At 39.5% G+C, this 118908-nt stretch overlaps 1 protein-coding gene across 2 annotated transcripts; it reads right to left on the reverse strand.

The window, feature by feature from the left end:
• Nucleotides 1-2876: 2876 nt before the first annotated feature.
• On the reverse strand, nucleotides 2877-109353 carry nampt1 (nicotinamide phosphoribosyltransferase 1). 2 transcript variants are annotated; one of them, XM_062994573.1, is made up of 11 exons: nucleotides 109199-109350; nucleotides 89446-89602; nucleotides 84657-84760; nucleotides 48514-48642; nucleotides 34584-34742; nucleotides 34332-34468; nucleotides 27828-28053; nucleotides 19239-19358; nucleotides 19001-19141; nucleotides 16758-16892; nucleotides 2877-3186 (listed from the first exon to the last, which is right to left on the reverse strand). In XM_062994573.1, the coding sequence occupies exons 1-11, from the start codon at nucleotides 109250-109252 to the stop codon at nucleotides 3073-3075; spliced, it is 1476 nt and encodes a 491-aa protein (XP_062850643.1). In that variant the 5' UTR covers nucleotides 109253-109350; the 3' UTR covers nucleotides 2877-3072. The 2 variants fall into 2 exon arrangements, with proteins under 2 accessions (XP_062850643.1, XP_062850652.1); XM_062994582.1 differs by lacking the exon at nucleotides 19001-19141 and having other exon boundaries at nucleotides 109199-109353.
• Between the last annotated feature and the right edge of the window lie 9555 nt (nucleotides 109354-118908).

Raw genomic sequence — 118908 nt, forward strand, 5'->3', positions numbered from 1 at the left:
TCCACCCAGAATCTGCGCTTTGATGACTGTGGGTACAAACAACATTTCAAGAAGGTCTCCACCTGGATCCCGAGAATTAGGTGAAGAGATGTTGCAGGTTGTCAAGGCCTGAGCTTTAGAAAAGAACTGCTCCAACCCCTTCATCATATGATATGGACTTTGGGGTCTGGCAGTCTGAGCACTGAAGCAGGCATAAGGCACATCTAGATCTTATCAAAGGCTTCCTGGATCTTGGGTGTCCACATAAACAGACACAGTTCAGATGTCAATAGTCTATATAGGGGCATAAGGTTCTCTCCTTTTTGTCCACAAAAAAGCAGCTCACCCCAGCAGGCAAGGTGGCAGGTCAAATGAACCCAAGGGCCAGTGCATCCTAAAATATTTATCCATCACCTTCTGTTCAAGTGTGGAAAGTGTGAACAGCCTTTACCTAGGTGATTTTATACCTGGGAGGAGATTAATTGCACAATCAAAGGAGCAATGGGGAGGACCTCTCTGAGGTCATGGTATTCAGGGAAAGGGGGATGACAAGTTGATTTATTAGCACCTTATGATTTGTCACAAGTTCCTGTTCCTGGGACAGCTGTTGGCTTTAAAATTGTTTACTGAATGGAACTGGGCAGATGGGTCTTCTCCAGCTGCATGGGTTCTTCTGCCATCTCGGCAGTTTGCAGGAGGTGGCAAAGCTAATAGGATGAACTAGAGGAATATCCTTTGTTTCTAGAACACCAAGTAGGCTTAGCCCATCAGGCACTAAAGGCGGTTATCCAGACCAGGCCTGCTCGTACATGAGCTCAAGAGACAATATTGGGCCACTGGTGGCCATTTCATGTTTTAGTTTTTCTAGCAACCTCTCTCAGAAGGCCATAATAATAGTCACTTTACAAGGCTAAAAAAGCGACCAGAACAGAACTCAGAAACAGCAGAACTTCTGCTAAAGAGGGTTTGCCTTGCCGAATACAGAGAAGGTGGGAATTTCTCCTAGTTACACTTTTGCATACAGCAGAATGTAGTCACAGTGGAAAATTACTGAGATGCTGAATGCAAGTCAAACCTTGTGGTCTATGGTTTAAATTTCGAGCTCCTGTTTTTAACTTTCATGGACGTAGCATAGTTATCTGCCTATTAACAGAACATTCTAGAACTTTCTAGGACAAAGACTGAGGGTACATAAGGGATGTTTGAATAACACTCTGAGTTTACTACTTCTTTATTGTAGGACTCTGAGAGGACCACCTCGTGGAGACAGGCTAAGGCTTTTGTCGAGGTAACACAATAAGGGGCTGGTAAACATGGTCATTACCAACAATGTAATCTACCTGTGAGTGATTCAAAGAAAAGAGATGAAAACAATCACCAATTGTTATCAAGGAATAAATTAGCGTCTTCACAACTGACAGCATCCTTTGAAAACACCGGTTCCAAATGAAGCAGGCCTACCGCGTCCCTTTTATGATCGAGTGAAAAACCAACATCTGGAATAGGAAGTATGAATTTTTTGTATTGTATGACATATTGAGTACTGTTACAGTATAACTGTACAGTAGTTTATAATGTAGCACAAAGTACATAAATTATGGTTTGCCATTTGTGCCATTTGAACCGTCTTTTTTAGAGTAGTCATTTACTCTACTCTTTGTTATGTGTTTTGCAAAGAATCTTTAAGGTGTAAGGCCGGCCTAGTTCATAAAATAATCTTTATTGATGAGGCTGGATTTAACTTGACCAAAAAAAGGAGAAGAGGAAAAACATATTGTCCATTAAGATATTGTAAATGTCTCTGCCTAGCGAGAAGAAACCATGTGGCTATGTGTGTGACCATCAGCCAATTAGGGGTACTCTACCAAGCCATTCTTGGACCATAAAACTTCTCCTTGGTTTCCTAGCTGGTCTAAGAGAGCATGTGTTTCAGCCTTACCAGAGGGAGCCAGCACAACCAGAGCAGCGGTGGTTTGGTACAATGTCAGCTTTAACTGCACTGCTCTGGTTCGTGACTGGTTTACCAATAACCCAAGGTTTAACACAGCATCTGTCTGTCTACATACTATACCTTAATAAAGCCCATAGAGGAGTGTCAACATGGCAGTGGAAAGCGTACAACTGAGAACCCTATATTCTTGTTCACCTTTACCAGGCCATGGAAGACATTTCAGTTGATGCACGCCAGTCAGGCATGCAAGAGGATTTTTTTTATTACTGCCTAAGATGTTGATGACATTTTATGGCCTGATCCAAACCAAAAATGGGATGCTGGGGCAGAATATTTTTTGTTGTTTAGTGTATTATACTGTACAGTACATTAATGAATATAGAAATGTGCGAAAAACTAAGTAAACCACTCTTTTCCCTTAAATTGTGGAAAATATATGTGGCTTATTTAAACTTACTTTAATTACACTGTGTGAAATACACAAAAATAACTAGTAACAAGACATTAACTAATTTTCTCTAAAAAAAAAAAAACTCTAAACAGGCCAGGAATTAATATTGCATTCCCTCCAAATCAGCCACTATATTGCATACAAAACAACAATAACTCTTAAAAATAAAAGGCATTCACATTGTGTTTAACTTCATCATTACAAAAGTCAAACAACAACAAATGTCTACACATTTTTGGTAAACACAGTCACTAAAATGTCTGAGCAAATATCATTGCCTTAATAACCCATCTGGAGAATAATAGTTAATATTATCTTATTATTGTTTTTTTTCTTCCAAATATGAGGACCAACTGGACCGTACATCAGCTTGTTATTAAAATATTCATGATTGTTGTGAGGTCAAATAATAAAAAAAAACCTTTATATATCACAATCTTTCTGCCCCTAATATTATAAAAGAAAAAAAAAGAAAAAAAAAGACAAGACAAAAAGCTAGGTACATAGAATACAGGGTTAACAGTTCTTTATACCCTTATTTTATTATTTTCACACTTGTAACTTAGTTACATCCTTCACATTGCTGTGATTTCTAAAAGACCTACAACCCTTTGTAATATAGGGTTTTAAAAAGTAAGAAAAGTCATAATAAATATGTGTTTTCTCGATGAATAAAATATGCTTGGGCCTCTTAGTAAAGCAGCTTCTTCTCTTCATGCTCCTTGAGCCTGGCATTGTCTCTGACCTCGTCAAATGTGTATGTTTTTACTATTTTTCCATTATAGAAGACGGTATGAAGCAGGTCCTGTAGGTAAAGACAAATATCATGTATTTATTTTGAGTAAAATTGATATAAAAAAATGTTCAAAGCCATCATGAAAGTACACATTCTTTTCTATATGCACTGGTGTAAAGATGTAGTGCCTCTCTGATATAGGCCTGTGTTAATGCATATATGTCACACTGAATGATTTAAAATCATTAAACAAACATTTTTACATTACACACCATGTAAAACACAATTTTATGCATTTATTTAGAAATATGTATCTCATTGCTGTAGTTATTGTTGTTTGGTAAGGCAGTTTAGCTAACCAAACAAAGACAGGCTTGATTTAAGCCAGAACTGTAAAATATTATACATACATCATCATGTTATACTCTAAACTTAAAAACTGAAGACACAAGGTCTCAAAAGTTTATCAAAGTTTCTACAGAAACAGTATACCACAATGTACTAAAATACCAGAAAAGCAGAAAAGGGGTGCTGAAACTCCAGTTGCTATGTCAAACCTAGTTGAATTGTCATTATTATTGGAACAATAATTTCCAATAAAGTTGCAAAGAAAAATATTCAACCCCAAAGAAAACAAGTACACTGCCTGGCCAAAAAAGGTCACCACCTGGATTTAACTATAAGCAAATAGGTAAGAGCCTCCCATTGGATAATTACTGCATGGATAATTATGTTTCAGCTGGCAACAAGTTATTTAACCCTAACTGATGCAGTGAGTAGCTTCTCTTTTGTTAAAGAACCATGTAGAAAGACACATCCTGTGGTCGTGGAAAAGATGTTAATCTGTTTCAGAAGGGTCAAATTATTGGCATGCATCAAGCAGAGAAAACATCTAAGGAGATTGCTGAAACTACTAAAATCAGGTTAAGAAGTGTCCAACGCATTATTAAAAAGTGGAAGGACAGTGGGGAAACATCATCTTCGAGGAAGGAAATGTGGTCGGAAAAAAATCTTGAATGATCGTGATCGGCAATCACTTAAACATTTGTTTAAATCAAATGGTAGAAAAACTACAGTAGAACTCAGGGATATGCTTAATAGTGAAAGTAAGAACATTTCCACATGTACAATGTGAAGGGAACTCAAGGGATTGGGACTAAACAGCTGTGTAGCCTTAAGAAAACCACTTGTCAGTGAGTCTAACCGGCAAAAACGGCTTCAATTTGCTAGGGAGCATAAAGATTGGACTCTGGAGCAATGGAAGAAGGTCGTGTGGTCTAACGAGTCCAGATTTGCCTACTGTACAAGCCTGTGGGGGCAGTGCTATGATCTGGGGTTGCTGCAGTTTGTCAGGTCTAGGTTCAGCAACGTTATGTGCCCAAAGAATGAGGTCAGCTGACTACCTGAATATACTGAACCACCAGGTTATTCCATCAATGGATTTTTTCTTCCCTGATGGCACGGGCATATTCCAAGATGACAATGCCAGGATTCATCACGCTCAAATTGTGAAAGAGTGGTTCAGGGAGCATGAGACATCATTTTCACACATGGATTGGCCACCACAGAGTCCAGACCTGAACCCCACTGAGAATCTTTGGGATGTGCTGGAGAAGACTTTGCGCAGTGGTCCAAATCTCCCATCATCAATACAAGATCTTGGGGAAAAATTAATGCAACTCGACAGAAATAAATGTTGTGACATTGCAGAAGCTTGTGGAAACAATGCCACAGCGATTGCATGCCGTAATCAAAGCTATAGGCGGTCCAACAAAATATTAGTGTGTGTGACCTTTTTTTTGGCCAGGAAGTATATTTTTAACTCTAAAGTTTTCTGCAGAGCTTAATGTTTAAATGACACAGCGAATGAACAAAGAAAATAAATAATATAGTTTCCTAGTGACAATTATTCCACTCCTACATAATATTCCACCCCTACTGCTAATCTGTATGACCTAAAGTTGGGTTACACCATGATTACACATTGTAAAAAACACCCTGACAACAGAGAATTAAATAAAATCCCTGTGTTACAGCAAAAGACTTACAGAATGACCTGATGAAAACCAAGCACTTAATTGCTGGACTCCACAAATCCACAAAGCCACTACTGACTTTTAGAAGCACAGGAAGGGTTGACTGGAATATGAATTACAGCACAGAAGCCATAAAACCTTAATGATAAGCATTTGCATTAGAAGACAAGTCATCGATTCCTCAATTGGCACAAGTCCGTAAGCACCTACCGGAATAAATTATTAGAGGTTATCAAGGCCCAATACTTTGTCATTTATATGACTATAGCATATTTTTTATTATTGTTCAATTTCTCTGTTTTAGTAAAATATTCAGAATATGCAGTGTTATATGTGGCCTTAAAATGAATGATAATATTATGCTTAGAACCTTTAAACAGGTTTTATGAGTGTATACTAGGCCCCAGTTATAATATGGATGCATTTCTCCTCCATCTGCCCTGTGTAAGAAGTGTGAATAGGGGGATCCAAAACACCCCGGACACTCAACCAATCAACATCATCTGCTTCATCTGAATCTAACACCTCATCACCGTGGAGAATACATTTGAAAAATTCAAAGAGTCATGTCTTTGACTCAACCTTTGGCTAATTCTGTGTTAATCTCAGTCAGTCTCCAGCATCACAAGAAGAAGAATGAAAACTTCTGAGACTTTGGAGTGAGCTCAGACTTCCATCAACCTAGATCTCCAGCAGCTCAAGCCTGGCTGATCTCTCACTATCTCACCCTGCAACACTACAAGAGGAGGATGGCAAGGCAAAACCTTCAGTGTAATCTCCACTTAAAACCAGTGCATGAGTTTGTAAGACTTGACCTGCGATTCCTAGGAAGGTACAGGACTAGTAATCAGAGGGTTGCCGGTTCAAGCCCCACCTCTGCCAGGTTGCCACTGTTGGGCCCTTGAGCAAGGCCCTTAACCCTCAATTGCTTAGACTGTATACTCTCAAAACTGTAAGTCGCTTTGGATAAAAAAAACCTGCTAAATGCCGAAAATATAAATGTAAAAAAAAAAAAAAAAAAAAAAAAAAAAAAAATCCACATTTACCCCTCTTCATTTTCATATCTAGTCATTTTCACACAGATTGTGAATCTGCTGTGACTTGGACAACCCAGGATCTAATCAAGGAGAGCCAGATCACCACACACCCCCTCTGACATCTGTGGACGCTTCTTACCACCTGCCAGTGTTAGGTTCCCACACACAGCCATATTGCATAGGGATAGCCACACTCCATGTGATAAGGTCTGCATGCATAGTTTGACTATGACAAAAATAGTGGGCAAACAGCATTCCTCAATATGAACATATCATATCAACAGTCAAACACTGTTCTAGTGTGATGGTGGGCTTGTGGGGCTTAGATGGAAGTATAATTTTTAATATAAATACTAAAGAAGAATATGTAGAAAAGTACAATTTGGTTATGCAATGGTGTTATTCAAGTTCAGCAGTAAATTGCTGTTAAGTATGGTTTTAGAGTGGTCTATGCAATGTCCTGACTCGTCTAAAATCACACTGATGCAAGGACTGAAAATGCGCAGTTCATTTCTAAAATCCCATTTAAGAAAGGATAGATTTAAAGCAACAGTGCAAGTGGAAATGGAAATTTCTGACCTCTAGTTATGGATCCCTATTCAAAATGCGTTTGCTGTTGATGCTGCTAAAGATGGCACAGCCAGTTAAGTTCAAAGTAACAATTACTTTTTCACATGGTGATAGAGTTGTTGCTCAGTCTACTTTATTCAGTTTATATAAGGATCATTAAAAACTTTTGTATTTTATCATGTTCTTGCATAACATTTTCTGTAAATATCTGAACCCATATAGAATGACAAATATACAGAAAGAGAGAGGCACCTTCAGGCATTAGAAAGAATTGTGGACCTACTAAGTTTGGTCCATACAGTAGTGTTCAAAAAAATAGCAGTGATTTTAAAAAGTGAATAAAGCACAAAATCATTATAATAACTTTAATTTCCATAAATGCAAATGCACTGAAAATACTACACTTTCAATTCTAATTCAAAACATTAACAACATTTTGCCAGTTTGTGTTAATTCTTTACAGAAAGTTAAGAAAAATGAATATTAGGCTGTTCAAAAAAAATAGTGCCGCCAGCATTTTTCTTTAAAAACTCAAAAAATTTATCTATAAACTGAAAAAATGGTTGAGGTTTCACTTTACTTGAAATTACTTAACTAATATTTAGTGGCATAACAATTGTTTCCGAGATCTGTGTTGCATGGAGTCGACCAACTTCTGGCACCTCTGAACAGATATTCCAGCCAAGGATGATTAGACTACATTCCACAGTTCTTCTGCAATTTTGGGTTTTGCCTTAAAAAAACACGCTTCAGATTTCAGCCCACAAGTTCTTTATGGGATTGAAGTCAAGGGATTGGGCTGGCCACTCTATTAACTCAAACTTGTTTGACTGTAAACAAGATGTTTTGGGTCATTGTTGTGTTGAAACACCCATTTTAAGGACATTTCTTCTTCAACATAGAGCAACATGATCTCTTCAAGTATTCTGATATATTTAAACTGATCCATGATCCCTTGTATTTGATAAATAGATGTAACACCATGGTATGAAAAACATCCCCATATCATAATTTTGTACCACCATGCTTTACTGTCTTCACAGTGTACTTTGGCTTGAATTCAGTGCTCGGGAGTTGTCTAACATACTGTCTACGGCCACTAGACCCAAAAAAGAACAATTTTGCTTTCACCAGTCCACAAAATGTTGGGTCATTTCTCTTTGGACAAGTCAATGTGTTCCTTGGCAAATTTGAACCCATTCAGGACATGTCTTTTTCTTAACAACGGGACTTTGCAAGGAGTTCTTGCTGGTAAATTGGCTTCACTTAATCATCTTCTGTACTCACTGGTAACTTCAGATGTTCCTTGATCTTTCTGAAGGTGATCATTGGCAGAGCCTTTGCCATTTTGGCTATTCTTTGATTCTTTGATCCAATCAAACAGTAGTTCCATGCTTCCTTCTGCGTTTCATGCTTCTTTCTTTCAGGTTTTGGCTGTCACTTCAAAGCATCTGAGATAATTTTAGCTGAGCAGCCTATAATTTGCTGCACTTCTCTGTATGTTTTTCCCTCTACAATCAACTTTTCAATCAAAGTGCGCTGTTCATCAGAACAATGTCTGGAACAACCCATTTTACCCAGTATTTCAGAAAGAAAATGCGCTATGACCAACCTGTGCAACAATTGCCACCCTCCTATCTTAAGTAAGGGCCAAAATTGACACCCGTTCTTCTGCAGAATTAATGATTTAACCAATTGAACTCCTCACTGCTATTATTTTGAACAAGCCTCTTTCAATCAATGCTTCGATTACTCAGAATGAGTGGCATGCATGTCCTAATTGTCGGGTTTGTTTTGTTTTCATTACTCTACTACACGTTCAAGTAAATTATTTGCTATGTAGAAATAGCATTTTTACTAAAAAACAGTGATTTATCAGGTTAATGATGTTGGACTGCTAATTTTTTGAACACCACTGTACATGGGAGCAATTTTCTATCATGTTTTATTCTTTTGTTTTTTCCATGATGTAAAGCAAAAGGCCTGGAGGGCAGTCAGTTTGGTGTATGAACACTTTTGACCCACTAGAATTATAATTTTAAAATGATCTGTTGTAAACATTTGTTGAAAAAGTATTTTATTTAGATTTTTTAGTTTAGTTTTAGGTCTTAATGTAGCTTAGGTGTAAGACTATGCTTTGTTTGTTACTTTGGATTGGAGGTCATAATGGGTGCATTATTTTGTGAAAATGGGTTTTTAGAGTTGACCATGGTGTACTGTAGGGCCAATTGCAGTCTTCTGAAATTTCAGGTCCAGTGAGGGTTCTTGTGCCTCTATATAGTGGCTTGGAATGGGGGAGGTGCAGAATGCCCCTAGGGCCACTCAGATATTGAAATGATGGTCTGTGTTCAGGCTTTTGAGATATGATTTTCGGGCTGATCCAGATATGAAACATCCATACTTTGCTCCTTCCAGTGCTCTTGATAAACACATCGGTATGGCTAGTTCAGCTCCCCATTTGGTGTTTTTCTCTCAGTGATTTCATGTGGGATATGATGGTGAGTGTTTGGTCTCTGGATTCAGGACTCTGATTTAGAAGAAGTGGATGTACATTGCTTAGCTTTGTGATATTCTGAAAGCCTCTGTATTTGACCATTTATGAATTTTATTGATACAGGGTTGGAGTCTCAGCTCTATTGTTTTTATGTCCTGGTTTCTATAGCCTTTACATACAGTCAAGCCAGAAAGTCTGCATACCCCTTTTACCATCTCCACATTTTATTACGTTACAGACTCATTCTGTAATAGTTATTTTTTGCCTCAAACACACAATCGTCAATAATTAAGAAGTGAAAACAGGGTTTAGAAAATATGCCATTTTATTTTACTGACAAAACCCTTAGTCTAATACTTGTTGATGCACCTTTGGCTGCAATTACAGCTTCAAGGCTTCATGAAAAAGAAGCTACGAGCTTGGCACACTTGTTTCTGGACATTTTTGCCCATTCCTCTTGGCATGTGCTTGCAAGCTCTGTCAGGTTGGATGGGGAGCGTCGGTACACAGCCATTTTCAGCTCCTTCTACAGATGTTCGATTTGATTCAAGTCTGGGCTCTGGCTGGGCCACTCAAGGACATTTACAGACAGCCACTCCTTTGTTCTCTTGGCTGTGTGCTTCGGGTCGTTGTCATGTTGGAAGGTAAACCTTCGCCCCAGTCTGAGGTCCAGAGCGCTCTGAAGAAGGTTATCTTCAAGGATCTTGGTGTACTTAGCTGCATTCTTCTTTCCCCCTTATCAGGACTAGTCTCCCTGGTCCCGCTGATGAAAAACATCCCCACATCATGATGCTGTCACTACCATGCTTCACTGTGGATGGCATTAGCCAGGTGAGCGGTGCCTGGTTTCCTCCAGACATGACGCTTGGTATTCAGGACAAAAAGTTCTGGAGGAAACCCACACAGACACGGGGAGAACATGCATATTCCACACAGAAAGGAGGACTGGGGACCACCCCACCTGGGGATCGAACCCAGGACCTTCTTGCTGTGAGGCGACAGTGCTACCCACCGAGTGACCGTGCCGCCCCGGGCTATTTTGTGTAGAATTTTGTGACAAAAAAATGAACTTAATCTATTATAGAATGAGTCTGTAATGTAATGAGGCATGGAGTAGGTGAAAGGGGAGTGCAGACTTTCCGGCTTGACTGTAGGTTGTCTACATATAGGCCGCGAAAGATGTTGGACAGCTTATTTTGACTTTGAATAACTGCAGAGGTGGAAAGAGTACTAAAATATTGTACTCAAGTAAAAGTACTATTACTTTGATGATTTTTTACCTAAGTACGAGTAAAATTACTAGTCTAAAAATCTACTCAAGTAAAAAGTAACTCATTTAAAATGTACTTAGAGTAAACGTTACTTAGTTACTTTTTTAACAGAAGGAGGGACATCATTTTCCAACAGAAGTTCATAGATAAATGATACAGCAGACTACACACAGCTCACCATGCAGTGCATATTAGCAGTTCATGTGTGGATTTAGCCACTCTACAGAGCTAACAGACTGCAACTGCTGTTAATACAAAAGAGCATTATTTCTGTTTATCCTCAATAAATCGCTGTTTACCATTAGCATCATTTTATAGCTTGTTGGACTGGACGCTAACTAACTTGGTTTAGGTCAATAGTGTCAACTAAGGTTGCCAACTTTCAGAACTGGAAATAAGGAACACCCTGGGCTGGCGGCAGGCATAGGGTGGGGGGGTGTTATGACGGGTGTTTACCTGAGTGTGTTGGGGGGGGGGGGGGGGTTAGACGGTTAGGGTTGCACTTATAAAAAATATAACGGGTCTTACACCGTCATAGAAACATGATCAAAATAAAAACAAACCAGCAGAATCTCACAATCACATTTATGCTGTCTGTTTTACTTAAATAAATACTCAAATAAATGAACATAAAAAATCACAGTATTTGATAATGCTTTGCTATCATTGCAAAATGAAAGCCAGCCGTAAACAGCAAAACTGCGACCTACGTAGATCAATCACACAGCAGCAGAAAATCATAACCACTTATCTGCTTACCTGATCTATATACATGTGTTGTTCCATTAGGGATATAATCCACTTTATATAAGACCATCTTGTATGTTTCCAGAATATATACAGTGTATCACAAAAGTGAGTACACCCCTCACATTTCTGCAAATATTTCATTATATCTTTTCATGGGACAACACTATAGACATGAAACTTGGATATAACTTAGAGTAGTCAGTGTACAGCTTGTATAGCAGTGTAGATTTACTGTCTTCTGAAAATAACTCAACACACAGCCATTAATGTCTAAATAGCTGGCAACATAAGTGAGTACACCCCACAGTGAACATGTCCAAATTGTGCCCAAATGTGTCGTTGTCCCTCCCTGGTGTCATGTGTCAAGGTCCCAGGTGTAAATGGGGAGCAGGGCTGTTAAATTTGGTGTACAATTCTCTCATACTGGCCACTGGATATTCAACATGGCACCTCATGGCAAAGAACTCTCTGAGGATGTGAGAAATAGAATTGTTGCTCTCCACAAAGATGGCCTGGGCTATAAGAAGATTGCTAACACCCTGAAACTGAGCTACAGCATGGTGGCCAAGGTCATACAGCGGTTTTTCAGGACAGGTTCCACTCGGAACAGGCTTCGCCAGGGTCGACCAAAGAAGTTGAGTCCACGTGTTCGGCGTCATATCCAGAGGTTGGCTTTAAAAAATAGACACATGAGTGCTGCCAGCATTGCTGCAGAGGTTGAAGACGTGGGAGGTCAGCCTGTCAGTGCTCAGACCATACGCCGCACACTGCATCAACTCGGTCTGCATGGTCATCATCCCAGAAGGAAGCTGACGCACAAGAAAGCCCGCAAACAGTTTGCTGAAGACAAGCAGTCCAAGAACATGGATTACTGGAATGCCCTGTGGTCTGACGAGACCAAGATAAACTTGTTTGGCTCAGATGGTGTCCAGCATGTGTGGCGGCGTCCTGGTGAGAAGTACCAAGACAACTGTATCTTGCCTAGTCAAGCATGGTGGTGGTAGCATCATGGTCTTGGGCTGCATGAGTGTTGCTGGCACTGGGGAGCTGCAGTTCATTGAGGGAAACATGAATTCCAACATGTACTGTGACATTCTGAAACAGAGCATGATCCCCTCCCTTCGAAAACTGGGCCTCATGGCAGTTTTCCAACAGGATAACGACCCCAAACACAACCTCCAAGATGACAACTGCCTTGCTGAGGAAGCTGAAGGTAAAGGTGATGGACTAAACCCAATTGAGCACCTGTGGCGCATCCTCAAGTGGAAGGTGGAGGAGTTCAAGGTGTCTAACATCCACCAGCTCCGTGATGTCATCATGGAGGAGTGGAAGAGGATTCCAGTAGCAACCTGTGCAGCTCTGGTGAATTCCATGCCCAGGAGGGTTAAGGCAGTGCTGGATAATAATGGTGGTCACACAAAATATTGACACTTTGGGCACAATTTGGACATGTTCACTGTGGGGTGTACTCACTTATGTTGCCATCCATTTAGACATTAATGGCTGTGTGTTGAGTTATTTTCAGAAGACAGTAAATCTACACAGCTATACAAGTTGTACACTGACTACTCTACGTAAGTTATATCCAAGTTTTATTTCTATAGTGTTGTCCCATGAAAAGATATAATAAAATATTTGCAGAAATGTGAGGGGTGTACTCACTTTTGTGATACACTGTAAATCCATACCCAACTGTTTTATCCACCTAACTAATGAAAACTATTGTAGATCATTTATTCTCTCAGCTTTCCTGGTAAAAAGCTTCTGCTTGTTTTGTATTTTTATTGCTTGTCTGCATGCATCGTTAAACCAAGAGTCTCTAGGGATGTTTTAGGAATGGTTTGTTTCTGCTATTTCTTTTATGGTTGTAAATAATTTAATGGGGTCTCCATTTTGCACATTTATTATTTTAAGTTTCTTTTTACAGAGGTTTTAACCAGCATGCCAGTTGGCTTTGTTTACTTTCCACCTTTGTGGTGTTAGTATTAGGTGGAGTCAATCTGGAAATGCTTCCTGCCACAGAGATCTCCCGATTTTTCCAGGAAAAGTCTTGGATCAAACTAGTCTGTGTATTGTTAGGTCTATTGTAGTATATGCCCATGTCCTGGTATGTGTTTCTGGGTATGTTCATTATACTGTGTATACTGTGTTCACTGTTTTTGTTTATGAATTCTTTCATTGTTTTTTCTTTGCTGTTTGTATTTTGGCTTTCACACATGAAATTGTTCTAGTGTGATGTATGGTAGTGGAAGTTATTCAGTCAAATTGTTCAGGTCTTTTAGCTTTAGTGTCATGTTTAGAAAGATATAAATTGTGCATATGGTTATATTTTTATGGATGATATTTGATGTTTAGTCTGCAGTTGGGTGTTGAGGGGGACAGTGCTATGGGAGATGTTATTCTTTATGTAGATTGCAGTACTGGTTTGTGGTATGCAGTGTAGTTCAGCATTATGTTGGTTTTTGGAGATATGTCAGTGTCTATGAAATAATATAATTCACGGGTTGATTAGTAGTGTTAATATTTTTAGTTCGTTATATTTAGCCCTAAGGCATTTGGCAGTTTCATTAACATATGGAGCTGTCCGCCATTTGGATTTTGGTAATTTTTGAGTGTGTGTTTTTTGGGGGTATACTACTGTATCTACAACCCCAAATCAGAAAAAGTTGGGACAGTATGGAAAATGCAAATAAGATAAAAATGAAGTTCCTTACATTTACTTTGAATTTTATTTGATTGCAGACAGTTTGAACCCAAGATATTTCATGTTTTGTCTACTCAACTTAATTTCATTTGTTAATATATCTCCATTTCAGGCCTGCAACACATTCCAAAAACAGTTGGGACAGGGGCAATTTGGGGCTAGTAATGAGGTGAAAAAAACTAAATAATAATGTGATTCCAAACAGGTGATGTCAACCGGTGATTGTAATGTTAGATTAGTACTAAAGCAGCATTCTGGAAAGGCTGAATCTTTGATAAGCAAAGATGACCAGAGGATCTCCAGTTTGACAAACAAATGTGTGAGAAAATTATTAAAATGTTTAAAAACAATGTACCTCAAAGAAAGATTATAAGGGATTTGCATATTTCTCCCTCTACAGTGCATAATATCATAAAACAATTCAAGGAATCGGGAGGAGTTTCAGTGTGTAAAGGCCAAGGGCACAAGCTTAAGCTGAATACCCTTGATTTTCAATCCCTCAGACGGCACTGCATCAAGAACTGCCACTCAACAATAGCTGTAGCTGATATAATCAAGCACGGCAATATGGAGTTACATGCACAAATGCCACTTAAAACTTTACTGTGCAAAAAAGAGGCCTTATGTTAACCATGTCCAGAAGCGGCATCGACTTCTCTGGACATCTAGGATGGACCATCACACAGTGGAAACGTGTATTGTGGTCAGATGAATTATCATTCCAGGTCTTTTTTGGAAAAGATGGACACCGTGTACTCCTGACCACAGATGAAAAGGACCATACAGGCTGTTATCAGCGACGAGTCCAAAAGCCAGGGTCTGTCATGGTATGGGGCTGTGTCAGTGCCCTTGGCAAAGGTAATTTACACTTCTGTGATGGCAGCATTATTGCAGAAAAGTGCCTACAAGACGTCATCTTTTACAGGGATGTCCATGCATTTTTCAACAAGACAATGCAAAACCCCATGCTGCACACATGGCATGGCTGCGGAAGAAGAGGGTACAGGTACTGGACTGGCCTGCCTGAGCTCCTGACCTGTTCCCAGTAGAGAATGTGTGGAGAAATTTGAAACGAAAAATGCGACAACGACGACCTCGTACTGTTGCACATCTTAAGACGTGTTTGCAGGAAGAATGGGACAAAATAAAACCCGAAACACTAAATCGCTTGTTGAATGTGTTGCAGGCCTAAAATGCAGGAATGGATGTTTATTAATAAATGAAATTAAGTTGACAAAACATGAAATATCTCAGGTTTATATCTCAGGTTTATAAATCAGACCAATATAAATCATTTCAAATTTTGACCTATCTGTGCAATTCAATTAAAAACAAACTGAGATCATTTAGAGGGGAAAAAAACTAAACTAAAATAATGGTGGTTGCATACGTATGTACACCCTCATAGTTGGGGATGTGGCTGTTTTCAGAATTTCAGAATCACATTTAAAATTAGTAATTAGTAGTCAATAACACACCTGCCATCAATTAAAGTGACTCTAATAAACCATATAAAGTTCAGCTGCCCCAGTAGGATTTTCCTGACATTTACTTTGTTGCCTCTTAAAGTAAAAGCCATGGTCCATAAAGAGCTTACAAACTGAAGAAATGTCATTGTTTCATATACCATTAAGACGGCAATCAGCAAGTGGATAAAATATGTCACAAATATTTCACAACGAAGATGAAAGCTGGTCTACAGCAATATTAAATGTGTTGCAGGAATTTCTGGCAAATACTGGTTGTGTACTACATGTGAAGACAACATCTCATATTCTTCTGGGCTTTCTGGGTTTTTCTGTCTGGGCTGTGGGGTGGGGTGGGGTGGCAAGAAAAACACCCAGGCCTCGCTATATTTACCAAAAACCTACACTGTCTACCCAAAAGTATATGGGAAAATGGGTTTTGGTCTGATAAGGCCATGGTTAAACTTTGTGGCCATTCCAAAAGGTATGTTGGGTGCAAAAACAACACTGCATCACCAAAGAACAACATAACCAGAGTGAAGCATGGTGATGGCAGCATTAAGCTTTGGGTCTGTTTTCTTTAGCTGGAACTGTGGCTTTAGTCAGGGTGAAGGGAATTATAAACACTTCAAAATGTTTTGGCACAAAAGCGTCAGGCCTTCAGCTTTTTAGCCGAAGATAAAGAGGAGTTTTTTACTTTCAGCACAACAAAGACCCAAAGCATACCTCCACATCAACATAGGAATGGCTTCACCAGAAGAATATCAAAGCTTTTAAATCTCAGCCAGACTCTTCTTTGCTTCTTAGTGAGGCAGGGCATATTTTTAGCTTTACATGACTTTAGCCCTGCCCTTAGTAGCCAGTTTCAAACCCACTCGTACTATGCGCTTTACCTCAGCAGCTGTTTGCTATTCATTTTGTAGTTCACTTGATGTCATCCTACACTTGTTGAATGTAAAAAGGAAAGCAATAAGCACAGCAGTGTTTTTATACTTTTCTGAATTAAATAAGATTTGGTTCAGGTGATTATTTATTCAGTATGCCATTAAGTAGAACAAGGTGCACCTGTGTTCAACAGACACCAGAATGAAATGGCTGCTATACATGTAGAGATACTGATTTAATATATTTAATATATATATCTTTTATTTTTTCCAGAGCGTCTGTTATGTATATATGTATTTTGTGCAGCTTATATCAGAATAATGAAACATACAAATTACAGTACTTTTACTGTCATATTCTATACATACACAGTTACCACTGTCATTGCACTGTTAGTAAATAATTGCATATATAAAAACAAATGTACCTCTCCATACTCCTCCAGTTCTCCCTTTCCCTCCTCCAGGGTCACATAGTCTCCACTTTGTGTCGTGTGCAAAGACAGACGACCCTTCTTTGATCTTTTGTTTGGGTCTGCTACTGGGTCTTTAAAAACATTTACCTACACAAGAAAGAAACACCATAACTTACAGACAATAAATTTTTAAGCTTTTTAAGTTTTTCTAAATTAAATATAAATCTGGCACCTTGTTTACATTGCCAAGGGTAAACTAAAAGGTACTAATAACTCAAAATGCAGAGAACTTCTGTGTCCACTGTACATAAAAAACAGCATGTCTTAACAACCCATTGTTTGTTGTTGGCAATGATTTGATAAACCGTTTTTTTAGCAATCTCAGCTGTTTTTACTATGATTAGCAATCCATTATAGTAGTGTGCCACCAATAATTATAAAATAGTGATAGTGAAAACAAAACTGATAATAAACATACAGCACACCTGTAATATGTAAGCATAAATCAATATGGTATAGATTTCTAACCTTTTATATATAATAGTTTTATGCTTCACATGTAGCAGAAGAGAGCTGTTGTGTAGCTACGCTTTCGTAACACATGCAAATTGTGACATGCCATTGTTTTTGCTCAAACAAGCAGGGATTTCTCTTAAATGTCTACATAGCAGCATATGTTGATTTAAAATGTGTTTGTTCCCACTGGCATCAATGCTGCCCTATCGATGTGGATGTTACTCATGTAACTGGCACCAACAAACCTCATGCAATATGAAATGCTGGCTTTTGAACTTTGCATTGGGAATAGCTGGAATATTAATTTTTGTTCTTAGTCTAAAGAACTTTATTTCCAAAGACAATCTAAAAGACTGACTTAAGCCCTGAGTCTTAGGTTGCATTTGTAGATACACTTACAAATTGTCTTTATTGAAAAGGGTTTTCTTGAGTATTCCTGAGCTTATGTGGATATATCAAGCCAAGAAGCATGCTGAATGTTAATGCTGTGCCATCTAAGCATTTGAGGGTTACAAGTATTTAGTATTGGTTTTTAGCAACACACAAAAATTCTCTACATTTTGTAAATCTTTTAATAAGGTGGCTAGTAAAACACACCTCAATTCCTAACTATCATTTGTTGAGAAACATTGTCTTTAAACTGTTGGAATAATGTTTGAGTTGCAAACCCCACCTGCTCCTAGCTAATAAACAACTAAGCCTTTCTTTAAGGCTCCACATTCACCTGTTTAAGATACATTATCTTATATAAGACTAAGAGAACAGGTGAAAACACATTGTTGGTTTTAAATAAAGGTTTATTATATTAAGGAAAACAATTTTGCACGTTACTTTTTTGACAAATTAACTGCTCCCTAAACATAACTGGCTGTGCCTCTTTTAGCAGCAACACCTGCAGCCAAACAGTTTTAACTATTCGTATTTGACTATGCACTGGAGGACTTTTGCCCACTCTTCTTTGTCCATTTAGGGTCCTCAAGCATTACAAATTACTTTGGAACCAATATGTAAGTAACTTCATAATCTACAGAATTCTTTTTGTAAATGCAGCACAGCGTGTTGCTTGTTCAGACCTTTTAGTCTAATTTAAATTGCTGGAAAGTTTTAAGTACGGTTTTAAATATGTAATGTCTAGATTAATCAGGGACAGAATTAATCCAGGCTAAATTTAATTGAATTAATACGGTTAATTAAAAACAGTTGGAATCAGCTCTGCCATGAGAGCCAGAAGAAAGCCTTAATTCCACATCTAACAACAAACATAGGTTCATTAAATGTTACCTGAACATTGGTGTAAAAAAAAAAGTATGCTGTACAGAAAATAACCTAGTCCTAACTTTTTAACATGTTGAACAATCTGCATTGTTTTGTGACTGTTTAGCTCCCTGGGAATCCTAGAATATGATGGTGTTGGAAATCCTAGGATATCACCAATTTGGTGGTGGTGGGGCTTGAATCAGCAACCTTTTGCTTGTTAGATAAATACCTTAGTCAAGTACTACATGCAGGGTAGTCAATAATTGATACAGCATTTTGTTTAAAAAATTAAGATAAAGTTTCTTAATCCCAAAGACATTTTAAGAACCTTTTTTTAGACATCCTTAAGGTTTGATAAATCTGAAGCTTCATGTACATTAGAGAACAGAACAGTACATAAAATATTACTTCTATAAAATAAATTAAACAAATTACATACATTAATGCTTAAAAATCTATTTTAGAAGCTGCAAAGACCTCACCCCTAACCCATTTGTCACCACATAGCTGCACTTGAAGGAGCAGTTAAGAAGATCTCGAGTAAGTTTCTGCAGAAGTGCACCACCAGATCCAAATGCTATGTTTTCAATGCTCCACTGATGCTCCTTCATTCCCTCCACTATCTAAAAAAATCAAATGCATCAATTTGAGCCAAGAATTGACCCTAAACAATCATAAATAGTGCTTATATTCAGTGCATAGAAATAAAGACATACACACCTCCTGCAAAGTGTTGATATCCACGCCATCACCCTGAATAACACGAATATAGGGCGGAAGAACTTTGTAGCCCTTTAAGTTTTCTACAAGTGGAAACTTTCTTCCTAAAATCTCCAAGACCTGAAATTTACAACAGTTATCATGAGAGCCCTTCCACGTATTCAAAATATTTTACATTATACACATCCAACACTGGATGACATAAACAAATGGCTCTAACACATCTACATACTATACAATGGCTCTTAGACTTTGGGTTATTGACAATAAGTAATCTCAGTTTACATTTAGTAAACTTAAAGTAGTAACAATTGGAATGGTTCTTTTCCTAGTTGGTCGGGAGAGAAGATTTTCCAAAAAAAAAAAAAAAAAATCAAAGTTGGAATACTTAAACAACAGCACCAAGGATGTTGTTAATGACATGTTTTTCATAGATGCAGCGACTGTTTCTCCTGACAATGGGTTTTCAATATAGTCCAGAGCCCAAGTTGTTGTAGTGCAGTGCCATCTGATGGACTGAAAACTATAAGCATTCAATATAGTTGTTTTGTCTTGGCCTTTTTGCTAGGATTTCTTTGGAATCTCTGAAACTATAAAGACCCTTACAGACTAGATTGTAAAAATTCATGAATTTCTTGGAATTATGCATTGAGAAACATTGTTTATGGTCTTTTGCACTTTCACTCACAAAGTGTTTTGCAGTCTCAGACTTTACACATCATTGATTCTAAATGATTTAGGCAATATATATATACTGTATATATAGTATATACAGGGTGGGCCATTTATATGGATACACCTAAATAAAATGGGAATGGTTGGTGATATTAACTTCCTGTTTGTGGCACATTAGTATATGGGAGGGGGAAAACTTTTCAAGATGGGTGGTGACCATGGCGGCCATTTTGAAGTCGGCCATTTTGGATCCAACTTTAGTTTTTTCAATGGGAAGAGGGTCATCAAACTTATTGAGAATTTCACAAGAAAAACAATGGTGTGCTTGGTTTTAACGTAACTTTATTCTTTCATGAGTTATTTACAAGTTTCTGACCACTTATAAAATGTGTTCAAAGTGCTGCCCATTGTGTTGGATTGTCAATGCAACCCTCTTCTCCCACTCTTCACACACTGATAGCAACACCGCAGAAGAAATGCTAGCACAGGCTTCCAGTATCCGTAGTTTCAGGTGCTGCACATCTCGTATCTTCACAGCATAGACAATTGCCTTCAGATGACCCCAAAGATAAAAGTCTAAGGGGGTCAGATCAGGAGACCTTGGGGGCCATTCAACTGGCCCACGACGACCAATCCACTTTCCAGGAAACTGTTCATCTAGGAAAGCTCGGACCTGACACCCATAATGTGGTGGTGCACCATCTTGCTGGAAAAACTCAGGGAACGTGCCAGCTTCAGTGCATAAAGAGGAAAAACACATCATCATGTAGCAATTTCAAATATCCAGTGGCCTTGAGGTTTCCATTGATGAAGAATGGCCCCACTATCTTTGTACCACATATACCACACCATACCATCAATTTTTGTGTTCCAACAGTCTTGGAGGGATCTATCCAATGTGGGTTAGTGTCAGACCAATAGCGGTGGTTTTGTTTGTTAACTTCACCATTCACATAAAAGTTTGCCTCATCACTGAACAAAATGTTCTGTATAAACTGAGGGTCCTGTTCCAATTTTTGTTTTGCCCATTCTGCAAATTCAGTGCGCCGATCTGGGTCATCCTCGTTGAGATGCTGCAGCAGCTGGAGTTTGTAAGGGTGCCATTTGTGAGTAGCTAATATCCGCCGAAGGGATGTTCGACTGATGCCACTCTCCAGTGACATGCGGCGAGTGCTACGCTGTGGGCTCTTGCTGAATGAAGCTAGGACAGCCACTGATGTTTCTTCATTAGTGACAGTTTTCATGCGTCCACATTTTGGCAAATCCAACACTGAACCAGTTTCACGAAACTTGGCAAGCAGTTTGCTAACTGTAGCATGGGAGATGGGTGGTCTCGTAGGGTAAATTGCATTGAAATCTGCTGCAATGACCCGGGTACTGCGTTCACCAGACATCAACACAATTTCTATCCGCTCCTCACGTGTTAACCTCTGTGACATGTCAATGGCTGTAAACAAAGAGAAGCTTGTAAATAACTCATGAAAGAATAAAGTTACGTTAAAACCAAGCACACCATTGTTTTTCTTGTGAAATTCAATAAGTTTGATGTGTCACATGACCCTCTTCCCATTGAAAAAAACTAAAGTTGGATCCAAAATAGCCGACTTCAAAATGGCCACCATGGTCACCACCCATCTTGAAAAGTTTTCCCCCTCCCATATACTAATGTGCCACAAACAGGAAGTTAATATCACCAACCATTCCCATTTTATTTAGGTGTATCCATATAAATGGCCCACCCTGTATATATACTTTTTGACCCCACTGTGCAAGTTCTCCTACTTAGAAAGATGAGAGAGGTCTGTAATTTTCATCATAGGTACACTTCAACTATGAGAGACAAAATGAAAAAAAAAATCCAGGAAATCACATTGTAGGATATTTAAAGAATTTATTTGTAAATTATGGTGGAAAATAAGTATTTGGTCACCCACAAACAAGCAAGATTTCTGGCTCTCACAGACCTGTAACTTCTTCTTTAAGCAGCTCTTCTGTCCTCCACTCGTTACCTGTATTAATGGCACCTGTTTGACCTCGTTATCTGTATAAAAGACACCTGTCCACAGCCTCAAACAGTCAGACTCCAAATTCAACCATGGCCAAGACCAAAGAGCTGTCGAAGGACACCAGGAAGAAAATTGTAGACCTGCACCAGGCGGGGAAGAGTGAATCTACAATAAGGCAAGCAGGTTGGTGTGAATAAATCAACTGTGGGAGCAATTGTAAGAAAATGGAAGACATACAAGACCATTGATAATCTCCCTTAAGGTCAAGATCTCATCCCGTGGGGTCAAAATGATCATGAGAACGGTGAGTAAAAATTCCAGAACTACACGGAGGGACCTGATGAATGACCTGCAGAGAGCTGGGACCAAAGTACAAAGGCTACCATCAGTAACACACTACGCCGAGAGGGACTCAAATCCTGCAGTGCCAGGCGTGTCCCCCTGCTTAAGCCAGTACATGTCCAGGCCCGTCTGAATTTGCCAGAGAGCATATGGATGATCCAGAAGAGAATTGGGAGAATATCATGTGGTCAGATGAAACCAAAATGGAACTTTTTGGTAAAAACTCAACTCGTCGTGTTTGGAGGAAGAAGAAGAACCCAAGAACACCATACCTACTGTGAAGCATGGGGGTGGAAACATCATGCTTTGGGGCTGTTTTTCTGCGAAGGGGACAGGACGACTGATCCGTGTTAAGGGAAGCTTGAACGGGGCCATGTATCGTGAGATTTTAAGCCAAAACCTCCTTCCATCAGTGAGAGCATTGAAGATGGAACGTGGCTGGGTCTTCCAGCATGACAATGATCCCAAACACACCGCTCGGGCAACAAAGGAGTGGCTCTGTAAAAAGCATTTCAAGGTCCTGGAGTGGCCTAGCCAGTCTCCAGACCTCAACCCCATAGAAAATTTGTGGAGTCCGTGTTGCCCAGCGACAGCCCCAAAACATCACTGCTCTAGAGGAGATCTGCATGGAGGAATGGGCCAAAATACCAGCTACAGTGTGTGCAAACCTGGTGAAGACTTACAGGAAACGTTTGACCTCTGTCATTGCCAACAAAGGTTATGTTACAAAGTATTGAGTTGAACTTTTGTTATTGACCAAATACTTATTTTCCACCATAATTTACAAATAAATTCTTTAAAAATCCTACAATGTGATTTCCTGGATTTTTTTTTCTCATTTTGTCTCTCATAGTTGAAGTGTACCTATGATGAAAATTACAGACCTCTCTCATCTTTCTAAGTAGGAGAACCTGCACAATCAGTGGCTGACTAAATACTTTTTGGCCCCACTGTGTGTATATATATATATATACAGTATATATATATATATATATATATATATATATATATATATATATATATATATATATATATATAAATAAAACACCTTGTTTCTACACACATTGTCCATTTTATCGGATTCACTTACCATATAAAAGCACTTTGTAGTTCTACAATTACTGACTGTAGTCCATCTGTTTCTCTGCATGCTTTGTTAGCCCCCTTTTATGCTGTTCTTCAATGGTCAGGACTCTCCCTGGACCACCACAGAGCATGGTGGTGGTGTGTTAGTACGTGTTGTGCTGGTATGAGTGGATCAGACACGGCAGCGCTGATGGAGTTTTTAAACACCTCACTGTCACTGCTGGACTGAGAATAGTCCACCAACCAAAAATATCCAGCCAACAGCACCCTGTAGGCAGCATCCTGTGACCATGGATGAAGGTCTAGAAGATGACCAACTCAAACAGCAGCAATAGATGAGCGATCGTCTTTGACTTTACATCTACAAGGTGAACCAACTAGGTAGGAGTAGGGGTGGGTTTATAAAATCAATTTTTCGATTCAAATCGATCTTTATTTGAACAATCCGATATCGATTCATATAAACGCGAGATCGATCTTTTAAATACGCCCCTTTTTACGGTGCACACGGAAATCTGTTACCCCCTTTAATTTCGCGTGACCAGCCAGTGTTTTTTCATGCAACGAGATCTGACCTGCACATCAGTTTAGCATGGCAGAAGCTCAAGTTATGACCATTACACAACTTTTTGCACTGATTTTCGCTCGGTGACGGGTCGGTGCTGGATTCGGGAGGAACTCGGTGTTCGCTCTGCGATCAAAACTCGGCTCTCAATCAATGTGAGAAACAGCGAGGGGAAACACAGGGGAGAGGTTGTAAACAGGTGGTGGAGCGCAATATAGTTTCTATCAGAATACATCAGCACACGCGAGTTTTACAGTATTTCTGACCTGATCGTTCTCTACAAAACAAAATATTTATTAACCTCCAATTCACTATAGAACAAGCCATGCTGCTCGTGTTGCCAAATCCACTCAGATTCATTTATTTCATCAGCGCACAAACTTTGATCTCTCGCTACTTGTTGATGTGCATGTTTGGACGTGGTATCATTAAACCTTTCATCACTTCTCACGTGTGTTTTCGTGACAAAACGTAGTTTTGGAGACCAGAGAAGCTCGCCTGTGATTCCCCCTGGTGATAGATGGTGTAGTGTAAAACCCCCATCGCCGATCAGTCGAGTAGTGTGAACATTACAGCGACCAGGTGTTAATCAGAGTGTCGTGTAGTGTAAACTTGGCATAAGCTGTTCAACAGCCAGGTGTATGTTTACATTACATTTACAATGTTGTAGCGTGTCAGACATATAAAATAATAATAAAAAATGAATGTTACTGTTTTCTGTTTTGGATTAATTATTTATGTTAACAAAATACACAAATATTTTTAATAATGAGTGTTCTTTGTACAATTATCACATTCGTTCTCTGGACATCTTTACATATTTAAACAAAACCTGTTAATGTAACTCAAATATGCCTAACTGTGTTGAATCGAATCAAATCGGGACCTTGTGAATCGAATCGATCCAGGAAATTAGTGGCGATACCCAGCCCTAGGTAGGAGTGTCTAATAGAGTGGACAGTGAGTGGACTCAGTATTTAAAAACTCCAGCAGGGCTGCTGTGTCTGATTCACTCATACCAGCACAACAAACACTAACACACCACCACAGTGGTGCAGTGCTGAGAATGATCCACCACCTAAATAATACCTGCTCTGTGGTGGTCCTGACCATTGAAGAACAGAGTGAAAGCAGGCTAAAAAAAAGTATGTAGAGAAACAGAAGGACTACAGTCAGTAATTGTAGAACTACAAAGTGCTTCTATATGGTAAGTGGAGCTGATAAAATATATATAGTATTTTTGAATATATTTAAACACCATGCTGTTTTCAATTAAGTAATATTCCCAGGGGAGCCACAAATCACTATTTCAATCCATATAAAAAAAACAAAAACAAAGCTACAAAGAGTTAGTCCATACTGGCAAACAATGTATGCTTTGCTGATCTTTTAACACATACACTTTTGGTCAAACGTTTTTAAGGACCCCAAATTTTACTGTTATTAAACAGTTGGAGTACAATGAACAACATTTTATTTTGACATTTTTTTTTCCTCTTTGCTAAACTTTTTTTATTGCTTACATTTGTACATTTTTATCAGGGAACAAGGCAATGATTACTGAAGCTTTTTGGGATACATGCAAAAAAATACTACATGTATCCCAAAACTGTTTATAAATTTAAAACCAAGTGTTGGAACAGACTGTATTTCAAGACCCACCAGTTCATTTCTTATAAGAGACAATATTACAATGCTAGTGTGAGAAAAAAAGTCAACAAAAGGACAGACTATTATAACCCTTAAAGAAGCAGGTCTTTCCTATAGATACATTGCAAAGTAAACTAAGAAGTCAATGAGTACAGTTTCCTAAGCCATTACATTGCATATACCATGTCTAAGGCACATGCTGGTTCAACCTGGCACAATGCTGAGATGGCTGTAGAGCTGACAAGTAATTGGAATGCTTAGTCAGTCTCTTTGATCCCACTAAGCACAAACAAAGAGGGCAAGAAAAAATTCCATAGTGGCTTGGACCAGGATAAAAAGGCCCACAATGTACACTGAGACGCTCATCGAAGTGGGAATCAAAAATGTACTACTAGTGTACTACTGGCTCATCAAAGTTTGCAGAAAAAGACGATGTACAAAAGAGAGAAGATTTAATGATCTAAGAGAGATGATGCTGAGATATAAAATCAGATTGGACAGTGGACTGTTCGGGTTTGGTAGTGAATTGGAGAGACTGAATATCGCCATTTGTGTGTTGTCTGAGAGTAAGTGGTCGGGCACTGGGCACTTAAGACATTGGATGGACACACAGGGCTGTTGTCAGGCAAAGAAGTTTACAATCATGGAGTTGCTGTCTGAGTTCACAGAAACGTTGCTGCATGTTCAACATCATACAACCCAGGGAGCAGCACAGTCATATAATTTGCACAAAGGCAAGAAATATAACTATTATTCAGTGTTTCGCACCAACTGCTAACAAACAAAATAAAAAAGACTAAACAGTTTTACAAGGAGATTGAACATGTACTTGCAGTGACTCTCAAACAAAACCTACTTGTGATCACCAGCAATTTCAATGCAAGAATCGGAGAAGACGCAAAGGAAATCCCAGTATATGCCTCCACATCAATGGTATATTTCCTCCACCCAGTGGCGGCTACTGCCAAATCTCTCCGGGGGGGGGGGGGGGGGGGGGGGGGGGGGGGGCAATTGTTGCGATGATGGCCAAGGTGACCCGTTCAGTGGGTAAATTAAAGCTTAAATAATTAACATCTTAAGTCATCTGTCAGTTTGCCCTCACAAATAACTTTGAACATGGAGAGAGACCAGCTTTACCATTAATCATAAAATTAAGTAAAGCTCTCACCCTAACAATTTCATTCAGTCATCATCAGCATTTTATTTTAGGTGCTAGCTGCTCCAGTTAGGGTTGTCAACTTTCAGAACTGGAAATAAGGAACACCCTGGGCTGACGGGTTGGTGGAAGGCATAGGGTGGAGGATGGGATGGCAGGTGTTTCACCTTTAGTTTCCAAATAAGGAACAATTACGTGTGACGCAGGCACGTAAGTGCGTGCCCCTCCGGAAGTCATTCAAAATGCATTACAGTGCCTGCAGTACAAAAAATGAGCCTTAACATGAGAGTCTATGAGAGCGATCTGGGGCGATTTTCAGTTAGACTGCAGTTGCCCCAAAAGGGGCGGTACTGTACGGAACACAACTCGACGCTGATTGGACTACGATATTCCGAGGCAAGACAGACTCCAGAACAGTCAGAGCTAGTTTAACACTGGTTGAATGTGATAGAAAAATTTCTTCCCTTTCGCCCTTTGGTGGTGCGTCGCCCAATCGCCCTAATGAACGAGCCACCCCTGCCTCCACCCATATGCAAGTCACCCATGCCTTTTGCATTAATGCTCCCCTATACCATTACATATGCTGGCTTTTGCATCTTTTGCTAATAACAATCCTTACTGTTCATGGAGAACTCAATGTTGGTAGATCCTTTTTTTTTTTTACCCAATTATGATATCCTGGAATATGATATGTGGAATGTAAACTTTTCATTTTTATATTAAACCTGTTTTTTTGTTGAGGACATAAAATTCAAAATTTGCTCATATTTACAAAATACAGTCAGGTTGGTCAGACAAAACATTCATTTGTATTTTTATGCATCTAATAAAGCTTTAAGAGAAGTAAAAAAACATATCACAGATTGTTGTTTTTATTGCATTTTACAAAATGTCCCAACTTTTCAGAAGATGGGGTTTGTGGACTGTGTATAGATGTCATTTCTGTAAAAAAGTGGCAACTTGAATGAGTTAAAAATGATATTGTTTGAACATTAATATGCATAAATATCAGTAAAAAAATGAAAAATGGGGGTTTCAAAACAGTAAGTGTATATAATGTAAAAAACTCAATATATTGTGGTACTAAGATTGATGTAGCTTAGTTTTACCTTCAGTACAGTGTCTAAAGGGTTCCCAGAGTCTGGCCGCACGACCAATGGAGCATCGGCACTACGTTTCTCCACAAGCTCCCTCAGGTCCTCACCCCAAATCTTCTCACAAGCATTGTAGATGTCATAGCTGTCACTGACGATGGACACCGGCACTGAGGGAAACTGCTTAACAATGTGCTCAAAGGCATCTTTCTCATGGTCTTTACCCCATGCAGTAATTGTGCTTTGGGTGGTAAATACGAAGGAGGATTAGGTCAAGGGTAAAATGGGTAGCACAAAGTTTTATGTAAAAAAAATAGAGCAATGGTTATAGAAACAACACATTTTTTGAGTAAAACTTCTAAAATTTGGAATCAAAAAGCTAATTTCCCCCATAGATTTTGTGCATTTTTTCTATTTAAATAATTATTTTTCAAGTTATTTTGTGTTTCAGGAAAACAGTAAAACATTAAAAAAAAACCAGTAAAAAAGCAAGTTAGCTACATTTAAACAAGAATAAGGGTAGGATTGATTTGCATCCTACATTTTTGCTTGTGAATAAAATAGGTATACAAAAAGGATTTACAGTCCTTTCCACGATTACAGCCACACTGGTTAAGATGAGTCAATTCCACCTTTAACTGAAGCAAATTTGTTTTAAGAGGGGAAAATCCCTCATCAAGAAATCATTATTTTTATTAAACCCACATGTGCCACAATTATTGGCAGGTGACTAAAGGAATCATTATTATAACAATAGACTATATTTTAAATCACTTAATCATGGAACTACATAAGTTAGACCAAAACTAGTTTTTAATAAACATTTACCATTTTTAATAACCATTTAATTTTTTTAAATGAAATTAAATAATAACAAATTTAACAAGGAAAGCTTTGTACATCAAGTAACCTCTCAGTTTAAGTATCTAAAGTCAAATACACAAGATACATCTTTAAAGAAAATAATAAGTGATTAAAATGTTCATTTTAGATGCCTGTCAAAATAAGACTAGTTTATCAGTTTATGAGTTTATCAGGACTAAAGAAAATTCATGCCTTAAAAGAAAATAATTAACACATTTGCCATGTTTACGAGCAGCCTGATAATGTAATTATCAATAATTCAACTGATAGCTTAATCAAAATGAAATATGTCCATTTATTCACCTCAATCAAAAGAGACAGATAGTCAGATTGAGGCCATTCCAAATACAATTTCTATTTGATTCACCAAAATGGTTTAACCAGTTAAACTGAATAACAAAAGCCATGTAAACACCTGTATCAGATTACATTCCAAATCAACATTTTGCTCCATAGTGAAAGTTTACAAAATTGTGGAAGCAAAAAACTGGTCTGCAAAAGAGAGTTTATGCTTATGCTTTATGCTTAAGTTTATGCTGCAAAGTTTACTAACTTTATTAAACCTTCTAATCTGACTGGACACTTGATGCTCCTTGTCATGATAACGTGTACACTAAGTGGGACTCAAATAGAGATTTTCATCATAATGTTGGGTAGAGTGTTAACAATCTTAATCTATAACTGGAATTAATGCAATTAGATTGGAACAAAATATTTGCATGTTAACATAGAAAAACAGTATTGTCTTTTTGAAGGCCTTAATTAAACAGGGCTTAAACAGGAACCTACCTACAATTATCCTACAACCCCAAATCAGAAAAAGCTGGGACAGCATGGAAAATGCAAATAACATTAAAATAAAACCACAAAGCTTCTTACATTTACTTTGACTTTTATTTCATTGCAGACAGTATGAACCTGAGATATTTCATGTTTTGTCTGGTCAACGTCATTTCATTTATTAATAAACATCCATTCCTGCATTTCAGGCCTGCAACACATTCCAAAAAAAGTTGGGACAATAAAGCATTTACCTCTTTGTAATGTTGCCATTCCTTTTCACCACACTTAAAATAAATTTTGGCACAGAGGATACCAAGCAATTTAGTGTTTCAGGTTTTATTTTGTCCCATTCTTCCTGCAAATACGTCTTAGGATGTGCAACAGTACAGGGTCGTCGTTGTCGCATTTTTCGTTTCAAAATTCTCCACACATTCTCTACTGGGAACAGGTCAGGAGTGCAGGCAGGTCACTCCAGTACCCTCACCCTCTTCTTCCGCAGCCATACCTTTGTAATGTGTGCAGCATGGGGTTTTGCATTGTCTTGTTGAGAAATGCATGGACGTAACTGGAAAAGATGATGTCTTAAAGGCAGCATATGTTGCTCTAAGATCTAAATGTACTTTTCTGCAATAATGCTGCCATCACAGAAGTGTGAATTACCTTTGCCAAGGGCACTGACACAGCCCCATACCATGACAGACCCTGGCTTTTGGACTTGTTGCTAATTTGGATGGTCCTTTTTGTCTTTTTTTTTTTGCACAGTAAAGTTTTAAGTGGCATTTGTGCATGTAACTCTGTATTGTAGTGCTTGACAAAGGTTTGCCAAAGTAATCCCTTGCTCATGTGGTTATATCAGCTACTGTTGAGTGGCAGTTCTTGATGCAGTGCTGTCTGAGGGATCGAGATCACAGGCGTTCAGCTTAAGCTTGCGCCCTTGGCCTTTACGAACTGAAATTTCTCCTGTTTCCTCGAATTGTTTAATGATATTATGCACTCTAGAGGGAGAAATATGCAAATCCCTTCCAATCTTTCTTTGAGGTACATTGTTTTTAAACATTTCAATAAATTCCTCATGCATTTGTTGACAAACTGGAGATCCTCTGTTCATCTTTGCTCATCAAAGGCTCAGCCTTTCCTGGATGCTGCTTTTGTGCCAAACCATGATTACAATCATCTGTTGACATCACCTGTTTGGAATCACATCATTATTAGGCCTAAATTGCCCCCGTCCCAACCTTTTTTGGGGCAATGCAGGAATGGAGGTATAATATTAACTGAATAATAAATGAGCAGACAAAACATGAACTATCTTGGGTTCAAACTGTCTGCAATCAAATAAAAGTCAAAGTAAATAAATGTAAGGAACACTTTTTTTTTTTTTTTGCATTTTCCATCAAGTTGTACAGCCCCAAATCAGAAAAAAGTTGGGACAGTATGCAGAGTTTTTTACAGTGACTTATTTTATTGCAAACAGTATAAACCCAAGATATTAGTTTTGCTAATTTACATCCCTGTATTTCAGGCCTGCAATATATTCCAAAAATGGGATGGTAAAGCATTTAACAATTTACCAACTTAAAGTTGTCATTTCTTATCACAACACTTGGCTCAGAAGATACCATGCAAGTGTTTCAGGTGTTATTTTGTCCCATTCTTCCTGCAAACACATCCAACAACAGTGGACAACAGGGTGTGCAACAGTACTGGACTTGTTGCTGATAACAGCCTAGATGGTGTATTTTGTCTCTGGTTCAGAGCATACGGTGTCCATTTCGTCCAAAAAAGATCTGAAATACTGATTCATCTGACCACAATACACATTTACACTGTGATGATCCAAGCCATGAACTTGATGCCACTTCTTAACTTCTTGATGGTTAACAGTAGGCTTTATTTTGCACAGTTAGGTTTTAAGTGACATTTGTGCATGTAACTGTGTATTGTAATGCCTGACAAAGGTATGCCAAAGTAATCCCTTGTCCATGTAATTATATCATCTTTCGATGAACAATGCAGTGTTGACGCAGTGCTGTCTGAGGGACCAGCAAACACGAGTTCCGCCTAGGCTTGCACCTTTGCCCTTAACGCATTGAAATTCCTCTGGATTCCTTTTCCGTTTAATGATAATATGCTCTGTATAGGAAGAAATATGCAAATCTTTCTTTAAGAAACACTGGTTTTTAAACATTTTCAATAATTTTCTCACACATTTGTTGACAAACTGGAGATCACTGGACATCTTAGATCCTTAAAGACTCAGCCTTTCATGGATACTGCTTTTGTACCAAATCATAATTTTACCTGTTGACAACACCTGTTTGAAACAATATTTAGCTTTTTTCCCAACTTTTTCTGAATGTGTTGCAGGCCTGAAATACTTTACTAAGTATTTAAATGAAATTTAACCATGTATTTACTATGCCTCTATTTTTCTACCATCTGTTTTACCTATATATCAACACAACCAAATTTTGGCAAACTTGTATTGATACTCTGAGCCAGTGCAAGCAAATCTGCCAGTTTATCTGCTAAAACAACTACCACAGTTGTTGAATTATGCTCCAATAACTATAGCATTAGGTACTCCACTAATGCCTGCATTCATGCAGTAATCAGATTGTACCTAACATCATAGCATGTTTTGGGAGGTAAGCGGAAAAGTAAAGAGAAACATAAAAAGACATGTGATTTCATCTTCTATACTGTCCCAACTCTTTCTAAATTGGGGTTGTATCACCTTATTTAGGCTAATATAGGCTGATATCCTTTATTTGTCATATATACATATACAGGTGTACAGTACAATGAAATTCTTTCTTTGCATATCCCAGCTTGTTTGGAAGCTGGGGTCAGAGCGCAGGGTCAGCCATCATATGGCGCCCCTGGAGCAGACAGGGTTAAGGGCCTTGCTCAAGGACCCAACAGTGGCTGCATAGCAGAGCCTGGATTTGAACCACCAATCTTCCGACCCAAAGCTCTACCCACTAGGCTACCACTGTCCCTAATATAATACTTATTACACTGCAACACAGCTGGTAACACGTAGCAAAGTAATTCATTGGAAAGTAAGGACCTCTCAGCATTAACCATTATCAAAATTTTAAAACAGCTGGAAAAAATGTAGACAGTAAGAAACTTTGTTATTCTGAAAACTTTCCTTTTCTTTTTGTTTCTCATTACTCATGATGAATGTCTGGTGTCCTAATTATGTAATAAAGAAAAATAGGCATTAGGTATGATTTGGCAAAAAAAAAAAAAGAACACTGAAAATAAGAGACATTTTTAAAATGATACATTAAAAAAATAGTTAATTATTAATCAAATCATAAATGTTGATGTGCCATCAATTACAAACTGTGTACGGAAAAAAATCATAAAAAATTCAGATTCTGAACAAGATATTTTACTTTCGTAAAATGTACAGTGGACCATTTGAGACTCGTTAAAAAAAGGTTTTTGGAATTACTTACGTATAAAAATTCATACCAATAAATGAAAACATTCTGTATGAATTAAAAATATACACTGTTAATTCACACTATTAGTAATTCACAGTCCATGCTGGAAAAGTTCTGGGCAAACAAACTAATTGTGAGGTCTTCCAATTAATGGATTGAGATTGGATGTGCCACTCACAATATGAAAGAATCTTACATCGGAATCCTCTGTTGTTCATATCAAACAACATCTTAATCAATCAAAAGTTTTAAACAATGTAGATATACAAAGCTGAACAACACTATAAAAGCATTTTTGAATACCTAAATATTTCTCAATTATCAATAGGACAAACTGTCAAACAATTGAAAAAAAAAAAAAAAAAAAAAAAAAAAATCAACACTATACTCTTTGCAGGAAAAAGGCCAACTATATGCTTTGTTACCTAAGGGTCTGAATTGCTTGCAGTTACTGAGAGAAAAAATGAATTGAAATAAAATTTTATTTAAAAGTTTAATTGAATGGTATTTTCAACAAGAAAACTGCAAATATTACAAGAGGATGTCAGAGTAGCACTGTGTCAAAAGAAGTACAATAAAAGCTGAATAATGTAACAAGACAATGAATAAATGAACACCAAAATGGTTTTAAAAAATATGAATGACCAAGTTATATTCTAGAGCTTAAGCCAACTAAGAGGGTGTGGTCCTAAAATGTTCATGCAAGAAATCTCAGAATGTTTTTGAATGGTAATTTTTGTAACATTTTATATATCTTTATACTTTTATTTTTTATATATATGTACACATGTATATTTTTTATATTTCATTATTTTTGCCATTCTTGATGCTGTAACAATGCAAATTTCCCCCTGTGGGATAGTAAAAGGTTTACATATTTTTCCAAACTGGACAGTAAAAAAATGTATCTGCATTTTAAATTAAAGATAGAAAAGTACAATAGGGTGTGTAATTAGCTTAGTCAAATTTGTGTTTGTCTATTAATGTGATTTTAATGCAGAAACTCAATTAATGCAGAAACCCAGGTAAATCTAAAGGGTTAAAAAACAACAACTTTGTAACAATGTATGAATTGCATAAATAACAAGTGTTTGTGGTTAATTCATTTTTAAACAAATTGCCAGACAGAACCTACAGAAAGTAAGTTCTGTTTAAGCATAACTGACAGACAAGTAGTAACTCCCACTGGATAAAACCCGGTAAGCATATAATCCTATTTAAACATTTATTAAATCTTTTAAATTATTTAACAAATATACTCTGAAAAGAGGAAAAATAATAAATAAAAAGTTCATTCAATTTAAGGGGGCACGGTGACCTAACTGGCTGTGCCTCTGCCTCTATGATCTGCCCTAAAGCCCCAACTTAATAGTGTCTATTTATGTTTAATAACAATAGCCAAGTTAAACCTTACCTATGTTCAGCAGCTGGTACAGAAAATCCAGGCACTGGGTCTTTGGTGCCATAGTATTTTTTGACTACTCCAATACCAGCCACAGTATCTGTTCCTTTGAAGTTTACCAAGTGTGCAGAGGCTCCAATACCTGCAGTCTACAGCCAACAGTAAAAAAATATTTATTTGTTCATGCAGATTTGCAGCCAAATAATTTTGTAATAAGTGTATATGTAAACGTTACTGTAGAATTCAGAAAAATGCTTAAGTCACCTCTTGAGATGAAACTCCCCTGTAACCAAAGTCATGTAATTTATACTCCAGTCCTGCCAGGGATCCTGATGTTTCCATTAGATATTTGGCCAGGATTTTCTTTTGCTCACGTGAGTTAGTTGCAACTGTGATGGGGTACCATATCTGTACCAGGATTGTCTTTTTAAGAAGAACAGTGGCAGATTAGTAAATACTAATGTACTTTGAAATAAAGCATACATACATAATAAATAACATTATAATTAGTAAATACCAATGTACTCATACAAAGCATATACATACAGTATATATTAAGTATATGCAACCCCAAATCAGAAAAAATTGAGAGAGTATGAAAACTACAAATAAAATAAAAATGCAGTGTTCCTTACATTAACTTTGAATTTTATTTGATTGCAGACAGTTTGAACCCAAGATATTTCATGTTTTGTCTGCGTTACTTAATATCATTTGTTAATATACCTTTATTCCTGCATTTTAGGCCTGCAACACATTCCAAAAACAGTTGGGACATGGGCAATTTAGGGCTAGTAATGAAATGAAAAAACTAAATAATAATGCGATTCTAAACAGGTGATGTCAACAGGTGAGTCTTTGATGAGCAAAGATGGCCAGAGGATCTCCAGTTTGTCAACAAATGTGTAAGAAAATTATTGAAATGTTTAAAAACAATGTACCTCAAAGAAAGATTGGAAGGGAATTGCATATTTTCCCCTCTACAGAGCCTAATATCATTAAACAATTCAAGGACTTTCAGTGTGGTCAATGGCGCTTGCCCATGTGGTTATATTGTTGAGTGGCGTTTCTTGATGCAGTACCGTCTGAGAAATAGAAGATCACGGGTGTTCAGCTTACTTTGGCAAACCTTTGTCAAGCACTACAATATGGATGCCACTTAAAACTTTACTGTGCCACAAATGCCACTTAAAGCTTTACTGTGCAAAAAAGAAGCCTTATGTTAACCGTGTCGAGAAGCGGCGTCAACTTCTCTGGGCTCGGAGGCATCTAGGATGGGCCATCACATAGTGGAAACGTGTATTGTGGTCAGATAAATCAGCATTCCAGGTCTTTTTGGAAAAAATGGATGCCACGTGCTCCGGACCAAAAACGAAAAGGACCATCCAGACTGTTATCAGCAACAAGTCCAAAAGCCAGGTTCTGTCATGGTATGGGGCTGTGTCAGTGCCCTTGGCAAAGGTAATTTACACTTTACAAAAGTACATTGAGATCTTAGAGCAACATATGCTGCCCTCAAGATGTCATCTTTTCCAGGGATGTCCATGCATTTTTCAACAAGACCCAATGCAAAACATTTTACATTTACATTATCAGCATTTAGCAGATGCTTTCATCCAAAGTGACTTACACAGTGAAGCGGAACGCGATGAGCAATTGAGGGTTAAGGGCCTTGCTCAGGGACCCAACAGTGGCAACTTGGTGGTGGCAGGGCTTGAACCGGCAACCTTCTGTTTACTAGTCCAGTACCTTAACAACTGAGCTATCACTGGCTCCAGTCAAAACCCAATGCTGCACACATTACAAAGGCATGGCTGGGGAAGAAGAGGGTACAAGTACTGGACTGGCCTGACTACTGGCCTGACTGCAGGCCTGACTGCAGTCCTGACTGAGAATTTTGAAACAAAAAAATGCGACAACAGCGGCCTTGTTCTGTTGCACATCTTAAGATGTGTTTGCAGGAAAAATGGGACAAAATAAACCCTAGAACACTAAATCGCTTGGTATCCTCTGTGCCAAAACGTCTTTTAAGTGTGGTGAAAAGGAATGGCAACTATACAAAGTAGTAAATGCTTATTATCCCAACATTTTTTGAAATGTGTTGCAGGCCTAAAATGCAGGAATGGATGTTTTTAAATAAATTAAATGAAGTTGACCAGACAAAACATGAAATATCTCAGGTTCATCCTGTCTGCAATCAAATAAAAGTCAAAGTAAATGTAAGAAACTGTGTTTTTTTTTTTTTATTATTAGCATTTTCCATGCTGTCCTAACTTTTTCTGATTTGGGGTTGTACATATATACATATTTATAAAAGCTGTAAAGAACAAACTGTAAAGTAAGAATGCTTTCAAAATAGAAGTGTTAATAACAACATAAATGTAAAAGTAAATGACAAAAGAAAAATCTAAATCAAATCAATATTTGGTATGACCACTTTTTATGTAGGTTCAAACACAGTCATTAACGAAAACAGAAACAGCTGTGGAGGAGCTGAATACTGGGTAATAGCTGAAAACTGGGTGAGGAACAGCCAAACTTTGCTACAAAGGTGAGGTTGTGGAAGACGAGTCATGGGTCACATACACCATGGACTGAGCACAGCAACAACACACAAGGAAGTCAAGCCAGTCAGGTCAAATTTATTTGTAAGGATTTAAGGACTTAAACAGAGAGTCCTTGAACACCTACTGTATTTTGTAGCCTATTCAGCAAAATATTATGATCTTCAGTATCAAACGATGCACTAAGAATAGAAAAAAAAAAAGAGATGCATCTATTATGAGGACATGAATAAATCATTAACTACCCTAATTAATGCAGTTTCGGTACTATGGTTGGGTCTAAATTCTGATTGAAATGTTTCATGAATCCTGTTTTTGTTCAAATAGGAACATAATTATTGTTTTTGTCTAGAGTCTTGAACACGAAAGAAAGGTTTGAAATTGGCCTAAAGTTATAAAAACATGTTAGCAGACTCTACAATGGCAGCGAGCAAATCTTCAAGTTGGAACAGTCAAGTATACATGACGACGACTTTGATGATATAATCAATTTTACTTACTTCAGTTTGGGAGTTTGGATTATAGGAATTTTGTTGGATATCGTTGTTGGATAAGTCATTATTATTGTCCATGCTTCTCAAAGTGAATTGAGGCCTAATGACTTGGAAGTCATATTTTTTCTATCTTGTCATTAAATAAAAAAAAATAATAAAAAAATAAAAAAATAAAAAAAATCAGAGGGAGTATTAGACTTGGTTTTAATAAAATGTTTAATAAGTCTGGACATGGTCTTAAAAAAAAATCTAGGATTATCCTTATTATTCTTTATTAAGCAAGAATAATATAAAGATTTGGCTTTTATAAGTGCATGTTTATACTCAGTTAGGGCATCTTTCCATTCTATCTAATACACTTCCAGTTTAGTGTGCCGCCACTTGCGCTTAAATTTTTCTGCTGCTTGTTTTAGAGCATGTGTGTGGTCATTGAACCATGGAGCAAGCTTTTTCTCCCTAATCAATTTAGTTTTAACTGGGGCTACACTATCTAAGGTTGTGCTGAATATGTACTGAAATTCAATGTCAATTGGTTCTGGCAGTGGCATTGAGTTTAAAAGACATTGAGTTTCATATATATATATATATATATATATATATATATATATATATACAGTGTATCACGAAAGTGAGTACACCCCTCACATTTCTGCAAATATTTCATTATATCTTTTCATGGGACAACACTATAGACATGAAACTTGGATATAACTTAGAGTAGTCAGTGTACAGCTTGTATAGCAGTGTAGATTTACTGTCTTCTGAAAATAACTCAACACACAGCCATTAATGTCTAAATAGCTGGCAACATAAGTGAGTACACCCCACAGTGAACATGTCCAAATTGTGCCCAAATGTGTCGTTGTCCCTCCCTGGTGTCATGTGTCAAGGTCCCAGGTGTAAATGGGGAGCAGGGCTGTTAAATTTGGTGTTTTGGGTACAATTCTCTCATACTGGCCACTGGATATTCAACATGGCACCTCATGGCAAAGAACTCTCTGAGGATGTGAGAAATAGAATTGTTGCTCTCCACAAAGATGGCCTGGGCTATAAGAAGATTGCTAACACCCTGAAACTGAGCTACAGCATGGTGCCCAAGGTCATACAGCGGTTTTCCAGGACAGGTTCCACTCGGAACAGGCTTCGCCAGGGTCGACCAAAGAAGTTGAGTCCACGTGTTCGGCGTCATATCCAGAGGTTGGCTTTAAAAAATAGACACATGAGTGCTGCCAGCATTGCTACAGAGGTTGAAGACGTGGGAGGTCAGCCTGTCAGTGCTCAGACCATACGCCGCACACTGCATCAACTCGGTCTTCATGGTCGTCATCCCAGAAGGAAGCTGACGCACAAGAAAGCCAGCAAACAGTTTGCTGAAGACAAGCAGTCCAAGAACATGGATTACTGGAATGCCCTGTGGTCTGACGAGACCAAGATAAACTTGTTTGGCTCAGATGGTGTCCAGCATGTGTGGCGGCACCCTGGTGAGAAGTACCAAGACAACTGTATCTTGCCTACAGTCAAGCATGGTGGTGGTAGCATCATGGTCTTGGGCTGCATGAGTGTTGCTGGCACTGGGGAGCTGCAGTTCATTGAGGGAAACATGAATTCCAACATGTACTGTGACATTCTGAAACAGAGCATGATCCCCTCCCTTCGAAAACTGGGCCTCATTGCAGTTTTCCAACAGGATAATGACCCCAAACACAACCTCCAAGATGACAACTGCCTTGCTGAGGAAGCTGAAGGTAAAGGTGATGGACTAAACCCAATTGAGCACCTGTGGCGCATCCTCAAGTGGAAGGTGGAGGAGTTTAAGGTGTCTAACATCCACCAGCTCCGTGATGTCATCATGGAGGAGTGGAAGAGGATTCCAGTAGCAACCTGTGCAGCTCTGGTGAATTCCATGCCCAGGAGGGTTAAGGCAGTGATAATAATGGTGGTCACACAAAATATTGACACTTTAGGCACAATTTGGACATGTTCACTGTGGGGTGTACTCACTTATGTTGCCATCCATTTAGACATTAATGGCTGTGTGTTGAGTTATTTTCAGAAGACAGTAAATCTACACTGCTATACAAGTTGTACACTGACTACTCTAAGTTATATCCAAGTTTCATGTCTATAGTGTCGTCCCATGAAAAGATATAATAAAATATTTGCAGAAATGTGAGGGGTGTACTCACTTTTGTGATACACTGTATATATATATATATATATATATATATATACATATATATATATATATATATAAATATATATATATATATATACAGGGGTTGGACAATGAAACTGAAACACCTGTCATTTTAGTGTGGGAGGTTTCATGGCTAAATTGGACCAGTCTGGTGGCCAATCTTCATTAATTGCACATTGCACCAGTAAGAGCAGAGTGTGAAGGTTCAATTAGCAGGATAAGAGCACAGTTTTGCTCAAAATATTGCAATGCACACAACATTATGGGTGACATACCAGAGTTCAAAAGAGGACAAATTGTTGGTGCACGTCTTGCTGGCGCATCTGTGACCAAGACAGCAAGTCTTTGTGATGTATCAAGAGCCACGGTATCCAGGGTAATGTCAGCATACCACCAAGAAGGACAAACCACATCCAACAGGATTAACTGTGGACGCAAGAGGAAACTGTCTGAAAGGGATGTTCGGGTGCTAACCCGGATTGTATCCAAAAAACATAAAACCACAGCTGCCCAAATCACGGCAGAATTAAATGTGCACCTCAACTCTCCTGTTTCCACCAGAACTGTCCGTCGGGAGCTCCACAGGGTCAATATACACGGCCGGGCTGCTATAGCCAAACCTTTGGTCACTCGTGCCAATGCCAAACGTCGGTTTCAATGGTGCAAGGAGCGCAAATCTTGGGCTGTGGACAATGTGAAACATGTATTGTTCTCTGATGAGTCCACCTTTACTGTTTTCCCCACATCCGGGAGAGTTACGGTGTGGAGAAGCCCCAAAGAAGCGTACCACCCAGACTGTTGCATGCCCAGAGTGAAGCATGGGGGTGGATCAGTGATGGTTTGGGCTGCCATATCATGGCATTCCCTTGGCCCAATACTTGTGCTAGATGGGCGCGTCACTGCCAAGGACTACCGAACCATTCTGGAGGACCATGTGCATCCAATGGTTCAAACATTGTATCCTGAAGGCGGTGCCGTGTATCAGGATGACAATGCACCAATACACACAGCAAGACTGGTGAAAGATTGGTTTGATGAACATGAAAGTGAAGTTGAACATCTCCCATGGCCTGCACAGTCACCAGATCTAAATATTATTGAGCCACTTTGGGGTGTTTTGGAGAAGCGAGTCAGGAAACGTTTTCCTCCACCAGCATCACGTAGTGACCTGGCCACTATCCTGCAAGAAGAATGGCTTAAAATCCCTCTGACCACTGTGCAGGACTTGTATATGTCATTTCCAAGACGAATTGATGCTGTATTGGCCGCAAAAGGAGGCCCTACACCATACTAATAAATTATTGTGGTCTAAAACCAGGTGTTTCAGTTTCATTATCCAACCCCTGTATATATACAGTATATATATATATATATATACAGTATATATATACAGTGTATCACAAAAGTGAGTACACCCCTCACATTTCTGCAAATATTTCATTATATCTTTTCATGGGACAACACTATAGACATGAAACTTGGATATAACTTAGAGTAGTCAGTGTACAGCTTGTATAGCAGTGTAGATTTACTGTCTTCTGAAAATAACTCAACACACAGCCATTAATGTCTAAATGGCTGGCAACATAAGTGAGTACACCCCACAGTGAACATGTCCAAATTGTGCCCAAAGTGTCAATATTTTGTGTGACCACCATTATTATCCAGCACTGCCTTAACCCTCCTGGGCATGGAGTTCACCAGAGCTGCACAGGTTGCTACTGGAATCCTCTTCCACTCCTCCATGATGACATCACGGAGCTGGTGGATGTTAGACACCTTGAACTCCTCCACCTTCCACTTGAGGATGCGCCACAGGTGCTCAATTGGGTTTAGTCCATCACCTTTACCTTCAGCTTCCTCAGCAAGGCAGTTGTCATCTTGGAGGTTGTGTTTGGGGTCGTTATCCTGTTGGAAAACTGCAATGAGGCCCAGTTTTCGAAGGGAGGGGATCATGCTCTGTTTCAGAATGTCACAGTACATGTTGGAATTCATGTTTCCCTCAATGAACTGCAGCTCCCCAGTGCCAGCAACACTCATGCAGCCCAAGACCATGATGCTACCACCACCATGCTTGACTGTAGGCAAGATACAGTTGTCTTTGTACTTCTCACCAGGGCGCCGCCACACATGCTGGACACCATCTGAGCCAAACAAGTTTATCTTGGTCTCGTCAGACCACAGGGCATTCCAGTAATCCATGTTCTTGGACTGCTTGTTTTCAGCAAACTGTTTGCGGGCTTTCTTGTGCGTCAGCTTCCTTCTGGGATGACGACCATGCAGACCGAGTTGATGCAGTGTGCGGCGTATGGTCTGAGCACTGACAGGCTGACCTCCCACGTCTTCAACTTCTGCAGCAATGCTGGCAGCACTCATGTGTCTATTTTTTAAAGCCAACCTCTGGATATGACGCCGAACACGTGGACTCAGATTCTTTGGTCGACCCTGGCGAAGCCTGTTCCGAGTGGAACCTGTCCTGGAAAACCGCTGTATGACCTTGGCCACCATGCTGTAGCTCAGTTTCAGGGTGTTAGCAATCTTTTTATAGCCCAGGCCATCTTTGTGGAGAGCAACAATTCTATTTCTCACATCCTCAGAGAGTTCTTTGCCATGAGGTGCCATGTTGAATATCCAGTGGCCAGTATGAGAGAATTGTACCCAAAACACCAAATTTAACAGCCCTGCTCCCCATTTACACCTGGGACCTTGACACATGACACCAGGGAGGGACAACGACACATTTGGGCACAATTTGGACATGTTCACTGTGGGGTGTACTCACTTATGTTGCCAGCTATTTAGACATTAATGGCTGTGTGTTGAGTTATTTTCAGAAGACAGTAAATCTACACTGCTATACAAGTTGTACACTGACTACTCTAAGTTATATCCAAGTTTCATGTCTATAGTGTTGTCCCATGAAAAGATATAATGAAATATTTGCAGAAATGTGAGGGGTGTACTCACTTTTGTGATACACTGTATATTATTCTGAATAAAAGGTTTGAACAGCAGCAACTAGGCTCAACACAGTTCTGAGCTGCAGCACTGTAATAAAGCCCGCACTAGGGGGCGTTCGTGATGTGCCTGTTAAAAACAATCCTGTTTATGAGAGCCTGTTAAAATTTTATTATTTATTTATTTTTGGGCGACCCATTTTTTTTGGCTCAAGAAACATCCAAGGATTGCGACCCAGAGTTTGAAAAACCCTGGTATAAGTGACAGCTTAGTTAATGAATTACCACTTTTTACCGCGAAAGCTGAGAGAATAATTTATCCCACTAGGACCGTTTTCTTTAGTTAGGTGAACAAACACAGATAGATGTGGATATTTACATTCTAGAAATATTTTCTGGAAACACACAAGATGGCCACCAAGAAGAAAAACAAGTGGATTGCCGCTCAGGTGGCGCAGCGGTAAAGTACGCTAGCTCACCAGAGTTGGGAGATGCATCGTATCGAAACTTAGCTCTACCTTTCCGACTGGGTTGGGCGGCAGTATGAACAACGTTTGGCTGTTGTTCAGGGGCTTAGGGGTAGAGTCGGAGCATAGGTCCTCATCACTGATGTCAGTAACGTGTTACTTAGTAACGCGTTACTCTAATTTGACCACATTTTTCAGTAAAAGTTACTTATCCAAGTTACTGTGCGTTACTATTTTTGCAACTCGGGCAATTAAGTCATGAGCTGCGTCCGAAATCGCATACTTACAGAGTATGCACTAGATTGGAGGAAGTATGCACTACTCTGCCAGTAAATAAGTACATAGTTTCAGTACAGAAGTGTGCAGTATGCACACAACACCGCTACGTAATGACGTAATATCACCATAGTTACAGACTCATTACAAACCCCACTCGCCAAAATTTTGGATATTTATCGTCTTTTTGTTATTTATTTGTCTTTAAAAATTTTATTTTATGTATTTTACTTACACTTGTGAACAGAGGACTCCGTTTTCCGTTTTCTTTCTTGTTTCTTATTCCGCTTCAATTGCCTACGCAGCTCCAGTTGCATTACGGCAGCTGCTGAATGTAACTAATAAAGTAACTTGTAATCTAACTTAGTTACTTTTAAAATCAAGTAATCAATAAAGTAACTAAGTTACTTTTAAAATCAAGTAATCAATAAAGTAACTAAGTTACTTTTTAAAGGTAACTATGCCATCACTGGTCCTCATAACTGGTACAACTGCGGCCCCTGCTGGTTGACTGACGGCCCCTGCACAGGGCTGAGTAATAACATTGAGGGGGGTGTGACCCTCCGTGCGCAGTGTCTCTCGGTGTATGAACTCGGCTCGTGCAGGTGAAAAATGCAGGCTGTGCCGGAGGGGGCGCATTTCAGTTGAGTGGCGTCCTCAGTCAGCGGCAAAAAGGGTCGAATCAGTATAGAGGACACAGTCAGGGTAATTGGACACGATTAGAATGGGGATAAAAGTTGGGGGGAAAAAGTAGGAAAAAATAGATAATTTAAAAAATCCAAAAAAAAAAAAAAAAAAAAAAAAAAGTGTATTATATCCCTAATGGAACAACACACGGGTATAGATATTTAACTTTTTCTGGATTTTTTTAATGCTCATTTATTTAAAGTAAAACAGACATCATAAATGTGTCACACACACTTCGAGTTTAAGGTAGAAGTCGAGTTTAAAGGTACAAATTTCTCCACGAAGGGCATCGAGTTTCAAAGATTTTGAGTTTATGGGACATCAAGTTACAAGGTACCACTGTACTAGTTTTTATCAAATGAAGACTGATTGACTATGTCAGCAACAAGGACTTCAAAAAAGTTAGTTATGTGTTGTTTTAGGCCTATTTCTTTGCCATAAATTGTGGCTAGTCCTCCTCCACGACCATTAAGACGTGGCTTATGTTTATAACTGTATTATGGAGGAGCTGATTCATTTAAACCTAGATACTTACCAGAACTAGCCCAGTCGCCCCACTGTGAGGGCGGGAGCTCTACATCTAAACAAGCTATTTGGGACTTTTTGGGAAGTTACACTGTATCAGTAAGGCCTCTCCCAGAAAAACTACTACCACTTTACTAAGCACTTAGGCTGAGCAATAACATGCACTTACTAGCCACTTTATAGCATCTATAGCAACTTTGTTCTAACAGAGTTTTAGCAGATTTGTATCCTTTGACTGTTGTCTATTTGAACTAGAGTAGGTACATGTTTACTATGGAAACACTTCTGTAAGTAGCTCTGAATAAAAGTGTTTGCTAAATGCCAGAAATGTAAATGCAATACCATCAGGGAGACATCTGATTGGCTTCAAATTTATTCTGCAACAAGACTACAACCCCAAACATACAGCCAATGTCATTAGGAACTATATTTAGTGTAAAGAAGAACATAGAGTCCTGGAAGTGATTACATGGCCACCACAGAGCCCTTATCTCAACATCATCGAGTCTGTCGGAATTATATGAAAAGGATTTGAGCAGGCCTACATCCACAGAAAATCTGTGGTTAGTTCATCAAGATGTTTGGACCAACCTCCCTGCTGAGTTCCTTCCAAAACTGTGTACCTAGAACAGTTGATGCTGTTTTGAAGACAAAGGAAGGTCACACCAAATATTGATTTAGTTTAGATTTCCCTTTTGTTCATTCACTTTGCATTTAGTTTATAAATCAAAAATAAACTATAAACACTTCCATTTTTGAAAGCATTCTTATTTTGCAGCATTTTTCAACACATGCCTAAACTTTTGCACAGTACCTTTGCACAGCATGTTATTATAACTTACTGAAAAACAGACAACAACAGAACAAGGACTAATAAAAGGTCATGAACAAAAACAAGAGGTGAACAGTGACTAAAGACTAAGGCTAAAGCTAAGCTAATGCTAACCCAATGCTAAACATAGGACAGATCCCTAATCTAAGAACATGAATACATACTATGAAGACATTAACAGAGAAAAATTAGTAAAGAGCAGGATCACTTTAGTCAGGACCTAACATACTTGCCATTTTTGAGAAAACCAACTAAAACAATAAATATGTTTATATCTGAATAACCTAATAGCCTAATCAAAGTCCAGACTGTGACTGAAAATTTTATATTTTAATACTTCTTTACATATCTCATAAGTTTCTGCTTTCTTAGAACAATAAGCAGAGGTAGAAGTGACTTTTTGAAGGTTTCAGAATTCCAAAGACTAAGACACACACCCACATATACACACAGCCATGTTCCTAACAAACTGACCATTCTTGTAAAATGATAAGTTTGATGTGGAAAGTCGGCCATGAGCTGGGTTGCTGAGCAGAGTTGGCCTGAAGGGGCAGTAAAGCGGGGTTCAAATACTGCGATAGGGCGGACGGTATATGATGAGAGGGTCCTCAGCTGAGTAATAAAATTGATTATTTTGCTTTTTTTTTTTTTATGTTTTGTTTAATGATTCTTGATGATTAATACTTAAGTGTGGCAACTGTCATCAACAAATTCACAAGGAAAATTCATTTGAACACAATGCTGTTTATTGTTTTAATCAATGAATTATTTCATGTGAGAAACACACTTTGCAAATAAAATGCAATAAAATGAAGTGTGAAGCTAAAAATTTATAGAACGCTGATAAAATGTCATCAGTGCGTATGCTCCTCAAGTGGGTTGAAAGATGGTAGAAAAAACATTTCTTGAGTGAGTTAAATGAAATGATGGAAAGTGCTCCCAAAGAAAATACTTCAACTGGCATGCTGGTAAATGAAATAAAATGGTGAAGGAGGGGAATACATCGTTTAAAAAAAGGATGTAAATGGCTGTAGTTAACACATATTTTGTAAATGGCTGTAGTGAACACACATTTTGAAAAGGAAGAGAAACTTAGGGTGATATGTTTGACAGGTGGTATGACTTGGAATGCGGTGTTAGCTATAAACCAGATTTAGGAGGACCCCTGTTTTTGGTCAGCAGTGTTTTGTGTTTTTTTTACTGCAGAATTGTGTACATTGACATTAACTGAGGAAAGTAAGGTCTGCAGTTCTTTAGATGTTTGTCTTGGTTCTTTTGTGACCTCCTACAAAAGTCATCGGTGCATTCTTGGTGAAACTTTGGTAGGCCGGCCACTCCTGGAAAGGTTCGCCACTGTTTCAAGTGTTGCCCATTTGTGGATAATGGCTCTCCAGGACTGTTAGACTTAAATGACTTTGTTTTGATGTTTTACATCTGCCAGAATGATCACATTAACTTCACATAGTGCTTCACATTAACACAAGTAATACTAAAGAACTGGTGATTGATTTCAGGAAAAGGTTGCATCACACCACACCTGTGATTGATCACATTGAGATGGTGAGGGAGTACAAATACCCGGGTGTTCACCTCAATAACAAATTGGACTGGTCTAGCAATTCGGAAGTTCTTTACAAAAATGGCCAAGGTTGCCTCCACCAACTGAGCAGACTGAGGTCCTTTGGAGTGAGCCGACCACTGCTAAGATCCTTCTACGACACTGTGGTAGCGTCAGCCATAATTTATGCAATGGCATGCTGGGGAGGTGCAATCTTGGAGAGAGACAGGAAAAGACTGAACAAGCTGATCAAGAAAGCGAGCTCTGTCTTAAACTGTCAACTCGAACCTGCAGAGGAGGTGGGAGAAAGGAGGATGATAGCCAAGCTGTCATCCATCCTTCATTCCTGCAGCCATCAGGGCAAAAGCAGTATCCTTTGAGAAGCAATGATGGACAAAGAAACCCCAGTTTGTCAACAAATGCATGAGAAAAACACTGAAATGTTTAAAAACAGTGTTCCTTAAAAAAAGGTTGTAAGGGATCTCTACAGCGCATATCATTAGGCAATTCAAGGAATCCGGAGAAATTTCAGTGCATAACAGAGATTTAAGAGCAACATTTGCTGCTTTCAAGATGAAATTTTTTCCAGGGACCTCCATAAATATTTTAATAAGACAATGCAAAACCACATGCTGCACACAGTACAAATGAATGGCTGTGGGAAAAAGGGTATGGGTACTGGACTGGCATCATGTTTTACACACTTTGTTTACAGAAACAGTAGTTGCTTATTACAAAAAACAACAACACTTTGGTTCTAACAGGTTCTCAGCAGATGTATGTTCTTGAACTGTTGTCTACTTAAACTAGAGTAAGGTAACGTTTATTATGGAAGCACTTCTGTAAGTCGCTCTGGATAAGAGCGTCTGCTAAATGTCAAAAATGTAAATGTACACAAGATTCATCAGTTAAAAGGTTTAATGTCAAACACAGTCATGGACAATTTAGTATCTCCAATTCACCCCCCTGCATGTCTTTGGACTATGGGAAGAAAACCAGAGCTCCCAAAGAAAACCCACGCAGATATGGGGAGAACATGCAGAACTCCACACAAAAAGGACCCGCTCCACCTGTGGATCGAACCAGGACCTTCTTGCTGTGAGCCGACAGTGCTACCCACCAAGCCACTGTGCTGCTCCAACCTGTCCCAAATAGAAAATGTGTGGAGACTTTTGAAATAAAAAATGCAACTGTACCAATTTTTTGGGAATATATCGCAGGCCTAAAATTTAGGAATGGACTTACAAATAAAAAGAAGTTGATCAGACAAAACAAGAAACACTGTCTTAAACTAAATATATATAACATATATAATATACAATATACTTTTATTGATTTTTCACTGCATTTTGTATTTGAATTTTGCATACTATTCCAACTTTTTCTGATTTGGGGTTACAATCAGTTTGATGACATGAAAGATAAGTGTGACAAATATGCAAAAACAGAAGCAATTGGGAAAAGGCAAAAACTTTTTTGCATAAGTCCTTTTGCAAGGGCTCTTAATTAGCAAGAGTATACATTTTCCCAGCCAGTTGGCAACAAGGTCTACAATGAATTACATATATTAATTACACAAACCTATTGCCTAATTGTATACTTATTGTTTTTATTTACAAACAGTCAGGATGACTTACCTCTACCCAGTTAGTAAGCCAGTAGCATTCAGGATCTGTGCTTTCCACTGTAAATAGAACATTTCCACGTGGAATCACACTTCCCTCAGGAACAGCCTTGATCTCAATTGGCAGATGGCCATTGTACTTCTATAGACACAGAGCACAGTGAACGATTAGTTATATGAACAAGACAAAGCATTTTCTTATGATCTCAATGCAAATATTTCATCTGAAGCTGCAATAGTGGGGCTTCAAGCACCACTGTTATTATGGCAGGTTGCTATTGTGACAGGTAGATATAATTAAAATGTTAAGTGTTAATACTGGTGTTCAAAAAAAAAAACATCATCATTAACCTGATAAATCACTGTTTTTAGTAGAAGTGATATTTCTAAATAGCAAAAAATTTACTTGAAAGTGTAGTAGAGTAATGAAGACAAAACAAACCCGACAATTAGGACATGCATGCCACTCATTCTGAGTAATCGAAGCATTGATTGAAAGGGGCTTGTTCAAAATAATAGCAGTGAGGAGTTCAATTGGTGAAGTCATTCATTCTGCAGAAGAACAGGTGTCAATTTTGGCCCTTATTTAAAGTAGGAGGGTGGCAAATGTTGCACAGGTTGGTCATAGCGCATTTCTTTCTGAAATACTGGGTAAATTGAGTTGTTACAGACATTGTTCAGATGAACAGCGTACTTTGATTAAAAACTTGATTGTAGAAAGAAAAAAAATACAGAGAAGTGCAGCAAATTATAGGCTGCTCATCTAAAATGATCTTAAATGCCTTGAAGTGACAACCAAAACCTGAAAGATGCAGAAGGAAGCGTGGAACTACTGTTCGAATGGATCAAAGAATAGCCAAAATGGGAAAGGTTCAGCCAGTGAACACCTCCAGAAAGATCAAGGAACATCTGAAGTTACCAGTGAGTACAGAAGATGATTAAGTGAAGTCAATTTACCAGCAAGAACTCCTTGCAAAGTCCCGTTGTTAAGAAAAAGACATGACCTGAATGGGTTAAAATTTGCCAAGGAACACATTGACTGGTCCAAAGAGAAATGGCCCAACATTTTGTGGACCGATGAAAGCAAAATTGTTCTTTCTGGGTCTAGTGGCCGTAGACAGTATGTCAGACGACCCCCGAGCACTGAATTCAAGCCAAAGTACACTGTGAAGACAGTAAAGCATAGTGGTACAAAATTATGATATGGGGATGTTTTTCATACCATGGTGTTACGCCTATTTATCGCATACGAGGAATCATGGATCAGTTTAAATATATCAGAATACTTGAGATGATCATGTTGCCCTATGTTGAAGAAGAAATGTCCTTAAAATGGGTGCTTCAACATGACAATGACCCAAAACATCTTGGTTACAGACAAACAAGATTGAGTTAATAGAGTGGCCAGCCCAATCCCCTGACTTCAATCCCCTGACTTCAATCCCATAGAGAACTTGTAGGCTGACATCTGAAACGCATTTTTTTGAGGCAAAACCCAAAAATGCAGAAGAACTGTGGAATGTAGTCTAATCATCCTGGGCTGGAATACCTGTACAGAGGTGCCAGAAGTTGGTCGACTCCATGCAACACATATCTCGGAAACAATTGTTATGCCACTAAATATCAGTTCAGTAATTTAAAGTAAAGTGAAACCTCAAACATTTTTTTCAGTTTATACATAAATTTTTTGAGTTTTTAAAGAAAATTGCTGGCACTGCTATTTTTTTTGAACAGCCTAATATTCATTTTTCTTAACTTTCTGTAAAGGATTAACACAAACTGGCAAAATTTTGTTAATGTTTTGAATTAGAATTGAAAGTGTAGTATTTTCAGTGCATTTGCATTTATGGAAATAAAAGTTATTATAATGATTTTGTGCTTTATTCACTTTGAACACCACTATATATGAAGCAAAAAAATTCAGGTTCCAGTAAATTCTCTCATTTTTGTCTCATTTTCTTCTACTTTTTCCCCTTCATTTAGTTTTACTGTCCATGCTTACTAATCCATTTCAGGAAAAGGAATTAATCAATTTCCCTCTCTTATTCTTCACTGTTTCTTTACCTCTTACACTGCCTAAGGGTTAGTCTGTTCTAGAGGTGTTATTTACTTCTAAAAAGACTGAGATGATACTACAATCTATAACATCTGCACAGCAATTTGGCACATTTCCAGTTATATCTCTTGCCAGGAAAAGGGAGACTTTCCCCACCCTACCAAAATTAGATTTGATTGAATATTGTCGCTGACTATGTACAATAAACCTTGCCATTCAAAGGGAAAAAGTTACGCCATTTCTCTGTGACCAAGCCTTAGACACAATAGGTAAAATTACCAGACAGAAACAGTAATGTTCATTAGATGCAATGAAGGCAGAAGCAAGATTTAAACAGCTTTATGAAATTAAACCTAAATTCACATGGTAGTTCAATATTGTTGCCTTAAAATTTTACTTATCTTAATAATGTATTATTAAGAGGTACTATTGATACTACTCTTTTAGAGTTGCCTGTAGTAACACTTTTCTATCTTTTTACATTTAATAAATCTACTGCTAAAACATATGCACTGTTGCATTCTTTCAGCTTTCTTTAGAAAAGCTCACACTGCTGACACTAACATTTGGCTAACATTAGCCAAAAGCACCACAGCCTCAATTTCTCATTGTTCTTTAGATTTTGCTGACATGACTGCAGCTTTTTTTCGATTAGCCAATGCTCTTGTGCAGATAATGAGACTAAACTATTGCAGCATCACTATTACCCTGATGCAGAGGTGGTAAGTAATAAAGTACAAGTACTTCATTACTGTACTATCATTTAAATATCTGTACTTGTTTACTTACCTATTTATTTTTTACTTACTATATTTTAAAAGAAAAATCTGTAAATTTTACTCACTACATATTCAAAACAGACTCATTACTTTAGCTTTTATTAACCCATTTATTCAACTATTTTAGCTGTCTTTTTATTTTTCATTTAGGCATTTCTAGTCAGGCACCAAATGAAGTGCAAACTGGAATCTGCATGTGAAACAGATTTCTTCTTTTAAAGTGTATTATTTGATGTACCACGGTCGGCTGCTTTCGCGACAAATGCATCTTGGCAAATGAAATGCATTTTGTGTTTCCCAAAAAAGAAGATCATGGCATTTGGGAACTCATCAATGGATATGAAGACGCAGATTAAATTAAGTGTACTTAATTTTTACTTGGGTCATTCCTATAATTCGGTACCTTTTGCATCACCAGCAGAAAATGGTTTTTAATATGTAAAAATCTGAACATTATGAAGTCTCTGACACTTATTAATGTTCAATACAATACATTCTACTTCCAAAAAATAATTGTATACACTTAGTTTTGCTTTGTCTCTGGGCCGAATTCTATTTCTGTCATGAATATAAAAAGGACCATGATTGAATTTATCAGTGAAAAAATCTACTATCCACTGTGCAAATCTTGTATGAACAATGAAAAGTACAACCCCAAATCAGAAAAAGTTGGGACAGTACGGAAAATTTGAATAAAATAAAAATGCAGTGTTCCTTACATTTACTTTGACTTTTATTTCATTGCAGACAGTTTGAACCCAAGATATTTCATGTTTTGTCTGAACAACTTAATTTCATTTGTTAATATATTGTAGCATCGGCGAAGAAGAGTCAGAGTCGCGAGTTGCCATGACAACAGGAACAGCTTTTTTATTGATTCCCGGAGATCAGTCTCCAACCCAGGACCTAGTCATTTCTCTTGATGACTCCCAGATCAGACCATCTGATAAGGTAAGAAGCCTTGGTGTTGTCCTGGATAACCAGCTGACCTTCTCTCCTTATATAGCCCACATGACAAGATCGTGCCGGTTCCTCCTGTACAACATCAGGAAGATTCGACCATTTCTCTCCAGGGAAGCTACCCAGATTCTGGTCCAATCACTTGTAATCTCACGGTTGGACTACTGCAACTCCCTCCTGGCAGGAGCTCCCATGTCCACAATTAAACCCTTGCAGCTCATTCAAAATGCAGCTGCCCGTCTGGTTTTTAACCAGCCACATCACCCCACTGCTGCGTTCTCTTCACTGGCTTCCTGTAGCTGCATGCATTCAGTTTAAAACACTGATGCTCGCCTACAAAGCCAAAAATGGACCAGCCCCAAGCTACCTTCGAGGCCTAATCAAACCCCGCTCTGTACCACGCAACCTCCGAGCCGCTAGTCTCGCTTGACTTGAGCCTCCACCCAGGACTAAAGGAAGACGAGCATCAAGGCTCTTCTCTGTTCTAGCACCCAAGTGGTGGAATGAACTTCCTCTGTCTGTCCGAACATCCGAGTGTCTTGCTGTCTTTAAAAAAACGATTAAAAACCCACCTTTTTACTAAACACTTAAGCTGACTTGTACGTATTTACTAAAAAAAATTTCCATTTCAAAAAAAAAAAAAAAAAAAAAAAAACTTTGGTTCTAACAGGTTTCAGCAGATTCGTGTTCGAGAAATGAAATGTTTACTATGGAAGCATTTCTGTAAGTCGCTCTGGATAAGAGCGTCTGCTAAATGTAGAAAATGTAAATGGTTACACGGTTTAAGACACGCACATACACTTACTTCACAACACCCGTTAGCGTAGCCACACCATCCTTATCACTGCGCTCCACGGTTACGGTAAGTACAGATTTAACACATAAAGAAACAAACATGTTCAAGTATAAACTAACAATGTTAAACAGAACTCCGAATAACATAAACAAACCAAACAAAACAGAATAAAACAACTATTTACACCGCGGCCGCGAGTCCCTCTGGGTAAAACCCGCTCCGCCCCCCTAACCCACAGTGGCAGATGCCACACAGCCCCCCCCCTCAAAGGTCAACCATCCCGGTGACCCACTCAACCCCCACAAAGTCCTGAAACCTGCGCGGTGGTCGCCGTTCGTGCCGGGGTCTGTCCACTACAGCCTCGGTGCGTTCTGGAGCGGGTGGTGTAATTGCTGTGTCCAAACCCCGCTCAGTGTCAGGTACTTTGGGCCTGTACTGGGCCAACCAATCACGATGCACCACCAAACACCGTCTCCCCCAACAAACGCGGTAGAACACCTCCCCCAGACGACCCTTCACGGTGCAAGGCCCGACCCAGGCGGACTGTAGCTTGGGACAATGACCTTTCTTTCGGCGAGGCTTGTGCAGCCAGACCTCGGTGCCAAGCATGAGGGGCTCCCCGACACAGCGCATATCGTAGGCCCGTTTCAGTTTCATCCCCGCATCCGCCTGGTGTGTCCTGGCCAGCTCGTGCACTCTTTGCAACCGAGACATGAGTTCCGAGACATAGGTGGGTCCCAGTGCAGCATCTCTTCCCCCATCCGGAGGTGCCCCAAAAACCAGATCCACGTGCGTTCCTAACCTCCCTTCCGAACATGAGCATTGTCGGCATGAACCCTGTCGTCTCGGGAACGGCCCCAGGATGTCCACGGCTACTGGATATGTGCACCTGACTGCATGGGTTGGAGCGGGGCTGTGCTTGCTGTGACAGCCCTTTCTTCACATTGCATGTGTCGCAGCAATGTACAAATAGTTCAACATCCGTACAGCAGCCAGGCCAGTAAAACCGCTGGCGCAGTTGCCTCAGAGTCTTCGAGTCAAAGTACCCTGAACCCGGCGCACCATGCATGGCCCTCAGTACCAACGTTCTCAGCGAGCGCGGGACGACAGTCTGTACAACATGGCCCCCTGGCACTGGTTCTTCCCACACCCGGCACAAAAGTCCTAGTTCGAGCCTCAGACTGTCCCAGTTCGAGCGAAGAGCCTTCGCCACTGGTCCAGCGGCCCAATCCGGCTGGTGTGATGCGGCGAGCCCTTGTAAAGCCCAGGCGAGCTCTGAGTCAGACATCTGTGCCAGTCTAAAATCCTCTGTAGACATCTGTTCCAGGCAGTTAACCAGTGGGCCTGCTACTGTCACTGCGGCACACTGTCCGACATCCACATATCTCTCCTCCGCACGCAGACAGTAGCGGCAGTCAGTGTCTACACAAGGCCGGCGGGATAGGGACGGATTGGGGAGGCATCGCCCGTGTTGATGTCTTGCTGCACCAGCCCGGTCCTTATGCAGTCCTGTTCTGAGACTGCAAAGACCCCCGCGAAGCACTCCAGCAGGTCCCACAGATGCTGTTTCTGCACCTCTGAAAGGCCCACGCCACTGCACTGCCACAGATCACGCAGCGCTTGGATGTTGGGAGACTCCTCCGGCCCCCTTGGTGGCCCGCACGTGTCGGAGGACCCTGCCGGTAACTGGGTGCACGAGCAGTCCCACGGCATAGCCCCATTGCGAACCTCGACTGTTAACCCATTCAGATGCACGGTTCCACTCCTGAAGTCAATTACGGCACCAACGCACCCCAAAAAATCCGCCCCTCTTCTTTGTCTTTGATGGGACCTAACCTGAAATGATGGGTAATCGGCCCACCCCCAGAATCGATCACAAGCGTTCGGTGCCCCAGTAATCCAACACGGTCGCCGGTGACCATCGACAGTTCAGTTGGGACCCGCTTCCAGTTTGCCGTGTCCACCCCCAATGTCTGGTAGTACTCCCAGCCCTGGTAATCCAACATGGTTGCCGGTGACCGGCGACAGTTCAAATTCGTCCCCGGTGTCCGGTAAAACTCCTGGTCAGCGACACAGACAACCCTGTGTCCACGAGCGCCAAGATCGGAGTTCCGTTAATTAAACATTCCACATATGGGCTGTTATGTCCGCCGACCCTGGCCGAAGAAAACAAGGAGAGATTGACAGGTGGATCAGGAGCCACCAGGCCCCTCATTGGGTGGCTCCCGGTCCGTTTCCCGCAGAACTATGGATGGAGCACTGGGCGGCTTTATGTCCGCACTCACCGCACCGCCAGCACGCCAGCTGTCGAGCCGTTGGTCTGCCTACTGCTGCAGGTGGCTCAGTGGTACACAGCACTGATCCCGAGTGTGGCTTAAGAACATGAGCTCCGCATGTTCCGCTTCCCTAACTGCCTCTCCCAGGGAACTTGGAGCTGCTAGTTGCACGTGCTTCTGCAGCTCGTTTGGGGCCAGCTCGTTTAGGAAGTAATCGACCAACTGCCGAACCAGCAGAGCCACCTCGGACGCCAGCATGCTGATCCGCTCACCATCGTGACGCCGTCTCGCTGCCAACAGCCGCTTCGCCGCCGCTAACAACGCGTCACCGTCAATATTTTAAGTCAATGCATCATTTTTAAAACTATGCTTATAAATGATCCTTTTTAATTTCTACAATGTTTCCATTCATATTACCGTTCATATAATTATATAATAATGACTACTTGCTCAGCACTACTTGCTGCATGACCTACGTCGTATTTGGTCCAGTCAATGGTTGCCGGCATTAAGCGCAGTCTTAAAAAATGCCGTCTGCAGAGGACAACTGTAGAGAGCTTTCAAAGAAAAGCTAAAAATTTTCAAAGACCGGCTTCCGGTTAAGCAGGAGAATGGAGTAGACGTGCTTATGACTCGCTCCTGCACCGTTTTCAGAATTTAACTTTTAATAACCCTTAGCCTTTTTTTATTCTGTCTCGAATTATTTTTATTTTACTTTAAGAGATCGCTTGTCATCGAATTATGGCTTCCAAATCGACAAAAACCGAGTGCAAAAACTGATCCAGTCACGGAGCCTGGGGACGAGATTAATATGGCGACCCTTACGAATCTTCTCAACAAACATCATAAAACACTCTCAGATGAGTTTAAAGCTGATATCCTCGGTGGAAACCAAACTGGACCATATGAACACATAAAAAAATCTCCTTATTGGAAGCCAACGCAAACCTAGTTGACAAACGTATACGCGCTCTTGAAGTGACATGCGGTAAACTTACAGACGCTAACATCAGACTGACGGCCAAGGTTACCAATCTTGAGTCGCGAAGCCGACGGAATAATATAAGAATCCTCGGCTTACCAGAGTCAACTGAAGGTCCTCGCCCCACTACTTTTTTTCCGGAGTTGTTGGCGGAGGTTCTCGGTGGCGATGTTCTCCCTTCTCCACCGGAGTTTGACCGGGCTCACAGAACTTTAGCTGCCAAGCCGAAGCCAGGCGAGAGACCGAGAGCAGTTATCGTTCGGCTTCATTATTTTCAACACAAGGAGAGAATTATACGCGAGGCCCGAAAGAAGCGTGGCACACTCCAGTACAGAGGTAATCCAATCTCTATTTTCGAGGACTATGCTCCTGAGGTGGTAGAGAAACGAGCTAAATACCGGGATGTGCTAAAGGCTTGCTACAACCTAGGCCTTAAACCCGCGCTGTTATTTCCCGCGAAGCTCACAAAAGATGGAACCAGAAAAAGATTTACATCGGTCGATGAAGCTAAGGACTATTTGGCAAGTGTTAACAGCACCCCGGATTAGTATTAACGAATCGACTGTACATCAGTGTTTCATGATGGACCAACAATGTTGATGATGATTAACAGGTTGGACATTAAAGTATTGCAAAGCGCTTCTCCCTGATGTTTGAAAGACTAAACGCCTAGTTTACATTATTGACTTCTATTGCGTTATTGGCAAAGTCATGTTTGTTATGGTGTTTATCCATTCAGGGATCGAAAGCTTAATTTATTATCATGTTCATTGCTGCTGTTCATGTTGTATTGATTTGTGTTTGTACAGAGGGTGGGTCTACAGGTATATATTTTGACAGTTATTATACGAAGGCCAATAGTATGTACATGGGAAGATGACTTTTTGTTTAAAATGTATGGCCTAAATACTTTCTCTTTTTAGTAATGCTTATATACTTGTGAAATTTCTTATTAATGACAGTTTGTATCTTTGTTTACAGTATTCGTAAAGGGTTTACTATTACAGAATGCTAAAGGACGAGTCTCTGGAGGTAATGCAGGTGGTTGATAGCCCCTTGCAACGAGCCAAAGAGCTCATAGAGTACCCCTGGTCCTGGCACTGGTACAGGTATGGTCCTATGGTGGTGTTTTTTTTTTTTTTTTTTTTTTTTTTTTTCTCTTTTCTTTTTTTTTTCCCTCCTCTCTCCCTCTCACTCTCAAATGCTATTCCAGACCAAAATCACTCTTCCCAACTTAGTAAATGGCTAGCAGCAAGATAGGCAGTGACAAAACGGTGCGTTTTGTCACATGGAACACAAAGGGGATGAACAATCCTGTTCAAATTAATAAAACATTAACACATTTGCGAGATCTCCAGGGGGATGTTTTCTTTTTACAGGAAACCCACCTGCGTAGTTTAGAAGTAACCCGCATTAAAAGGGCCTGGATGGGCCATTTTTTCCATTCTAAATTCACTGTTAGGGCCAGGGAAGCTGCAATTATTATCCGTAAAGGTATTATGTTTGAGCTGTCAAAATTAGTGGTAGATCCTAACGGTCGATACGTAATAGTCACGGGAGTATTACAGGGTACACCAGTAACATTAGCTTCAATATATGCCCCTACGTGGGACGATGCGTCATTCTTCAATACGTTTTTTTCCAACCTCCCAAATGTAGATAGTCATCGTGTAATTATTGGTGGGGATTTTAATTTGGTTTTAGATACAAACTTGGATAGGTCGACACCGACGCAGACCACCCCTTCGAAATCAACCAAAGCTGTATTGAAATACACAGCCAAGCTAGGTTTATCAGACCCTTGGCGATTTCATAATCCACACAGCAAAACTTTTTCCTTTTTTTCACATGCTCACCATACCTTTTCAAGGATAGACTTTTTTCTCTTGGATAACAGTCTCATGCAGCAGGTGAAGTCATGTGAATATCACACTGTTGTTATTTCTGACCATGCCCCATCCTCAGTCGATATTAGCTTAACTCTTAACAAAACACCCCTAAGACTTTGGAGATTCAATTCCCAGGTCCTTTCAGACAGTAAATTCAAAGACTTCTTGAAAACACAGATTAGTTCTTATTTTGAAATTAACGATACCCCCGAGATAGGTAGCAGCACTTTGTGGGAGGCCTTCAAAGCATTAATTCGCGGACAAATTATTTCATATTCCTCCCACACTAGGAAGACAGAGAAAGCCAGATTAAAGGAGATAACAGACAAACTGTGCCAACTCGATAAAACATATGCCTCTACCCCTTCTCCCATATTGTATAAAAAACGACTTCAATTACACCCAGAATACGAGCTACTGACAACCCGTGCGACAGAGACTTTATTAAAAAGAACTAAACAGTTATATTTTGAACAAGGAGATAAGGCAGGGAAGCTATTGGCACAACAGGCTCGAACATTAAGTGTCTGTAGACTGATCCCCAAGATCCAATCTCAAGCTGGTGATACAGTCTCTGAACAAGCCGAGATCACAGACACCTTCCGTGACTATTATGTCAGTTTCTATAGTTCGGTTTGCCCCCTAATCCTCAAGCACTTCATAACTATTTTGATTCTTTGACTTATCCTAAAATAGATGAATCACTCTCAAAAGATCTGGGGTGTCCTATCTCTGTTTTAGAGATTCAAGAGGCAATAAAGTCTTTAAACAATGGTAAATCCCCCGGACCGGATGGATTTACGGTGGAATTTTACAAAGCATTTTCAGATCTGCTAGCTCCATATCTGATGCGGGTATACAATGACTCCTTTACGACTGGTGCACTTCCCCCTACGCTATCCACAGCCTCTATTCATCTTCTAGACCCTTCCCTCTGTGGCAGTTATAGACCAATTTCTCTTCTAAATATAGATGTCAAGGTCTTGGCTCTTCGCCTTCAACCACTTATGCCAACAATAATTGACCCAGACCAAGTAGGTTTTATGCAGGGGAGGCACTCCTTCTTTAACACCAGGAGACTCCTTAATATATTATATTCCCCTCCGTCTGCCATTCCGGAAATAGTGGTGTCCTTGGATGCAGAGAAGGCCTTTGACAGGGTAGAAAGAGACTTGTTTTATACTTTACAGAAATTCGGCTTTGACCCTAATTTTATACACTGGGTTCAACTCCTATACACATCCCAAACAGCTTCCTTATATATAAACGGCACTTACTCATCCCCATTTGTACTCGAACGAGGTACCCGTCAGGGTTGCCCTCTTTCACCACTACTTTTCAATATGGCCATTGAGCCTCTAGCTATACTACTTCGCAATCTCCAGCAGTTTGAGGGCATACAGCGTGGTAAACAGATTCATAAACTTTCTTTGTATGCAGACGATTTACTTTTATATATTTCCAACCCAATCTCTTCATTACCACCAATATTGGATACCCTAGAACAATTCGGGAAACTTTCAGGATATAAGCTAAATCTTCAAAAAAGTGAGTTATTCTTTGTCAACCCAGCTGCAGCATTGATTCCACAGTCAGCATTTCCATTTAAAGTTGTGCAGGAAAGATTTAAATATTTGGGGATTGTTTTTACCAGTTCTTTCATGGAACTCTTTAACAAAAATGTTGGGCCATTAATGGATCAATGTAAGACAGACCTGAATAGATGGTCCTCCCTCCCACTATCTCTGATGGGCCGAGTTAATCTGATTAAAATGGTTACCTTACCCAGGTTCATTTATCTCTTTCAACATATTCCTTTCTTCATTAAAAAATCCTTCTTTATTCATTTGGATGGGTTGATTGGATCGTTTCTATGGGGGAATAAAATGGCTCGCCTTAGAAAATCTATACTCCAACTTCCCAAATCAGATGGAAGCCTCTCCCTGCCCAATTTTCAACATTATTATTGGGCCTGTAATATTCATAAGCTTCTATATTGGGTTCATGATGAACTGTCAGACAGCGACCCCCCCTGGACACATATTGAGACTGGCACCTCACAATGCTCACTTCATGCCTTGATCAGTGCGAAACTTCCTTTACCTAATAATAAATTTCTCAATACGGTAGTGACACACACAATTAAGATCTGGTCCCAGTTCAGGAGGCAGTTTGGGTTACACGATGCCTCTGTTAATATACCCATTTTTGATCCCCCCTCGCGTTCTGACCCAGTTTTTCGTGTTTGGTCCACAAAAGGCCTTATCAGGATTAGTGACCTATATGAGGATAATATATTCATGTCTTTTTCTAATCTGTCAGCTAAGTACAACCTACCCAATACACATCTGTTTTGTTTTTTTCAGATCAGACACTACGTGCAAAAACTTTTCCCTCACTTTCCCAACCGGCCTCCCGAATCTGACATTGATCAAATTTTTGCTCTTGATTGCTCTCAGAAACATCTAATATCGCGTCTCTACAGTCTAATTAATGCGTTACGTTCCCCTCCTAATGACGTTTTTAAGGAGTTGTGGGAAAAAGATCTGGGAATTATTATTCCTGAGAATCAATGGTGCGAAATATTGAACAGGGTTCATTCAGCTTCTATCTGTGCCAGACATGGACTCTTACAGTGCAAAATAGTTCATAGAGCTCACCTTACCAATGCTAGATTAGCACATATTTTTTCTGGTAGAAGTGATGCTTGTGAAAGGTGTAAACAATCACCTGCTGATCATGTACATATGTTCTGGACATGTCCTAAACTAGGGAATTTCTGGTCCAAGATTTTTGAATTTTTTAAACAGGCTCTGGGGAGCAACCTGGACCCCAACCCTATAACCGTTTTGTTTGGTATTCCCTATGAAGTATCTATGTCTATCACTGCACAGAGAGTCATTGCTTTTTCTACATTGTTGGCAAGACGCATAATACTACTGAAATGGAAACATGCCTCGCCCCCAACGTTTGATAGATGGGTTCAGGAACTTCTAACTTGTGTAAAGCTTGAGAAGCTAAGATTTTCCTTGAAAGGGTCCTTGGACCTTTTTTATAGAACGTGGGGTCCCATTCTCGATTTTATTGAGGAAAAAGTCGACAAATTAGTCCCTGACGTGTAAGGAATAAGGAGTCTGGATAGAGAAGAGAGAGGGTTTATTTACTTATTAACTTTTTATTTTTTTAAATAAATTTTTCTTAATGTATTATCTAGTTCATTACCTATTTATTAATTTTTTTTATTTTATTTTTTTTAACTATCTACCTACTTATTTAATTACGCTACTTAATGTGACCATGCCTGACCCAGGCCAGACTGGGGCGAAGGGGGGTAAAGGGGAAGGAAATAAATGGGAAGGGGTGGGTGGATCATAGTGTTAAAAGTGGGGTGGGGATGGGGGTTGAAAATTTGGTGAATATACGGATATAGGTATGTATATACACATATGTATGTAACAATTTCTCTATGTATGGTTTCTTTCTCGTCCCTAGATCTGTCTTTTGATCTTCTTTTTTTAAACTGCTGTTGTATCACCTTATAAACCTAATAAAAAGATAAAAACTAAAATTTTCAAAGTCAAAAGTTTGGAAATACTAACAACGTCCAAGGCCAAGGGTGCAAGCTTAAGCTGAACACCTGTGATCTTCGATCCCTCAGACGCCACTGCATCAAGAACCGCCACTCAACAATAGCTGATATAACCACATGGGCAAGAGATTACAAGACAGCACTACAATACAGAGTTACATGCACAAATGCCACTTAAAACTTTACTGTGCAAAAAAGAAGCCTTATGTTAACCATGTCCAGAACCATGTCCTGAAACTTCTCTGGGCTCTGAGGCATCTAGGATTGAACATCACACAGTAGAAACATATATTGTGGTCAGATGAATCAGTATTCCAGGTCTTTTTTTGGAAAAAATGGATGCCGTGTGCTCTGGACCAAAGACGAAAAGGACCATCCAGACTGTTATCAGCAACAAGTCCATACCCAGAGCCTGTCATGGAATGGGGCTGTGTCAGTGCCCTTGACAAAGGTAATTTACACTTCTTTGATGGCAGCATTAATGCAGAAAAGTACAATTAGATCTTAGAGCAACATTTGCTGCCTTCAAGACGTCACGTTTATTGATAAATGCTGTTGCAGGCCGGAAATGCAGGAATGGATGTTTATTAATAAATGAAATAAAGTTGACCAGACAAAACATGAAATATCTCAGGTTCATTCTGTCTGTAATCAAATGAAAGTCAAAGTAAATGTAAGAAACTCTGTGTTTTTTTATTATTTGCATTTTCTATGCTGTCCCAACTTTTTCTGATTTGGGGTTGTATAAAAACTGAGCACCATGTTCAAAGAAAGTGGTTTATAGTAACAAGGTCAAGCAGCAGACATTGGGGATAACAGAGCTACAGACCAACAGAGGAAATGACTTTACTGACCAGGATTACTACCAACTCTAAAGTCATGCAAAAATCCTTAATCAATGATAAGTGGCAGTGATAACTTAGCAGTGAAAGTACTGGACTAGTAATCAGAAGGTTGCACCACCACCTCCAAATTACCAGTTTGGGCCCCTGAGTAAGGCCCTTAACCTATAATTACTTGAATTGTATTCAGTCATAACTGTAAGTTGCTTTGAATAAAAGCATCTGCTTAATGCCGCAAATGTAAATGAGAAGCAAAAACCATTAGATTTGCAAAAGGCATAAGAATTGAACCACTAAGGCCAGGAGTAAAGTCATAATTTTTGGCGAGTCCAATTTTTAGCTCAGCTTAAAACTTGGTCTTCTAGAGCAGGGTTTTTCAAACTCTGGGTGGGTCGTGAGCCAAAAAAAATGGGTTGCCCAAAAATAAATAAATAATTAAAATATATTTTTAACAGGCTCTCATAAACAGGATTGTTTTTAACAGGCACATCACGAACGCCCCCTAGTGCGGGCTTTATTACAGTGCTGCAGCTCAGATCTGTATTGAGCCTAGTTGCTGCTGTTCATACCTTTTATTCAGAATAATATATACCGTATATATCGGAGCTGAAAAATGAATAGGTCAACTGCCAAGAAAAAACGACAGACTGAGACAGTGGCTACAGAAATAACTGAAAAAGTGTGCAATTTTCAATAGCAAACGGGAGAAAGTTCAAGAGGAGAAGGCAGTGAGCTACAAGCTAATCGCGTTGCTACTGAGCCAGTCAAGAAAAAGCAAAAAACTAGTGCCAGGGTCTATAAAGATAGTTTGGATTTGTAAACTGTTCCCCTGCTCTAAGGGAAGCACGGTGGCTAAGTGGGTTGCACTGTCGCCTTACAGCAAGAAGGTCCTGGGTTCGTCCCCAACATCATGGGGTGGTTCGGGTTCTTTCTGTGTGGAGTTTGCATGTTCTCCCCGTGCCTGCGTGGGTTTCCTCCGGGTGCTCCAGTTTCCTCCCACAGTCCAAAGACATGCTATGGAGGTGAATTGGAGACACTAAATTGTCCATGACTGTGTTTGATATAACCTTGAGAAGTGATGAACCTTGTGTAATAAGCTACTACCGTTCCTGTCATGAATGTAACCAAAAGTGTAAAACATGACATTAAAATCCTAACAAATAAACAAATCCCCTGCTCTAAGTGTTGCCCTCTCTTGTTGTGAACCACAATGGGACCAGATCATACATAGATACACAAACAGGCCCATCCTTCTCATGAAGTGAATTTTGTTTTGTGATTTAGTAAACATATATAAATATACAGTATATAACCGCTGTATGACCTTGGCCACCATGCTGTAGCTCAGTTTCAGGGTGTTAAATTTGGTGTTTTGGGTACAATTCTCTCATACTGGCCACTGGATATTCAACATGGCATCTCATGGCAAAGAACTCTTTGAGGATGTGAGAAATAGAATTGTTGCTCTCCACAAAGATGGCCTAGGCTATAAGAAGATTTTCTTATTTTAACAGCCCTGCTCCCCATTTACACCTGGGACCTTGACACATGACACCAGGGAGGGACAACGACACATTTGGGCACAATTTGGACATGTTCACTGTGGGGTGTACTCACTTATGTTGCCAGCTATTTAGACATTAATGGCTGTGTGTTGAGTTATTTTCAGAAGACAGTAAATCTACACTGCTATACAAGCTGTACACTGACTACTCTAATTTATATCCAAGTTTCATGTCTATAGTGTTGTCCCATGAAAAGATATGATGAAATATTTGCAGAAATGTGAGGGGTGTACTCACTTTTGTGATACACTGTATATATACAGTGTATCACAAAAGTGAGTACACCCCTCACATTTCTGCAGATATTTAAGTATATCTTTTTATGGGACAACACTGACAAAATGACACTTTGACACAATGAAAAGTAGTCTGTGTGCAGCTTATACAACAGTGTAAATTTATTCTTCCCTCAAAATAACTCAATATACAGCCATTAATGTCTAAACCACCGGCAACAAAAGTGAGTACACCCCTTAGTGAAAGTTCCTGAAGTGTCAATATTTTGTGTGGCCACCATTATTTCCCAGAACTGCCTTAACTCTCCTGGGCATGGAGTTTACCAGAGCTTCACAGGTTGCCACTGGAATGCTTTTCCACTCCTCCATGACGACATCACGGAGCTGGCGGATATTCGAGACTTTGCGCTCCTCCACCTTCCGCTTGAGGATGCCCCAAAGATGTTCGATTGGGTTTAGGTCTGGAGACATGCTTGGCCAGTCCATCACCTTTACCCTCAGCCTCTTCAATAAAGCAGTGGTCGTCTTAGAGGTGTGTTTGGGGTCATTATCATGCTGAAACACTGCCCTGCGACCCAGTTTCCGGAGTGAGGGGATCATGCTCTGCTTCAGTATTTCACAGTACATATTGGAGTTCATGTGTCCCTCAATGAAATGTAACTCCCCAACACCTGCTGCACTCATGCAGCCCCAGACCATGGCATTCCCACCACCATGCTTGACTGTAGGCATGACACACTTATCTTTGTACTCCTCACCTGATTGCCGCCACACATGCTTGAGACCATCTGAACCAAACCAATTAATCTTGGTCTCATCAGACCATAGGACATGGTTCCAGTAATCCATGTCCTTTGTTGACATGTCTTCAGCAAATTGTTTGCGGGCTTTCTTGTGTAGAGACTTCAGAAGAGGCTTTCTTCTGGGGTGACAGCCATGCAGACCAATTTGATGTAGTGTGCGGTGTATGGTCTGAGCACTGACAGGCTGACCCCCCACCTTTTCAATCTCTGCAGCAATGCTGACAGCACTCCTGCGCCTATCTTTCAAAGACAGCAGTTGGATGTGACGCTGAGCACGTGCACTCAGCTTCTTTGGACGACCAACGCGAGGTCTGTTCTGAGTGGACCCTGCTCTTTTAAAATGCTGGATGATCTTGGCCACTGTGCTGCAGCTCAGTTTCAGGGTGTTGGCAATCTTCTTGTAGCCTTGGCCATCTTCATGTAGCGCAACAATTCGTCTTTTAAGATCCTTAAATCCTCTTTGCCATGAGGTGCCATGTTGGAACTTTCAGTGACCAGTATGAGAGAGTGTGAGAGCTGTACTACTAAATTGAACACACCTGCTCCCTATGCACACCTGAGACCTAGTAACACTAACAAATCACATGACATTTTGGAGGAAAAATGACAAGCAGTGCTCAATTTGGACATTTAGGGGTGTAGTCTCTTAGGGGTGTACTCACTTTTGTTGCCGGTGGTTTAGACATTAATGGCTGTATATTGAGTTATTTTGAGGGAAGAATAAATTTACACTGTTATATAAGCTGCACACAGACTACTTTTCATTGTGTCAAAGTGTCATTTTGTCAGTGTTGTCCCATGAAAAGATATACTTAAATATCTGCAGAAATGTGAGGGGTGTACTCACTTTTGTGATACACTGTATATATATATATATATATATATATATATATATATATATATATATATATATATATATATATATATATATATATACAGGGGTTGGACAAAATAACTGAAACACCTGGTTTTAGACCACAATAATTTATTAGTATGGTGTAGGGCCTCCTTTTGCGGCCAATACAGCGTCAATTCGTCTTGGAAATGACATATACAAGTCCTGCACAGTGGTCAGAGGGATTTTAAGCCATTCTTCTTGCAGGATAGTGGCCAGGTCACTACGTGATGCTGGTGGAGGAAAACGTTTCCTGACTCGCTTCTCCAAAACACCCCAAAGTGGCTCAATAATATTTAGATCTGGTGACTGTGCAGGCCATGGGAGATGTTCAACTTCACTTTCATGTTCATCAAACCAATCTTTCACCAGTCTTGCTGTGTGTATTGGTGCATTGTCATCCTGATACACGGCACCGCCATTGGATGCACATGGTCCTCCAGAATGGTTCGGTAGTCCTTGGCAGTGACGCGCCCATCTAGCACAAGTATTGGGCCAAGGGAATGCCATGATATGGCAGCCCAAACAATCACTGATCCACCCCCATGCTTCACTCTGGGCATGCAACAGTCTGGGTGGTACGCTTCTTTGGGGCTTCTCCACACCGTAACTCTCCCGGATGTGGGGAAAACAGTAAAGGTGGACTCATCAGAGAACAATACATGTTTCACATTGTCCACAGCCCAAGATTTGCGCTCCTTGCACCATTGAAACCGACGTTTGGCATTGGCACGAGTGACCAAAGGTTTGGCTATAGCAGCCCGGCCGTGTATATTGACCCTGTGGAGCTCCCGACGGACAGTTCTGGTGGAAACAGGAGAGTTGAGGTGCACATTTAATTCTGCCATGATTTGGGCAGCCGTGGTTTTATGTTTTTTGGATACAATCCGGGTTAGCACCTGAACATCCCTTTCAGACAGCTTCCTCTTGCGTCCACAGTTAATCCTGTTGGATGTGGTTTGTCCTTCTTGGTGGTATGCTGACATTACCCTGGATACAGTGGCTCTTGATAGATCACAAAGACTTGCTGTCTTGGTCACAGATGCGCCAGCAAGACGTGCACAAACAATTTGTCCTCTTTTGAACTCTGGTATGTCACCCATAATGTTGTGTGCATTGCAATATTTTGAGCAAAACTGTGCTCTTACCCTGCTAATTGAACCTTTACACTCTGCTCTTACTGGTGCAATGTGCAATTAATGAAGATTGGCCACCAGACTGGTCCAATTTAGCCATGAAACCTACCACACTAAAATGACAGGTGTTTCAGTTATTTTGTCCAACCCCTGTATATACAGTGTATCACAAAAGTGAGTACACCCCTCACATTTCTGCAGATATTTAAGTATATCTTTTCATGGGACAACACTGACAAAATGACACTTTGACACAATGAAAAGTAGTCTGTGTGCAGCTTATATAACAGTGTAAATTTATTCTTCCCTCAAAATAACTCAATATACAGCCATTAATGTCTAAACCACCGGCAACAAAAGTGAGTACACCCCTTAGTGAAAGTTCCTGAAGTGTCAATATTTTGTGTGGCCACCATTATTTCCCAGAACTGCCTTAACTCTCCTGGGCATGGAGTTTACCAGAGCTTCACAGGTTGCCACTGGAATGCTTTTCCACTCCTCCATGACGACATCACGGAGCTGGCGGATATTCGAGACTTTGCACTCCTCCACCTTCCGCTTGAGGATGCCCCAAAGATGTTCGATTGGGTTTAGGTCTGGAGACATGCTTGGCCAGTCCATCACCTTTACCCTCAGCCTCTTCAATAAAGCAGTGGTCGTCTTAGAGGTGTGTTTGGGGTCATTATCATGCTGGAACACTGCCCTGCGACCCAGTTTCCGGAGGGAGGGGATCATGCTCTGCTCAGTATTTCACAGTACATATTGGAGTTCATGTGTCCCTCAATGAAATGTAACTCCCCAACACCTGCTGCACTCATGCAGCCCCAGACCATGGCATTCCCACCACCATGCTTGACTGTAGGCATGACACACTTATCTTTGTACTCCTCACCTGATTGCCGCCACACATGCTTGAGACCATCTGAACCAAACAAATTAATCTTGGTCTCATCAGACCATAGGACATGGTTCCAGTAATCCATGTCCTTTGTTGACATGTCTTCAGCAAACTGTTTGCGGGCTTTCTTGTGTAGAGACTTCAGAAGAGGCTTCCTTCTGGGGTGACAGCCATGCAGACCAATTTGATGTAGTGTGCGGCGTATGGTCTGAGCACTGACAGGCTGACCCCCCACCTTTTCAATCTCTGCAGCAATGCTGACAGCACTCCTGCGCCTATCTTTCGAAGACAGCAGTTGGATGTGACGCTGAGCACGTGCACTCAGCTTCTTTGGACGACCAACGCGAGGTCTGTTCTGAGTGGACCCTGCTCTTTTAAAACGCTGGATGATCTTGGCCACTGTGCTGCAGCTCAGTTTCAGGGTGTTGGCAATCTTCTTGTAGCCTTGGCCATCTTCATGTAGCGCAACAATTCGTCTTTTAAGATCCTCAGAGAGTTCTTTGCCATGAGGTGCCATGTTGGAACTTTCAGTGACCAGTATGAGAGAGTGTGAGAGCTGTACTACTAAATTGAACACACCTGCTCCCTATGCACACCTGAGACCTAGTAACACTAACGAGTCACATGACATTTTGGAGGGAAAATTACAAGCAGTGCTCAATTTGGACATTTAGGGGTGTTGTCTCTTAGGGGTGTACTCACTTTTGTTGCCGGTGGTTTAGACATTAATGGCTGTATATTGAGTTATTTTGAGGGAAGAATAAATTTACACTGTTATATAAGCTGCACACAGACCACTTTTCATTGTGTCAAAGTGTCATTTTGTCAGTGTTGTCCCATGAAAAGATATACTTAAATATCTGCAGAAATGTGAGGGGTGTACTCACTTTTGTGATACACTGTATATATATATATATATATATATATATATATATATACAGTACTCACTTTTGTGATACACTGTATATATATATATATATATATATATATATATATACAGTACTCACTTTTGTGATACACTGTATATATATATATATATATATATATATATATATATATATATATATATACAGTACTCACTTTTGTGATACACTGTATATATATATATATATATATATATATATATACAGTACTCACTTTTGTGATACACTGTATATATATATATATATATATATATATATATATATATATATATACAGTACTCACTTTTGTGATACACTGTATATATATATATATATATATATATATATATACAGTGTATCACAAAAGTGAGTACACCCCTCACATTTCTGCAGATATTTAAGTATATCTTTTCATGGGACAACACTGACAAAATGACACTTTGACACAATGAAAAGTAGTCTGTGTGCAGCTTATATAACAGTGTAAATTTATTCTTCCCTCAAAATAACTCAATATACAGCCATTAATGTCTAAACCACCGGCAACAAAAGTGAGTACACCCCTAAGAGACTACACCCCTAAATGTCCAAATTGAGCACTGCTTGTCATTTTCCCTCCAAAATTTCATGTGATTTGTTAGTGTTACTAGGTCTCAGGTGTTCATAGGGAGCAGGTGTGTTCAATTTAGGAGTACAGCTCTCACACTCTCTCATACTGGTCACTGAAAGTTCCAACATGGCACCTCATGGCAAAGAACTCTCTGAGGATCTTAAAAGACGAATTGTTGCGCTACATGAAGATGGCCAAGTCTACAAGAAGATTGCCAACACCCTGAAACTGAGCTGCAGCACAGTGGCCAAGATCATCCAGCGTTTTAAAAGAGCAGGGTCCACTCAGAACAGACCTCGCGTTGGTCGTCCAAAGAAGCTGAGTGCACGTGCTCAGCGTCACATCCAACTGCTGTCTTTGAAAGATAGGCGCAGGAGTGCTGTCAGCATTGCTGCAGAGATTGAAAAGGCGGGGGGTCAGCCTGTCAGTGCTCAGACCATACGCCGCACACTACATCAAATTGGTCTGCATGGCTGTCACCCCAGAAGGAAGCCTCTTCTGAAGTCTCTACACAAGAAAGCCCGCAAACAGTTTGCTGAAGACATGTCAACAAAGGACATGGAATACTGGAACCATGTCCTATGGTCTGATGAGACCAAGATTAATTTGTTTGGTTCAGATGGTCTCAAGCATGTGTGGCGGCAATCAGGTGAGGAGTACAAAGATAAGTGTGTCATGCCTACAGTCAAGCATGGTGGTGGGAATGCCATGGTCTGGGGCTGCATGAGTGCAGCAGGTGTTGGGGAGTTACATTTCATTGAGGGACACATGAACTCCAATATGTATTGTGAAATACTGAAGCAGAGCATGATCCCCTCCCTCCGGAAACTGGGTCGCAGGGCAGTGTTCCAGCATGATAATGACCCCAAACACACCTCTAAGACGACCACTGCTTTATTAAAGAGGCTGAGGGTAAAGGTGATGGACTGGCCAAGCATGTCTCCAGACCTAAACCCAATAGAACATCTTTGGGGCATCCTCAAGCGGAAGGTGGAGGAGTGCAAAGTCTCGAATATCCGCCAGCTCCGTGATGTCGTCATGGAGGAGTGGAAAAGCATTCCAGTGGCAACCTGTGAAGCTCTGGTAAACTCCATGCCCAGGAGAGTTAAGGCAGTTCTGGGAAATAATGGTGGCCACACAAAATATTGACACTTCAGGAACTTTCACTAAGGGGTGTACTCACTTTTGTTGCCGGTGGTTTAGACATTAATGGCTGTATATTGAGTTATTTTGAGGGAAGAATAAATTTACAATGTTATTTAAGCTGCACACAGACTACTTTTCATTGTGTCAAAGTGTCTTTTTGTCAGTGTTGTCCCATGAAAAGATATACTTAAATATCTGCAGAAATGTGAGGGGTGTACTCACTTTTGTGATACACTGTATATATATATATATATATATATATATATATATATATATACATATATATATATATATATATATATATATATATATATATATATATATATGTTGAGAAACACTGCTCTAGAACAGGGTTTTTCAAACTTTTTTTCTGGTGACCCACATTTTGTCCATGATTTGTTCACGCGACCCAGGCAACATAAATAAATATATATATATTAATATATATATATATATATATATATATATATATATATATATATATATATATATTAATATATATATATTTATTTATGTTGCCTGGGTCGCGTGAACAAATCATGGACAAAATGTGGGTCACCAGAAAAAAAGTTTGAAAAACCCTGTTCTAGAGCAGTGTTTCTCAACCTTTTTTCAGTCATGGCACCCTTTAAAAGTATGCAAAATCTCAAGTCACCTCAGTCTAAAATGTATTAAAAAACATACACTCTGCATCCCTCGGACTGCTAACACACACGCACACACACCATAAGGTGTCATTTAGGTAGGGAGGGGTAAATGTGACTTACTTTTAATGGGAATCCTGAGCCTGGGATGCTGCACACAATCACCCTATTCTGGCAGGGATGGATGAGAGGCAGACACGGAGCTCCTGGTCCAGAGCCCTCAGTCGCTCCCTGTACTTGTTCTTGATGTAAGTTAGGCTCGAAAAGCTCAGTTCGCGCCATGAACGAATCAGATTTAACATAATTAAAGTTTAAAGTTTCCTCCAGACCACCCAAGAAGGATGGGCCCTGCTGAGTCTGGTTCCTCTCAAGGTTTCTTCCTGTAATTTTCAGGGAGTTTTTCCTTGCCACAGTCGCCCTCGGCTTGCTCAACAGGGGTTTTTGTATCTGTTGGTCCTGGTAAAATTTTAAGTAAAATTTGTATCTGTTGGTCCTTTACAAAATGTAAAGTTGCTTTGAGACAATGTCTATTGTAAAAAGCGCTATATAAATAAAGTTGACTTGACAAACAAGTTTATAGTTTATTTCTCAATTATTTGTCATTATACTAAGAGCACTGCTTCTTTCCTGCATGTTCTCTCTGTAGCTCCATTACGGCTCTTTCTCTCTCTCTCTCAAACTCAAAAGAAGCTTTATTGGCATGACAATAACATGTTACATGTGCAAAAAAATATAAAATAGAATAAAAAATGAGGTAGTAATAACAATCAGTTTGTGTGTGTGTGTGTGTGTGTGTGTGTGTGTGGGACATGGTCACCCACTGTCCCTCACCTGGTGGCAGGTGTGTGTATAGAGTGCTGCTAGTGTGCAGCTCTCTCTGTGCTCCCCCAGTAGGTGGGGCAGTTTGTCGGGGTCTGGGAGGGAGGTGAAGTTGGGGATGACGGTGTTAAATTTGGGGAAGAATTGGGAGCGGATGTGGTGGTACTTGGTACACTGGGTGAGGAAGTGCAGCTCCATCTCTACTGTACTGAGAGTGCAGTGCTGACACAACCTCTCCTCCCGGGGCAGCCAGGACCGGGTGTGTCGCCCCGTCTCCATGGCCAGGTCGTGTGCGCTCAGTCTGTACCTCGTCAAGGTGTTTCTTACTTTAGGGTCGAATGCTGTGCTCAGATAATCTGCTGCACTGTAGTGTCTGTTTAGGGCCAAATAACACTGCATTTTACTTTGAGCTTTAGTTTCAGTTTCCCAATAATTTAGATATTTAGATATCTCTCTCTCTCTCTGTGTGTGTGTGTGTGTGTCTGTCTCGCTCGCTCTCCGCTCTCGGATTTGAATTTCGACAATAAACAGCTCTTATTATGACTGATTAATTCCCTCTACTGATGGAAGTGGAATGGGTGGATTACAGTCGATAAGAACTGCGCAGAAATAAAAATATATTATAACGGCTCCCAGAGGCACGACTCGGTTCCTTTTGTTCATTTTAAAGAGCCGTTCAATAGAATCGGATCGTTCTCGCAAACGACCCATCACTATCAGAATATTTTTTATGGCACCCTTGATGAAGCCAGACGGCACCCCGGGATTGAGAAAGGCTGTTCTAGAGACATAGACAAATACCTGAATAGCTGCAGTGTCACAGATCTACTGTAAAATCTGTCATCAGTGATCTGGGGTGGAAGGCCAGAAATGGGCAGATGTCAATAACGCTTGAATCTTGCCAAGTACAAAGGTTATACTTAAAGAACATTTGCCTCCTTGCTCTGAAATGTGCCCAAAGGTTCTGAAGGTTTTTTTCCCAGCACGACAAGGTTTTATGCCACAAAGCCAGGTTAATTTCTGTTTGGCTGGAGGACCTCCTCATGGCAAGCCCAGTCTCCAGCCCAGTCTCCAGCCCAGTCTCTCATTAAAAACCTCTGGAATGTGATTCAAGAGGAAGCGGGATGTTCACAAGCCAGCAAACAAAGCTTGAATCTGTCTGCCTGGAGTGGCATACGAATCTCACAAAGCAATGAAAGACTGGGGGAGAGCATGCCATGATGTTGTTCCTCTCTGGCGTCCAAAGTACATTCACCGTGGGACTATCTCTACTTTCTGGTCTGCAGGTTCACGGCGCTCAAAGAGCTCCGTCAGATGTGTAGACCACAGTGTACTAACTCCACTGGCTAAATCTCATGTAAACATGCACACGTCTTCTCACAAATTTGGTCTTTTCAACATCAGATCCATCACTAACAAGGCTTCTATGGTTAATGACATCATAGATCATAAACTGGATTTTTTATGTTTTACGGAAACTTGGCAGCCACAGAATGACTTTCTACACCTGAACTCCGCAGTTCCACCAGGATTTGTTTACATATGCAAATCGCGTTCCTCCGGTAAGGGAGGTGGTCTCGCGCTGATCTATCGCGAGAGTATACAACTAATGCCACTCTCGTTACCTGATCAAGTCATTTGAACTGTTGGCTGTAAAGCTCTGTGGATCCACACCCACCATCATTGCTGTTCTGTACAGACCCCCCCAAGTCATCATCAAGTAGTTTCATTCATGAACTATCAACACTTTTAACCACTCTTAGTGCAATGTCTCCTAATATCATTTTAATGGGAGACTTTAATGTTCATTTTGATAACACTCAAAACATGTTCACAAAAGATTTTAAAGCAGTATTAGACTGCTTTGATCTTTCCCAAAGTGTGAATTTTGTAACACACAGTAAGGGCCATATCCTTGATTTAGTTTGCTGCTCTGGCATTACACCTTATGATATTTTTTCAGCTGAGTTACCCATTTCAGATCATAAAGCTGTGTTATTTAATGCTAATTTACAACTTGGTAAATCAAAGGTGCATCGTATGATGTCATATTGAAACATCAGACACGTTAATCCAGAGTACTTTGCCAGGTTAATCACGTCTAGTCCGATCTCAGCCTCAGTTTCCTCTTCCATGGATCTGGTCGAATATTACAATAATAATTTATCCTCAGCACTTGATTCTTTGGCCCCACTGAAAATACGTCTCATTTGCCCATACTGCCCCCTGGTATACACCTGAATTACGCAAACTTAAGGTGGTTGGCCGGCGCTTAGAGCGGCTCTACACTAGGACTGGACTGACTGTGCATAAACAAATGTACCTTGATCATATGCTGCACTATAAAGATGTCCTCTCAGCGGTGAAAACTTCTCACTATGCAAATATCATCAATGCAGGTGAAGGGAATACTAGGTGTCTCTTTTCAACAGTGAAAAGACTACTCCAGCCACCTGCACACGACATGAACAGTATCAGCACTAAGGAACAATGCTCAGCTTTTTTGAAGTTTTTCAATTCCAAAATTTGCACAATTCATGAGCAGCTGTCCTCTGAAATAACTGTGCAGTCTGACTCACTGTCAGCAAGCATCACAGATCTGTTCTCACCCTCTGTTTTATGTGACTTTAGTCTTCCAACTGAAAGTCATATTTTTGAACTCGTTTCCAAGTCCAGTACGTCTACTTGTTATTTGGACCCAATTCCTACATCCAGGGATGGACTGGCCATCGGGAGGGTTGGGAGTTTGCCCGGTGGGCCACTCTGTATGTGGGCCGCTGAGAGAGTGAAAAATAAATTCTGTTTTAAATATTCCTAAATAATTCCTAAAAAATAATAAAAAGTGTGCATTGGCCCACCACAGTATCCTCACTGCATGCCAATCACAGAAATGTCCCTCCCCCAGGATAAACCGTAATCAAAAAATACATATTATAAAACAGATAGTTCCGGTCCTAAAATCTGATTGGCTGAGCACCTTTGACCACCTCACATTATTCCATGTTAACACGCCACTGTCAGTTTGCACTGTCAGTGCAGAAACTTTCTGATGCAGGGAAATTATGGCTGTAACTGGCCACGGAACTGAATCTTCACTGAAGTCGTACTGGCACCCTAACTTCAGAGAGCTGCAAGCAGATGCAGAAAAGTGCAGGAAACTGGACAACCTGTTTGGCAGTGAGGAACTACAGCATAGCCAAAGAGCAGAAAAGTATAGTTGGAGTTAGAGTCCAGCGCCTCTGCTTCGTTAGTAATGCCGTGGGCCCATCTCAAATGTCGCCTATGCCCTACTTAGGGTACCTCCTAACAGTAAAAAACATTTCTTTTAACAGTCACTGAATGATTAATAAGTAGTTATCTAAGCTACTGTTGGATACCGAGGGCTTTAAACCAGCCGTTTTAAGGACTTTTTGTGAAAGTTGTATTATGTCATGTCCAACATAGTGCACTACATAGAGCGGTGGATATAATTTGAGATGGTACCATTAGTCTCTGCTCCTCAGAAAAAGTAAACACTAGCTTGTCCTCTGTAATACAGAAAGGAAAATGCAGTTGTTCAGGAATTTTTTGAGAGTGATTATGTGCATAGCTCACATGGTTAATTTCCCTTGTCAACAAATTAAAAATTTTACACATGCGATTTATTTCTTCGCTCATCGGAGCAATGCGCTAATTTGGAACAAACGTCAATCACGTGTGAATAAAAGTGCGAAAAAAGCATATTTACCAGTATTAAAGGTTTAAAGACTGATTTTATTTCTTGTGGTTTAATGAGACAGGATGGGGAAATCCAATAGAACCATTTAAGAACCTGTAAACTTTAAGAAATATTGTACAATTTGTAATTGTGGGTGATAGATGGATAGAAAATAAATAAATAAATAAATAAATAATTTATAAAAAATAAATTGGGATGGGATAAGGGTTATAAATAAAAAATTTATAAAAAATAAATTATAAAAATATAAAAATGAAATGTGCATAGGTGGAACAGGAAGTGGGATGGGGTGGGGTGATATGTGTTTGTAGTGAGCTGGTCAAGGGTTAGGGTCCGGGTTAGGGTCCAGGGCTGAATTTTGTTCCCAGTCCAGCCCTGCCTACATCCCTACTAAAAGTTTGTTTGCCTTCGATCATTTCCATCATATGTAGAATTATTAACTCTTCCTTGACCACTGGTATAGTTCCCCCTTCGCTGAAAGTTGCCATAATCCAACCAACTCTGAAGAAACCTGGTTTAGACCCTTCTGATTTAAATAACTATCGACCAATTTCAAATTTACCATTCATTTCCAAAATCCTTGAGAAGGTGGTTGCAGCTCAACTTCAGCTTCACCTTCATAATAATAATCTTTTTGAAAGATTCCAATCCGGCTTCCACCCTAAACACAGCACAGAAACTGCACTGGTTAAGTTAACCAATGACCTCCTTAGAGCAGCTGATTCTGGCTTACTTTCTATTCTTATTCTCCTTGACCTCAGTGCTGCCTTTGACACCATATCCCATCAGCTCCTCATGGATCGCCTGGCTAGCATTGGGGTCTGTGGCACTGTGAATCAGTGGTTTGCCTCCTACCTCGCTGACAGAACACAGTTTGTACAGATCCAGAATCACAGGTCAGAGTGTCTCACCATCTGTAATGGAGTTCCACAGGGTTCAGTGCTGGGACCGCTCCTGTTTAACATTTATCTCCTTCCGCTTGGCAATATTTTTCGGCATTATGGCATTCATTTTCATTGCTATGCTGATGACACGCAGCTTTACGTATCCACTAAGCCAACTTCTACTACTCCTCTGATTACTCTTATTGCTTGTCTCCGTGATGTACATACATGGATGACAAACAACTATTTAAAACTAAATAGTAGTAAAACCGAGATACTTCTTATTGGATCTAAGGCCGCACTTTCGAAAAATAATATTTGTTCATTTTCCGTTGCTGAGGATTTCATACCTGTGTCCAACCATGTTAAGAGCCTTGGTGTTATCTTGGATAGTACCCTTTCTTTTTCAACTCACATAAATAATGTCTCCCGGATTGCTTTTTTCCACCTGCGAAATATCTCCAGACTGAGGCCCGTCTTATCACAGCACTCCACGGAAGTCTTAGTCAATGCATTAGTCACATCACGGATTGACTACTGCAATGCAATCCTGGCTGGCATTCCCAAAAAACTTATTCAAAGACTTCAACATATCCAGAAATCAGCAGCACGGATAATTACAGGCATCAAGTCCACTGAGCGTGTCACACCACTGCTGATCCAACTGCATTGGCTCCCAGTATCACAACAGATCAATTAAAAAATTTTATTACTGACATTCAAGGCACTTCATAATTTATCCCCTGCATATCTCACAGACCTTCTACAGTTTTACACTCCTTCCCGCTCGTTGCGATCTTCCTCAGCAGGTTTTTCGGCAGAACCAGCCATTAACCTTAATACAATGGGTATCAGGGCTTTCTCCTATGTTGCACCTAAACTCTGGAACACACTCCCCACCCATATTCGAACATTGCAATCCATCGCAGAATTCAAAACGGCTCTTAGAACTCATCTTTTTAAACTGGCTTATTCCCTTTAACATATCTTGTACTTTTTGTTTTATGCTTGTGTGTTGTGATAATGTGTTTGTTGTAGTTGTAATAAGATTGTATGTTTTAATTTTTGTTTTAGTTGATGTAAGGTGACCTTGAGTGTCATGAAAGGTGCCAACAAATAAAATGTATTATTATTATTATATCAGTATGGAAAAGGGAGACTTGGGACATAGGTGCGGGCCAGGCAATGTAGCGATTTGAAGACCAGAAGTGTTTTATAGTGTACACTAGGGCTGTCGCTTTGTCATTATAAAGCAATAATATACTGAATCATAGCCTAACAATAAAGCTTGTTTATATAGCTCTAAAATCCAGATAAATTAAGTAATTTTCAAAAAAAAATAAAAAATGGCGATATTACCGCATACCGCGGTGTTGAGCCACGCTGAATACCGCAAGTGGAAATTCTTTCACTGCGACAGCCCTAGTGTATACAGAAAAAAAACAGGAAGCCAGTGTCGATGCTTGAGTGCACCAGAGTTCTGCACATATTGCAGATACCTTTTTTTTTTTTTTAAGTTGCTGGAAATGCAATAAATGTACTGTTATTTAGCCTTTAGAAAATTAGCACTTATCCAATTGTAATTGAATTCAAGGCAGTAAACTGAGGGTTAGGCGCTCAACTCCACTAGTCCATTACCTCAACCACTGTGCTACCGCAGTCCATTTATGTCTGTAGGTAAGTGAGGCAATCAGCCAGAGCAGAAAAAGGCAGTTTGTGTGAGAACACCCCAAGAAAGGTGAGATAAATCTGATTTAAATCTGTCTAAGTCAAAAGAGATATGAAATCAAAAGGGGAGGATACTGGTAATGCCAACAAGTCATGATACCACAGGACACCTTTAGGTAAAATGCAATGAAAGCACATAGTCAGAAACCATACTTAGACTGTGGCATTGTGACCAAATCATCTGCATTCCACAGCAGAAATCGAGATGCACCAGACTGTTTTGCTAAGCCTGTGATCACTGTGGTCTTAGATTCCACTTCCTGGTTGGCAGAAGTGAAACTCGACGTGGCTCTGTTGTTGTAGCCTATGTGTCTCAATATTCAACATGTTTTGCTTTAGTCTTTTCTGCTCACCATGATTTTAAAGAGTGCTTATAGGTGTTAGTGTAGCCTTTCTTTTAGTTTCAACCCAGTCTGGTTATTCTCGTCTCACTATCATCAATCACTTTGCCTACAGACTCCCGTCTGTCAAGAACAGGAAACTTAGTGCACACTGGACAGTAACTCGTTCAAATAATTCATACATATTTTTCTTTAGATACAGTGAATAACTGAACAGACATTGATAGGAATTACAGCTTAGAGATTATTAGTGTTTTGCAGTGATGTGGTTACATTTTGACACATTCCTCTTGGCAAATTGTCTTTAATTTCCCAAAGTTCCATCTGATAGACTTGCAACTTTAAAATCCCTCATACATTCAGGAAATGATGGCTAGGCCTTAAAACATTACTATTCATTTTAGAAACCAAGGTTTTCAGCTTTGAGAAAGGTGTCTATATTAAATTTTTTCTCAGATAAAATTTCTCTCAAATATTTTCCAATAGGTTTAAATCTTTCCATTTATGGTTTCTTTGCTGGCACGCCAGGGCTTGGTAGCATTTGCAGCTCCAATTAATGATGCTAAAACTTCCATAGCATACCATATTGTTCCTGGGAAAATTGATTAAATAATAAGCAATAAACTGCACCTTAAAATTAATCAATTTGTCACTATTGTAGTCATCATGTAACCCTTTTTGAGGGACTGCTTAACTTTTTTACTGTTTCCTGCAGTGAGTAACAAGAATGGTGAGGAAGCATCTTTATTTAGACAATTATTGTTTGTTTGTTTGTAACACTGTCATATTTATAATATTCATGGCAGGAATCTGTGTTTTATGCTAGTTTAATTGTATTATATACACCGACCATGCTTAACATTATGACCACTGACAGGTAAAGTGAATAACACTGATTATCTCTTTATCACGGCACCTGTTAGTGGGTGGGATATATTAGGCAGCAAGTGAACATTTTATCCTCAAAGTTGATGCGTTAGAATGGCTAGATGCTCTGACTGGGTCAGAGCATCTTGGGTCTGCAGTGGTCAGTATCTATCAAAAGTGGAGGAACAGTGGAAAACCAGCGCCAGGGTTATGGGAAGCCTAGGCTCATTGATGCACATGGGGAGCGAAGGCTGGCCCGTATGGTCCAATCCAACAGACAAGCTACTGTAGCTCAAATTGCTGAAGAAGTTAATGTTGGTTTTGATAGAAAGGTGTCAGAATACACAGTGCATCGTAGTTTGTCGAGTAAGGGGTTGCGCATAGCCACAGACTGGTCAGGGTGCCCATGCTGACCCCTATCCACCGCTGAAAGCGCCAATAATGGGCACGTGAGCATCGGAACTGGACCATTAAGCAATGGAAGAAGGTGGCCTGGTCTGATGAATCACATTTTCTTTTACATCACGTGGATGGCCGGGTGCGTGTGCGTTGCTTACCTGGGGAACACATGGCACCAGGATGTACTATGGGAAGAAAGCAAGCCAGCACAGGCAGTGTGATGCTTTGGGCAATGTTCTGCTGGGAAACCTTGGGCCCTGCCATCAATGTGGATGTTATTTAGACACGTACCACCTACCTAAGCATTGTTGCAGACCATGTACACCCTTTCATGAAAACGGTATTCCCTGATGGCTGTGGCCTCTTTCAGCAGAATAATGCGCCCTGCCACAAAGCAAAAATGGTTCAGGAATGGTTTAGGAATGGTTTGAGAAGCACAACGAGTTTGAGGTGTTGACTTGGCCTCCAGGGTGGCACAGTGGCTAAGTGGGTAGCACTGTCGACTCACAGCAAGAAGGTCCAGGTGGGACGGTCCAGGTCCTTTCTGTGTGGAGTTTGCATGTTCTCCCTGTGTCTGCGTGGGTTTCCTCAGGATGCTCCTGTTTCCTCCCACAGTCCAAAGACATGCAATTGAGGTAAATTGTTACAAAAATTGATACAAAATTGTCCATGACTCTGTTCGATATAACCTTGTGAATCGATAAATCTTGTGTATCGAGTAACTACCGTGTCTGTCATGAATGTAACCAAAGAGAGTAAAACATGATGTTAAAATCCTAATAAACAAACTTGGCCTCCAAATTCCCCAGATCTCAATCCAATCAAGCCTCTGAGGGATGTGCTGGTCAAACAAGTCAGATCCATGGAGGCCCCACCTCGCAACTTACAGTAGTTAAAGGATCTGCTGCCAGATACCACAGCACACCTTTAGGTGTCTAGTGGAGTCCATGCCTTGGCGGGTCAGGGCTGTTTTGGCAGCAAAAAGGGGACCAACACAATATTAGGTGGTCATAATGTTATGCCTCATCGGTGTATGTTTTCAGTCTTAATTGAGCATGTGTAGACTTTGTACTTCACTGTTATACTGTACTTTGGGCATTTTTTCAGGATGTGTTTTATGGTCACAAAGTGTGGGTTTTCTTCTAGTATTAAATTTATGTTTGTGTCATTTAGACATTTAAAAAACAAAACTTAAACAGAAAAACTGTAAAGCCACAAACCACCCTGAACAGAATTTTACAATGTGCTTTCAGACATAATAAACCTTTATATGTATACACAAGTAAGTGTTTCAAGAGGTGAATAAAATCAGTTTTTCAAGTGGTGTATAAAATCAATTACATTAAACATTATATGCTTTTTACTTTATGCTTTCAACAGCTTAGGGATGGCCTTTAAATGTAACTAAAAACTGCAAAAAGGCAGATAACGTTTTAGTTAATCAACTTAATCATCTTTATGCCATCAACACATTCCAAAAATTTGGAGTGGTAGAAACTTAGACCAGGATTGCTGGAAAATGTTTAAAAATAAATAAATAAATAAACCACAATGTAAAACAGTTGATATCATGATTAGGTATAAGAAAAAAAAACAAATCAAAGGCTCCATTGTTTGATAATTTGCCACTTTGGAAAAAAACTGAACAACATTACATATAGTAATGACTGATTTGCTGTAAACATCACCTGTGGGTAGTTAGAAAATTGCTGAGAATTGGGTGGGTGAAATATAGCATTTGGTCTCAGCCAGATGCATCCACAAATTGCTGAGATGACAGTAATTGCAAGGACCATTATCAAAACTGGAGGAGGCAACACAGTTCCTGAGGCTGGCGGGCTATTACTAGATTACCAGTTAGTGTTTAGCATTGCCACCCTTTAAGTTTAAAGTAAGCCACCAACCAGGTGTACACATGCCTGTGGCAGACTTCCTGTCCTATCGGCAACAGGCCAGCAACCACCCGACCTAAGGTAGGTGGGGGAATGTGGGATTGAGACATGATTGGGTGTCCCTGTGAGAGCGAGGGACAAGATAGGAGTACAAGTAGGTAGGGATTCATAAGGTTCACCTGTGTGTGGATGCCTTTTTAAACACATTTCTTCTCCATTAGATGTCCAACACTTTAAGAGATGCAGGAGAGTGAGATGTGCAAAGCAAATGCTCTGATCATTTACGTTTTCTGCATTTAGCAGACACGCTTATCAGAGCAGAAGTGCTTCCATAGTGAACATTGCCAGGAGAGAGTTGCAGTAGCCCAACCGTGAGATTACAAGTGACTGAACAAGAATCTGAGTGGCTTCCATAGAAAGAAATGGCCGAATCTTCCTGATGTTGTAGAGGAGGAACCAGCACAATCTTGTCATGTTGGCTACATGAGAAGAGAAGGTCAGCTGGTTATCCAGAACCTCACCAAGGTTTCTTACATTATCTGATGGTCTGATGTGGGAGTCATCAAGAGAGATGCCTAGGTCCTGGGTTGGAGATTAATCTCCAGGAATAAGTAACAGCTCTGTCTTGCTGGAATTAAGTTTTAGATGATGAGCTGACATCCAAAGTGAGATATCTCACAGACATGCGAGCTGAGACTTGTGTGTCAAAGAGGAAATGACAGAATGAGCTGATTATCATTTGCATAGGAGTGGTAAGAGAAGCCATGGGAGGCTATGACCTTACCAAGAGAGTGGGTGTAGATAGAGAGTAGAAGTGGGCCAAGTACAGAGCCCTGAGGAAAACCAGTTGCAAAAGTTCCAAAAAGGAGAAAAAGAAAGTTTGAGATGGGACCTTGGAATGCATAATACTGTGGTAATGTCCAAAAGGACACATATTGTTAAATAAAAGAACAGCTCTATTCCTCCTTCATGTCCCACCTCTTATCGAGCATAACTGCTGTCATTTAAAAACTGTACTTTCTGTTTACTCAGGTTGTCTATGAAATTTTGCTTGAAGATCTACACAAGCAGAAAATAAATACAAAAAGAAAGGATCGTCCCATAGGTGTTATGTTGAGATCAGGTGAATGTGAAGGCATAACTGTTTCTGAATAAACATGTTTAGTAACTCCTTATACACTGTGAAAAGACACTGTTTTGCCTTAGTATTGCATTGCGGTATTCTTTAACAGGAGTCATGTGGACTCAAACCATGCAAACAAATTACAGTGCAACAAAGCTTTAATTTATGGGGTCAGGAATTTAGGCTTGGACTACTGTCTTAGGATACACCACACAAACTTGCACACTTAATGAGAAAATGAGGGGAAAAAAAACTTCTGATCATATCACTTTTGCGATATCTCTGAACAGTGCAAAAATTATAATAATGAGTTTTACAAAGTTATTTAGATCTAATATTCTTGCAAACATAATTCAAAATTAAGGCAAACTTGGGATGCACAGCCACAAAGAATGGTGGAATGCTAAAAACGTAATGGCATTGTGTAGTAGATCTAATAGCTTAATGTTTTTCCACTTTTCCGCTTGGGTGGCGCAGGGGGCTGCTCCGCTACTCTACCACCACTGAGATTTGGCCCAGCAGCGTGCCTACATAAACATGATTGGTTATGTCTGAGGGGGTGGGATGGCCAAAGCGCTGTGATGGACTGGCACCCTGTCCTGGGTATTCCTGTCTTGTGTCCAGTGTTTCCCAGTGGAACCGGATCTGTCGCAACCCTGATCAGCATAAAACCGTTCTATGTACAGTAAACACAATTAAATGTGTTGCCACATATTTACTTAAGCAGTTCTCTATTCACGTGTATGTTTGTATATAAACAACACTGGTCCAAATCAAGCTATTATTAGAGTTAAAACATTTGGTCATACTCCAACTTGGGGCCAGAAATATTGCCACCCTTGCAATTTTTTTTAGAAAATGCACCACTTCTCCCACAAAACAGCTGCAATTACAAATGCTATTGTATTCATATTACACAAAAAGCTGAAAAAAGTACAACTTTTTATTGTTCCACACAGAATACAGAGCAGATAGGAAAAGGCAACCTTTAAAACTAAGAGATCTTGAGCAGTTAAAAAAAGAAAAGTGGTCCAAAATTTCAGAGATGTAAGAAACACATTGAGGTTATAAGAGGAGACTGATTGTAGTACAAAAAGTGTGCTACCAAATATTAAGTTAAGGATGGCAATAATTTTGGCTGTGTCCATTTTCTGTGTTTAATGATATCAGATTTTACTTTTTTTCTATTTTTGTGTTGCTCCAATTCAAACAAAATAAATAAATGTGTGAATGCCAATGCATTGTTCAAATGTGGGCTCACTTTTTGTCTAAAATGTTTGACAGTCAAGTTTGTTTGTTCATAACTACCTAATGATTATGAATACTACAAATACATTTCCTAACTTTTAATTATCATAACTGTAAGCTTTTTTTTAAGTACCTCAAGAATGTAGTTCCAGCCCTTCTCGTTAAACACGTCCTCTTGAAAGTGTTCTTGGTACACATTTTTGGCCTCCTGAATCTTCTCATTAGTTACAACTTTCCCTGCCAGCCAGGAAAGATGACTGGATAAGTGTTTCAATGTGACAAAGGATAGTACAGTTCTCCCTAGAAATTTGTGGGTTCCACATTAGTGGATTCAGTTATTCTTGAGTTTCCCATGGACAATGAAATTGGATTAATAAATGGGAATTTTTTGGAAATTTGTGGTGTACTGCCAAAAGTCACAGGTGACCCATGTACTGTACATTCATGTGAAAAAGTTAGGACACCCCATGAGAACCTTTGTCTTTTTGAACATATTTAAACATATGAACATCTAAGCTTCATTTGAACAGTACTGAGAGATGGAGCTTATATAACTAAACCAAAAAAAACATTTAAAATTACTTTTAAACACAAGTTGTAAAAAATTCGAATCCGGTGCACCACATCAGCTGCAATGATTAGACCATCATTAAAGGACATTGGAGTTTTATTTAAACCTTAGAGATTAGTTTGGTTTGCTCTTGAATGTTGAAGTGAGTGTTATCACCATAGTGAGATATAAAGAGCTCTCTGAGGCCTTCTGAAGGAAGGTTGTAGATGCATATGAGTCTGGGAAGGGATTTAAAAAGATCTAAAAAAAATAAAAAAAAAATAAAAAAAAAAATAAAAAAGAAAGAAAATCAGCCATTCTACTGTCCATAAAATAATTTACAAGTGGAGAACATTTAAAACAACTGCCAACATAATCAGGTCAGGCCACCCTAGCAAGTTCAGCCCAGGAGCAGACCGCAAGATGCATAAAGAAGTCTCCAATAATCAGAATCAGAATCAGAATCAGAATCTTTTTATTCGCCAAGTAGCAGATGTACAAGGAATTTCTTTAGGTGCAGGTGTCAACATACATACAAGTTAAATAGTAAAAGGTACACTATATCTAAACGTATAATAAACAATAAACAATGGTATATACTGTATATACATAGAATAAAATAAACAATATAGTAGTGATAAAAAATTGTGCAATAGAGATTATTTACACATAAGGTGCCATATGTGCATTAACTATTAAAATGCGGGAAGCTTGTGTGAAACCCACGAGCATTTATTAAAACAGAGGGATGTGGGAGTAGTCCTTGTTGAGTAAGCTGATTGCCTGGGGAAAGAAGCTGTGGAGGTGGCGGTTTGTACGAGTCTTTAATGCTCTCACTCTCTGTCTCCGCTGAAATGAGAACCTCTGAAAAAATGAGTGACCGGGGTGAGAAGAGTCTGCCATAAGCTTCCTTGCCCTCTTTTTCATCCTAGAGGAGTGTAGATCTTCTAGGGTGGGAAGACGACAGCCGATGATTTTCTCTGCACATCTCACTGTACGCTGTAGCTTACGTTTGGTGTGCAGAGACGCCGAGCCAAACCAGACGGTGATAGAAGCTGTGATGACGGACTCAATTATCGCAGTGTAGAATTGAACCAGCAGAGCTTGGGGCAGTCTAAGTTTCTTAAGCTGTCTCAGGAAGTACAAGCGCTGCTGGGCCTTCTTCATAACTGCTGTGCCATGCCTGTCCCATTTAAGATCCTGTTGGATGGTCTTGCCCAGGAATTTACAGGACTCGGCTCTGCTGACTGTGGAGCCGTGTATGACCAGCGGAGGCAGTGGAGAAGGTTTTTTCCTGAAGTCAATGATCATCTCCACCGTTTTTTGTGTGTTTAGCTCCTGTGTTAATTCCTCCCGGTATGTGGACTCGTCGTTGTTTGAAATGAGTCCGATCAGGGTAGTGTCATCTGCAAATTTAATGAGCTTAACAGAGTTGCTGTTAGATCTGCAGTCATTGGTGTAGAGGGAGTAGAGCAGAGGAGAGAGCACACATCCCTGTGGAGCGCCAGTGCTGAGGCAGAGAGGATCCGAAATGTGGTCACCCACCTTTACATACTGTTTCCTGTTAGACAGGAAGTTGTGGATCCAGTAGCAGATAGATGGGGGTACATTGAGCTGCCACAGTTTTTGAAGCAGAAGGTCAGGAATGATATTGTTAAAAGCAGAACTAAAATCTACAAACAGCACACGAGCATACGTAGAAGGGCTGTCCAGGTGTTGCAGGATGTAAGAGAGAGCCAAATTAATGGCATCATCTACAGACCTGTTGGCTCTATATGCAAACTGGAGAGGATCCTGAATGTCATGAGTCATAACTTTAAGTTGTTGAAGTACCAGTCTCTCAAAACACTTCATCACCACAGATGTTAGGGCCACTGGTCTGTAGTCGTTCAGGCAGGAAACTTCTGCTTTTTTGGAACTGGAATGATGACAGAGGTTTTGAAGCATGCAGGAACAGCAGACATGTTCAGGGACTGATTGAAAAGATCAGTGAGGATGGGAGATAGTTGATCAGAACAATGCCTGAGTGTAGCAGGTGAGATGCCATCAGGTCCAGCAGCTTTCCTGATCTTCTGTTTCCTGAGAACACAGCCGACCTGCTGTTCAGTGAAGGTGATGGGTGGAGGTGGGGTGGGGGTTGCAGGTGTTGGGGGTGAGGTGTCAACAGGCAGCAGACTAAAGCTTGGCAGGGGGGAGGAGGGAGATGTCCTTTGTGTTTCAAATCTCGAATAGAAGTTATTGAGCTGGTTTGGCAGCAGGGGGTCCACAGTTGCGTTTGATGGTTTGGGTTTATAGTTTGTGATGGATTGAAGTCCTTTCCAGATGGAGGAACAGTCATTTGAGGAGAATTTCTGCTCCAGATTTTTCCTGTATTTGTGTTTGGCAGCTTTAATTCCCTTGTTTAATGTCTTCTTTGCTTTTCTGTAAGCATAATCCTACAATGTCATCACGGGACCTACAGGTAGCTCCTGCCACAGTTGATAGCAAGGTTCATGCATCTATCATCAGAAAGAGACTGCACAAGTTAGATTTTTATGGGAGGTGTGCAAGGAGGAAACCCTTGCAGAGAACACCTAGACAAAGACCATGGCTTCTGGAACAATGTGCTTTGGACAGATGAATCCAAAGTTCAATTATTTGGGCCCAGTAACAGAAGACATGTTTGGTGCAAACCAAACACAGCATTTGAGCACAAGAACCTCATACCAACTGTGAAGCATGGAGGTGGAAATGTCATGGTTTGGGGCTGATTTGCAGCACCATCTGTCCAAAAACTGAAGCTGAAGCGAAGGTGGACCATGCAACATGACAACGACCCAAAACATTCCAGTAAATCCACCAAGGAATGGCTCAAAAGAAAGAAATGGAGAGTTATGGAATGGCCAATTCAAAGCTCGGATCTTAATCCTATTGAGATGCTGTGGGGGTGATATGAAACGGGGTGTGCATGCAAGAAACCCCTCAAACCTCACACAGCTGAAAAAACTTTCTCCCAGTCGATGGCAGATACTGATAGATGGTTATAGGAAACGTCTAATTGAGGTTAATTTAGCCAAAGGGAGAAATACCAGCCATAAGAGCATAGGGTGTCCTAACTTTTTCCACACACAAAAAATTCCATTTTTGTTCATTACATTTTACAACTTGTGTTTAAAAGTATTTTTTTTCAGTTTCATCTGTTTAATGATATAAGCGCCATCTCTCAAGACTTAAAATGAAGCTCAAATGTCCATTTGTTTAAATGTTCAAAAAGACAAAGGTTCTCATGGAGTGTCCTAACTTTTTCACATGACTATGTAAAAATATTATTTTAAATAATTAGTAAGACATAATTTCACAAAGTATTTAAGTATACACTGTACATGCACTGTATCACATACCATATGTGAAGGGATTGCCTCTCCTCATGCATGTGTTGGCTTACATTGTTAAGATACTGTACCATACAGTATTTATATACCATACAGTATTGTGGAGTGTAATGTTTTACTGTACAGACAGTACTGTGGAGTGCAATGTTTTACTGTACTGTACTTCTTTTGTATGTTAAATAGACTCAGAAGTAATAAAGGTTTGGGGGGTGAAGAATTCGGGGGTGAAGTTTTAGCATTATCAAGGGAGAACTGTATTTCACTACATAAGAACAAACATGGCAGTTTAACAAGAGTGAGGAAAGGAAGATATGTGAAAAACAAGGATTTGGGTTGCACATGCAATCAACCAAGTTTGTAACATCAGCCACCTTGTAACGTCGGAAGAGGTGGGTGCTGATTTACAGAGAGTGCCCTCATGGCTGTGGTACCTTCTGGTTCTCTCTTAGATATTCTGCAATAATTAGGGGTGCCAGAGGCCCATGCTATACTTAATACACAACTGACACATTATGAATCATTGTTGTTTACAGTAATTGTTAACTACAACTACACCTTTTCATTCACCTGAGGCTGAAAACTAAAGCCTGCCATGTAAACTTTAATGTTTAACTAAACTGCTGCATGTGATGGGAATCTGCAGAGACAAACTAAACTCAAAGATGAAGAATTCTAATTACTTTCATCATGCTTTTTATTTGTTTCAACTTAAACAATTTTACCTATTCAGTAGCTGTTTTAATACATTTTTATCATCCAAATATCGTCTATATCATATAAGTTTTCTTCCTTATAATGTTTAGGGATTTCTTGCCACTGTTGCCCTCAGCCTGCTTATTAGGGGTTTTGGATCTGAACATGCTTAATGTAAACACAAATCTGGCTTAACAAGAGAAGATTTCCTAAACCGCTCACACTACAAGAACAGTCACAAGCTGGACACCATAACACATAGAGTTGTGTGTAAACAACGTTTGTAGTGCACAATACACTTAAAATACCTTTTAAGTATTTGTGAAGAATGTATTGCAAACCGTAGAAAACAGTTTTATCATATTTAACTTTGTGAGTTCTAGAAGGATCCATCTTTCTCTCACGACATTCAAAGTAGGAGTACACTTTACTGGTGTTGGGAGGATACTGTTTATAATGCGTCACCTGCAAGAAACAATGAGAAACGGTTAACATTCAAATAAAATCTCTAACAGTATCACCATCTTCAGCAGTGAAACAAATGAACAAAAAAGAAATAAAATACAATTTGAAAAGTAGTATATATTAATTTGAACAGTTAAAAGTATTTTATATTCACAGCTGAGAGTCAAAATGTTGTCAGGTGAATAATATACAACAATTTTTTAACTTTAATGACTTTTTTGGAAAAAAGTACTTTGATCTTGTCACCACATAAAAATTTTTAACATATACAGTCAAGCCGGAAAGCCTGCACACCCCTTTCACCTTCTCCATGTTTTATTACATGACAGACTCATTCTATAATAGATTGAGTTCTTTTTTTGCCTCAAACGTCTATACACAATCGTCAATAAATATGAAGTGAAAACAGGGTTTAGAAAATATGACAAAAATAATTTATTTAGGGGTTACATATCTGTACACACCCTTAGCCTAATACTTGGCTGATGCACCTTTGGCAGCAATTACAGCTTCATGGCATCTTGGGGAAAAAAGCTACGAGCTTGGCACACTTGTTTCTGGACATTTTTTCCCACTCCTCTTGGCATATCCTTGCAAGCTCCGTCAGGTTGGATGGGAAGTGTCGGTACACAGCCATTTTCAGCTCCTTCCAGAGATGTTCGATTGGATTCAGGTATGGGCTCTGGCTGGGCCACACAAAGACATTCACAGACTTTCTCCAAAGCCACTCTTTTTTGTTCTCTTGGCTGTGTGCTGTCGTTCTCATGTTGAAAGGTAAACCTTCGTCCCAGTCTGAGTTCCAGAGCGCTTTGAAGCAGGTTTTCTTCAAGGATCTTGGTGTACTTAGCTGCATTCAACTTTCCCTCCATCAGGACTAGTCGCCACAGTCCCGCTGCCGAAAAACATCCCCACATCATGATGCTACCACAACCATGCTTCACTGTAGGGATAGCATTAGCCAGGTGATGAGCGGTGCCTGGTTTCCTCCAGACGTGACGCTTGGTATTCAGGCCACAAAGTTCAATTTTGGTTTCATCAGATCAGAGAATCTTGTTTCTCATGGTATTCAGGCCACAAAGTTCAATTTTGGTTTCATCAGACCAGAGAATCTTGTTTCTCATGGTTTGAGAGTCCTCTAGGTGCCTTATAGCAAACTCCAAGTGGGCTGTCATGTGCCTTTTACTAAGGAGTGGCTTCCATCTGGCCACTCTACCGTAAAGGCATGATATGTGGAGTGCTGCCTGAATGGTTGATCTTCTGATAGGTTCTCCCATCTCCACAAGGATACGCTGGAGCTCTGTCAGAGTGACCCTCGGGTTCCTGCTCACCTTCCTGGCCAAGGCCCATCTTCCCTGATTGCTCAGTTTGGCCAGGCAGCCAGGTCTAGGAAGATTTTTGGTGGTTCCAAAATTCTTCCATTTACGAATGATGGTGGCCACTGTGCTCTTTGGGATCTGTAAAGCTGAAGCTATTTTTTTGTACCCTTCTCCAGATCTATGGCTTGACACAATCCTGTTTCTGAGGTCTGCAGATAATTCCTTTGACCACATGGCAGGTGCTGGCAATCCCCAATCATGTCCAATCAATTGAATTTGCGGGTGGATTAAGATGTAGAAACATCTCAAGCAGTATCAGTGAAAACAAAATGCACCTCAACTCACTTTTGGGTGTCATATCAAAGGGTGTGCACACTTGAGTACATATGATATTGTACATTTTGATTTTTAATAAATTAGCACAAATGTCTAAAAACCTGCTTTCACTTTGTCATTGTGGGCTAATTTGTGTAGAATTTTGTGACAAAAATGAATGCACACCCCTTTCACCTCCACGTTTTATTACATTACAGACTCATTCTATGATGCATGTTTATCGTGTTACATCAGATTTTCTATTGATTACACTTTGTTTTGGAACTAAGGGCGCTTTGGTTGTACATCAATAAAGTAAGCTTAAACGCAAGCTTGCTGTGGAAAGAGGGGGGAGGTAATTAGCCTAAACAGCCTGGCCATTAAGAGGTGTACTTCAGTGCAATCCAGTTGGTCCAACATAAAAATAGGAAAGTGCAGATTAAAAGAGGAGGGTTGCATCAGAAAAAACAGCGGCATAAAAACTGTGTCAAGTCAAGTGCTGCAGTTTTGTAAGATTAATTTTTGCCTCAAAAATCTGTCACCCATCTCCGCTTCATCATGTGCCATAGATTTTCAATGAGGGTGACTATGCTTGACTGACCTGCCTGAATTCCAGATCTTTCTGTGTCTACAAAGCCATGCTATTGTAGCATGTGCAGAATAAGGCCTGGCATCATCTAGCTGAAATAACCATGGACTTCCATAGTACCTTCACATATTCATGTCACCCAAGTCATGGGCATTGATGCACCCTCATACGATGACAGATGATGGCTTTTTGCACTGATAATAACTTGGATGGTCCTTTATGTAATTGGCATGGAAAACGTAATAATATTGATTGAGTGACAACCCTTTTTAAAGTACTTCCAAGCCCCCAAGCGGCTATATTTATCACAGTAACATAATAGTTTTTCATGCAGTGCTGTCTGAAGGCTAGGCCACATTTATTTAAGTGATCATTCAAGTGGTTACCAATCATGCCTCACACAGACGAAAATTTCTAGGCATACCCGGACTCTTTTCATAAACATAATAATGTATGCTAGCTAGTAAAAGACTTAAATAACTTCTAATTAAGCATTGAGAAATGTTCAAACCGACTAATGATTCTCTCACATAGTTTGGCATAAAGTGTTGAGCAACAACCCACCTTTGCCTGCCAGTGGTGGATCCTGCTGTTATACTCTACACCCACACGCTCCCAGCTTATTTGCTTATTGTAGAATGTTTCAAAATGCTCCAACTTGGACAGTCTCTAAACTTTTCGTTCCTACTTTTCCCACGTCCCAACTTTTTTGCAATGTGTTGCAGGCATCAAATTCAAAATGTGTTAATATTTACAAAATACATTTAACAATTTAAATATTTTTTTTCATTTCATAAAATGTCCCAATTTTTAAGCAATAGGGTGTGTAAATAAAAAAATTTCCATGCTTGTGCATGATGCAGTTAGAAAGGCTGCAGTAGCCTAGGCAAGAGCAAAAATGTTGTTCTGTCTTCTCTTATTGTCATTCAGTGTCTGTACAGTCCTTATGGTTTTATCTGAAAGAATTAATATGGCTCTGCGTTTTATAATGCATGCACAAGAACATAATCAGCATAAAAATGTATTGTTGCTATTTATTTCAATCAGAACAATGCACTGATGGACCACATGCAACACCTCATGGCTAGGATGACCAGACGTTCCCCAATTAGAGCTGTCTCTGGAATTGTTTTAATTTTTGCTGTGCATTTTAAAGGATTTTCAGGTTGTGTTTTCCATGTGTGGTTAGTTACATTTATGACAGGTCTTGTTACATTACACATGATTTATCAATTTGAATTCAGTGTCAAACACAGTCAAGGGCAAGTTTGTATTTCCAATTTACCAATTAATCATGTACTTGGACTGTGGGAGGAAACTAGAGCTCCAAGAGGAAACTCACGCAGACACAGGGAGAACATGTAAACTCTACACAGAAAAGACTCAGACTGCTTCACCTGGTAATCGAACCCAAGACCTTTGTTCAGCAAGACGAAAGAGCTTGTTAGTGAGCCACCATGCTTGCCTGGGGGCTGAAACCCTGCCCAGTGTTTCCCATGTGATAAATGGAAACTTGTTGCATATTATTCCAAAAGGCTTAATCCAGTCATGTGAGGACACCCTCCCTGTGTAAGATCATTAGTGGCTGTCGCAGAATCAGTCCTTTGCATTTCCGATTTAGTAGTTATAAATGACTTTTAAGTACATGTTAAATACATTCTGCAAAGTACACATCTTACACTCAAAACACCTTTTGAACTCATGATTGATTTTATTGAATTAACTCCTGCACAGTGTTCTAGTTCTTGTCTGGTGATTGTTGACGTATTTTCAAAATAACCTGGATGTTTTTACAGGAGACAAGATGCACTTACAGTGGCTAAACACCTGGTCAGAGAAGCAGCACCATGATGGGGAATCCCCAGAAGGCTATTCTCTGATAACCTGCATCTGTGTTTTTGCTAGTTTTATTTGTTTTATATTATATATATAGTTATGTTTTTAAATGTAAATTATTAAAGAAATTAAAGGATTATTTCTGTAATTGTATTCTGGGCATTCAATCAGGATCTGTTTTATAGTGATTGGAATGTGACTGTCTTTGCAAAGTCTGGAGTCTTCTCCAGGTATTAAGTGTTGGTGTGTCAATCTTAAATGGCCTATTCTACATCTGTTGTATATAACTTGGTCTGTATGTTTAAACAAAATATTAAACTTTAAGCTTTGAAAATTTGAATGGACGTGTTTTCTTTGTTTAATTGTTATATTTGCAAAACAAGACTAAGAGAAATTATCCCCCTTTTCTTACATTTTGTATATTGAAATGAACCCTCCTGTTTGATCCCCCATCCTGTATCACCCCACTCCCTGTCTCCTACACACACCCAATCCTGTCTACCCACACCTAATTGTGTTATTAAGCCCAAAGCCCTTTTGTTATCTCCTGTATTACCCATAATAAAGCCAACACCCTCCAGTACTCTCCTCCCCGATCGCCCTTCTTTGATCCTTGTCTCCTGTGTTACCCATAATAAAACCAGCACCCTTTTATTACCCTAGCCCAACCTTTTGGTCACCTTTTGCAGTCCCCCTCTGCATGGTCATTCCTGCCCCCCTGACCTCCTCCTCTTTCTTTCTAATCCTCCCCTCATTTCTAGTGTATATAAAGTCTTCCCAAAATATATGTAGTTAGATTTTCTGCCGGTCTTGCAAGCTGTGCCCATACGCCTGTATGTGTTAATAAACGACTCTACTTCTGAAGACCCAGATGTCTCCTGGCTCCTGAATTTTGCACATGAATTTCTAATTAACACCACTGCAGATGTATTAAACTTGGTTAACAATATTAAAGAAATTAGATTTGTTATCCAGAATACACTAGTTTTGTATTTATTGACTTCAAAGTAAAATGGAGTTTTTAACATGCTAAATACATAATCCCTGGTCTTTGCCTTCATGAGTATTGAAGGCAGAACACATGTATTTTCTTAAAAACTAATATCTGAATTATCCTTGTATCAGCTCCACTTACCATATAGAAGCACTTTGTAGTTCTACAATTACTGACTGTAGTCCATATGTTTCTCTGCATGCTTTGTTAGCCCCCTTTCATGCTGTTCTTCAATGGTCAGGGCCCTTACAAAACCACTACAGAGCAGGTATTATTGAGGTGGTGGATTATTCTCAGCACTGCATTGATAATGACATGGTGGTGGTGTGTTAGTGTGTGTTGTGCTGGTATGAGTGAATCAGACACAGCAGCGCTGTTGGAGTTTTTAAATACCATGTCCACTCACTGTCCACTCTATTAGACACTCCTACCTAGTTGGTCCACCTTGTAGATGTAAAATCAGAGACGATCGCTCATCTATTGCTGCTGTTTGAGTTGGTCATCTTCTAGACCCAAATCATTGGTCACAAGACGCTGCCCATGGGGAGCTGTTGGCTGGATGTTTTCTTAGTCCAGCAGGGACAGTGAGGTGATCAAAAACTCCAGCAGCGCTGCTGTGTCTGATCCACTCATACCAGCACAACACACACTAACACACCACCACCATGTCAGTGTCACTGCAGTGCTGAGAATGACCCACCACCTAAATAATACCTGCTCTGTAGTGGTTCTGTGGGGGGTCCTGACCATTGAAGAACAGCATGAAAAGTTATACAAAAGGTAGGGATGTCCCGATCCGATCTCAAAGATCGGAATCGGGGCCGATCAAGGCATTTTTTAACTGATCGGTATCGGCTTTACTAAGGCCGATCCTAAGCCCGATCCTTTGTTTTACGTCAGCATGTCCGCTGAGTGGAAATACTTTAAATTGGAAAGTGAAACAAGTCTAACAGCGAAGTGTAATGTCTGCAATGCGAGCAATGCGTTTCACGAGGCCGTAGGAGCAGAGCTGCATTCATTACTGTAGAATTTTACTATTTATATGGTGTGTGAGTCAAGGATCACTCCGGTTTACAAAACAATAATTTTTAATCCGAGTATGAAAACTTCAGGACACCGCGGTAAAGTTAGTTTTATATTGGACATTCGCCTGACATTCGACCTTCTTTCGGCTCGTTCTCAGCTAATAAACATCCAAAAATTAATTAAATTGCACGAACTGATACCTCAGTAAACAAGGAACAAACTACAATTGAATTTGTTTGAAAAGTTGTTTCTGTTCATTTTTATTTAACGTTATTTCGTAAATGTGAGGTGCATCTGCGCTGAAATGCTAAGGGAGCGCCTACAAAGTGCATGAAGCCGAGGTGTAGTAATTACCCAGTGGATTAAATCTTGCAGTATGGTTACAGTAAACATCGAGAAACGCAAATTATGAGGTTAAAGTACTTAACTAGTCTCCTGTACTAGTTACTACAACCACAATATAAGTTAAAAGTCCTACAGCATGAGTACAGTAACAAAACAAATAATTAAAAAATGTAACATAATTAAAAAATTAAAATTTTGATAAGACAAAGGTTGTAGTAGTTAACTAGTCACCTATACTAGTTACTACAACCACAATACAAATTAAAAGTCCCAAGGCATGGGTTCAGGAGGTAATAAAAAATTGTAAAAATTAACAAAAATCTAGAAAATCTAATTTTAATAAGACGTAGGTTGTAGTAGTTAGTCACCTGTACTAGTTTCTACAACCACAATACAAGTTAAAAGTCCCAAGACATGGGTACAGCAATGAATAAAAAAAAAAATTTTATTAACAAAAATCGAGAAATGCAAAGTTTGTTAAGACAAAGTTTGTAGTAGTTAACTAGTCATCTGTACTACTTACTACAACCACAATACAAATTAAAAGTCCCCCAGCATGGGTGAAGTAATGAATCAAAAATGTAAAAAAATTTACAAAAATTAAGAAACGCAAACTTTGATAATACAAAGCTTGTAGTAGTTAACTAGTCACCTGTACTAGTTACTACAAACACAATACAAATTAAAAGTCTACAACCTTCGCCTTATCAAAGTTTGCATTTCTCGATTTTTGTAAATTTTTTAAAATATTTAATTAATTACTGCACCCATGCTGTGAGACTTTTAATTTGTATTGTGGTTGTAGTAAGTAGTACAGGTGAATAGTTAACTACTACAACCTTTGTCTTATCAAAATGTGATTTTCTCGACTTCTGGTAATGTAAAAAAAAAAAATGTATTCGTTACTGTACCCATGCTGTGGGAATTTTAATTGGTATTGTGATTATAGTAACTAGTACAGGTGACTAGTTAACAACTACAACATTTGTTTCATCAAAATTTGCGTTTCTCGAATTTTGTTAATTTTTAAAATATTTAGATTCATTACTGTACCCATGTCTTGGGACTTTTAATTCGTACTGTGGTTGTAGTAACTAGTACAGGTGACTAGTTAACTACTACAACCAGTGTCTTTATCAAAATTTGTGTTTCTTTTTTGTAAATTTTTTTAAATATTTGATTCATTACTGCATCCATACTGTGGGATTTTTATTTTATACTGTGGTTGTAGTAAGTATTACAGGTGACTAGTTAACTACTACAATCCTCATCATATCAAAATTTGCGTTTCTCAATTTTTGTAAATTTTTTAAATATTTAGATACTTTACTGTACCCATGTCTTGGGGCTTTTAATTCGTACTGTGGTTGTAGTAACTAGTACAGGTGACTAGTTAACTACTACAACCTTTGTCTTATTAAAATGTGCATCTCTTGATTTTATTTTTTTAATTTTTGGATTATTTGCTGTACCCAGGATGTGGGACTTCTAATTTGTATTGTAGAGTAGAGGAGACTAGTTAACTACTACAACCTTCGTCTTATTAAAATTTGCGTTCCTCGATTTTTGTAAATTTTTTATTAGTTACTGCACTCATGCTATGGGACTTTTAATTATTATTGTGGTTGTAGTAACTAGTACAGGAGACTAGTTAAGTACTTCAACCTCAAAATTTGCATTTCTCGATGTTTACTGTAACCATACTGCAAGATTTAATACAGCTGTATTAGATGGTACATTCCACTGGGTAATTACTACACCTCGGCTTCATGCACTTTGTAGACGCTCCCTTAGCACTTCCTTAGCATTTCAGCGCCAGTGTTGCCAACTTAGCGACTTTGTCGCTTTATTTAGCAACTTTTTTTCAAAAGAGCGACTAGCGACAAATCTTGCGACTTTTTCTGGTGTTATTGGAGACTCGAACGTGAAAACACATATTGTTCTGCAGTTACTGTCCTCAACGAACTGCCGTGAGCCCCTCCCCCTTCCCAAAGCACGGGCGGTCAGTATCACAGTCAGTGTTGCCAGATTGGGCGGTTTTCCACCAAAATAAGAGGATTTTATTGGACATTGGCAGGGAAAAACACTTTGGCAGGTGGACGAAATTTGGGCTGGTTTGTAATCATTTTGGCAGCTTAAAATATAAGTTAAAAAAAGCTATTGCTAAAGCAGGTGGAATATAAATAGGTCTACCTTCTCCCACCACATCCAACCCGTTGTCAAAAGTTTGATTGACAGGTTATTCTTTCCAGTCAAAGACACTGTTGCCACGCCCATTAATACAGTGATTCATATGTTAGACAAGTGATTTGAGTTGAATATGAAGGTAAGCAAGTCTCGTACATACAACCTCTCATATGTACGAGGGCAAACTTTCATTGCTTGCAAGTTTATTTTTATTTACATGCAAAGGGTTGTGTGTCCTAACAAATAATGCATTTTACAAACTTGGCAGGCTACTTTAAAGACATGCAAGCATAATTTGTCCTTTATAATGTGTAATTACTGATCTGTACATTTTAAGATATTAATTTGTAGGTCATGATGGTTTAACTGGTTTATTATTTGTGAAATGCTAAACATCATCTGCTTATCCTGTGTTTTGGGCATTTTATCATGCATTTTGGCTGAAAATTACTGTCGCAATCTGGCAACCCTCCCCAGAGTAGCTCAGTGTTGTCTTTAAAAACAAAAACAAACCACGAATCAACAGAAGACAGTTCATTTGTAGTTCTAAACATATTTAGGGTGTTTTTATCCACTTTTTGTCTCTCCCACAATGTTATTCCTCTCTTCTACAGCGTCAATTACATGCAAATGGACCTTATGCAAATTAGGCGATGACGTCATTTAGCGACTTCTAGGACAGCCAATAGCTACTTTCCTTACTGAGGAGTTGGCAACACTGTTCAGCGCAGATGCACCTCACATTTACGAAATAACGTTAAATAAAAATTCACAGAAACAACTTTTCAAACAAATTCAATTGTAGTTTGTTCCTTGTTTACTGGGGTATCAGTTCGTGCAATTTAATTAATTTTTGGATGTTTATTAGCTGAGAACGAGCCGAAAGAAGGTCGAATGTCAGGCGAATGTCCAATATAAAACTAACTTTATCGCGGTCTTCAGGACCATAACATACAGCACGAGTTACAAGACTAAACGACATCTCAGTATCAAGCACTCTGATTGGCTTAGTTATGTAACCGAGCGTCGTAGTGATGCACTTATGCACGGTATATTCACAAATTGTCGGGAGCATAACACTTTATTAACTTCTTCTGTTACGGTACCGAATAGCGGACATCTAGTCATTGTGTTAGCCAAGCACGCTATTCCATGCACTATGGAAGCCCCAAAGGGTCAAAACATACTCACTTCGCGTAGAAACGTCCATCAAACCATTGTCACAATACAACCACAGAAAAGTTTGTTACAGTTACAACACGCATACAAGTACGGTGGCTCATACAGGGTATCTGCAGGCATTGGGGAATTAAATGTAAGACTTTTTAATACCACTCTGAGACAAAAATTAAGACCACTGTCGCAGAAAAAGCACACATCAACATTATGTTTACAGACTTTATTGTAAGCATGAGAGTGCTGTATTTTCTGTTTAACCAATATTTAATGATTTAAACTTAAATGATCAGTTTTGTATAAACCAAAACCATTTATACTTACATTTTGTATAAACCAGAACTGTCTGTACACTGAAAACGGGTCTCAATTTTCTCTAATTTTTCAAATACATACACTATATTAGGGCTGCACGATATTGGAAAAAACTGACATTGCAATATTTTTTTTTCCTGCGATTATATTGCGATATTAAAAAAATGCAGGAATTTTCACCACATTATTAATAATATTAATAATGCATGTATCTTACTACATGTATCTTTAAATTGGTCATTTAAAATTTTATTTCACAATCAAAAACTCTTCAAGTAGTAAACATTATTTTAAAAAAACTATACAAACAAAAGAGCAGCTATACACCTGTTCCAAATCCGAGATTTCTTAGTTACTTAGATGCCTTAGTTACTAAGCACAATGCTGAGGCAGAACGAGTGAGACTCGAAAGCGTCCTTAGTGATGAAGTCAATCCCAGAATACACTGCGGCATCTCTTCTCTCAAACGTAAATAAATAATTATTAATTTTTAACGAGTGTTTCTCTTTGCAAGTTTGGGCTTGTCAGCAAATGTAACAGTTTTCTGTACACGAATCGAGATGTTATGTTGACATGTTAGCGCCGTCCCACCTCATTCCATTGGTTTTAATGGCAAGATGCTAAATGCTAAATACGAAACCCGATGGAATCGGGCACGTTCCAATAACCTGCCTTCTAAGTCATTGACTTATTAGGATCCTCTCTACTGTGGCAGCTGCCTATGTAGGTAGTACAGCAAGGCAGCTCACTAGGTTTTTGAACACACTGGTAGATATCTGTCATGGAAAATGAGAACGGTGTGAATTTTCGTTTTGTGTCAAGCAGCAAAAAAGTTTTAGCATGACGTATTTGATTTAATTTGCATTAAGTAACATCGCACATCCTGCGATGTGACTATCGCGCATGCACACATCGCGATGTCGATGCTGAAACGAAATATCGTGCAGCCCTACACTATATTGCATCAAAATCATTGAATTCAGGTTCCAATCACTTCCATGGCCACAGGTGTATAAAACCAAGCACCTCGGCATGCAGACTGCTTTTACAAACATTTGTGAAAGAATGGGTCACTCTCAGGAGCTCAGTGAATTCCAGCGTGGTACCGTGATAGGATGCCACCTGTGCAACAAGTCCAGTCATGAAATTTCCTCACTACTAAATATTCCAGTCAGCTGTCAGTAACATCGCACATCCTGCGATGTGACTATCGCGCATGCACACATCGCGATGTCGATGCTGAAACGAAATATCGTGCAGCCCTACACTATATTGCATCAAAATCATTGAATTCAGGTTCCAATCACTTCCATGGCCACAGGTGTATAAAACCAAGCACCTCGGCATGCAGACTGCTTTTACAAACATTTGTGAAAGAATGGGTCACTCTCAGGAGCTCAGTGAATTCCAGCGTGGTACCGTGATAGGATGCCACCTGTGCAACAAGTCCAGTCATGAAATTTCCTCACTACTAAATATTCCAGTCAGCTGTCAGTGGTATAACAAAGTGGGATTGGGAACGACAGCAATTCGGGCCCTGAAGTGGTAGACCACGTAAAGTTACAGAGCGGGGTTGCCAAGTGCTGAGGCGACTGCATAAAAGTCTCGAACGCTCTGCTGTATAACTTGTAGCCAAACTGGGCTTACATTTCAAGCTTAAAAAAAAAACCCAATTAGAAACACAAAAATAATTAAATTGCAGCATTTAGGGCAAGTTTGCATTAAAAAAAACACGTTCTCTGACTTCACTCGATTTCTCAGCTCAGGAATAATCTGTCCTGTTACATGTTAGCATAATTAAACAAGTTTATTCCTTAATTATGTCATTATACTAAGAGCACTGCTTATTTTCTGCATGTTCTATCTGTAGCTCCGTTACGGCTCTGTGTGTGTGTGTTTGTGTGCGCGCGCGCGTGTCTCTCGCTCGCTCTTTATTATGACTCTCATTATGACTGATTAATTACCTCTACTGATGTGAAGCTGAATGGGTGGATTACAGTCGATAAGAACTACGCAAAACAAAAAAATACACCTAACGGCTCCCAGAGGCGCGACTCGGTTCCTTTCGTTCATTTTAAAGAGCCGTTCAATAGAATCGGATCTTTCGCGAACGACCCATCACTAACACCCACTGTCTCTTCGGACGGGTCACACATGAATACAGACTGGCAGATCGCAGTCACACACTAGCTGTCGGTCGTGAACGAGCTCTTTAAGCCAACTATTTTTTACGTGAACAATGGGAGCCGACTCCCGTCCAAGAGCCGTTACTTTCTTTATTTCCTTTTGTAACTTAAAACAAGGCAGAATGTTAGGGTGGTGATCTCCGTGGCACGGGCAGGCACTCCACAGGCAGAAGTGGTAAAACTGAAGAGCCATCTTGGAGCAGAAAGAGCCGGCTCTTCTCGGTGAGCTGAGCCCATGGCTGAGCCAAATGGCTCACCAAAAAGAGCCGGAATTCACATCACTCTTACACACAGGCGCAAGCAAGGAGCAGGCGGAGCAGTTTTCATTTTAGGCTCTGCGACTTTTTTTTTTTAACTAGATAACTATTTGTAGTGAAAGAAATACTGTTACGATTGCAAGCATTTTCAAGCACTTTACCCAAAATTCCAGCATTTTTCAAACCTGGAAAATACGACATTAAAATTCAAGCATTTTCAAGGATTTCAAGCACCTGTACGAACCCTGTAAATAAATTTACATTTCCCCATGCCAGCAGTGGCGTTTAGCAAGTAATGAGCGTAAGGTTACCTCAAATTAGCACCCCTCGAAACCATTAAGACTGCCGTTGGTTCCGCTTAGTTCAGCCGCCGTTTAAACAGTTAAACAACTTGCATACGAAATCTGGAAATTACGAGATACAATCCGCGAAAATAAAACCAAAATTATATTTACACTCTGTGGCATTTTTAAGACCAGTGGCAGATGAATGAGACTTTTTAAGACAAATTAAGGCCTTTTTTAAAGATAAACGAATTTAAGAATTTTTAAGACTTTTTAAGGATCCGCGGACACCCTGTCATAAGAAACAAACCAGACATAATTTAACCAAACGATCTACAATTACTACCAATTTGATACGGCACCTAAAAAATAAACACTCAGCCGAATACACACTCTAGGAAGTAATGTGTCATTTTTTCTACACATCTACTGTGTCCTGCGGTCTGTAACACACTTTGTGTCATTTCTGGCCCCTTTTTACACAGACACGTGTAAAGTAACTCCAATAGTTAGTCTACACATTTATGTGTAGAACTGTGAGAAAATACATTGTTTAAAAATATATATTTATTCAATTTTATTTAAATTTGTTGGATAAAATAATGCCATTTATGACTAAAAACATAGATTATTTCACATGTAAGATTAAAAATAAATTAATAAATAAAAATATGCGTTAACCAATCACATTTCTCCTATCAAGTATATCTCAGTGTTTCATGGTTGATTCCCTCATTTTGGACCATGCAAGGAAAGGAGCAGGATCCGTTCTTATACCCTTATTGGTAAGTTGCAAAAGGAACTAGTATTGAGTATGTTTTATTAATGTTTATGTAGTTCATGTTTATCAGTGTTTTGTTGTGTGTTTTATGAAGTCAAGCAAAGCTATAAAAAGTAGGTTTTAACCCTGTGACCTGTTTTAACAATCAACTTAAGTTGACAATTGACTTAGTTAAGTAAAAAAAGGAGGCACTGAATTACATTAATATAAACCTAAGTTTGCTTTTCTGTTCCTATTCAGCAATAAATGTTCTGTTAAACCTGACTAGTCTTTCTTTTTATTGGTATTATTTATCGTTAGTCAACTGGCTAACCGTTAATTGGACTTTTAGTTTGTTCAAAATGGTGTCAAAACAGAATGATTGTGGATAAGGTTACCATAGCAACCCTCTGTGTTTTCAGTTCTTTTAAGGTAACTTACTTAACTGACCTATTGAGACTGTGATTAAGTAACATTATTTAAGTTAAATCTCATGAGAAGCGAATTTTAATCATTTTAACATTTTTAGCTTGGTTTAGCTCAGTTCGTTTTAGTTTGACTCCTTAATCACAGCTGCTTATTTGGCTCACATTCTCCCTTAAACAGTACAACAGTGGATGCCTGGGTGGAACAAAAACTTCAAATAATTAGTTAACTCAAATATCACAGTCATAACTTGCATGAATTCAGAGAACTAATGTTATTTTTATTATTTATCCACCCTGGAAGCAAAGGTATTCACTGAAACGAGTTGTTCGGAAGAATCGGTTCTTTAAATCAAATTGAATCGTTAGCAACATTGCCTAACATCATTAGCATTAAAGCTGGTAGTGGTGGATATATTTCAGGGTAAAGCAACTAATTAAATAATAAAACTCTTCCAAAGTTCATCATCCGATATACTTTATTCTGGTAAAGGAAACATTTTAGCTTGTATTCTGTAACTGTAGTTTTCAAGTGACTTGTTTAATAATTTGTTAAACAGCCTATGTGAATAATTAGACAGCTGATGACAAATTTGGAGGAATATTAGTTGTTAGCTGATTACTCATTTGGTTGGTTGAATAATCGGAATGTTATTCAAAATATTAAATGTTGTAAATGTTTAATTCAGTTAATATTTTGTATTGTGTACACAAGATTGAGAGAGAATCACAGCACCTTGTAATTATATTTTTTTGTCTTTCTTTTAGGACAGAGAAACAGACGTTTTACGAGTTCTTGCAACCATCTTTAAGAATGGGAAAGAACACAAGAAACTGCATTTGAATATTTAAAAGTGTGTTTGGGTCTTTACTATTTAGCCATTTGTACTTTCAATACATTCTTAATCAATTATTCATTACAAAATATTGAATATTTTAATACGTTTTTGCACCTTTACTGTTAAACTGTTTGTAATCTTGTTTTAATTTATTACTTGTCACAAAAAATGTTATTTAAACATTTGTAATATTATACAGTAAAATAAAATGGCTACACATTTTTACACCTGTTTCCATTTGTATTAGTCTTTATTTTACCCATTTTCTTGATTACACATAATCAACACACATTGTGTGTGTTAATTATCCTGACACAGTGGGTGTGCAAAAACAGAATGACACATTTACTGTGTTTAAATCAACACAGTATGTGTCGTCCCTGAGCACACTCATCACGTGTTGAAATTCCACACAGTGTGTGTCATTTTTAACACGTCTTTTTAGAGTGCAGCGAGTTTATTATTATATGATGAAAAGAGGAACCGGCTGTCCGCTAACACGGCAGAGATGCTGATTTTCCTCAAAAAGAACCTTCACTTCATTTTAAGTGTTCTAGTTTTACTACTACAATGCTGCACTAAATTTGTTTACTTTTATTTTTGTAAAAATAAAAGAACATTAAGCAATAGCTTGGATGCAGGCAATTTTTTTCCTACAGCACTGCAGAGCTATTCAGTTGTTAAACATATACACTGGATTAATTTGAATAACTGTAATGTACTTGAAGTGTGCACTGTGTGAACAGTATTAACTAGTTCTTATCTAGACAATATCTAGAAAACCGGTTTGAGACTCGGATCGGGATCAAAATTAATGATTGGGATCGGGAACAAAAAAACGTGATTGGGACATCCCTAACAAAAAGTATAAACGGATTGTATACAAAAGTGCCACATTTCACAGCAGTCGTTAAATAACATTTATAAATTAAATTATAGAATCAATAGAAGCTACAATGCACAGCACAGCCTACCTTAAAATACTTGTCCGTGTTTTGACACACACACTTTTGCGACCATAGAATCGGCTGGGAGTTTTCTAAACTCAGTTATCTGAGTAGTCATTTTAGCTGCTTTAGACTTGTTTAACCAATTGCTAGTGTAACCGAGTGTCTTTAGAGTTTGCTGAGTTTATAAAAAATGAAATAAACTGTACATAGACAAACTGTCGGAAGTATAATATTTTACTGGCTTGTTTCATTTGATGCACAGCACAGAGATGATCACGTGTGTACAGAAGCACTCTTTCCATTGACTATGAAATTCCAGAAGGGACAAATTGCACTAAATACGTGAACACATACTTCAAACACTGTCAGCACACTACACCACAGAAAAGTCTGTTAAACTAATGTAAATGCCATATGATTGCTAGGACTGCCTCATATTTCATTATTCACACTCCCACCAGCTACATGTTTGCACACACACAGTCACCTGCATGGCCAAAAGTATACTCACCCCACCAACTATATGACCAAAACCATACCTGCAGGGACAAAATCCGATCTCTCACTAATACCCCTTTTCCACCAAAAAAACCATGGTTCTTGAACCGGTTCTGTTCAGGTTTCTCTGAACCTTGGTGTTCTTTAGAGAACCGACCCATGTTTCCACCAGTTTTTGAGAACCAAGCCTGCATCATCATCGGTGGGCGTTACTTAACAAAAGTTAAGAGTAGTAATATCATGGCGGAGCGTGTAGATTATGTGTGAGCATTTGTGCTGCTGTTACAGATGTTTGTTTTTATGTAAAAAGCATCGATCTAACAATCGGTGATAAGAAGACGTGACGTGTTTGTCTCAGTTGTTGTTTTCTTTAGTTCACTGACGTGAGAAGCGTTTCGCGCTTCGGTTTCACCGCGACTCTCGGCGCAAATAACCAATTTGCTCAGTGCTCAGCTTGAGCGGTGAAAGATCACTAAAGTTCCACAACACGAACATCCATCTGTGTGAAATAACCATCAAATCTACTCTAAAATACAACATGTATCTGTGTTTAGCTGGATTTACTTTGATGCAGCTCGGGGAGTTGAAAAAGCTTCATGCTTTATTTTTCACGTTAAGCGTTTTTCGTTCTGTCCGGGTCACTTTTATCACGTAATATCACACAGTTCATCTTTTTAAAGGCACTTTGAAAATATCAGCGGCAAACTGGCTCAAAATTTAATCAGGTGAACTTTAAAAGATAAAAATGCAGCATTAAGCTCCATACGAGACACCAGCTGACGCCATTGTTGTTGTCGCTATGCTGTACAACATGACACGCCCACAGGTGATGTCACGGTTCGGGCTGAAAAACCAAGTATTCTGTGGTGCCAGATTGGCCCACCAGTTCTCTGTCTGGAACCTCTTTTTTCCGGTGGAAACACGCGGAACCGGTTCAAAGTCAAGTTCGGGAACCGGAACGGGCTCTGTGCCACATCGGTGGAAAAGGGGTATGAAAGTATTCAATCCCCACATACTTTGCCACTGCTGAACTGCAGTCACACTCGCATTTTCATCAGGAAACGCACCTCTCTAGTTTTTGTTGTTGTGACAGCGTTTAAAATCTTCACAGTCTTTGCTGCACAGGATACACTCAAATCAGCACCACTATACCATATTGCAATATGGATGCAGTAGTTTTGCTTGTGAGTTTGTTGTTAATAAATATATTTCAATAGAGCTTGGGGCATTTTGCCTGGGTAGTTAATCCTCACACCCCTAAATAAGTCCAGGGGTCTACAATGCAAGCATTTTACTCCTAAGCTGAAATAATTAAAAAGTTATTTAAAAAGTACTGATGCAAGTGACTTCTGACACCTGGGGAAAAACTGCTTTTATGCAACTTAAATACACAAGTGATGATTGGCACTGCAGTTAGCTAATCTTCCTTCCTCTCTAAACTAACACTTAAGTACAACAAACAAAATGGTGGGCTTACTAGTGTAAGTGACATGCAAAAACCACATATAGTGATGCCTTAATGAAAATTAAATAACATTTTATTTGCTCTACATGTCAATTCATATTAAAAAAGGCAAAAATGTCACATAAATCTATAGTTCTGCATATATCACGAATTTACTGATCCCAGTCCATTAATGGCAGCTGTTAATACTGCATCTAGCAAGTCTGTATGGCTTAGTTGGAAGTAGTTGCCCTTTCGGTATTGATGTTCATGATTAACAAATTAACCTACAGTGCTGTGAAAAAGTATTTGCCCCCATCAGATCTTTTATTTTCTATCTTCTATATTTGTCATTTAAATGTTTAAGATTTTTCAACTACAAACCACATTTCCAAAAAAGTACATTTTGTGAAACGCATTAAAAAAGAAAAATGTGTGATCTGTTAGTTGACTTGAATCTTTATTGAATGTTTCATTGATCAACTTCATTGTATTTTGTAAATATAAACACATTTAGAATTTGATGCCTGCAACACACAAAGGCATGTTTACCCCTGCATTCCATGACCTTTCCAATTAATGAGACTATTCCATGGTTTGGGAACACTAACTGTTGCAGTTTTGCAAGTGAAATCTTTGTCCATTCTGGCTTTCCCATCGTTCACTGTCTTTGGCACTGTCCATTTTTTTTAGAAAACAAGCTGAACAGTGGACTTATTTGACCACAGCACACATTTCCACTGTCTTTTAGATCATCTGAGATGAGCTTAGGCCCAGAGAACTCTGGGGTGTTTCTGTATAGAGTGGATGTACAGCTTTCTCTTGGTGTATTAGTGCGTTGAGTGACAATGATTTTCTGAAGTACTCCCAGGTCCATGTGGCCATATTTATTGCAGTAGCATGACAATTTCTCATGCAATGCCATCTGAAAGCTCAAAGGTCATGCACATTCAACAATGGTTTCCAGCTTAGCCCTACACAGACTGAGATCTTCCCAGATTCCCTGCATCTTTTCATATGATGACCCGAATATAGTAAAAGACTAAATTAGTCTTGCAGTTCTGTTTGAACTGATAAGCAAATCACTCCTTAAGTTTGGCACAAAGTTATCCATTCCAACCAGTCATTGCTTGTAAATACTGATCCTCAAGTGGATCCTTCTTTTATACCAAATCATGATTTCAGAATAACACACACTACCACACTACTAACTACAGGTTAGTGACATTGCAGTGCTGAGAACAATCCAGCACCCAAACAGCATCCAAGGTACCTTAGGTTAGGTTGGTACCTTTGGATAATTTATAGGGTTCAGGGGGTGACAAAGTTTTTTTGTTTGTTTGTTTATTAAGATTTATGGAAGGCTACAATTTTTTGTTGTTTACATTGTTTACAAATTTGACACCAAATTACTCCTGTTACAAATAAGCATGTTATATAGAAATATGGTTGTTGGGCATTATTTAAAATTAAAATAAATATAACGTAGTTATAATACGTTATTAATTCCTGCATCATGCAATGTCTAGAAGCTGAATCACATTAAAAAAAATGAGATAAATCAGGCAAATTGTTAAAACATGTTCAACTGTTCAAATAATCTAATTTCAAGCTATAGTGGCAAGCCAATTATAATGATGGATGTGAAGTATGACGCCTACAATATCTAACTTCATATCAGTATACTATTTATATTACTATTTATTCATCATTTCACGTAATCTTCCTTTTTTATTATTTGCTGAAAGGAAGACAATAAAAATAGCCGTGCTTGTTTCGTCACCCAACACGTACAAAGACGTAAACAAAGAGAATCAGTCAGCCAGGGCCTATGCTTGCCATAAATGATCTCACCTTGTAAGAATCGGTGGCTAGCAAAATGTTGAAATTTGCGTCCCCGTTCTCCATCTTAACGTTGAATGAATCTATAGTTACCGTGTGCGTGTTTTTCTCCGTTTACTATAGAGGGAATCCACACGTTGTACTAGAAGGAGGGCTAAAGTCCGCAATTGAGGTTTGGAAAACAGATAATCCGATGTCACATGATTTGTCACATGACACTTGTTTTTGAATACAAACGTATTTCTTTAAACGACCAAAGAAAGAAGTGAAAGTTGTACGGTGCGTGTTGTTTAAAGTGCAGAACTAAATAATAAGAAAGTTGTGTATAATTGTTCATTTTGTTCGATTAACCTTCCTCTTGTGTTAGCTTTCTGTTACTATCTCTTATGTTAACGTGTCGGTTTTGACCCGTGTCTTAAATTAGCCATAAAATACCCTCAAAACAATTATTTATTATCCAATTTGTTTCTTACCTCTTGGTTACCTTGTTAGGCTTCCTTATCCATAAAAAGATTGGTTTTAATCATTTTGGTGTGGCCCCCTGGGCCTTTTTTGACAGCTTACCCTTTGTTTTAAATTTTTTTTTAAATGGTCAAATTAATTTCAAGAGAATTATATAAATAAATAAAAGGTTATGTTACCTGACTATTACTGAGGGGTATTAGCACACATCTCTTAAATAAATTTGTTTAATTTATTTTTTATTTTAATATTATTAACTATAGTAACATCTATGTATATATGTGTACTTAAGTATATTCATACACATTTATATGTATGTTGATGTATAAATAGATATAGCTATTTTGGCCCAATTCAATGCGCAATACTCGTCACTTATCACTTTATATTTAATATTTAATCTATATTTAATCTGTACCATATACTGTTGGAACTGCACCTTCCTGCACTTTAAATTCCATTCCATTTGTTTATATAATTTCATTCCATTTGTTTACTTATGCTCAATCCATCCCCATCATTAATAACTGCTCTGTAGTTATGCAATATATGTAAAACTCAAGTTACCTCCAATCTTGGTTATGTTTGTGCTGTTTTCGGATTTTAAATTGTTGAATGTCTATAGTGTGTATTTGATGTATAATGCTACTGGGACGAATTTTCTATCTATCTAATTTTCTATTTATCTATCTGTCCGTCCGTCCGTCCGTCCGTCCGCCCGCCCGTCCAGCTATCTGTCTATACAGCTATCTGTCTATGGTGTTACAGGTCAATTTGGACCCATATATAATTACTTTAAGAAACACAACCATTGGTCATCTCCTGGTCATTTGCTGGCAAGTATAGGTGGCAGTCAGCTTGTCCAGATTGTCCACTCCTCCTTTGTTTTTATTATAGTATAGGATAATTATGAGCTTTTTGTCACTTCCTGATGACACAGCTGCATCTTTGTGAAAAATGGACAATATAAAACAACAGTGGCGGTGTCTGTAAAAGCAGATTTTGAAGAAAGTGGAGCCCGGGAAGGGACAAATCGTTCATTTACTGTTACCTCTGACCCTGGGTTTAACACCACTGGAAGGAGCTGCACCCATCTGTCCTAGACATCCAGTTCTGTTTAGATTTGGTGACTTGCAGAGTACACATTTCCAGCTTGCAGCATGCAAAAATGAGGAGAAGATTTACAATAAGCCAAGCTTTGAATCTTATGTTTGCTAAAAATTAGGCAGAGGACACAGAGCAGCATAGCGATATGGATGAGCAGGTTTCAGAGGAGGAAGACGATGTAGAGTATCAACCAGAAGACACAGACACATCTGATGAGTCTGATGAGGAGGTAACCGGTGCTGAAGCTGGGCAGTTGTAGCCTAGTGGTTAAGGCACTGGTCCAGTAATCAGAAGGTTCCCGGGTCAAGCCCCACCACAACCAGGTTGCCACTGTTGGGTCCTTGAGAAAGGCCCTTAACCCTCAATTGTTTAGACAATATACTGTAACTGTACTGTAAGTTGCTTTGGATAAAAGCGTCTGCTAAATGCTGAAAATGTCAATGTAAAATGAAGCTGCTCTGGTCGCTCCTGCTGAAACATTCAAATCAAAAGTGGTAACATCTTGATGGTTAAATATAAATAAATTAAATTAATAAAACCCATGCAGACACAGGGAGAGCCTGCAAACTCCACACAGAAAAGACCCGGATTGCTCCACCTGGGAATCAAACCCAGTACCTTCTTGCTGTGAGGCAACAGTGTTACCCACCAAGCCACTGTGCCGCATGAAATGCTACAGTTACTAATGGAACAAACTAATTTGTGCAGTGTACAAAAATCTGTGGCGTAAGTATAGGAATGTGAATGTTCTTCAGTGGCCAAGTCAGAGTCCTTTTCTAAATCTGATAGAAAATCTGTAAATGGACTTAAAGAAAGTATTACATTGCCAGTCGCCATGACATTTGAGTGCACTCAAACAATTCTGCAAGGAAGAATGGACAAGTATTCACCAATCTTGGTGTGTAAAGCTGGTAGGGACATATTCAAACAACCTGATGGCTGTAATTGAAACAAAGGGTCTCTCTTCAAAGAACTAAATCAGGGGACTGTATTTACCTATTTATGAGTCATATTTCAGTCAACTCCCAAAAATATTTAAGTCAAAACCTCTATGACATCCTTTTTTGTTTTGGGAAAAAGTTATGTTACCCTATTTTTGGGAGCTCTGTAGTGATGCATTCAGACATGTCTCTACAGTACATTAGGGGTGTGGCCCCACCAGTTTCCGCTATAGAGCAGTGCGTGTCAATCAATAATTTTTGGTAGCTCCAATTAGCCTGACTGCATGTCTTTGGACTGTGGGAGAAAACAGTCCATGTATGTATATATACACACACATAACCAATATTGGTGCAGCTTTTTGTTACATGTGACAACAGTACAATGTCCAATTCATTCCAAACATCTTCCTGTACCTGTTATGTAAAGGAAGTACTTTTCCTGCAGCTTTCCTGTGCAGGTAGCCGAAGTCATCACAGTTCTATTAGCTATTACTAATGTAAAAATATAAATAATAAAGTCAATTTATTTGAACTATCAATTGAAAAATCAATTTATTCACTGATTGGTAAATACTTTTATTTGAAAATAATAATTAAAAAAAATGTTGCACAAGTACGAACACAAACAAGACTCCTCACACACAACACCACACCCTGAGATTCTTTAATTAGTCAAGTCACAGACAAGCAGGGGATGACTGCAACAAGGGGCAAATGCAACATGGCTTATTCCTCCAATCAGGAATTAGCTACCATACTGATATCCATTTTCCACATGCTCAGTTAGTCACTCATCCTTCCTAGAGAAAGCAGCCACATGTCACTATTTCTTCTGCAAGAAACACATTTCAAAGTCAAAAAGATTTTTTTGTCATACTGTCTGAAACACTGTTAACTCTGTTTATTTTAATCTGTGTTCTCTTAGCTTCTAACAGGCATAGCTATCATGTGTGAAAGCTATTGTGTCAAGCTTACATAGCAAGTTTTATCATGGCTGTCACTTGTCCCTTATCACAATATTAATGACAATTATTGTCATAACATTAATTATAACATTATTTGTAAATGTTATGGATTAAGATAGAATACCTTTTTAGTATCTCCCACTTAAGTAGATTTTTAAAAATTAGACTAGGCCACATTTTTGTGTTATGCATTCTTCCAGTAGCTATGCCAGAAGAGGAAATGCACAACAGATTTGGGTGTTCCTCTACCTGTACTGACTTTAGCAGCAAACGTAGTTAAGGAAGAAGGCAGGCAAAGGTCTTTGCCATTTGCCACACACTTCATTTGCCATGAACTTTTACCAGTTCATTCAAAAGAAAGAGACACTAAGCTTAGGAGAGGAGGTAAAGAAAGGGTACTGGACATCCAGGAGGGTCTATTCTCACTTTCTGAAAAAGAAACTGGCAGAATACCTAAAAACTGAAGCTGATCTATTCTAAGGTCTGAGCACCAAAGAGGTAAGCAAGAGGAAGGTATAAAAACAAAAGAGTACAGGCATATGCAGCCTGTACGTAAAGGTAAAGGAAGGGTAGGGAGAGTGAAGAAAAAGAAAAAAGGTTTGAGGATTTGCTTTCCAGCTGTCTGTGCATTATAAGTGTAATTATTCTAAAACCTAGAATTAGAACTGCATGGCCAGCCATGATTGGTTCACGGCTTTTACGAAAATAAATCCTTTTCTTTTTGTACTGCGCTCACAACTTACCAGTTTATCAAGAGCCACAAATTTTAATAATCTTAGCAAGGTCAGCAATTTTATGCAAAAGATGTGTGGAACAGTGGCGATTTCTCTAAGACTGCAAGGGAAGCTCAGCTTCCCCTAAAATGTAAAAAATTTAATAGTCAAATATGTACAGTTGTGTTAACATTTCATTGACTACAAATTCATTAGAACACGTTCATCTCGAAGACGAGTTCTTTCAGAATCAGCTACTTATCACAAATCGACTGACTTGATTTTGTTAACTCCCGTAGCGTCAATGCATTTGCCCGTAGAAGCTGAGCGTCTATTCACTTCAATGGGACTGCATGGAACGTTTTTTTTTCATTGCTTCGAAACTCGCCGGTCATTGGATAAATGCCACGATTTTGTCCTGCCCCCGGACGCTGAGCGTCTCTGGGGGTGAATGGAGCTGTGGGCGGGTCTGGACATGGAGCTTCTGCAAGATGATTGGATGATCAGTCGAAAGGCTGAATCCCGTTTTGATTAAGAGCTATTTTGAGATCTACACGTCACTTAATCACTGGGAGCTTCAGTCCCATTGCGGATTTTGCGAGTGAAGTCGAAAGACAAACTGCAACCCATTTCTTGGTATTTGCTTGGTGAAATTACTTGACCATTTCCATTGTTCATTGTGTAAATAAAACACACTCATAGTATTTGTTTCAGGACACTGGTCAAGTCCCTGGAAAAGACGCCTACTTTGTACGATAGGATCACAGGCCATTTTCTTGAAAAGAAATGGAGGGCAGAATTTATGTATAAATAAATTGACAAATTTTATGATGTAAGCCGACAATGAGCTTCCCCTCTTTGAAAGACCAGCAGCCGCCACTGGTGTGGAACATGGACAAAACGGGAGTCCAAACCCAGGAAATATTTGTGCATGCATGCACGCACACATACACACACAGTTCAAAGGTTCACAGAAGTAGTGTTTGATTTTAAATTAAAATATTTTGTAGTTCAAATGAATTGTAATAATTAACCAAAACATGAGTGTTCTTTGAAAATAGGGCCTATGTTTATCCCCTTTTACTAGTATTAATCTTATATATATATATATATATATATATATATATATATATATATATATATATATATATATATATATATATATATATATATATATATATATACATACTGGTGCTGGTCATAAAATTAGAATATCATGAAAAAGTTTATTTATTTCAGTTATTCCATTCAAAAAGTGAAACTTGTATATTATATTCATTCATACACACAGACTGATATATTTCAAATGTTTATTTCTTTTAATGTTGATGATTATAACTGACAACTAATGAAAACCCCAAATTCAGCATCTCAGAAAATTACAATATTACTTAAGACCAATACAAAAAAAGGATTTTTAGAAATGTTGGCCAACTGAAAAGTATGAACATGAAAAGTATGAGCATGTACAGCACTCAATACTTAGTTGGGGCTTCTTTTGCCTGGATTACTGCAGCAATGCGGCGTGGCATGGAGTCCATCAGTCTGTGGCACTGCTCAGGTGTTATGAGAGCCCAGGTTGCTCTGATAGTGGCCTTCAGCTCTTCTGAATTGTTGGGTCTGGCATATCGCATCTTCCTCTTCACAATACTCCATTGATTTTCTATGGGGTTAAGGTCAGGCGAGTTTGCTGGCCAATTAAGAACAGGGATACCATGGTCTTTAAACCAGGTACTGGTAGCTTTGGCACTGTGTGCAGGTGCCAAGTCCTGTTGGAAAATGAAATTTGCATCTCCATAAAGTTGGTCAGCAGCAGGAAGCAGGAAGTGCTCTAAAACTTCCTGGTAAATGGCTGCGTTGACCTTGGACCTCAGAAAACACAGTGGACCAACACCAGCAGATGACATGGCACTCCAAACCATCACTGACTGTGGAAACTTTACACTGGACCTCAAGCAACGTGGATTCTGTGCCTCTCCTCTCTTCCTCCAGACTCTGGGACCTTGATTTCCAAAGGTAATGCAAAATTTACTTTCATCAGAGAACATAACTTTGGACCACTCAGCAGTCCTTTTTGTCTTTAGCCCAGGCGAGACGCTTCTGATGCTGTCTCTTGTTCAAGAGTGGCTTGACACAAGGAATGCGACAGCTGAAACCCATGTCTTGCATAAGTCTGTGCGTGGTGGTTCTTGAAGCACTGACTCCAGCTGCAGTCCACTCTTTGTGAATCTCCCCCACATTTTTGAATGGGTTTTGTTTCACAATCCTCTCCAGGGTGCGGTTATCCCTATTGCTTGTACACTTTTTTCTACCACATTTTTTCCTTCCCTTCGCCTCTCTATTAATGTGCTTGGACACAGAGCTCTGTGAACAGCCAGCCTCTTTAGCAATGACCTTTTGTATCTTGCCCTCCTTGTGCAAGGTGTCAATGGTCGTCTTTTGGACAACTGTCAAGTCAGCAGTCTTCCCCATGATTGTGTAGCCTACAGAACTAGACTGAGAGACCATTTAAAGGCCTTTGCAAGTGTTTTGAGTTAATTAGCTGATTAGAGTGTGGCACCAGGTGTCTTCAATATTGTACCTTGTCACAATATTCTAATTTTCTGAGATATTGAATTTGGGGTTTTCATTAGTTGTCAGTTATAATCATCAACATTAAAAGAAATAAACATTTGAAATATATCAGTCTGTGTGTAATGAATGAATATAATAAACAAGTTTCACTTTTTAAATGGAATTACTGAAATAAATCAACTTTTTCATGATATTCAAATTTTATGACCAGCACCAGTATATATATATATACAGGGGTTGGACAAAATAACTGAAACACCTGTCATTTTAGTGTGGGAGGTTTCATGGCTAAATTGGACCAGTCTGGTGGCCAATCTTCATTAATTGCACATTGCACCAGTAAGAGCAGAGTGTGAAGGTTCAATTAGCAGGGTAAGAGCACAGTTTTGCTCAAAATATTGCAATGCACACAACATTATGGGTGACATACCAGAGTTCAAAAGAGGACAAATTGTTGGTGCACGTCTTGCTGGCGCATCTGTGACCAAGACAGCAAGTCTTTGTGATGTATCAAGAGCCACGGTATCCAGGGTAATGTCAGCATACCACCAAGAAGGACAAACCACATCCAACAGGATTAACTGTGGACGCAAGAGGAAGCTGTCTGAAAGGGATGTTCGGGTGCTAACCCGGATTGTATCCAAAAAACATAAAACCACGGCTGCCCAAATCACGGCAGAATTAAATGTGCACCTCAACTCTCCTGTTTCCACCAGAACTGTCCGTCGGGAGCTCCACAGGGTCAATATACACGGCCGGGCTGCTATAGCCAAACCTTTGGTCACTCGTGCCAATGCCAAACGTCGGTTTCAATGGTGCAAGGAGCGCAAATCTTGGGCTGTGGACAATGTGAAACATGTATTGTTCTCTGATGAGTCCACCTTTACTGTTTTCCCCACATCCGGGAGAGTTATGGTGTGGAGAAGCCCCAAAGAAGCGTACCACCCAGACTGTTGCATGCCCAGAGTGAAGCATGGGGGTGGATCAGTGATGGTTTGGGCTGCCATATCATGGCATTCCCTTGGCCCAATACTTGTGCTAGATGGGCGCGTCACTGCCAAGGACTACCGAACCATTCTGGAGGACCATGTGCATCCAATGGCGGTGCCGTGTATCAGGATGACAATGCACCAATACACACAGCAAAACTGGTGAAAGATTGGTTTGATGAACATGAAAGTGAAGTTGAACATCTCCCATGGCCTGCACAGTCACCAGATCTAAATATTATTGAGCCACTTTGGGGTGTTTTGGAGAAGCGAGTCAGGAAACGTTTTCCTCCACCAGCATCATGTAGTGACCTGGCCACTATCCTGCAAGAAGAATGGCTTAAAATCCCTCTGACCACTGTGCAGGACTTGTATATGTCATTTCCAAGACGAATTGACGCTGTATTGGCCGCAAAAGGAGGCCCTACACCATACTAATAAATTATTGTGGTCTAAAACCAGGTGTTTCAGTTATTTTGTCCAACCCCTGTATATATACTGTATATACTGTATATATATATATATATATATATATATATATATATATATATATATATATATATATATATATATATATATATATATACCATATATATATAAATATATATATATATATATATATATATATATATATATATATATATATATATATATATATATATACAGTGTATCACAAAAGTGAGTACACCCCTCACATTTCTGCAGATATTTAAGTATTTAAGTATATCTTTTCATGGGACAACACTGACAAAATGACACTTTGACACAATGAAAAGTAGTCTGTGTGCAGCTTATATAACAGTGTAAATTTATTCTTCCCTCAAAATAACTCAATATACAGCCTTTAATGTCTAAACCACCGGCAACAAAAGTGAGTACACCCCTAAGAGACTACACCCCTAAATGTCCAAATTGAGCACTGCTTGTCATTTTCCCTCCAAAATGTCATGTGATTCGTTAGTGTTACTAGGTCTCAGGTGTGCATAGGGAGCAGGTGTGTTCAATTTAGTAGTACAGCTCTCACACTCTCTCATACTGGTCACTGAAAGTTCCAACATGGCACCTCATGGCAAAGAACTCTCTGAGGATCTTAAAAGACGAATTGTTGCGCTACATGAAGATGGCCAAGGCTACAAGAAGATTGCCAACACCCTGAAACTGAGCTGCAGCACAGTGGCCAAGATCATCCAGCGTTTTAAAAGAGCAGGGTCCACTCAGAACAGACCTCGCGTTGGTCGTCCAAAGAAGCTGAGTGCACGTGCTCAGCGTCACATCCAACTGCTGTCTTTGAAAGATAGGCGCAGGAGTGCTGTCAGCATTGCTGCAGAGATTGAAAAGGTGGGGGGTCAGCCTGTCAGTGCTCAGACCATACGCCGCACACTACATCAATTTGGTCTGCATGGCTGTCACCCCAGAAGGAAGCCTCTTCTGAAGTCTCTACACAAGAAAGCCCGCAAACAGTTTGCTGAAGACATGTCAACGAAGGACATGGATTACTGGAACCATGTCCTATGGTCTGATGAGACCAAGATTCATTTGTTTGGTTCAGATGGTCTCAAGCATGTGTGGCGGCAATCAGGTGAGGAGTACAAAGATAAGTGTGTCATGCCTACAGTCAAGCATGGTGGTGGGAATGCCATGGTCTGGGGCTGCATGAGTGCAGCAGGTGTTGGGGAGTTACATTTCATTGAGGGACACATGAACTCCAATATGTACTGTGGAATACTGAAGCAGAGCATGATCCCCTACCTCCGGAAACTGGGTCGCAGGGCAGTGTTCCAGCATGATAATGACCCCAAACACACCTCTAAGACGACCACTGCTTTATTGAAGAGGCTGAGGGTAAAGGTGATGGACTGGCCAAGCATGTCTCCAGACCTAAACCCAATAGAACATCTTTGGGGCATCCTCAAGCGGAAGGTGGAGGAGCGCAAAGTCTCGAATATCCGCCAGCTCCTTGATGTCGTCATG

The sequence above is a fragment of the Trichomycterus rosablanca genome, chromosome 1 (genome assembly GCF_030014385.1).
Source record: "Trichomycterus rosablanca isolate fTriRos1 chromosome 1, fTriRos1.hap1, whole genome shotgun sequence".
Lineage (NCBI taxonomy): Eukaryota > Metazoa > Chordata > Actinopteri > Siluriformes > Trichomycteridae > Trichomycterus > Trichomycterus rosablanca.

What these genes read in the sequence shown, in the direction of transcription:
- nampt1 (XM_062994573.1), bottom strand. Translation starts at nt 109,252, where the DNA reads ATGGAGAACGGGGACGCAAATTTCAACATTTTGCTAGCCACCGATTCT. An exon ending in TCTTCACAAATACTTAAAAG is followed by an intron (nt 84,761 to 89,445) that starts GTATTTTAAGTG and finishes CCTGGCTGGCAG; the next exon opens with GGAAAGTTGTAACTAATGAG. An exon ending in GGGGAGTTTCATCTCAAGAG is followed by an intron (nt 34,469 to 34,583) that starts GTGACTTAAGCA and finishes TGTTGGCTGTAG; the next exon opens with ACTGCAGGTATTGGAGCCTC.